The following is a 144179-nucleotide window of genomic DNA, read 5'->3' as shown; positions in this document are numbered from 1 at the left end:
AGAGATCTAATTACATGGGTATGGGATCTCCCCTTGGCAACTGCCAAGCTTGGTGGAGTGCCCCGGTATCGTATCACCATCACATCTTTATCTTTAGCGCTTTTCTTTGTTCGATCCTTTTGGTTATATCTTGATCTAGTAGAATAAAGCTTTTTTTAGTATGATCTAGCTTTGAGTTTTGCCTTATGTTCCCTCCATGTAATCGAGTCCGTGAGATATATAATAAAGAGTAGTTTTGAGACAAGGGCTTTGCTTTCTTACTATGATCTTGAGGGAATAAAATAAAATAAATAATAACAAGAAATAAAAAGTTCATATATTGATCTTATGGAAAGTAATGACTTCACATATAAAGAGTATGATGAATAAAAGTTGTTAATGGTTGACAAACATAGTTTTGGTCATTGTTGCAATTAATAGGAAGTAATAAAGAAAGAGAGGCTTCACATATAAATATACTATCTTGGACATCTTTTGTAATTGTGAGCACTCATTAAAATATGACATGCTAAAAAGTTGATGTTGGACAAGGAAGACAACATAATGAGTTATGTTTTCTTACATCCAAATAGAAGTTATATTGTTTTGAATCATCCAACATGTTGAGCTTGCCTTTCCCTCTCATGCTAGCTAAATTCTTTGCACCAAGTAGAGATACTACTTGTGCTTCCAAACATCCCTAAACCTAGTTTTGCCATGAGAGTCCACCATACCTACCTATGGATTGAGTAAGATCCTTCAAGTAAGTTGTCATCGGTGCAAGCAATAAAAATTGCTCTCTCTAAATATGTATGCTATATTAGTCTAAAGAAAATAAGCTTTATATGAACATGTGATATGGAAGGAATAAAAGCGATGGACTGCATAATAAAGGTCCTTATCACAAGTGGCAATATAAAGTGACGTTCTTTTGCATTAAGATTTTGTGCATCCAACCATAAAAGTGCATGATAACCTCTGCTTCCCTCTGTGAAGGGCCTATCTTTTACTTTTATCTTCTACCCTTATACAAGAGTCATGGTGATAATCACCTTTCCTTTTTACACTTTTTCTTTTGGAAAGCTCTGTGTGTTGGAGAGATCCGGATATATATATATCCACTCAGACATACGTTTTCATAAAGTATTATTGTTGACATTACCCTTGAGGTAAAAGGTTGGGAGGCAAAACTATAAGCCCCTATCTTTCTCTCTGTCCAATTGAAGCTTTGTACCCATAAGTATGACATGAGTGTTAGCAATTGTGGAAGATTATATGATAGTTGAGTATGTGGACTTGCTAAAAAGCTCTTATATTGACTCTTTCCGATGTTATGGTAAATTGTAATTGTTCCAATGACCGAGATCATAGTTTGTTAGTTTTCAATGAAGTTTCTGATTCATACTTTAACCTGTGAACGAATTTTTACTTTAGAGTATGAAATTATATTACAATATATGTTGTTGTTCTAAAGATGATCATGATGCCCTCATGTCTGTATTTTATTTTTATCGACACCTCTATCTCTAAACATGTGGACATATTTATCGATATCAGCTTTCGCTTGAGGACAAGCGATGTCTAAGCTTGGGGGAGCTGTTACGTCCATTTTGCATCATGATTTTATATTGATATTTATTGCATTATGGGCTATTATCACACATTATATCACAATACTTATGCCTATTCTCCCTTATTTTACAAGGTTTAGATGAAGAGGGAGAATGCCGACAGCTGGAATTCTGGATTATAAAAGGAGCAAATATTAGAGACCTATTCTGCACAACTCCAAAAGTCCTGTAACTTCACGGAGCTTATTTTTGGAATATGTAAAAAATATTGGGCGAAGAAAGAACCAGAGGGGGCTACCAGCCAGCCACAAGGGTGGAGGGCGCGCCCTACCCCCTGGGCATGCCACCAACCTTGTGGGGCCCCTGGCAGGCCTCCGATGCCCATCTTTGGCTATATCGTGTCTTTTACCCTGGAAAAAATCAAGAAGAAGCTTTCGGGACGAAGCGCGGCCGTCTTGAGGCGGAACCTGGGCAGAACCAATCTAGGGCTCCTGCGGAGCTGTTCTGTCGGGGAAACATCCCTACGGGAGGGGGAAGTCGTCATCACCATCATCAACGATCGATCCTCTCATCGAGGGAGGGTCAATCTCCATCAACATCTTCACCAGCACCATCTCCTCTCAAACCCTAGTTCATCTCTTGTATTCGATCTTGGTCCCAAAACCTCAGATTGGTACCTGTGGGTTGCTAGTAGTGTTGATTACTCCTTGTAGTTGATGCTAGTTGGTTTATCCGGTGGAAGGTTATATTTTCAGATCCTTAATGATAATTAATACTACTCTGATTATGATTATGAATATGTTCTTTGAGTAGTTACGTTTGTTCCTGAGGACATGGGAGAAGTCTTGTTATAAGTAATCATGTGAATTTGGTATTCGTTTGATATTTTGATGAGATGTATGTTGTTTCTCCTCTAGTGGTGTTATGTGAACGTCGACTACATGACACTTCACCATTATATGGGCCTAGGGGAAGGCATTGGGAAGTAATAAGTAGATGATGGGTTGCTAGAGTGACAGAAGCTTAAACCCTAGTTTATGCGTTGCTTCGTAAGGGGTTGATTTGGATCCATATGTTTCAGGCTATGGTTAGGTTTACCTTAATACTTCTTTCATAGTTGCAGATGCTTGCGAGAGGGGTTAATCATAAGTGGGAGGCTTGTCCAAGGAAGGGTAGCACCCAAGCACCGGTCCACCCACATATCAAATTATCAAAGTAACGAACGTGAATCATATGAGCATGATGAAAATAGCTTGACAGTAATTCCCATGTGTCCTCGGGAGCGCTTTGCTTTATATAAGAGTTTGTCCAAGCCTGTTCTTTGCTACAAAAAGGATTGGCCACCTTGCTGCACCTTGTTTATTTTATTTACTTGGTACCCGTTACAATTTACCCTATCACAGAACTATCTGTTATCGATAATTTCAGTGCTTGCAGAGAATACCTTGCTGAAAACCGCTTTTCATTTCCTTCTGCTCCTCGTTTGGTTCGACACTCTTACATATCGAAAGGACTACGATAGATCCCCTATACTTGTGGGTTATCATTACTTTGAGTATTTTCTCCATGCATTTGGTCTTCTTCGGCCCCTCAACATCGCAGATGTACAACACCCCCTCATGCATCTCAATGGCTCGAGGGTGTCGCAGCACCTCCGCAAGGTACGGGTTGATGACCTTCTCGAAAAACTTTTCCTTGGGGGTGCTTGGAGATGTTATGGTGATCTGGATCTGTCAGAAAAACAGCTCGAAACAAGGACAGAGGATTTTGTCGTGGTATGGTGGTCAAAAGCTTCGGGAGATTATATAATGAATTTTTACCGACCAAAAGAAGTATTGTGCAAGAAAACGGAGTCCCAAGGGCACACGAGGTGGCCACAAGGAAGGGGTTGCACCGTCCACCCTTGTGGTCTCCTCGTGCATCTTTCAGACTACTTTTAATTTTCCTAATTTTTTAAATATTCCCAAATGGAGAAAAATTGCCATTAGAACAGTTTTGGAGTCGGTTTACTTACCGTACCACATACCTATTCCTTTTCGGAGTCTGAAACATTCTGCAAAGTGTCCCTTATGTACTCCTCCGGTGTTACGGTATTAACTATATTGGTCTCAACATTTATGGGAGTACCTGAGATATAATGTTTAATTCTTTGACCGTTTACCACCTTCGGATTTGTGCCTTCAACGTTGTTGATTTTGATGGCACTGGAACGATAGACCAACTCGATAATGTAAGGACCTTCCCATTTAGAGAGAAGCTTTCCTGCAAAAAATCTTAAATGAGAGTTGTATAGCAAAACATGATCACCTACATTAAACTCACGCTTTTGTATCCTCTTATCATGCCATCTTTTAACCTTTTCTTTAAACAACTTGGCATTCTCATAGGCTTGGGTTCTCCATTCATTAAGTGAGCTAATGTAAAATAGCCTCTTTTCACCGCAATTTTGAAATCATAGCTGAGCTCTTTAATAGCCGAATAAGCATTATGTTCTAGTTCGAGAGGTAAGTGACATGCTTTTCCACAAACCATTTTATACAGAGACATACCCATAGGGTTCTTATAAGCAGTTCTATAAGCCCATAATGGATCATCAAGTTTCTTAGACCAATTGTTTCTAGATCTATTAACAGTCTTTTGCAGAATCAATTTAATCTCTCTATTGCTCAATTCTACTTGACCACTAGACTGAGGCTGATTTGGAGATGCAATTCTATGGTTAACATCATATTTAGCAAGCATTTTATGGAAACCATCATGAATAAAATGCGAACCACCATCAATCATCAAATATCTAGGGACTCCAAACCTCGGAACAATAACTTCTTTAAGCATCTTAATAGATGTGTTATGATGAACACTACTAGATGGAATAGCTTCTACCCACTTAGTAATGTAATCAACAGCAACTAAAATATGTGCACTCCCATTAGTGGAAGGAAAAGGTCCCATATAGTCAAAGCCCCAAACATCAAATGGTTCAATAACAAGTGAATAATTCATAGGCATTTCCTGACGTCTACTAATATTGCCAATTCTCTAGCATTCATCACAAGATAAGAGAAACTTACGAGCATCCTTGCAGAGAGGAGGCTAATAAAAACCAGATTACAATACCTTATGTGCAGTTCTATCTCCGGCATGGTGTCTTCCGTAAGACTTGGAGTGGCACTTGCGTAGGATCTATTCCTGTTCATGCTCGGGTACACATCATCTAATAACACCATCTACTCCTTTATAAAGGTGTGGGTCATCCCAAAAGTAATGCCTTAAATCATAGAAAACCTTTTTCTTTTGCTGGTATGTGAAACTAGGTGGTATAAATTTAGCAACAATGTAATTAGCATAATCAGCATACCATGGAGTATTACGAGAAGCATTTATGATAGCTAATTGTTCATCAGGAAAACTATCATCAATAGGCAGTGGGTCATCAAGAATATTTTCTAACCTAGACAAGTTGTCTGCAACGGGGTTCTCATCTCCCTTTATATCAATAATATGCAAATCAAATTCTTTTAGCAAGAGAACCCATCTAATAAGTCTAGGCTTAGCATCTTTCTTTTCCATAAGGTATTTAATAGAAGCATGATCAGTGTGAACAGTTACTTTGGAATGAACAATATAAGATCGAAACTTATCACAAGAAAATACAGCCGCTAAAAATTCATTTTCAGTAGTAGCATAATTTCTCTAGGCACTGTCTAGGGTTTTACTAGCATAATGAATAACATTCAACTTCTTATCAACTCTTTGCCCTAGAACAACACCAACAACATAATCGCTAGCATCACACATAATTTGAAAGGGTAAATTCCAATTAGGTGGTTGAACAATAGGTGCAAAAATCAAGGCTTTCTTAAGTATTTCAAATGCTTCTACTCAATCATCATCAAAAACAAAAGGAACATCTTTTTGCAAATGATTTGTGAGAGGCCTAGAAAATTTAGAGAAGACTTCAATAAACCTCCTATAGAAACCAACATGACCAAGGGAACTTCTTATACCTTTGATATCTTTAGGACACAGTATTATTTCAATAGCATCTACTTTAGCTTTATCAACTTCAATACTTGTTTCAGAAATTTTATGCCCCAAGACAATACCTTCATTAACCATAAAGTGGCACTTCTCCCAATTGAAAAAAATGTTAGTTTCTTCGCATCTCTGCAAAACTCGATCAAGGTTGCTTAAGGAATCATCAAAAGAAGTTCCATAAACGGAGAAATCATCCATGAAAACCTCAACAGTCTTTTCAAAAAAGTCAAAGAATATAGCAGTCATACATCTTTGAAAGGTAGCAGGTGCATTATATAAACCAAAAGGCATACGTCTATAAGCAAAAGTACCGAAAGGGCAAGTAAAAGTGGTCTTTTCTTGGTCCTCTTTTGACACAGGTATTTGAGAAAAACTAGAATAACCATCTAGAAAGCAAAAATGTGTGTGTTTGGACAGTCTTTCTAGCGTTTGATCAATAAAAGGAAGAGGGTAATGATCCTTTCTAGTGGCTTTATTTAATTTGTGAAAATCAATTACCATTCTATAGCCTGTAACAATTCTTTGTGGGATCAATTCATTCTTATCATTAGGAACAACAACAATAATACCTTGCTTCTTAGGGACACAATGAATGGCACTTACCCATCTACTATCAGCAATAGGATAAATTATATCTGCCTGCAGAAGCTTTACTATTTCATTTCTTACCACTTCCTTCATCTTGGGATTTAACCGTTGTCGGTGATCAACAACTGGTTTAGCATTAGGCTCTAAATTAATTTTGTGCTGACATAGAGTGGGACTAGTGCCCTTAAGATCATCAAGAGTATATCCAATAGCTGCATAGTGATTCTTCAGAGTTTTCAATAATTTCTTTTCTTCATGCTCTGAAAGGTTAGCACTAATAATAACAGGATATATCTTCTTCTCATTAAGATAAGCATATTTCAAAGTATTAGGTAATTGTTTAAGGTCAAACAAGGGATCACCCTTGAGTGGAGAAGGATCCCCAAGGATTTCAACAGGCAAATTGTGTTTCAAAACATGCCTTGATTAAAGAATATTTCATCTAATTCCTTTCTTGCATTCATAAACATGTCATTTTCATGGTCTAGCAAATTGTGTTCTAAAGGATCAGTAGGAGGCACAACAATAGAAGCAAGACCAATAATTTCATCCTTGCTAGGCAATTCTTTATCATGGGGTTTTCTACGAAATTTGGAGAAATTGAAATCACGAGACATATCCCCTAAACTAACAGTAACAATATCTTTATCGCAGTCTATCTTAGCATTAACAATATTCAAGAAAGGTCTACTAAATATAATGGGACAAAAATCATCTTGTGGGGGTGCAAGAACAAGAAAATCAGTAGGGTATTTTATTTTCCCACACAAGACTTAAACATCTCTAACAATCCCAATTGGTGATATAGTATCTCTATTGGCAAGCTTTATAGTAACATCAATATCTTCTATCTCAGCAGGTGCAATATCATTCATAGTTTCTTGATATAAGGAAAAAGGAATTGCACTCACACTAGCACCCACATCAAATAAGAACCAATGATCTCCTATTTTAACAGAAACAACATGCATGCCAGCAACGGGTCTATGTTTATCTTTAATATCAGGTTTTAGCAATTGTAGCAGCTTCATCACAGAAATAAATAACATGCCCATCAATATTATCAACCAAGATATCTTTAATCAAAGCAATACTAGGTTCAACTTTAATTTGTTCAGGGGGTGTAGGTGTTCTAGTATAACTCTTACGAACCATAGTTGATGCTTTAGCATGATCCTTTATTCTATCAGGAAAAGGTGGTTTCTCAATACAAGCAGTAGGAACAGTAGGATCAACATTTTAAGTAATAGTTTCTTCTTCAACTTTAATAGGTTCAACTACTTTAACTTCAATGGGAAGATGATATTTAAACCACTTCTCCTTAGGGAGATCAACATGAGTAGCGAATGATTCACCAAAAGAATCTACTATCTCGGAGTCAAGTCCATATTTAGTGCTAAAATCACAAAAAGCAATGGTATCCATAAAAGATTTAGCACAATCAAACTTAAGGTTTATACATGACTCCTTACATTCGTCGAGTTCCCAATCTTCAGAGTTGCGTTTAATTCTTTCCAATAAATCCCATTTTAATTCAATAGTCTTCTTCATAAAAGAACCAATCCAAGAAGTATCGAGCATGGATTGATCATACGAGAAAGCCGAGCATAAAAATTCTGGATAATAATTTCTCTTGAGAGCTCATGATTGGGGCATTAATATAACTTTGACTTAAGCATATGCCAAGCTTGAGCGATAATTTCTCCTTCATGAGGCCAAAAATTATAAGTATAATTCCAATCACGATGAACCAGATGCATAGGATAAAACTTCTGATGAAATTCTGATTTCAATCGGTTGTAGTTCCATGATCCAATATCATCACATAGCCTATACCATGTCAATGCCTTTCCCTTCAAAGATAAAGGGAAGACCTCCTTCTTGAAAACATCCTCGGGAAAACCTGCAAGCTCAAATATTCCAGAAACTCCATCCACATAGATTAGGTGCATATTAGGATGTAATGTTTTGTCTCCTGCATAAGGATTAGCTAGTAGTTTCTTTATCATACCCGAAGGAATTTCATAATAAATATTTTCAGTAGGTGTAGTAGGTTGAGGAGCAACTCTTTGCTCTTCCGGTTGAGGTGAAGATACCCCGAACAAGCCCCTCAAAGGAATATTTTCCATATTAACAAGTGACAGTAGATTTCAGCACACTATCTAAATGTTTCCTTACCAAATTCCACTAACCAAAGGTGCTTCACTCCCCAGCAACGGTGCTAGAAAAGAGTCTTGATGAACCACAAGTATAGGGGATCTATCGTAGTCCTTTCGATAAGTAAGAGTGTCGATCCCAACGAGGAGCAGAAGGAAATGACAAGCGGTTTTCAGCAAGGTATTCTCTGCAAGCAGTGAAATTATCAATAACAGATAGTTTTGTGATAAGATAATTCGTAATGGGTAACAAGTAACAAAATTAACTAAGGTAAAAAAATTGGCCCAATCTTTTTATAGCAAAGGACAAGCCTGGATGAACTCTTATATAAAGCAAAGCGCTCCTGAGGATAGATGGGAATTACTATCAAGCTAGTTTTCATCATGCTCATATGATTCGTGTTCGTTACTTTGATAATTTGATATGTTAGTGGACCGGTGCTTGGGTGCTACCCTTCCTTGGACAAGCCTCCCACTTATGATTAACCCTCTCGCAAGCATCCGTAACTACGAAAGAAGAATTAAGATAAATCTAACCATAGCATGAAACATATGGATCCAAATCAGCCCCTTACGAAGCGACACATAAACTAGGGTTTAAGCTTCTGTCACTCTAGCAACCCATCATCTACTTATTACTTCCCAATGCCTTCCCCTAGGCCCAAATCATGGTGAAGTGTCATGTATTCGACGTTCAGATAACACCACTAGAGGAGCGACAACATACATCTCATCAAAATATCGAACGAATACCAAATTCACATGATTACTTATAACAAGACTTCTCCCATGTCCTCAGGAACAAACATAACTACTCACAAAGCATATTCATGTTCATAATTAGAGGAGTGTTAATTATCATTAAGGATCTGAAGATATGATCTTTGTAGCGACCCAAACCGAAATTGGTCAAGTCTCTGTGTAGCTGTACCATCCCCAAATCATGCTGGCACACACAACACATTCATGAAAAGATTCAAAGTTCAATCACACCTGAATTTATTACACGATTCTCATATCGAGTCTTTATTACATCATAATAAATTCGACCGAAGGCCAACTTATTAGAAATAAACTAAATAAAGTTGAGGAAGCGTAGACGATAAAGTGAGTCCATCCGACTCCATAGGGCAATCACCGAGCATAAATCGTAGCCTCACTCCTGGTCGGAAAACTCCTCTGCAACATGAGACATTGCAGCCGTGTAGGTCAGCGTTTTGAATATGCCGGCAAGTCATAGAGAGAACAACAATAATAATGCTAAGACTATATGCAATTTGGCTGCGGGGCTCTAAGTTTTATGTTTTTGTGAAGAAGCCAATTTTCCCCTACAACAAAGGACTTGCTTGCAAATACTACAAAATGTTGGTTGTTAATGAGATGGTTCCGCCAACCAGTGTCTCATACCCGAAATCATTAATAACCCATCAATTACTTAATTATGTTCGGTGTCGGTGCACAAAAGTGGGGGCTCTCTTTTGTACCCCTTTACTTGTGCGCGGGTAGTTAGAGTCGCGCCTGCGGCCACACTTAGCAGGGAAAAGGAGGGAAGCCGAAGTGCAAAGACAACCAGAACAATGCCAAGCCAGAAACACGAAGAGCAGGAGGGTGAGGTGGACTCCCCCGGCAAGGCCCTTGCCGGGGCAGCCTCCGCAGCCCCGGCAAGAGCCTTGCCGGAGCAACTTGTCCGACACCAGCAGAGCCGCCACCCTTGAGCCCAAGGGTTCCAACACCATCGACCACTTTGGAACCAAGTCTCGGGACGCACCTCCATGGTGGCATGCAAATCTTTGTGAACACATAGAGCCTACAAGACTAGATGATGACCAGAAGAGAAGACAATCAGAAGACTCCTTGCCGAGGATGCCCACGAGGCCCCGGCAAGGCTCCCTGCCGAAGACGCTCGCAAGGCCCTGGCAAGACTCTTGCCGGGGGTGCTCACAAGACCCTGACAAGACCCTTGCCGGGAATATACGCGGGACCGTGGCAAGACCTTGCCGCCCCCATCGCCGCCCCAGCTCAGCGGCCAACCCACCAACTGAAGCAAGTACCCACGTTGCAGTACGTGGATACTAATCCAACTAGCCAAACACCAGCGTGGCGGCATGCAGATCTTCGTGAAGGCCCTACCACCACGCCAACTCAGCAGCCTGCCAGCCTACGTGGCGATGCATGCATCGTTGGCCTGGATGCGTGTCGAAGTAAGGCGGAGCGGCGACGGACGGGACGGGCCTCGTTACCTCCCCCGATAAAGCAAGTGGACACCTAGGAAGTGCATTTAATGCACTTTTGTCCTGTGATGACAGGCGATAAACTTGTACACTATATACCTTTCCACCTCCTGTGTGCCACTGTGGCAGCCCCTTTTGACTATAAAAGGAGACCCGCGGCATACAGAGGGGGGATTGGGGACCTTTTGGACGAGGCATGCATCATAGCTAGTTCAAGAGCTCAAGAACACTCAAATATACACAAAAGAAGGCCTAGGGTATTACGCATCCTTGCGGCCCGAACCTGGGTAAACGATCCTCGTGCTGGCTTCTAGACCCGCTCTTTGCACAACCTCGCACCCGCCAACCGTAGCAAAAAGTGATCCCAGCGGTCCCATAGGTGTCGTTTCCCCCAACATCTCTGGCGCGCTAGGTGGGGGGCGGAGTTATGAAAATCCGGTCTAGCAGTTAGTAGAGCAGTTCTTCGTCACCATGGCCCCCAAGAAGAAGACGATCACGGCGGTTGGTTCATCTGGGGCCGAACGGCCCGCGCCACTGTGGGCGAGCGATGGGGTGGTCGCAGACGGAGGCCGAGGCGCGGCGCGCGAGCACCCACATCGCTCTGGCAGCGAAAGCCTAGAGAGCGGCGTTGTTCGTACACGAGGCAACGAGCTGCATGCCACAAAATCCAAAGACAGAGCCGTGCCCCCCCGCGGGCGGCGGGGGGCCCTCCAAGGGCGACGTCATACCACCTACGGGCGACGCGGCGACTTCCAAGACGCCTACGCCGGCGCCCGCAATGCACTCTTCCCAGGCCATGCACGATGAGCAATGCCACCGGAGCGGAAGCAGCGCAACTAAATGGAGTAGTGCAGAAGAAGATGATGATGCAGCACCCGGTCTACTTTGTCAGCTCCCTTTTTGCAGGGGGCTAGATCAAGGTACTCCGATGTGTAGAAATAGCTCTTTGGCCTCCTTATGACCTTGAGGAAGTTGCGTCTTTACTTCCAAGCACACGAGATCACCGTTGTCACCCACCTCCCGTTGCGATGGATATTGCATAACCCAGACACAACCGGGAGGATTGTGGAATGGGCCTTGGAACTGTGGAGCTTTAGTTTGAAGTTTAAAGGCACTTCGACAATCCAGAGTAGAGTCTGGGCAGAGTTCATTGCAGAATGAACCTCAACGCCCGACGAAGAGATCCAAGAGACCACTCTCTCCAGGAAGGAAACAAGTCGCGACTGGATTATGTACTTTGACGGGGCTTTCTCGCTGCAAGGCGCCGGTGCTTGTGTGCTTCTCGTCGCACCCACCGCAGAGCACCTCAAGTATGTAATCCAGATGCACTTTCCTAGGGAGATGACAACAAACACCACTGCCGAATACAAGGGGTTGCTTGCCGGTCTCAGGATCGCGGCTAACCTCGGAATCAAGAAGCTCATCGTCAGGGGTGGTTCACAACTTGTCATCAAGCAAGTTAACAAGGATTACCAGAGCCCGTTGATGGAGGCCTACGTAGATGAATTAAGGAAGCTAGATTAGCATTTTGACGGTATACAAGCGGAGCATGTTCCGCGAGCGGAGAACGGCGTCGCTGACTACTTGTCGAAACACGCTTCCCTCAAACTACCTGTGGAACCGCCGAGCTCCCAGGAGCTGCCGCAGAAATGTTGCCGGTGACGCTAAGCCTGTCATGGTGCAACAAACTCCGGCAGGGTGTCAAGCCCTGGCTGTGGAGACAGCCCCCCCCCCCCATGGCAGAGGAGATGCCTTTAGTGTTTGCCGTCGAGCCTCAGGATCTGGCATGGGCACATCATACAGTTTGTTTTATCAAAATAGGGGAACTCCCTAAGGAGCAGGAAGAATTGGAGAAAGTAGACCGTCGTTCTGCCATGTATCAGTTCGTCTACGATGTTCTGTACAGGAAAAGACCAAACAGTGTGGAATTGAAGTGCATTCCTCGGGAGGAAGGACTGGAGCTGTTGGTAGAGATACACGGAGGCATATGTGGCTCCCACATAGGGTCGAGAGCCCTTGCCGGCAAGGCATTCTGGCAAGGTTTCTTCTAGCCCACTGCCCTCCAGGATGCAACGGCACTAGTAACCAAGTGTGAAGCGTGTCAGTTTATATTCAAAGAAGCTTCATCAACCAGCTCAAGCTCTACCATGAAGCAACGACCATACTGAGAGGGCAAATGCTGGAGTATTGCGAGGCCTCTGGACAAGGACTTTTGACAGGCTACAGAAGTGCGGAAGGCGCTGGATTGTTGAATTGTCGGCGGTTCTTTGGTCAATCAGAACGACACCAAATGAAGCCATCGGCCAAACACCCTTTTCCCTCATTTACGGGGCAGAAGCAGTTTGCCCCATGGAACTCACATATGGGTCACCCCGAGTGCTCGCTTATGATGAGCTTGAGCAAGAGCAATTGCGGCAAGATGACGCAACGCTCCTTGAGGAAGATCGTCTTCGGGTGGCTATGCAAGCAGCAAGCTACCCGCAAGCCTTGTGCCGCTACCATAGCCGCAAGGTTCATGCCCGAAGCTTTGAGGAAGGCAACCTTGTTGTTCGGCACGTTCAATTGGCCAAGAATTCCAACAAGTTGACGCCGAAGTGGGAAGGCCCTTATCGGGTAATACGAGTCACCAGGCCCGGCGCAGTCCGCCTGGAGACCGAATATGGTATTCGAGTAAGAAATTCTTGGAACATCGAACATCTTCGCAAGTTTTACTCGTAAGGCGCGGTTGCCGAGCCTCCCGGCAGGCCACCTTTTTGTACAAGCCTTGCCGGCAAGGCGTGTAACCCTTTGTACAAAGCTAGGCGCTGACCCCGAGCATAAATAAATGAAGCACTGGCACCCTAAGTCTTAAATAAATGCATGCTAGGTTGAGTCTCTCCCTTAGTTAGGTTCGATAGTGCTTAGCGGCGACTAACCCCTAGCATAGAGGTCGAGTGCGCGTCTCTCTGTCCCTTGCCTTCCTTTTTGGTTCGCGGGATACATGAACATTTCTGCCGAGCTGTTTGGAGGAAAGACAACAGGCCGGCGCACCGACACCGACAAGCCAAGGTTGCCGGGGGATGCAGATCCGAAGATCCGACCACGGCAAGCCAAGATTGCCGAGGCCTACAAATTCAGATAAGTCTTTCATCCCCCACTCCCTACTTCCATATGGAACTTGAACGTATGAGACTTCGCTCTCCCTTCTACCTGCATGTTCCCTCTTTCCCATGTCCAAAAACCTTACTTTGGACCGGGACTTGGTCATAGCACGGTGGGAAGGGAACGAGCGAAGGGCCCAATCCTACTTTGGCCCTACCTCCGCCGAGAGCGTGAGTGTAGTCGAGCTATGGGACAGGAGGACGGCAAGGTCTGTTGCCGGGTCACAATGTTTATCTTAAGATAACGAGGACTCGTTCCTTGGTGCAGGCCTTGCCCACGCGCAAAAGAAACCCGGCAAACACCCTTGTCTTCACTAATGCATTGTTGACAAGTACAATCCATACGGAATGCATATATGAGCAGCGGGGTTACAAGGTTTAAATCTTACTAAGGCCCGTAGGCTTAAAAACTAAAAAGAGATTAGGTGCCCGTAATACCTTTTTTGTCCCTCTCCCCAGGAAATAGAAAAAGAAGACAGATGGGTAAAAGGAGCGCCTAGGCGAGGTACGAGCAGCAGAAGATACCAAAAGAACATCCCGGTGGCCGTCCAGAAGAAGGCTGGTGATGATGGTGCCGGGAGAAGAGCCGAAAGATGAGGCAGCGGGCCGCCAATACGTGAAGAAGGCATCGGTGCCCGCGTACTCCGACTTGACGGCCCACCACCCGCCTTCTTCGTCTTCCCCGGCCTTTCCATGCCAACCGCCCAAGGAGGCGACACCGAGAAGTTCAAGGAGTTGATGATGCAGATGATGGTGCTGTTGGCGTCCCCCAGGGACGGTGTGTCTGATGCCTAGTCGGACCTGTCATCCTCCCGCCCAGTACCCTCATCGTCGCTGTCGCTGTCCTCCTCGCCACTCTCGCTGGAAGAGGAGCTTTCGCCATCGGTCAAGCTCCCGGCACAACACCCTAGCCTGTGTCACGAGCGCCCGAAGACCTTGACAGAGAGAAGGTCGCTCTCCGCTAGCTTGAAGTAGAGGACGTGCCCATCCATCAAGCCATGGGCACGTGCGAAAGTCTTCCAGCCCCGATGAAGGAGCATCACATGAGGGGCGGGGAACCTTGTGTTCACCCTCATGTCGCCATGGCAACAACCCTCCATGTGAAGACTTATCCTCGGTGCCTGGTCGATCTCCAGCACCCTCGCGAACGCTTCAGGAAGACGAAGACGACTGCGCGGCAACCCGCGCAGTTGCAGAATTAACTCCAGCGCCGCATCCCAGACGTGGCCGCTCGATGGAGTAGGAGGAGATGGCAGAGGAGATGGAGACAGGGATGATGACGACCCAGGTGTCCCCCATCCACGCCCACCTCTGCCTCGACCACCTCGCCGACCGCGGCCCCGACCGGCGCCTCTGCCTCTAGCATGGCCTTCATCTTAGACATCTGTCTCTTCTTTGATTATCGCCGCCCTCTGGCGGGAGGAAGACCTGGTCGCGTCCGCAGGGGCACGGCCCCAACCACGCCCTCTCACCATGACATCGGGAAGAAAAGAGATCAGATTGAGAGAAGATGGGTGCGAGAAGGCGCTGTCCCTCTCCCCTTATATAGAGGGACGAGGCTGAACGAGCCTGAACGCGACCACCCTAGTTGACCAATCCAGCCGCCGGAGGCAGAATGGCACGAGGCCGAACCGCTGCCCCAATCAGCGGCGCCCGGCCCCCCGCCCCAGCATTAAAGCACACGCCTTCTATATCCGCCGCCCGCCCTTCCCGACGCATGGAGGACATGTGGCGGGCGAGCCAGGATTCAGATGGCGAATGGAGCGGCTGTTTAGTGCCCCGTGATCGTAAAGAGCGGGTGCCATGATGGCGTCGACCCAAGTCTACTTAGTAAATGAGCCGCGCCTCTGCAGTTTCCTCTATTTTTGTGAGGAGAACGCGAACCACCTCTTTACTATTGAAACTGCGGAGTGACGCAAGCATGCTGAGGTCACGCCGCGCACGCCCCCCACATCATGCATTCAACGTGGGACGTGGGGAAGCGCAACCAATGGAGAAGTTACAGCAGTAAAAGTCGGCCCCGCATGCCCACGAACCATTTTGGGCCTAGCCCAATAATGCGTCGCGCTTATGTTTGGCCCAGGCCCGGGGGCTCCTGTCGGTGCACAAAAGTGGGGTCTCTATTTTGTACCCCTTTACTTGTGCGCGGGCAGTTAGAGCCGCGCCTGCGGCCACACTTAGCAGGGCAGAGGAGGGAAGAAGAAGTGCAAAGACAACCAAAACAACGCCAAGCCAGAAACACAAAGAGCAGGAGGGCGAGGTGGACTCCCTCGACAAGGCCCTTCCCGGGCCAGCCTCCGCAGCCCTGGCAAGAGCCTTGTCGGGGCAACTTGCCCGACACCAGCAGAGCCGCCACCCTTGAGCCCAAGGGTTCCAACACGATCGACCACTTTGGAGCCGAGGCTCGGGAGGCACGTCCATGGTGGCATGCAAATCTTTGTGAACACAGAGAGCCTACAAGACTAGATGATGACCAGAAGAGAAGACAATTGCAAGACTCCTTGCCGAGGATGCCCACGAGGCCCCGGTAAGGCTACCTGCCGAAGACGCTCGCAAGGCCCCAGCAAGACTCTTGCCGGGGGCGCTCACAAGACCCCAGCAAGACCCTTGCCAGGAATATACGCGGGACCGCGACAAGACCTTGCCGCCCCCATCGCCGCCCCAGCTCAGCGGCCAGCTCAGCAACTGAAGCAAGTACCCACGTGGAAGTACGTGGATACTAATCCAACTAGCCAAACACCAGTGTGGTGGCATACAGATCTTCGTGAAGGCCCTACCACCACACCAACTCAGCAGCCTGCCAGCCTACGTGGCGCTGCATGCATCGTTGGCCTGGATGCGTGTCGAAGTAAGGTGGAGCGGCGACGGATGGGACGGGCCTCGTTACCGCCCCCGATAAAGCAAGTGGACACCTAAGTAGTGCATTTAATGCACTTTGTCCTATGATGACAGACGATAATCTTTTACACTGTATACCTTTCCACCTTCTGTGTACCACTTTGGCAGCCCCTTTTGACTATAAAAGGAGGCCTGCGGCATACGGAGGGGGGATTGGGGACCTTTTGGACGAGGCACACATCATAGCTAGTTCAAGAGCTCAAGAACACTCGAATATACAACAAAGCAGGACTAGGGTATTACGCATCCTTGCACCCCGAACCTGGGTAAACGATCCTCGTGCTGGCTTCAAGACCCACTCTTTACACAACCCCGCACCCGCCAACCGTAGCAAAAAGGGATCCCAGTGGTCCCATAGGTGTCGTTTCCCCCGACATTCAGTGTTGAGATTTCCGAAATACTCCAATTCTAGAGGCTCAGATGTCCGTAACCGGGGACACGGCTATTCGATTAGGTTTCTACTCTGCAGATTCTTGTGCACTTTACCTGCAAGGATTGTTCCCTCTTTTATGTTCTCGCGCCGCCTGGTGTTTGAAGACGGGACGAACGAAACATGGTCTTCCATAGAGTTCCTCTGGGCTACTACCAGTGCCCATCCAATCCTACCGTTCTTCTACATCTCGTAGCACCGTCCGGCCAGAGTCACGCCTAGGGATGACCAAGCCAGAGCCCATAATGGCTTGCGGCTGCACAGGTAAGCTTCCGGTCAAGGTGTATTCATCCGTCTCTTCATGGCTGGGTGAAGCTTTCCGCAAGATGTCTTGGAGCTTCTCCATGCATCCAAGCCATCCACTGGTTGCTCCAGGGTGTCCATCAACCGTCCTCCACCCAGTAGTGAATTTGAAGTCCATCTTGAGCTTGAAGTCATGGGGTTGTCATCATATTGACTCTCACATCTCCCTTATGAATCTCTCAACCAACCCCGTCTACGAGCATAGCAAAATAAACTACATCGTCTCGGGCAATGGTAACAAGGGAAATTGGGTTCAACCTACCACATGATACTACTCAAGAACATAACTTACAATTCTCCTACTACATGCATGATAGGGAGAATAATTCTAATGCAACAAATCATAGGTATTGTAAAACATGATCAAATGACTTGCCTGGCTGACGGTCTTCGAATGCTAGTGACTCGTGATAGCAAGCTTCGCACTCCGAAAATTCTATCGAGTCAAACGTAGCACAAATAAGTATACTACCATAAAATTTCTACTACAACAGCAAGTAAATTATAATAACACACAATCATACATACAAAGAAATCCGACAATAAAACCAACAAAGTCATAGAATCAAAGTAAGGTTTTACTACAAGTAAGACAACCGCCAAAAAAATTCTTCTTCAATTTTTTTCTTAAACAGAGCCAAAACAAAAGCTTTGTTAACTAACAGAAGGGAAAACACTATAAACTAGGTGCAAAAAGAATCACATCAAAAGCTATTATAGAACTCCTATTATGCCTAACACAAAACTAGTAAGAAAATAAAATAAAACCTTTTATTTTTCTCTAAATAAAAGTTCACCCTCTGTAGCTACAGAAACTAATCTAAAATAAATTTTAACAGTGGTGGAAATAAATTTTAAAATAAATAGAACAACAGAAAACAACAGCAAGCTAAAAAAACTAGAAAAGCTTGTTTTCGTGCAAAACTACTTTTAATAAAGACTTCAATTACCCAAATAAATTCTTACTGCTAGTTAAGGTAAAAACAAAGCACTGAAAAAAAGAATCACAAAAAAGAATAATCCTAGCTTAATTTATAGCAGAAATACTAATCTGACTAAAACTAATATAAAATAACTTTCAAAAACTAAAATATGGCCGAAACTATTTTATACAAAAACTTTAGGAAATTTGCAAACAAAAAAAAGAATCAACTAAAAATATTAAATAACCTAAGAGAAAGAAATTTTACAATATTGAAACTTTTCTGTTTTTAAAACATAACGAAATTAAAACAAAAAACATAAACAGGCGCTACTGGGCCGAAAGGTGTGCGAACTGAAACTAAACAGTGGTCGGGAGTCTTATAGGCTAAAAGTCTATGGGCTAAATAGAATAAAACCACTCAGCCAGTCTAACTATACCGCAATTAAATAAACCGATCTACTAAAAAAACCAAAATCTTCGCGTCATCTAATCAAGGCCCTAGATTTGAGACCTAATGGTGGAGGAAAGGCTAGCGGCTTACAGCGGTGGTCGACGGCGAGGTTGGCTCGGGCGTTGGTGGCGGAGGTGCTCCGATGGTCCTAGGTGTCGGTGGAGGGGTCGGGGCGATGCGGCAGATCGAGGCAATGTCGAGGGTGGTATCGGTAGCGCTCGGGGATAGCGGAGACGAGTGGAATGAGCTCGGCAGAAGCTCTGTGCCCGTCGTGCTCCGACGAGGGTGCGGAAGCTCCGGTGACTCTCTATAGGAGACGATGACAGGCAAAACCATGTCAATACAATGCGCAACATCGAGGGAAGCTCATAGGTGGAAGAGGTAGTCGTGGTGTTGCTCATCGGCGGTGGGGGTGGCGATGAACTGAGGTGGCAGTGGGGAGATGCGATCGGCGAGGGCGCGAGCTGCGGTGGGACTTTAGCTAGGGTTTTTGGGGGGTTCGGGAGAGGAGAGGTAGGGGCTTTTATAGGGCACATTACTTGGGTGAGGGGAAGGCTCGGGGTAGGGTTTTGGGAGAGCGCGGACATCGAGGGCGTCGGGCGCGAGCGAAATCCTGGCGCGGGAGGATCGGGAGGTTGGGGATGGCATGGGCCCCGCGAGTCAGTGAGAGAGGAAGAGGTGAGACGGGTCGAGCGAGTGAGGGGGGGGGGGGGGTTCAGGCGCGGCGCGGGTGGAGTAGTCCGGGTCAGTCACTGGTGGGCTGCGACTCGGGTGCTGGCTGGGCCGGTTGGCCTGGCTGGCACCTAGGTGTTTTTTTTACAGAGAGGAAAATAAACTATAACTAGAAAAGAAAAAAAACTTTTATATAGGACATATACATATATCAAAATTCTCAGAAAAACATAGCCTATAGGATGAATATTTTTACAGAGGCAAAAGCCAAACTTTATAAAAAAACATTTTTTGAAAATTGCAAATAAAACTCAAATTTGAATTTAAAACTTTTGGAATTAATTTTTTCTGACATTTTGGAGTGTCATGTTATCTCCTCTCATACGTATGCTCAAGTATTTGTCAGGGATATAGGAAATGAATTTCAAATGCCAATTTAAATCCAAATTCAAACAAAACTCAAATGCCTCTGAAAATTTCCAAATGTCACCCAATTCAAACAAAATGCATAGATGGTTAACTAATAATTTTAAAACATTCCAAATTGGAAATTTGGGATGTTACAAACCTACCCACCTTAAGATGAAGCTCACCCTCGAGATTCGGGTTGGCCTGCAAATAGGTACGGGTGGTCTCGGCGGAGATCTTCTTCTCGCTCCCAAGTGGCTTCCTCCTCGGAATGATGACTACACAGAACCTTGCAAAACTTGATGATCTTGCTGCGGGTCACTCTGTTCGCAGTTTCGAGAATTCTGACGGGTTTCTCCTCATAAGTCAGATCACTGTCAAGCTGTATGGCCTCTAGGGGCACTGTGTGTCTCAAGGGAATATCGGCCATCTCAGCATGGCATTTCTTCAGCTGGGAAACGTTAAAGACATCATGAACTCCTGACAATCCTTCCGAAAATTCTAGCTTGTATGCAACTTCTCCTCTACGTTCAAGGATTTTATGGGCCTATGAACCTGGGTGCTAATTTTCCTTTAACACCAAACCTCTTGATTCCTCGAAGTGTGGACACACGGAGATATGATCGGTCTCCCACTTTGTACGTTACTTCCTTGCATTTACTGTCGGCATAACTCTTCTGCCTCGATTGAGCTATCTTGAGTCTATGTTGAATCAGCTTGACCTTCTCTTCGGAGTCTCTAATAAGATCGGGACCAAAGAGTTTTTGGTCTCCAACACCATCCCACAACAATGGTGTTCGGCACCTCCTTTCGTATAGAGCTTCGAAAGGGGCCATCTTTAGACTGGTCTGATAGCTGTTGTTGTACGAGAACTCTGCGTATGGCAGATTGTCCTCCCAACTAGACCCATAGTCTAGCGCACAAGCTCTCAACATGTCCTCCAGAATCTGGTTGACTCTCTCGGTCTATCCACGTGTCCGTGGATGAAAAGCTGTACTGAACTCCAGCCTCGTACCCAAAGTTTCATGCAACTGATTCGAAAACATTAAGGTAAATTGTGTTCCTCTATCTGACACGATACTCCTTAGAACTCCATGCAGACATACGATCCTAGTCATGTATATCTTGGCTAACTTAGCGCTGGTATATGTGGTCTTCACGGGAATGAAATGAGCTACCTTGGTCAAGCGATCCACTATTACCCAGATAGAATCATAACCTAAGCGAGTCCTGGGTAATCTTGTGATAAAATCCATTCCAAGTTTTTCCCATTTCCACTCGGGTATCGGCAAAGGTTGAAGTAACCCTACCGGCTTCTGATGTTCCACCTTTACTTGCTGACAAACATCGCATACTGTGATGTACTCGGCAATATCCTTCTTCATACCTGTCCACCAGAAACTTCCCTTCAAATCCAGATACATCTTGGTGTTTCCTGGGTGAATCGAGTACGGTGAATCATGGGCCTCATGAAGAATTAACTTCCTGACCTCTAGGTCATTGGGCGCATAGATGCGATCCTCAAACCATAAAGTTCCATGCTCATCTTCACGAAAACCTTTAGCCTTTCTGTTACTCATCTTTTCCTTTATCTCTACAATTTCCTTGTCCATCTTCTGGGCTTCTCAAATTCTTTCGGTCAAAGTGAATTGTATATCCAAGGTGGCAACAAATCCTCTTGCTACTATCTCCAGTCAGAGTTCTCTGATATCGTTGGCTAATTCCTGGGGTAATCCTCCAGCTATGAGGGTGTTCACATAGCTTTTACGGCTCAAGGCATCTGCTACAACATTTTCCTTCCCTGAATGGTAATGCAATCTCATGTCATAGTCCTTTATAAACTCTAGCCATCTCCTCTGTCTGAGGTTGAACTCCTTCTGCGTGAAAATATACTTCAAGCTCTTATGATCCATGTAAACATCACAACTGTTTCCGACAAGGAAATGTCACCATGTCTTGAGTGTGTGCACTACAGCTGCTAACTACAAATCATTTGTGGCATAATTCATCTCGTAAGGTCGTAGCTATCTGGAGGTATAAGCTACAACTTTTCCTTCTTGCATGAGAAATCCATCGAGTCCTTGACGAGAAGCATCACAATATACCTGGTAATCCTTGTATATGTCCGACAAAATGAGCACTAGGGCTGTAACCAGACATTTCTTCCCCTCCTGAAAACTGGCTTCACAATCCTCGGTCCAAATGTACTTTGTTTATTTCTTCAACAGCTCGGTCATGGGTTTAGCAATCTTGGAGCAATTCTCAATAAATCTCCGATAATATCCTGCGAGTCTGAGAAAACTACGGATCTGCTTGTCTGAGGTGGGGGACTTCCAGTTGGTGACCTATTAAACCTTGGTGGGGTCGACTGCTATTCCTTCTCCTGGAATAACATGTCCGAGGAATCCGACTTCCTTCAACCAAAATTCACATTTGCTGAATTTGGCATATAACTGATGTTCTCGGAGTTTCTCCAGAACTAGAGGCAGATGTTCCTTATGCTCTTCCTTGCTCTTGGAGAAAACCAATATGCCATTGATGAACACCACGACAAACTTGTCCAGATATTCCATAAATACCTTGTTCATCATGCTCATAAAATAGGCAGGGGCATTAGTCAATCCGAATGACATGATGGTATACACATATAAACCATACCTGGTGGTGGAAGATATTTTGGGTATATCCTATTCACGAATCTTCAACTGATGATACCCTGATCGAAGAGCAATCTTGGAGAATACCTTGGCTCCAACTAGCTAATCAAATAAGTCATTAATCATTGGCAGAGGGTAATTATTCTTGATGGTCACGTCGTTCAATGAACGATAATCCACAACCATTCTCGGGGTTCCATCCTTCTTCTCTACCAAAAGAACTGGGGCTCCCCAAGGTGACGAACTTTGATGAATATATCCTTTATCCAATAATTCCTTAATCTTCTTCTTGATATCTTCCAAATCATTCGGGGTCATCCGATAAGGTCTCTTGGATATTGGGGCTGTGCCGGGCAATAACTCAATTAGAAACTCAATGTCTCTGTCCAGTGGCATTCCAGGTAATTCCTTCGGAAATACATCGGGAAAATCTTGCACTACGGGCACTTCCTCCTGAACAACTCCCATGAGGGAATTCACCTGATTCTTCATCGGTGTGCGTCTGGATACATACTTGATCCTCTTCTGCTCCGGGGTGGTGAGCAAAATCGTCTTGCGGGCACAGTCGATGTTTCCTTCAAACTTCGTCAATCAGTCCATGCCTAGGATCACGTCCAATCCCTGGGATTCCAATACTACGAGGTCTGCGGGAAAATCATGATTTCTGATGTTGAGGGTCGAATGATAGCCTAAGCCTGCCGTCATCTCTCCTCTTGGGGTGGTGACCTGAAGAGGGGTGCTAAGGGTTCTAGTGGGAAACCTGTACTTTTCCACAACTACCCTTGATATGAATGAATGTGTTGCACTAGAATCAAACAGTACCAATACTGGACGTGAATTTAATAAAAAAACTTACCAACCACTGTGTCTGGCTGATCATGGACGTCCTCCACGTCGATGTGGTTCACCTGGGCACGAGGAAAAGGATTGGGCTTCTTGGTAGCTGAGTTTCCATTGCCATTGCCGTTTCCATTCCTCCGCTTGGCCTCCGGACAATCGGTGGGATAGTGTCCTATCTTCTGGCACTTGAAACAGGTGATATGACTCAGATCCTTCTGAGCCAGAGCGGGACGGTGCTGGTTGCCATTGCCTCCATTTCCTGATTTGAAGTTGTTGTTGTTGTTGTTGTTGTTGTTGTTGCGATTATTCCCATTCCCTCCATGGTTGTGTTCTCCATGGTTATGTACTCCATGGGTGTGATGGGTGTGACCTCCCGGGTATGGGGTGTAGCGAGGCTTCTGCTGAGCTCCCGAGTTGTACTCCCCCTAACTATACTTCCGCTTGCGGCTATCAATTTGCTGTTTCTTTCCTTCAAGGATGATGTCCTTATCTACCAGCTCCTGGTAGTTATTGAAGGTGGCCACCATCAACTGCATTCCCAGATCATCATTAAGTCCTTCGAGGAACTTCTCCTGTTTTGCGGCATCTTTGGCCACATCACCCGGGGCATAGCGAGCTAACTGGCTGAACTCATCCAGGTAGTACCCCAGAGTATGATTTCCCTGGCGTAAGTTGCGGAACTCACGCTTCTTCAAACTCATGGCTCCAGCTGAAACATGAGCGGTGTTGAAGGCCTGCTAAAACTGATCCCACGTGATGGTGGTGATAGGATAGGTGCTGGTGTAGTTATCCCACAAAGCGGTTGCGGGTCCATCCAGTTGATGTGTGGCAAAACGCATTTTCTCAACATCTATGCATCCAACAGTTGCTAGCTCCCTTCTAATCTTGCTGAGCCTATCATCAGGTACAATCGGCTCGGTGCTGCTAGAGAACACCAGCGGATTCAGCCTTAGGAACCGGGTCAGGTTGTCGACAGGGGGTGGTGGCGGTGGATTGTTGTTGTTGTTGTTGCCTTGGTTCTGGATGAGCATTTGCATCAAGGCATTCTGCTGTTGGCTCATCTGGGTGAGCTCCGGTGGGAAAGTGAATCTGGGGTCACGTCTCGGAGGCATTTGGTGTTTTGGAGTGGATGAGAAATTAGAATAGAACAAGGGTCTAATGAGAAAATAGCACTACTCAAATGAATGCACAATCATTATCACACCAATCATTTATTCATTCATCTCAAAAAAGGTTCAATCTCGGATAACAAAATCTCACGACTAATAAAAAAATATCAGCCTAACTGATCAACGAAAAATAAAATAAAATAAAATGGCGGTCGACTAAATGACTTCATCAGTTATCCCTATGTCCTCCGGTGCGGCGTCCTTTGGTACGGCACCTCCTCTTGCGGCTTCCTTCCGTGGAGCTCTCTTCATAATCCTAGTTGTTGCTCACGAGGGGTCCGTCATCTCCACTCGTGAAGAGGTCTTCTCCCTCATCCATCTTTTCCACCAGTGTGGCAATATATTTATTCAGGTCCTCAATTCTATCCATAAAATCCTTGACTTCTTCTTCCTATTCAAGGAAGTCCGCGCGTGCCTTCTCCTCCAGTTCCAGTTCATGGAACAAGAGCCTCCTGTGTACCTTCGAGCTTCGGCATGTCTGGATTTCTTGGTTCCTGATGTGACTCTCCAAGTCTTGGACATATGAAAGAATGGAGTCGTCCTCCACGGTACGGATGATATCTCCATTCCTAGCTCGGCGAGAAATCATGGCGAGATTTGATGGGTCGAGCTCGGCCCTGTACTCTTCTCGGAGATGTCCAAGTGCACGATAAATCTCCATGTCTCTTCTGAGGATCCAAGTGAAAGCGGTAAATTCAAAGACGATGGGCTCTGAATGTCCTCCAAAGGTCTGCCCTCGAATGTTCACCTTAATCCCGTAGCGGGTATCCGTCGGAAGTGCATTGGTAGGCTTCTCGATGATTGAGGGCAGAGCAATCTTCAGCTTCTTCACGACCAGAACCAGCTTCTTGCCGAAAAGCATCGTCTCTTCCGGCTGGCAAAACTCCGGTAGCAGAACTGGGGTGAACTCGGCGGCCATCTAGAATGTTGAAAATCGGAGAGAAGTCAGAAATGAACAGGGGAGAATTACAATGATAAGGACATAAAATAAAATAGTTTCTTCCTATGGCTTTCCGATCCTAGGGGTTACGTTCTACGGTCAGCGTGTGCTCTGAATACCATCTCTGTAGCGACCGAACAAAAATCGATCAAATCTCTATGTAGCTATAATAAATATTCCATTAGTTTGTAATTAACCGGAACAAACTTGCAAATATTCCCCATGCCTTTTCTACTTCGAGTTTGACCTTCAAATCTTGTCTACAATTCTTATTACTTTTACCAAGGTTCCTCAAAAAATCCGAACATTTTTGGGCACTTCTAAATCCAAGTCCTAGTTCAAACCCATTTGAATTAAATTCAAATGAGTTTGAATTACATTTTTCAATCATGCCTCTCCTATTTTTCGTTGACCGTGCACAGTTTTACGAGTCCGTGAAAATTATCCCCATGCCCAGATTCCACCCCTACCTTCTCTTTCTTTCCTTTATCTTTTTCTGTTTTGTTTTAATATGGCAAAAGAGAGAGAGGGCTAAAGGAGCCCAATAGCCCCAGCAGGCCTCTGGCCACTTCCCTCTCCCTGGGCCGGCTTCCAAGGCCTAGTCTCTCCCCAGCTCTAACCCTAGGCGTAGCCGTTCCTCTCCTCAATCCCCCTCGTCCTCATCCCGAGCGTCGCCTTCGCCCGATCCCTATTCTCGCTCACAGGGCCTTTCCTCTCCTTGCGCTCGATTCTGACCCCCTCGGACTTTGGCCATGGCACCGCGTCGCCGGCCACCAGCAAGACACCGCCGCAGCGCCGACCAGTGCCGGCCTCGACCTCCTCCCTCACGTGCGGCTCGCCTCGCCTCCTTCATCTTCTACACCTCCATGCCGTCTTCCACATCCCGGCCTCCTCGTGGTTGCTGCGCCTGTCCCCGGCCACCGGTGCCCTTGCCGAAGACACCTTGCCTTGCCTCCTCCTGCGGGTCCCGACGACACAAGCCCCGACGCGACCACTCTTTGCTCACCTGCCTTGCCTCGCGCGCCCCGCATGGCCGTTGGCCATGGAGGCCACCGTGCTGGCCTGCAGCTTTGCGCGCGCCGCCTCTACCCTCCTCTGCCCCACCTCCCTTGCGCCAAGGCACCCTAGCCATCTCCTGATCCTCGCCGGCCTTCGCTGTGTGCACCGCCGCTTCCCTGCTTCACGCCAAGGCCGACGCCGGCCACTTCTTCTAGCCGCGGCACGGCCACACACCAACAACCAACAAATCGAGCTGCCTCCATTCATCTTCGGTGAGCTCCTGAGGCAGAGCCGTGCAAGTCCCTCGATGCCCCTTTAGTTCATCAAGATCACCAAGTCCAGGGATGCGTCAAGTTCCTCTCCGATGCGTGTACGGCTACCGTTTTCCTGGATTCGCCAAGTACCACAACCATCGCGTTCCGTTCCATCACCGTCAAGGCCGAGAGGACGCCAAGTACCAGGACGACGAGGACCGCCGCCGTCGTCAAGTGAACAAATTCCATCATTCCAAGACCCAAAAGACTACGGTCACATGAACATCTACGAACCGTGTTCAGCTACCGTTTCCTACCTAGAACGACTACCGTCGACGTGCATTTTGCCCCAAGGACTTGGAGTCATCAAGTACCTCTCGGAACGAACGAGAACGACTACTGCCGCCGAAGACCCGTATAACAGAACCGTCAAGTTCAACTACCTTCGTGTGTACGACTACTTCCACGATGATCCGTGAACACATCAAAATGCACGCTACGAAGGTATAACCCCGAGACGATGACCCGTGGACGAATGCATGTGTGTTGTATGAGATGCATGTTTAGATGTTGTATTCACCTGTGAACGTTAGTTGTTCCTCCTCGTTGCCATGTCGTCCACTCATGGGAACCCGGTAACCGGGATGACCCCACCATCTTTTGCACGCTCCCGCCACACTTCCTTTGCACCGGTATCTCCATGAGCTACCAGAACCGATATGTTGCCATGGCATCATTTTCGGATTTGTTGCTGTGGCACCCCTTTCGTTTCCGCCCTGATGACAAATGCTTCATAATATGATTGTTAACATTTTCATAAAACTTTCAAAAAACTGCACATGTCATCCGCATCATGATAATTACTTTTAAAATGTTAAAATTGTTGTTGCTTTAAATTTCTAATGCACATGAGGATTTACCGGAATTTTTGTTTGTTGTCCCGGCCTCATTTAAACTTGTTTAGATAGGTAGTTTCCATATGCTTCACCTCTTGCCATGTTAATCAACATTTAATATTGTTGGGTACAAAAACGAGATCGAACTAAATAACTTGAATGTGGTGTTTTCTTCAATATGCAACTCCGTTGCATATTGAGCTCCACTTAATTTGTAGTGTTGTTTGTTGCACTTTGCCATGCCATGCCTCTTTAAAGTAGAAATGCATCATACTTGATTGTGCATCATGCCATGTTCATGTGAGGGTTGTTTACCATGTTGTTTTCTCCTTTCCAGTGTTGCTTCTTCTTGTTAGTTTCGGTAACGTCGTGTTTGTGAGGATCCGTTCGACTTCGTCCGTTCATCTACTTCTTGGACTTGTTCTTCTTCCTTGCGGGATCTCAGGTAGGATGACCATACCCTCGAAATCACTTCTATCTTTGCTTGCTAGTTGTTTTCTCTATTGCTATGTCGCACTACCTACCACTTGTTATATCATGCCTCCCATATTGCCATGTCAAGCCTCTAACCCACCTTCCTAGCAAAACCGTTGTTTGGCTAAGTTACCGGTTTTGCTCAGCCCCTCTTATAGCGTTGTTAGTTGCACGTGAAGCTAAAGTTTGTTCCATGTTAGAACATGGATATGTTGGGATATCACAATCTCTTATTTTAATTAATGCATCTATATACTTGGTAAACGGTGGAAGGCTCGGTATTATGCCTGGTGTTTTGTTCCAGCCTTGCCGCCTTAGCTTCCGTCATACCAGTGTTATGTTCCTTGATATTGTGTTCCTTACGCGGTTGGGTGTTATGGGAACCCCTTGACAGTTCGCTTTGAATAAAACTCCTCCAGCAAGGCCCAACCTTGGTTTTACATTTGCCACCTAAGCCTTTTCCCTTGGGTTCTGCAGACTCAAGGGTCATCTTTATTTTAAACGCCCGGGCCAGTGCTCCTCTGAGTGTTGGTCCAAACTAGAGCACCATGCGGGACCGTCCCTTGGCAACTTGGGTTATGTTGGTACATGTACGCTTAGCTTATTCGGTGTGCCCTGAGAACGAGATACGTGTGACTCCTATCGGCATTTGTCGGCACATCGGGCGGGTTTGCTTGTCTTGTTTTACCATTGTCGAAATGTCTTGTAACCAGGATTCAGATACTGATCGGGTCTTCCGGGGAGAAGGAATATCCTTTGTTGACTGTGAGAGCTTGTGATGGGCTAAGTTGGGGCACCCCTGCAGGGTATAAACTTTCGAGAGTCGTGCCCGCGGTTATGTGGCAGATGGGAATTTGTTAATATCCGGTTGTAGAGAACATAACACTTAACTTAATTAAAATTAATCAACCGCGTGTGTAGCCATGATGGTCTCTTCTCGGCGGAGTCCGAGAAGTAAACACGTTTCTTGTGTTATGCTTGAACGTAAGTAGTTTCAGGATCACTTCTTGATCACTTCTAGTTCACGACCGTTGTGTTGCTTCTCTTATTTCTCTACTTTGCGTATGGTAGCCACCATATATGCTTAGTGCTTGCTGTAGCTCCACCTCACTACCCTTTTCATACCCATAAGCTTAAATAGTATTGATCTCGCGGGTGTGAGATTGTTGAGTCCTTGTGACCCACAGATACTTCCAAACAGTTGCAGGTGCCGACGATACCAGTGCAGGTGATGCTACCGAGCTCAAGTGGGAGCTCGATGAAGATCTTGGTCGTTCTTATGTGTCTTTTCCATTTGATCAGTAGTGGAGCCCAGTTGGGACGATCGGGGATCTAGCATTTGGGGTTGTCTTCTTTTATTTTTGTTCCATAGCCGGACCTTGATTGTACTCTTGATGATGTATGCTTAACTTGTTATTTGTGTGAAGTGGCGATTGTAAGCCAATTCTTTATCCCATTCTTATTCAGTACATGGGATTGTGTGAAGATTACCCCACTTGCGACTAAACCACCATGCGGTTATGCCTCTAAGTCGTGCCTCGGCACGTGGGAGATTTAGCCGCATCGTGGGTGTTACAAGTTGGTAATTAGAGCCATCCTCGACTTAGGAGACCCCTGCTTGATCGAATCGTTGACGTTATTGAGTCTAGAAGAAAATGTTTTGAGCCTTATGATTATATATATTGGAGAGTAGGATTCTTTTTACTCTTCATTCCCTTCGTTGCTCTGGTGAGGCCTCCTGACGTAGAAGTTTTATCTTTTCTCTCCTCAAATTTCACAAAAAAATTTAGGATCACGCGGGTATCTTGGAATCGTTCCGATAGTCTTGTGACGAGAACATTGTTCTTGGTGCCTCCTAACATTTAGGAGTTGTGGCAGTGTCCCGGGGAGTTGAGCTCCAAGGTGTTGTCATCACAATTTTATCGTTGCAGTTCTGGAATACCTGAGTTCGCCGACATCGAAAATCTCTTTTATGCAGTTGTTGGTGAGATAACCTCGACGCCACCCAGTACTGGGGTGGGAGTTTGGGAGTATTGCCATAACTCGTATAACGGATGCTTTTCGAAGGTTGAGGTACATGATTTCCGAAGGTTTCTTGGTTATGTGTTGAAGGATGGATACAGCTGGATGTAGGGATTGTTAGTTCGGGTGAGATATTATGCTTCCCCTGTATCCCCAACACCTGATTGCATAACCAAAAAGTTTCGGGAATTTATAAGTGGGAATTCAAGTATCACATAGGATATCCTTCCAACAGACACATGATATGATACGGGATCTATCATATGTTTGTTTCCGGCTTATTTTGCAAGCCAATCCTTTGTTTTGTTTTGAGTTGTGGTATTCAAGTTTCTTCAAAGTCAAATGTAAATTCCATGCCTCTTTCTGAGCGGTGTTCTCATATTTCTATGTGGATGCTAACCCTTTCGATCATCGAGATGGTCACGCCAATTCTTTTTCAACCGACGTGCTTCTCTTCAAGTGGATCCGATCATTTTCAACATCCGCAAGATCAACTCTAAGTTTTCTCAATGGTGTTTGTTTCATCCGTCCCCAAGTTTCCTTTGTTTTCTCGCCCTCCCACCCTTTTTCTTCAAGTACTTAGAGATATTCAAATCAACTATCCATTTTATTCATACGAAGTCGCTTTATTCTTTTCCTTCAATGTTCTTACCCGGTGATTCTCATGAAGATACTAACGGAGCTTCAAGTTTATAATTCTTGATTTTTTTCTTCTCCGGTGGATTCAATTCAAGCTTTGTCGATCATATCATTTCCTCGGTTCAAATGCTTTCTCATGCTGGTGCACCTCTTAATCATTCACTTCTCCCTATTCATTTGTTCCAGAGTGCTGAAGATATCTCAGAAGGCTCGTCTTTTCATTCAAGATCCGTTTAACCTATTTCGAGGTTGTTATCTCTTTCATGCCATTTAAATCAATAGGTGCAATTCCCCTTTCAAGTAATCGTAATCGTTTCGAAAGTGTTTCTCGTGAGTGGGCCCTAATCCACAGGTCTTTTCACAGGATATTACCCGACTCTTCTAATTTTCCGGAGTTATTTTCGAATTCCTTTCAAAGTATGACGTAAGTATGAATTGTCATCAGTCATATGTCTTTCTCTAAGATATCTCAAATCCTTTTCGTCATTGGTTCAACCTTTCCATTCTTCATTCCGGAGTGCCTCAACAATTCATGAAGGTGTTTCTCGTCGTCATTCTCGGATTTTGAAGACCGAAGAAGAGTTTCTCTTAAATCTTGCTCCGTTCTTTTGAAGATGTGTAGTTCAAGCTTGACGCCATTCTCTCATAATTGTTTTCGATTGTGACAATTCTTTTCACCCATCCAGAGCAATTCAGGAGTCTTTTCAGTTCGATTCTCTAGAGCCAATCATCTCAGAATTATTCATTCCAACCTTCAACTCTTGTTCTCCAAATTTTACCAGTGCATCGCTCAAGTATTCCCTAGCCAGCTCGTGATCTCTTCATTCTCTTGTATCTAAATTCCCTCAAGTATTTTCATTCATTTTCCAATTCTTCCCGGTGAATTGTGTCTCTGCTACTTTCATTTTCAATTCTTACAGTGGTTCGTTTGTGGTTCCTCTTCATACGTTATCATATCAATTCATTCGTTCTTTCCCATCTTACCGGCGGATCGTTGAAGTCTTTTCTCAAGATTGCGCTATATCTTTCTTAATCCTTCTCAACGAGAATAAGTAGTATGCCAATCCGTTGCTTGTCATCAATTTAAATTGGTGAAGGATGCGCATAACATAATTCTTATTCTTGCTTCATCCAAGTGATTGATTCATTATTCTGGAGTTTGTTCACGATGAGTAAATTCTCGATTCAAGTTCTTCATACTTTTCCCGGAGTTCCAAGATCTCTCAATTATATCACCACAAACATAAATCTAAATCATTACAAGGATTCACCTTGTGTTTTTAACTTCTCTTTCTTTCTTCATCCTTTTATTACCGAAGTTCTTCATGGCGGCTCTACATGATGGTTCATCAAGGATTTAGTTCATTCTTGAAGTGTTCTTTAAGATTCTTTTTGGAGCAGTTCAAGTATTCTTCATCTTGTATTCCGAAGTGCAATTCTTTCTATCTTATCTTTTGAGGTGGTGTTATGTCACTCTTGACAATTTCCTTCATGTTTCATGATTCACAAGTTGTTAGGAATGAGATAATTAAATCAATTAATTACTTCGTTGGAGTATCTTGGTATATATTTCACCTAAAGCCTTCCATTGGGAATCTTGCTATTGTGGTGCTTATCAATGATCCAATCTTCTCCTTCCTATCTCGGTGAAGAAGTTTTCCATCTCTTCTTAGTTCCCGATCAATCATTGCTTTCGGTGGCAGAATTTCACCTCAGTTTTGAGATGTTTTCCATAAGCCCAGTACAAGCTTTTTCGTTTCATTGTTGGTTTTCCAGCAACTCCATTTTAACCTTCTTCGAAGGGTGCTTTCCAAGCTCATTTGTGGCAGAAGTTGTCATTTTGTTCTCCATTTTGTTATTCCCATGTTATATCTTCTATTCTTCTTTACGGAGGCATTGGGATGTTGCTCTCTTCACTCATCATATCGGATTGTGAGGACCATGTTCTTTTCGTTCTTATCCATTCAACCGGAGTGCTGTCTGAAATCTTTCTTACCCCTTGTGCCATTCTTTCAATATTCTGGAGGCAGTGTGTTGTTGATTTCATCAAGAATCCTCTCATCTTGTCAAGTTCATGTTCAATTCCTTCCATTTACAGTCAGAGTGCTATCCAAATTATATCATTCTTATTCCTTCTCTATCTTGTTTTAAACAGAGTGGTTTCAATATCTATCTTGTCACTTAACCTCTTGGTTATCGTAATGTTCCTTGTTCCTCTTTCCTAACGGAGTGTTTTCAAATTTATTCATCTTCGTTGTATTCTGTCATTAAATTTGTTCAACCTCTCAAGGTTCTTTGGTTTCACTCGTTTGACAAAGAAGCAACTTAGTTTACCTCTTCTCTTCCTCTTCCACTTCTCTCTGGTTCCATCCTAGATCTTGGGACGAGATCCTCTCGTAGTGGTGGAGTGTTGTGACGCCCCAAGACTGGAGCTTCAGATGCCTTCCATGGTATCTGATATTCGTGGTGTGATTTTTTTGCTTGTTGCATTCATCATTGCATCATGTGCATTGCATCATGTCATCATGCCAGCATTTTCTCAAAGCCAACTAAAACTCACTTAAATAAATTGCATGGATTTCTGATCCATTTAAACAGAAGGAAGTACACATGGTGTTTTCTCTTTATAACATATCCTCCTAGTATTAGGGAGCTATAATAAATATTCCATTAGTTTGGAATTAACCGGAACACACTTGCAAATATTCCCCATGCCTTTTCTACTTCGAGTTTGACCTTCAAATCTTGTCTGCAACTCTTATTACTTTTACCGAGGTTCCTCCAAAAATCCAAACATTTTTGGGCACTGCTAAATACAAGTCCTAGTTCAAACCCATTTGAATTAGATTCAAATGAGTTTGAATTACATCTTTCAATCATGCCTCTCCTATTTTTCGTGGACCGTGCACATTTTTATGAGTCCGTGAAAATTATCCCCATGCCCAGATTCCACCCCTACCTTCTCTTTCTTTCCTTTTATCTTTTTCTGTTTTGTTTTAATATGGGTAAAGAGAGAGAGGGCGAAAGGAGCCCAACAGCCCCAGCAGGCCTCTGGCCACTTCCCTCTCCCTGGGCCGGCCTCCAAGGCCCAGTCTCTCCCCTGCTCTAACCCTAGGCGTAGTTGTTCCTCTCCTCGATCCCCCTCATCCTCATCCTGAGCGCCGCCTTCGCCCAATCCCTCCTCTGCTCACAGGGCCTCTCCTCTCCTTGCGCTCGATCCCGACCCCCTCGGCCTTCGGCCATGGCGTCGCGTCGCCGGCCACCAGCAGGACGCCACCGCAGCGCCGACCAGCGCCGACCTCGACCTCCTCCCTCGCGTGCAGCTCGCCTCACCTCGTTCATCTTCTACGCCTCCATGCTGTCTACCGCACCCCGGCCTCCTTGTCACTGCTGCGCCCGTCCCCGGCCACCGGTGCCCTTGCCGGAGCCACCTTGCCTCGCCTCCTCTTGCTGGTCCCGACGACACAAGCCCCGACGCGACCGCCCTTTGCTCGCCTGCCTTGCCTCGCGCGACCCGCATGGCCGCTGGCCATGGAGGCCACTGTGCTGGCCTGTAGCTTCGCGCGCGCCGCCGCCTCCCTCATCTGCTCCGCCTCCGTTGCACCAAGGCACCCCGGCCATCTCCTGCTCCTTGCCAGCCTTCGCTGTGTGCGCCGCCGCTTCCCTGCTTCAGGCCAAGGCCGACGCCGGCCACTTCTTCTAGTCGCGGCTCGGCCATGCACCAACAACCAGCAGCTCGAGCTGGCTCTATTCATCTCCGGTGACCTCCTGAGGCTGAGCCATGCAAGTCCCTCGATGCCCCTTCAGTTCATCAAGATCGCCAAGTCCAGTGATGCGTCATGTTCCTCTCCGATGCGTGTACGACTACCGTTTCCCTGGATTCGCCAAGTACCACAACCATCCTGTTCTGTTTCGTCACCGTCAAGTCTGAGAGGACGCCAAGTACCAGGACGACGAGGACCGCCAAGTTCGTCCACCGCCGTCAAGTGAACGACTACCATCATTCCAAGACCCAAATGACTACGGCGACATTAACATCTACGAACCGTGTTCAGCTACTGTTTCCTAACTAGAACGACTACCGTCGACGTGCATTTCGCCCGAAGGTCTTGGAGTCATCAAGTACCTCTCGGAACGAACGAGAATGACTACTGCCGCCGAAGACCCGTATAACGGAACCATCAAGTTCAACTACCTTTGTGTGTACGACTACTTCCATGATGATCCGTGAACACCTCCATTGCTTTGAACTCGGTCTGCCTCAAAACACACGCTACGAAGGTATAACCCTGAGACGATGACCCGTGGTCGAATGCATGTGAGTTGTATGAGATGCATGTTTAGATGTTGTATTCGCCTGTGAACATTAGTTGTTCCTCCTTGTTGCCATGCCGTCCACCCATGGGAACCCGGTAATCGGGGTCACCCCACCACCTTTTGCACGCTCCCGCCACACATCCTTTGCACCGGTATCTCCATGAGCTACCGGAACCGATATGCTGCCGTGGCATCATTTTCGGATTCGTTGCCGTGGCACCCCTTTCGTTTTCGTCACGATGACAAATGCTTCATTATATGCTTGTCAACATTTTCATAAAACTTGCACATGTCATCTGCATAATGATAACAACTTTTAAAATGTTAAAATTGTTGTTGCTTTAAATTGCTAATGCACATGAGGATTTACCGAAATTGTTGTTTGTTGTTCCGGCCTCATTCGAACTTGTTTAGATAGGTAGTTTCCATATGCTTCACCTCTTGCCATGTTAATCAACATTTAATATTGTTGGGTACAAAAACGAGATCGAACTAAATAACTTGAATATGGTGTTTTCTTCAATATGCAACTCCGTTGCATATTGAGCTCCACTTAATTTGTAGTGTTGTTTGTTGCACTTTTCCATGTCATGCCTCTTTAAACTGGACATGCATCATACTTGGTTGTGCATCATGCCATGTTTATGTGAGGTCTATTCACCATGTTGTTTGCTCCTTTCCGGTGCTGCTTCTTCTTGTTAGTTCCGGTAACGTCGCGTTTGTGAGGATCCGTTCGACTATGTTCGTTCATCTACTTCTTGGACTCGTTGTTCTTCCTTGCGGGATCTCAGGCAAGATGACCATACCCTCGAAATCACTTCTATCTTTGCTTGCTAGTTGTTCGCTCTATCGCTATGTCGCACTACCTACCACTTGTTATATCATGCCTCCCATATTGCCATGTCAAGCCTTTAACCCACCTTCCTAGCAAACTGTTGTTTGGCTAAGTTACCGCTTTTGCTCAGCCCCTCTTACAGCGTTGTTAGTTGCAGGTGAAGCTGAAGTTTGTTCCATGTTGGAACATGGATATGTTGGGATATCACAATATCTCTTATTTTAATTAATGCATCTATATACTTGGTAAAGGGTGGAAGGCTCGGCCTTATGCCTGGTGTTTTGTTCCACTCTTGCCGCCTTAATTTCCGTCATACCGGTGTTATGTTCATTGATTTTGCATTCCTTACGCGGTTGGGTGTTATGGGAACCCCTTAACAGTTCGCTTTGAATAAAACTCCTCCAACAAGGCCCGACCTTGGTTTTACATTTGCCACCTAAGCCTTTTCCCTTGGGTTTTGCAGACTCAAGGGTCATCTTTATTTTAAACCCCCGGGCCAGTGCTCCTCTGAGTGTTGGTCCAAACTAGAGCACCATGCGGGACTGTCCCTTGGCAACTTGGGTTATGTTGGTACATGTATGCTTAGCTTATTCGGTGTGCCCTGAGAACGAGATACGTGTGACTCCTATCGGGATTTGTCGGCACCTCGGGCGGCTTTGCTGGTGTTGTTTTACCATTGTCGAAATGTCTTGTAACTGGGATTCCGAGACTGATCGGGTCTTCCTGTTAGGAGGAATATCCTTCGTTGACTGTAAGAGCTTGTGATGGGCTAAGTTGGGACACCCCTGTAGGCTATAAACTTTCGAGAGCCGTGCCTGCGGTTAGGTGGCTGATGCGAATTTGTTAATATCTGGTTGTAGAGAACTTGACACTTAACTTAATTAAAATGAATCAACCGCGTGTGTAGCCGTGATGGTCTCTTCTCGGCGGAGTCCGGGAAGTGAACACGGTTCTTGTGTTATGCTTGAACGTAAGTAGTTTCAGGATCACTTCTTGATCACTTCTAGTTCACGACCGTTGTGTTGCTTCTCTTCTTGCTCTACTTTGCGTATCGTAGCCACCATATATGCTTAGTGCTTGCTGTAGCTCCACCTCACTACCATTTTCCTACCCATAAGCTTAAATAGACTTGATCTCGTGGGTGTGAGATTGCTGAGTCCTCGTGACTCATAGATACTTCCAAACAGTTGCAGGTGCCGATGATACCAGTGCAGGTGATGCTACCGAGCTCAAGTGGGAGCTCGATGAAGATCTTGGTCGTTCTTATGTGTCTTTTCCGTTTGATCCGTAGTGGAGTCCAATTGGGACGATCGGGGATCTAGCATTTGGGGTTGTCTTCTTTTATTTTGGTTCCGTAGCCGGACCTTGATTGTACTCTGGATGATGTATGCTTAACTTGTTATTTGTGTGAAGTGGCGATTGTAAGCCAATTCTTTATCCCTTTCTTATTCAGTACATGGGATTGTGTGAAGATTACCCCACTTGCGACTAAACCACCTTGCAGTTATGCCTCTAAGTCGTGCCTCGACACGTGGGAGATTTAGCCGCATCGTGGGTGTTACAGGCAATCACCGAGCGTAGATCGTAGCCTCACTCCTGGTCGGAAAACTCCTGTGTAACATGAGACGTTGCAGCCGTGTAGGTCAGCATTTTGAATGTGACGACAAGTCATAGAGAGAACAACAATAATAATGCTAACACTATATGCAATTTGGCTGTGGGGCTCTAAGTTTTACGTTTTTGCAAAGAAGCCAATTTTTCGCTACAACAAAGGACTTGCATGCAATTACTATGAAATGTTGGTTGTTAATGAGATGGTTCCGCCAACCAGTGTCTCATACCCGAAATCATTAATAACCCATCAATCACTTAATTATGTTCGGTGTTGAGATTTCTGAAATACCAATTCCAGAGGCTCACATGTCTGTAACCGGGGACACGGCTAATCGATTAGGTTCTACTCTGCAGAGTCTTGTGCACTTTACCTGCAAGGATCGTTCCCTCCATTATGTCCTCGCACTGCCTAGTGTTGGAAGATGGGACGAATGAAACATGGTCTTCCGTAGAGTTCCTCTGGGCCACTGCTGGTGCCCATCCAATCCTACCATTCTTCTACATCTCATATGTCACATCCCTAGCTTCTGGTAATGCACTAGGATAGCCTCATGTGTGCATCATGTTTAATCTTTAAAGAAACTTGAAATGGGGATTGCCTAAACCCCTAGCATAAAAGGAATTCACTAGGTTCACCTAAAATATTTTCAGTAAATCTAAATGGCTTTCAAAAATATTCATCATTTATGGAAAATGCTGTAAACAGTAACCAGAGGTGATGCACATTTTTCCATGACACATTTGGGCTCTGAATTAAATCATACTCTATTTGCATTTGGGCATTTAAATGCTATAAAATATTTTAAATGCTCAAATAATCATAAACTAAAATGTTTACTGTTGGATATATTCTAAACAGTAGCCATGATTAGTTTCATGATTTTCAGAAACGCCCTGGCATTTTTATTAAAGTCCTAAAGTACAGGAAAATAGAAAAACAGAAGAAAAATAAAAAGGAAGGAAACCTACCTAACTTACCAATGCAGCCCTCCTGGCCCAACTCCTGATGACCCAGCCCACCAGGCCCTCCACCGTCTTCAACCTCCTGCTAGTGGGCAGGAGGGCGTGTGCCTGCCGTGCGCGCACACGCCACGCGCCACCCCGAGCCCCTTTCACTCCTCCCTCCATGCTCATTCCCTCCCGTGTCCCTCTCGCGCGCACCACCAAACGTCGCCGTCGCCGCCGTTCGCTGGCCATGAGCTCCCCGCCGTCCCCTCGACCGCCCTTCATGTTTGAGAGCTCCGCCATGTCGTCTTCTTCGTCCTCGACGAGCCACGCGAGCCGGGAGGGCCTGGAACGTCGCCACCGCCGTCGTCTTCATCGTTGGCCGCCTGAGATCGCCGTCGTCATTCCGACCGCACCAGACCTTCCCCGAGCCTGCTGACGATGCCCTCGAGATTGCTGTGAGCTCCTCTACGTTTACCCCCTGCCTTCAAGCTCTAGATTGTCCCGTAGCTGCCTAGAGTCCCTCAGGAGCGTCTAGGAACCCCGCACGCCCCTCCGTTCGCTCGCTAGCCAGCTGCAACGCTGCACCCGCTGGAGGCCGAACTCCTGCCGCCGCCTCCATCGTCCCTGCCATCTCTATAGGCCACCCCGGCTCCTGGCCATTGCCCCAGAAGATGCGCCACACCCCCAGCTTGCCGTAGCTGCAAACCACGCGTGAAACGGTGCTCTGTAGCGCCGTTCCGAGCAACTCCGGTGCGCCAGCGCCGTGCGTTTGGTCGCCGGCATTATTGCTGACGTGGCACTAGTTTAGTTTGCACTAATGACCCGGCTAAACACCCTAGAGCCACTGCCATGTGGGGCCATGTGCCTGTTTAGGTTAATTTAATTTCTGTTTAGATTAGTTCATAACCAGTGGGACCCACACGTCAACTTTGACTTTGCCGACGAGGACGTTGACCAGGCCCACCTGTCTGTGACCATAGCTTGCACTGTGTCACCAACGTGTGGACCCCACACGTCAGGTTTGACCTGGACCCGTCCTGTTGACTGGCTGACGTCACAGTGACGCAGTGATGAGGTCATAAATGCTTTTCTGGATTTTAAATAAATCAGAAATGATTTATTTAATTCAGAAAATGTCCTGAACTTCAAAAAATCATAGAAAATAAACTGTAACTCCAAATGAAACAATTTATATATGAAAAATAATGAGAAAAATCCAATCTATCCATTTATGCTACTTTTATGCATGTTAAACCAACTTATACCCACTGTATAAGTGAAAACATCATAATGGCATTTTAAATGCTAAATATGGAGTTTGCATATGAACCCTTGGTTCATATGGACTTCATCTAAATTGTTGCTAGATGCATTAACATAAATCATAATATTATTGTCATGTCACATTCATGCATCATATTGTGCATTGCATTGATTGTGTTCTTACTTGTTTGCCGGTAATTGTTCCCTCTCGATAGACGTGTTCCGGCGATGAGATCTATGACACCGATGAAGAACTATACTATCTTCAGAAGTGCCAGGCAAGCAAAACCCCCTTGTTCATTCCAATACAATCCCACTCTCTCGCTCCTGCTCTTTTTACTACATTAGAACAATGACGATTCAACTGTTACATGCTGCGGTAGTTGAACCCCCTTTCCTCTGCATGACCTGTCATTGCCATAGTAAATAGATGAAACCCACTAGCATGAGTAGGAGTTGTTTGAGCCCTGATGTGCCTACTCATTCATGCTTTTTTGTCATGCCTGCTATTGCTTAGAGTTGAGTCGGGTCTGATTCGTCGGGAATGAATTGGAATGGTGATGAACATGTCCTACTGTGTGTGAGCTATGTGTGTGAACACGATTTGGTAAAGGTAGCGGTGAGAGGCCATGTAGGAGTACATGGTGGGTTGTCTCATTGAAACAGTCCTTAGGAACTGAGTTCTGTGTTTGTGATCCATGAACAGCTACTACCACGCATTGGGCCCGAAACCAATGGACCCTCTCGACTTATTAACTGCCCTTGCCCTCTGTCTAGGAGTTGCAACTAGTTCTAGTGTTTGTAGGGTATGTGTTGGAGGCCGTGCGTAGCGCTGACCCTAGGCGTGGGCTATGATGCGGTAGATACACCGTGGCCCGATGTACCAAGCGCCCGTTTGGTGTCTCGTGAACCCTGCACACATCGTTTGGGGCTGTGAGCAAAACTACGGCCGGATCTCCTCGCAGATGGAACCTGAATAGGCGATAAACCTGGACTAGAGACTTGTGTAGTTAGTCAGGTCGTGGCCGACTACCTCGCCAGGCTTCCGCTTGAAGGTTGCCGAGATACACGACGTGTACATGGTGGTAAGTGGCGAGAGCGTGTGTGAAGAAGTACACCCCTGCAGGGTTATAAATGATCTACTTGAATAGCCGCGTCCACGGTAAAGGACTTCTGGGTTGCCTATAACAGTTCATAGACAAGTGAAAGTGGATACTCTAAAACTCGCAAGATAAGCGTGAGTGCTATGGATGGCCTTCTCGTAGGGAGACGGGAGCGGATCCATAGTGGTGTATTGATACGGTGAATTTGTGGACTTGTGTGCGCCACCTCAAAAGAGTTACTTGCAGTCGTAGTTTAAGATAGCCACCGAGTCAAAGCTGGTTTGCTGCAGTTAAACTCCACCACCCCCTTTGTTGATACAGATGCATATGTAGTTAGTTCTGATGTAAGTCTTGCTGGGTACATTTGTACTCACGTTTTCCTATTTTATGTTTTGCAGAGAGACGCCAGTCTCGCTAGTTGTTCCGTGTGGACTTCGACGTTTAGCTTGATACCTCAGCTACGATCTTGTGCCCTCCGCAGGATCTGGTAGATAGTCGGGCTTCTCAGTCTTTTTCATTTGTAGATGTCTGTACCCAGACATGTTAAGCTTCCGCATGTGCTTTGACGTGTATGCTCTGAATGATGGGTCATGAGACCCATGTTTGTAATATATCGCTCCTCGGAGCCTAATGAATAAATACTTTGAGTCGTAGAGTCTTGTTGTGATGCCAAGTTGTATTTACACATATCAAGCATATTGTGTGTATGATTGAATTGCTTGGTATGTGTGGGATCCGACAACCTAGTTGTTTATCCTTGGTAACCTCTCTTATGGGGAAATGTATTCTTATGCTTCCATGAGCCATAGTAGTCTGCTATAGCTCGGTTCACCGGAGTCCTGCTAGCCCAGCACTACTACTCTGGAACGCTTGACCGGCCGGCATGTGATTCACTTCGTTCCTGTGTCTATCCCTTCGGGGAAATGTCACACGGTGACATCCGGAGTCCTGCCTAGCCTGCTACAGCCCGGGTTCCCGGAGTCCTGTTAGCCCAGTGCTACAGCCCGGATTCACACGCTGCTGACCGAGATGCTCGATGTTGATTCAGGTATGCATGTCCTCGTAAGTTAGTGCCACTTTGGGTTCACGACTAGTCATGTCGGCCCGGGTTCTCTGTCATATGGATGCTAGCGACACTATCATATACGTGAGACAAAAGGCGCAAACGGTCTCGGGCCATGGTAAGGCGACACCCGTGGGAATACCTTGCGTGAGGCCGCAAAGTGATATGAGGTGTTACCGGCTAGATCGATGTGATTTGGAATCAGGGTCCTAACAGCTTTGGTATCAGAGCCTGACTTCCTGTAGGATTACCAAGCCAAACTGGTCGAAGTTGAGTCTAGAAATGCTTTAGTTATATAAGGGAATTGATTGTGGAAAGGAACGTAAGGCTCTTTTTACTCATTTACCTTATGCCCTTCCGATCTGAGTCAACCTCTTCTTTTCTACGGGGTTAAGAAACTAGGCCTTCTCCTCTATCTATCAGGATGACGTGTTACTAATCCATAGACTTATATGATTGTTGGTTTCAAGCCCGAGTTCAGTTCCTACTACTTCCGTGTGTTCATAGCTGGTCTCGGAACCTTGATATTGTGCTTCTGAGTGGTTATGCCACCATTTTGCATGATGTGTCAAATCTTTTTTGAGCATTTACAGTCGTTATGTTGTTAGAGTCATCCCAGGTTTCCAAACAATCCGATGCATTTGCAAAATCCTTTCCCTCTGTTTCCGCGTCCCTTTTGGCCAGATTGAGCACACTAACGGTCTGTTGAGGTACTCCATTGCCTCGACATATGTGTTGGAGCTATTATTATGACCCTAGGTGTTTTAGGGAGTCACCTAGTAATTTAGCCATGTTTGTGTTCCCGGTGTGATAATTCTGGCCACCATTCTCGAAAGCATTCCGTGATGCCATTTAGTAGTAGGTATTCTACTCCTGGGTTCTTGACCCAAGATCCACTCTACTTACCTTGTGTTGATAGTGTTGCTCGTACCTTTAGGATATTAGTAATCTTTGTGATAGTCTTCGAGGTCCGCGGTATATCATTCTTCCAAATACCATGAACCATCATGGCAGATGTTCTTTTGAACCAAAAGATCACAACCAGGGTGCTCTTGAGGAGTACTCCATTCATATTGTGAATCTGCCAGTCCCTTTTCTTCTACATGGGTTATCCGGAAGAAATATGTTGAACTTGTTTGACATACTAATCTATGCATCCATAACTCTGAAAATCATATGTTCTTTGAGTTGTCCCTCATTAGTTGTTTTCTGATCTCCGACTATCAATTTGTAGTCAGGAGTAGTCGTGCATTCGTGTTATCGATGCCTATTATTCTTGTGGTCCGTCAAGCCATTCTATTCCGGAATGACTAGGAAAAACAAACTCCAGCACCTCATCCATTTCTTGGACTGGTCAAAGTAGTTGTATTTCGCAGATCAAAATGCCAATCCAGCTTTTGCTTTGTTCTACCTTGGAGTGTTGCCATCTTTATGTCAAGAATGTCATGATAATTGCACCACCTCATATGAATTCTTGACACAGTGATACTTCTCGCCATCATTATTCATTCCTCGGTCCCGTGTTGTTGTAACCGAAATGCCAACAAGTGAATTGTGATGTGTGAAATCAATAGTCCAAGCAACTCGTTGCTTTGCAGCAAATGGACAATATTCTCATTCTTAGAGTGTTGATTATTAAATAATCATCCTAAGATTGATCGTGCTACCTAATCCTTATTTCTGGTGCACTCTTCGATCCATCAGTTGGGATTGTGTCAATCCCTCACTCTTTCGATCATATCGTCTTGCCCTGAAAAGCAAGATTGTTCTCGAGCTTAGAGTCATAGCGGTGGTTCGTGATTTTCCGGATATCTTCACGGAAGTATCAGCAGGTCATCCCCTGACCGATATGGTGAGTTCACGATCAAGTTGGTTTACCAATAATCCACTCTTTCTCCAAGAATCTGTGTTGGATACCCCTGAGCTAGTTGGTTAAGCTAAACAACAACTTGGAGAGTTGGAAGATAAAAGCTAGCCCAACTTAGTTCATTCCAAAGGGATATCCTTGTGCTTGTGTGTTAGTTGAAGAAATATGATATCTTCATCGATTGTTCCTCGTGATCGGTTATTGGATCTGTTGTCTTGTCAAAACTTTGATTTGAGTGTGGGCTATCCTCAAATCAAATCAGAACCAACGATATTCGTAATGTTTTCTTACTCATGGTTGAGTCCTCGAGCATACACCATTACATCTGTTGGTCTGACCAATACTATCACATTGTTCACATAATGGTGGAAGTCCAGTGATATGGAAATTCTGATGAGTTGCTATTGAAACCATCAGCAGCATTTTGTCTCCCGCATGATTCATGTTGAACATCAACCTAGTGTTGAAAACTTTGTAAGCAATGACTTCGTGTTCCGTTCATAAAGCTTACATTTGGATGAAAGACGTGACTTCCTCTAATTCATGTGCATTTGATGCAAGTTGCCCCCGTGAATTCGAGAAAGCTTGTTTTTGCTTCCTCTTGAATCATCCCAAGTCAGTCATGCATGTGCAAAGTATTCTTTGGTTGGTAGATTAATTACCTCCATTCCATATGTGTTCCTAGCACACCAAGCCACTGATTGATTTGTTCAAGGAGAAGAAGTTGCCTTTTAAGAGCAAGACTTATGTAAGGGCTTCGATATACTTGATGATGGTTCCCAACTAGGACTCGGTAGTGTTTCATTGTAAGACTACTATGTGGTCATGCTTGTCTAGGACAGCGTGTTCACATGTGTTTAGCAGAACCAGCTCATCTTTTGGAGCATGCTATCGTAGTTCATCTCCCGAGAATCTCGCAACGTCATCTCGTCGGTTTGTGCTGCAAATTTTCTTTTCCAGGCACATTGTCTGAATTATCCTGTTACCAACTAGATTTGAATCTCAGGTAGATATGATGGTTGGAACTTCTTCCGAGAACTATGATATAGGTTCCAGTGAAGTGGATGCACCTAGCTAGAAGCACTATTGTTGTAGTATCTTTATTAATCCATTTGGTCACCTCCCATGAGGACTTCGCATGACTTATTCTTGAAGTTGTTCCTTAGGGATCCTTGTGCTCTCAGTTTCTTCGATGATTCTATAACCATTGGAACGTTGGAAACACTCTCGACTGTTGAGTTTTTCCCCAGTTACCAGAATCATTCCCAGCATTTGCATTTTGTTCTCAGCTTGCACCTCACTAGTTGTTGTTCAGGATCATCTTCAAAAGTGGACTTACCATGGGTCCCATCCATCTCCGATGATAAGCAAATCATCCATTATGTTGTCTTCAACAAGGTAGTCCACATCATCCATCCTAGTCGGAGTATGTCATTCCTTCGAACTCCTTCAAACGAACGTTTGTAACTTGCCTTAGGCTGGTAAGAAGAGTTCCAATGATCTCCGTATCAAAAGTAATTATTTTTGCCACTTAAGGGAATAATTCTACGAGTCACCTCCTCTAAGATGTCTCGTTACGGTATCATGGCAACTCAACTCCTCGCTACGTTGAGAACCGTTCACCACCTTCTTAAGTGTGGAATTGTTGCCTACCTAGTGAATCTTCATCATCTGTTTCACTCCATCCCTCTGGATGTATGCTTCGTGTCTCAGCTCGAGAGATGTTTTCAATGTCTCATTCCATCAGTTGATCCTGAGTTGTTCGATATTCAAGAAGATCGATTCTTCTAGAGTTTTCTTTTTTTTCTCTTGTTGTCATATTGGCTGAAGCTTCTGAAGCAAGACGTTGAGACAAAGATGGTGACGAATCAACATTCTTACAAAGTGCAACCTGGATCATGAAGATTGTGTCAGTTGTGTTCCCCCTTCATCTTAACCTACGCTTGAATCTCGGGACGAGATTCTTGTTTATTGGAGGTGAGTTGTCACATCCCTAGCTTCTGGTAATGCACTAGGCCAGCCTCATGTGTGCATCATGTTTAATCTTGAAAGAAACTTGAAATGGGGATTGCCTAAACCCCTAGCATCAAAGGAATTCACTAGGTTCACCTAAAATATTTTCAGTAAATCCAAATGGCTTCCAAAAATGTTCATCATTTATGGAAAATGATGTAAACAGTAACCAGAGGTGATGCACATTTTTCCATGACACATTTGGGCTCTGTATTAAATCATACTCTATTTGCATTTGGGCATTTAAATGCTATAAAATATTTTAAATTCTCAAATAATCATAAACTAAAATGTTTACTGTTGGATATATTCTAAACAGTAGCCATGATTAGTTTCATGATTTTGGAAACACCCTGGCATTTTTATAAAGTCCTAAAGTAACAGCAAAATAGAAAACAGAAGAAAAATAAAAAAGGAAGGAAACCTAACTAACTTACCTGTGCAGCCCACCTGGCCCAACTCCTGATGACCCAGCCCACCAGGCCCTCCACCGTCTTCAACCTCCTGCCAGTGGGCAGGAGGGCGTGTGCCCGCCGTGCACATACACGCGCACGCCACCTCCTCCTTGGTTGGCCTCCCGACCCCTCTAGACGACGCCACGCGCCACCCCGGGCCCCTTTCACTCCTCCCTCCGTTCTCATTCCCTTCCCTGTCCCTCTCGCGCGCACCACCAAACATCACCATCGCCGCCGTTCGCTGGCCACGCGCTCCTCGCTGTCCCCTCGACCGCCCGTCGTGTTTGAGAGCTCCGCCATGTCGTCTTCTTCGTCCTCGACGAGCCACGCGAGCCGGGAGGGCATGGAACGTCGCCACCGCCATCGTCTTCATCGTCGACCGCCCGAGATCGCCGTCATCGTTCCGACCGCACCAGCCTTCCCCGAGCCCACTAACGACGCCCTCGAGATTGCTGTGAGCTCCTCTATGTTTACCCCTGCCTCCAAGCTCTAGCTCGTCCCGTAGCTGGTGCACACAGAGCTCCCGCGCCGCCGTCGGCCATGGCCGATGGCCACGTTGTCCCCAAGCTCCCCTAGTCGCTCTGTGCTACCTATAGTCCCTCTGGAGCGTCTAGGAACCCCGCATGCCCCTCCGTTTGCTCGCTAGCCAGCTGCAACGCTGCGCCCGCTGGAGGCCGAACTCCAGCCGCCGCCTCCATCGTCGCTGCTGTCTCTATAGGCCACCCCGGCTCCTGGCGATTGCCCCAGAAGATCCGCCACACCCCCAGCTCGCCGTAGCCGCAAACCACGCACGAAACAGTGCTCTATAGCGCCATTCCGAGCAACTCCGGCGTGCCACCGCCATGCGTTTGGTCGCCTGCGTTATTGCTGATGTGGCGCTAGTTTAGTTAGCACTAATGACCCGGCTAAACACCCTAGAGCTATTGCCATGTGGGGCCACGTGCCTGTTTAGGTTAATTTAATTTCTGTTTAGATTAGTTCATAACCAGAGAGACCCACACGTCATCTTTGACTTTGCCGACGAGGACGTTGACCAGGCCCACCTGTCTGTGACCATAGCTTCCAGTGTGTCACCGACGTGTGGACCCCACACGTCAGGTTTGACCTGGGCCCGTCCTATTGACTGGCTGACGTCACAGTGACGCAATGATGAGGTCATAAATGCTTTTCAGGATTTTAAATAAATCAGAAATGATTTATTTAATTCAAAAAATGTCCTAAACTTCAAAAAATCATAGAAAATAAACCGTAACTCCAAATGAAATAATTTATATATGAAAAATTATCAGAAAAATCCAATCTATCCATTTATGCTACTTTCATGCATGTTAAACCAACTTATACCCACTGTATAAGTGAAAACATCATAATGGCATTTTAAATGCTAAATATGGAGTTTGCATATGAACCCTTGGTTCATATGGACTTCATCTAAATTGTTGCTAGATGCATTAGCACAAATAATTACATCATTTTCATGTAACATTCATGCATTATATTGTGCATTGCATTGATTGTGTTCTTCCTTGTTTGCCGGTAATTGTTCCCTCTCGATAGACGTGTTCCGGCAATGAGATCGATGACCCCGATGAAGAACTATACTATCTTCAGAAGTGCCAGGCAAGCAAAACCCCCTTGTTCATTCCGATACAATCCCACTCTCTCGCTCCTGCTCTTTTTACTGCATTAGCACAATGACGATTCAACTGTTACATGCTGCGGTAGTTGAACCCCCTTTCCTCTACATGACATGTCATTGCCACAGTAAATAGATGAAACCCACTAGCATGAGTAGGAGTTGTTTGAGCCCTGATGTGCCTACTCATTCATGCTTGTTTGTCATGCCTGCTACTGCTTAGAGTTGAGTCGGGTCTGATTCGTCGGGAATGAATTGGAATGGTGATGAACATGTCCTACTGTGTGTGAGCTAAGTGTGTGAACATGATTTGGTAAAGGTAGCGGTGAGAGGCCATGTAGGAGTACATGGTGGGTTGTCTCATTGAAACCGTCCTCGGGAACTGAGTTCTGTATTTGTGATCCATGAATAGCTACTACCATGCATTGGGCCCGAAATCAATGGACCCTCTCGACTTATTAACTACCCTTGCCCTCTGTCCAGGAGTTGCAACTAGTTCTTGTGTTTGTAGGATATGTGTTGGAGGCCGTGCGTAGCGCTGACCCTAGGCGTGGGCTATGATGCGGTAGATACACCGTGGCCCGGTGTACCGAGCGCCCGTTTGGTGTCTCGGGAACCCCGCACACATCGTTTGGGGCTGTAAGGGAAATTCCGGCCGGATCTCCTCGCGGATGGAACCCGAATAGGCGATAAACCTGGACTAGAGACTTGTGTGGTTAGTCAGGTCGTGGCCGACTCCCTCGCCAGGCTTCCACTTGAAGGTTGCCGAGATACACGACGTGTACATGGTGGTAAGTGGCGAGAGCGTGTGTGAAGAAGTACACCCCTGCAGGGTTATAAATGATCTACTTGAATAGCCGCGTCCACGGTAAAGGACTTCTGGGTTGCCTATAACAGTTCATAGACAAGTGAAAGTGGATACTCTAAAACTTGCAAGATAAGCGTGAGTGCTATGGATGGCCTTCTCGTAGGGAGACGGGAGCGGATCCATAGTGGTGTATTGATATGGTGAATTTGTGGACTCGTGTGCGCCACCTCAAAAGAGTTACATGCAGTCGTAGTTTAAGATAGCCACCGAGTCAAAGCTGGCTTGCTGCAGTTAAACTCCACCACCCCCTTTGTTGATACAGATGCATATGTAGTTAGTTCTTATGTAAGTATTGACGGGTACATTTGTACTCATGTTTGCCTATTTTATGTTTTGCAGAGAGACGTCAGTCTCGCTAGTTGTTCCGTGTGGACTTCGACGTTTAGCTTGATACCTCAGCTACGATCTTGTGCCCTCGGCAGGATCTGGTAGATAGTCGGGCTTCTCAGTCTTTTTCATTTGTAGATGTCTTTACCCAGACATGTTAAGCTTCCGCATGTGCTTTGACGTGTATGCTCTGAATGATGGGTCATGAGACCCATGTTTGTAATATCTTGCTCCTCGGAGCCTAATGAATAAATACTTTGAGTCATAGAGTCTTGTTGTGATGCCATGTTGTATTTACACATATCGAGCATATTGTGTGTATGATTGAACTGCTTGGTATGTGTGGGATCCGACAACCTAGTTGTTTATCCTTGGTAACCTCTCTTATGGGGAAATGTATTCTTGTGCTTCCATGAGCCATAGTAGTCTGCTACAGCCCGGTTCACCGGAGTCCTGCTAGCCCAGCACTACTACTCCGGAACACTTGACTGGTCGGCATGTGATTCACTTCGTTCCTGTGTCTGTCCCTTCAGGGAAATGTCACGCAGTGACATCCGGAGTCCTGCCTAGCATGCTATAGCCCGAGTTCCCGGAGTCCTGTTAGCCCAGTGCTACAGCCCGGATTCATACGCTGCTGACCGACATGCTCGATGTTGATTCATGTATGCCTATCCTCGTAAGTTAGTGCCACTTTGGGTTCATGAATAGTCATGTCGGCCAGGGTTCTCTGTCATACGGATGCTAGGGACACTATCATATACGTGAGCCAAAAGGCGCAAACGGTCTCGGTCCATGGTAAGGCAACACCTGTGGGAATTCTGTGCGTGAGGACGCAAAGTGATATGAGGTGTTACCGGCTAGATCGATGTGATTTAGAATTGGGGTCCTGACATCATAACACCATCCGGCCAGAGTCACACCTAGGGTCGACCAAGCCATAGCCCATAATGGCTTGCGGCTACACAGGTAAGCTTCCGGTCAAGGTGTATCCATCTGTCTCTTCGTGACTGGGTGAAGCTTTCCGCAAGATGTCATGGAGATTCTCCTTGCATCCCGGCCATCCACTGGTTGCTCCAGGGTGCCCGTTGTCGGTGTCAAAACCGGTGGATCTCGGGTAGGGCGTCCCGAACTGTGCGTCTAAAGTTGATGGTAGCAAGAGACTGGGGACATGATGTTTACCCAGGTTCGGGCCCTCTCTATGGAGGTAATACCCTACTTCCTGCTTGATTGATATTGATGAATATGGGTATTACAAGAGTTGATCTACCATGAGATCGTAATGGCTAAACCCTAGAAGTCTAGCTTGTATGACTATGGTTTTGAGTATCTCCTTTCCGGACTACACCCTCTGGTTTATATTGACACCGGGGGGATCTAGGGTTACATAGAGTCGGTTACATAAGATGGAATCTTCATAGCTTATTCGCCAAGCTTGCCTTCCACGCCAAGGAGAGTCTCATCCAGACACGGGTACAGTCTTCGGTCTTCATATCCTCACAGCACATTAGTCCGGCACATAGATAACAGGCCGGACGCCCGAGGACCCCTTAGTCTAGGACTCCCTCAGTAGACCTTGAACCTGGCTTCAATGACAAGGTATCCGGCGCGTAGTGCTGTCTTTGGCATTGCAAGGCGGGTTCCTCCTTCCGAACTGCCGAATAGTCTCCAAACGAATTGAACATGTCCGGACCGCACACAACCGCAAAGAGAACATAATAACACACGAGTCCAATCTACTGACAACTTTAGTAATGCGACGTCACGCCTGCCCAGTCATAATTTCGAACCACTTTTCACCCCATGTTCTGAGACACGGTTGTCAAAGCAGAGGTCATGTCCCCTTATTACGGGATTTTCATCAATACAAGCATGGGTAACCCAACCGTCCCATGAGAAAGATTCCTCGGGGATAGGTAGGTTCTTAGGCTTAGGAGGAGACGTTCAATACCGGAGGTGTATATAAAGGAACCAAGGGCCGTCTTTTTATGCCAAACCTCTCCTAAGCCTCCCCCACCCCGAGTTCCAGCACCCAAGGTTCGACTCCATTGCTTTCAGCCTTACCATCATGTATGGATCCAGCTCCCAAGGCCGATGGGTGGCTTCCTCCATCACAGAGGAGGATATAAAAAAGCTTCGGGCAGCCAGATATCTGACCGCAGAAATCCACCACCGGCTTCCAGCACAAGGACAAGTTATCCCGACCCCCAGATCCGGCGAGAGGGTGGTATTCGTCTCCCACTTCCTCCGGGGGTTAGGGTTTGCTCTTCACCCCTTTGTCTGAGGGCTAATGTTTTATTACGGGCTAGATTTTCATGATCTTGCCTTGGACACTATCTTCCATGTCTCGGCGTTTATCATTACATTCGAGGCCTTCCTTCGAATCCCCCCACACTACGATTATGGCTCAAAACCTTTAGTGTGAAGCCGAAGGTAGTCAACAGGAAATAGACGGAGTGCGGCGGTGCTACAATCAGCCAACTTGCCAACACTCCCTGGCCAAAAGGTTCTATTTCCGAGGCTTCCAATTACTCACAGCAGGAGTGGTTTTATATTATAGAGCCCTGCAGTGCTAAATGGGTAGCTGCCCCCACCTTCCGTCCCGGCCCACCGTGTAACACCCCGGATATGATTTACCCAATATGTACTCCAACTCTTACCGTTTCCGGCCTTAAGTTATTTTATTTTCTCGGGTTCGGGCTTTTGTCTCCGTGTGTTGTTGTCGTTGTCATGCATCTCATATCATGTCATCATGTGCATTGCATTTGCATACGTGTTCATCTCATGCATTTGAGCTTTTTCCCCGTTGTCCGGTTTGCATTCCGGCGATTCATTCTCCTCCAGTGGTCATTTCTACCTTTCTTTCGTGTGTGGGGATTAAACATTTCCGGATTGGACCGAGACTTGCCAAGCGGCCTTGGTTTACTACCGGTAGACCGCCTGTCAAGTTTCGTACCATTTGGACCTCGTTTGATGCTCCAACGGTTAACCGAGGGACCAAGAAGGCCTCGTGTGTGTTGCAGCCCAACACCCCTCCAATTTGGCCCAAAACCCACCAAAACCCTCTCCATCATCTAGAGCATTCGATCACGATCGCGTGGCCGGAAACCGCACCTCATTTGGACACTCCTCCGCCGCCGGACACGCCCCACGCCGCCGCACCCGGACACTCAGGAGCTGCCACGTGGCCCCTGCGCCGCCTCCCACCGCTCCGGCCCGGGAGGCCCAAGTCAGGCCCCCGTGAGCCCATCGTCCGCCGCCGCCATCGACTCCGGCACCGGCACGCTCCGCCACCGCGTCGGCGAGCGCCGCCTGTCGCCGGTCTTCGCCTCCCCGCCGCCATGATGCAGCTCGCCGTCCCTGCCTCTCCACCGACCTGAGCCGGCGCCTCTCCGCACCTCCGCCGGCCTCGTCGCATCCGGCCACCGCCGGCGCCGCCCCCGACCTCCACCGGAGCTCCGGCCACCTTGCCACCAGCTGCGGCCTTCTTCTCCGACGACGATGATCGGCTTCGGTGAACAGTGCTGCTACAGTGTCCGGATCCCGGTCTGGATCTAGATCCGGTTGACTTTTGCCCCGAAACCCTAATTATTTTGCCCATGTTCATCGTGCCGTAACTTTGCATCTGTAACTCCGTTTTGGGCATATAGCATATCAAAATGTTCGTATCAGAGAGTACATCATTTCATCTCACTGCATCATTTTCATTTGAGTTCATATTGATGCCCGAAATGCTGTTGGAAGAGTGCTATTTGAGATATTTGTCAGATCTGCTGCTTCAATTAGATATTTGTCATTTTTGCCATGATTATTGTGTGCATGATATGCCCCTGAGCTCTTCATGAGTTTGTTATATGCTTAGCCATCTTTCCAGAGGTGCAATCCATGTATTTTTGTGACGTGTGTGGTGACTAGCACAAGCTTGCAAAGTGGAGCATTCGTTAATGCTGATTTCAGGGACTTAGCATTTCCAATATGTCCTTGACTTGTTTATCTCATATGGCCATATGTTCATGTTGTTTCTTAGTGATACGTGCCTCTTTTGAGGATGATCAGTAATAATGTTTTGTTAATCTTGTAGTGCTCTATCCATCCATGCCTTTGTTTGAAATTATGGAGCACCCTAGCTTGAGTCAATCGAGCTCTACTTTTGCTATTTCATGAATCTGGGCAGATTGTCTACTTGTTAGCGATTTTGCCGAGGATGTTGTAGTTGATCCGTGCATGCTATGTAATTGTTCTTGCCATGTCTAGCTTGTATTTTCTGTATTCTTGATGGGTGTATGCTTAGATTGTCATGACATGATCTGTAGTGAGCGCATCGAGCTCGTAAACATGCCTACTTGATATCTGTTTCAGCATGCTCCAGTTTTCACTAAGTCTGTGATCTGATTATGTTTTTGCCATGTTCACATGCTTGCAAATGTATTTTCTTATCCTTTTTGGCTCAAGGTCACTAAGGGATTTTTGTTAAGCTCTTTGAGTAGCTCCATGCCATGCTTTACTTTGTCATGTTCAGATCCTGTAGCATATTGTTTTCATGCTCCAAAGAGTGCTATCTGATCTGAAATTCCAGACAAGTGTTAATTTCACTAAGTCTGAGATCTGTTTACCAAATGCATTTTTGCCATGCTTGTTTGAACCTGTTAATGGATGAATTGGCCGTAGCTTAGTGCTAGTATTTTGTTAAGCATCATGAATGGATCCCTGCCATGTATTTTGACGCCATGTTTGGGTGCTGTAGCATGTTCATCTTGTTGCATTTAGATGGCTACTTGCTATAAATCGCAGAACGTGGTCATATTTGAATTGCTTGCCATTTCCAAACCGTAACTCCAATTCCGGTGATCTTTATATCGTTTTCAAGCGATTTCATCTCACCTTCCAGTGGCACACTTGGATTTCCAAGTTGAGGCCAGGTTCATTCATTCCTTGTCAAATCTTGCATATGCATCACATATTGCATCCCGCATAGCATACCATCTTTGCATCATGTTGTTTGAGTTTGCACGTGGTTGATTGTGTCCTTGTTTCTTGTTTGTCTTGTTTGGGTAGAGCCGGGAGACGAGTTCGCTAACGAGGAGCCCGTTGAGTTTGCTTTCGAGGATCCAGTCAACTTTGACAACTTTGCAGGCAAGATGATCATACCCTCGAAATCACTACTATCTTTGCTCTGCTAGATGCTCGCTCTTTTGCTATGCCTATGCTACAATACCTACCACTTGCTTATCATGCCTTCCAAATTGCCATGACAAACCTCTAACCCACCATGTCCTAGCAAACCGTTGATTGGCTATGTTACCACTTTGCTGAGCCCCTCTTATAGCGTTGTTAGTTGCAGGTGAAGATTGGAGACCGTTCCTTGTTGGAACATTATTTACTTGTTGGGATATCATTATATTGCCATGTTATCTTAATGCATCTATATACTTGGTAAAGGGTGGAAGGCTCGGCCTCTCGCCTAGTGTTTTGTTCCACTCTTGCCGCCCTAGTTTCCGTCATATCGGTGTTATGTTCCCGGATTTTGCGTTCCTTACGCGGTTGGGTTATAATGGGAACCCCTTGATAGTTCACCTCGATTAAAGCTTTTCCAGCAATGCCCAACCTTGGTTTTACCATTTGCCACATACCCTCATTTTCCCTTGGGTTTCCGGAGCCCGAGGGTCATCTTATTTAGACCCCCCCGGGCCAGTGCTCCTCTGAGTGTTGGTCCAACTCGTCAGCCGTCGGTGGCCACCAGGGGCAACTCTGGGCTGGTCTATCGGAAGTTAAGACAATCTGAGTGTGCCCTGAGAACGAGATATGTGCAGCTCCTATCGGGATTTGTCGGCACATTCGGGCAGTGTTGCTAGATTTGTTTTAACTTGTCGAAGTGTCTTGAAGAACCGGGATACCGAGTCTGATCAGAATGTCTCGGGAGGAGGTCTATTCCTTCGTTGACCGTGAGAGCTTGTCATGGGCTAAGTTGGGACTCCCCTGCAGGGATTTGAACTTTTGAAAGCCATGCCCGCGGTTATGGGCAGATGGGAATTTTTTAATGTCCGGTTGTAGATAAAGTGAACCTTAACTTAATTAAAATGAATCAACTGTGAGAGTTACCGTGATGGTCTCTTCTCGGCGGAGTCCGGGAAGTGAACACGGTGTTGGAGTAATACTTGCGCAGGTTGTTCTCTAGTTACTCGCTTGTGCTTTGCCTCCTCTTCTCGCTCTCTTTTGCGAACAGGATAGCCACCATATATGCTAGTCGCTTGCTGCAGCTCCACATATTTTTCCTTGCCTTACCTATTAAGCTTAAATAGTCTTGATCGCGAGGGTGCGAGATTGCTGAGTCCCTATGGCTCACAGATTACTTCCAAACCAGATGCAGGGCCTGATGATTCCGTTCCAGATGACGCGCTTGAGCTCAAGTGGGAGTTCGACGAGGACTCACGCCGATACTACGTTTCTTTCCCTAATGATCAGTAGTGGTGCCCAGTTGGGGTGATCTGGACCGTGTCGCATGTTGGGTTTTATTTTATTTTGGCGCCGTAGTCGGGCCATGAGTGTTTGAATGTTGTAATGCTATTTATGTAATTTTATTGACGTGGCGAGTGTAAGCCAACTATGTATCTCCCCCCTTTATTATCTATATTACATGGGATGTTGTGATGATTGCCTAACTTGCGACATTGCTTTCAATGCGGTTATGTCTCTAAGTCGTGCCTCGACACGTGGGAGCCATAGCCGCATCGAGGGCGTTACAAGTTGGTAATCAGAGCCTTCCCCGACCTTAGGAGCCCCCATTGCTTGATCATTTTTAGCAGCCGTTGTTGAGTCTAAAAAATGTTTTGAGTCATTTAGGAATTATATATCGGAGATTTTAGGAATTCTTTTTACTTCCCAGTCTACTCATCGCTCTGGTAAGGCATCCTAACGTAGAGTTTTGACTCTTCTCTTCTCAAATTTCACTAAAAAAAATTTAGGATCACGCGGGTATCTTGGAATCGTTCGATGGTTTTGTGACGAGAACATTGTTCTTGGTGCCTCCTGTCTTTAGGGGTTGTGGCAGTGTCCCGGGGAGTTGAGCTCCGAGGTGTTGTCGTCACAATTTTATTGTTGCAATTATGGAATACCCGAGTTTAGTACGCCGACATCGAAAATCTCTTTTATGTAGTTCGTTGGTGAGATAACCTCAACGCCACCCAGTACTGGGCGGGAGTTCCTGAGTATCGCCATAACTTGTATAACAGATGCTTTTCGAAGGTTGAGGTAGATGGTTTCCGAAGTTTTTCTCGGTTATGTGTTGAAGGATGGATACAGCTGGATGTAGGATTTGCTAGATTTGGGTGACATATTATGCTTCCCCTGTATCCCCAACACCTGATTGCATAACCGGAAAGGTTCGGGAGTTTCATAGGTGGGAATTCTTGTAGCTCTAGTTCTTCTTCCACGGATATTTGGTTTGAGATTGGGATTTCTTACCGAGTATTCGTTCTTGATCCGTACCTTGTTGATTTATTTCTCTACCTAAATTCTAAGTGGCTTCTCAATTATGGATATGTGACCATTTGAAGAGGAATGCATTCGTTCTTATGTTCAGATGTGAAGACTATATGTTGCAATTGTCATTCTGTTGGATTTAGCTTCATTTTATCTGACAATGTGCTAACGGTTGTCACCCTCTTCAGGATGGCTCCCGCTAAGAGCACCAATTAGAATCAGAATCAGGATCCGCCACCACCTCCACCTCCTCCGGAGGCATGGCAAGCTGTGATGGCCGCAACCAATGCAAACACACAGTTGATCATGCAAATTCTTCAAGAGCGCAATCAAGCGAACCAAGGCAACCAAGGCAACAATCAGAATCACTTTGCTACACTCAACCAGTTCCTTGCTAACGGGCCAAAGACTTTCAGCAATTGTGTTGAGGCAACTGATGCTGACGATTGGCTCGTGGATCTGTGCAAGAATTTCGAGTGCAGTAACGTTAGGCCTGAGGACTTTGTCAAGTTCGCTTCCTTCCAACTCAAAGACCAAGGTGCAGAATGGTTCCGGCAGTACAAGGATTCCAGATGTGGACGTGTGATTACCTGGGATGAATTCCGTCAAGACTTCAAAGCTCATCATATCCCTCAGAGCGTGGTTGAAAGCAAGCGTGAGGAATTCCGCAACCCGAAGCAAGGCTCTTTGTCTGTCTATGACTACAACAAGTTGTTTCAGAAGCTCGCCCGCTTTGCTAAGCAGGACGTCCCTGATGAGAAGAGCATGATATACCAGTTCAGGGGTGGTCTCAGAGAAGAAATCCAGCTAGCTCTTGTTCTCTTTGAGCCTTTGAGGTACGATGAGTTCTACAACATGGCATTGAAGCAAGAGGCTGCTCAACTGAGGTGTCATGCTTCCAAGAAGCGAGTCAGAGACACTACTCCTTCTTCCTCGACTCAAGTGGCCAAGCAGCAGAAGTATTGGCTTCCTCCTCCTCCGTTTCGTCAGCCATATCAGAAGAGCAAAGGTGGCAGTGGATCTTCCCACCCACCCAACCCTGGCTTTCAGAACAAGACTTCGTCTCAAGCTCCAAGATCAAGTGCTCTGTATCACCATCCGGTTTCAGAGGTCACGTCCAACAAGTGCCAATAGAAGGGTCACTATGCCAACAAGTGTTTCAATCAGAGGCGTCTTCCTCCTCCTCCTCCTGTGAGATCGGCAAGTACAACTGTGGTCAAGCATAACCCCAAGCACGCCAAGGTCAACTTGATGAACGCAGCTCAGACAGAGGACTCGTCAGATGTCATCATGGGTAACCTTCCTGTTAACGATGTTCCTGCAAAAGTTCTTTTTGACACTGGTGCATCGCATTGTTTTATCTCGAGATCTTTTGCATCTAAGCATGGGTGGTATTCTCAAGTTATGCATAAGCCATTAGCAGTTGTCTCTCCGGGTAGATGTTTGCTCGCTAACTACGAGGTTCCGGATATTTCTATCTCGATGGATGATTTCAAGTTTCTGGCTTCTCCAATGATCCTTGGTAACTTGGATATTGATCTTATTCTCGGGATGGATTGGCTTTCTAAGCACAAGGCTCAACTTGATTGTGTAGCCAGGCAGATTCAATTGACTCATTCGTCTGAGGATGTAATTGTCTTTGCCGCTCGGGATAATACAATCCGTCTGTTTTCTCTAAATGAGAAGGGTGAACTGGATGCTATCTTGCAAATTCCAGTCGTTTGCGAATATCAAGATGTCTTTCCAGAAGAGCTTCCAGGAATGCCTCCGCACCGGCCAGTTGAATTCGTCATCGATCTTGAGCCTGGCACGGAACCAGTGTGCAAGAGTCCTTACAAGCTCGGACCTGAAGAGTTGAAGGAGCTGAAGAAGCAAGTCGATATTCAAGAGAGAATGGGTCTCATCCGGCCTAGTTCTTCTCCGTGGGGTTGTGGTGTTCTTTTTGTGCAGAAGAAGGATGGAACGGACCGACTTTGTGTTGATTACCGTCCATTGAACAAGAAGACCATCAAGAACAAATACCCACTTCCCAACATCAACGAGCTGTTCGAACAACTCAAAGGCGCCCAAGTATTCTCCAAGATTGATCTCCGTATGGGTTATCATCAGATTCGAATCCGTGAGAAAGATATTCCCAAGACGGCTTTTAGGACAAGCTATGGTTCATATGAATACACTGTCATGTCTTTTGGCCTCGTCAACACTCCTCCGATGTTCTCTCGCATGATGAACTTCATCTTCAATGCCTACACCAATGAATTCGTTTTGGTCTATCTCGACGACATTCTGGTTTTCTCGAAGAACAAGGAAGATCATGCCAAGCACTTGTGTTTGGTAGTCGATAAGCTCAGAGAATACCAGTTCTACGCCAAGTTCTCCAAGTGCGAATTTTGGCTCGATCAAGTTCTTTATCTTGGGCATATCATCTCTGCCAAGGGCATTGCGGTGAATCCTGAGAAGGTGTCTGCAATTGTGAATTGGGAACCTCCTCAGAACGTGAAGCAACTCTGTAGCTTCCTCGGTCTCGCAAGCTACTGCCGAAGATTCATTGAAAACTTTTCTAAGATCGCGAAGCCTCTCTCAAATCTTCTCCAGAAGCACGTCAAGTACGTTTGGTTTCCGGAGTGTGACATTGCTTTCAACACTTTGAAAGAGAAATTGGTCGATGCTCTAGTTCTGACTCCGCCTGATGAATCCAAACCATATGAGGTCTTTTGCGATGCCTCTCTCCAAGGTCTTGGTGCAGTGTTGATGCAAGAGAAGAAAGTTGTGGCTTATACTTCTCGCCAGTCGAAGCCCAATGAGAAGAACTACCCCACTCATGACCTCGAGTTGGCGGAAGTTATGCATGCTCTTTTGACTTGGAGACATCTCTTATTGGGAAGAAAAGTGGACATTTTCACTGATCACAAGAGTCTCAAGTACATCTTCACTCAGCCTATTCTCAACCTCAGGCAAACTCGATGGGTTGAAATTATTCAAGAGTATAATCCGAGTATCGAGTATACTCCAGGCAAGGCCAATGTGATTGCTGACGCATTGAGCAGGAAGGCTTATTGCAACAGTCTTATTCTCAAGCCTTATCAACCCGAGCTTTGTGAAGCTTTCCGCAAACTTAATCTGCAAGTTGTTCCTCAAGGTTTCCTCGCCAACCTTGAAGTCTCTCCTACCTTGGAAGACCAGATTCGCCAAGCTCAACTTCTTGATGCTATGGTGAAAAAGGTGAAGATTGGGATTGCCAAGAGTCAACCCAAGTACAAGTGCTACCGCCTTGATGACAAGGATACTCTCTTCTTCGAGGATCGTATTGTTGTGCCCAAAGGTGATCTTCGTAAGGTTATCATGAAAGAGGCTCACAATTCTCTCCTCTCCATCCACCCTGGGAGCACGAAGATGTATCAGGACCTCAAGCAGGCTTATTGGTGGACTCGAATGAAGCGCGAGATTGCTCAATTCGTGAACGAATGTGATGTCTGCAGAAGAGCGAAGGCAGAACACCAAAGACCAGCTGGTCTCCTCCAACCTCTTGCCATTCCAGAATGGAAGTTTGACCACATTGAGATGGACTTCGTGATTGGGTTTCCAAAGTCCAAACGTGGCAATGATGCTATATTCGTTGTCATCGACAAACTCACTAAAGTGGCTCATTTTCTGCCTATCAAAGAGTCAATCACTGCAGCTCAATTGGCAAAACTCTATACCTCTCGTATTGTCTCTCTACACGGTATTCCACAAGTGATCTCTTCAGACCGTGGCAGCACCTTTACCTCCAAGTTTTGGGATTCTTTTCAGAAGGCCATGGGCACCAACATCCGCTTCAGCACAGCTTTCCATCCTCAAACTAGCGGTCAAGTCGAGCGTGTCAATCAGATTCTTGAAGATATGCTCAGGGCTTGTGTGATCTCCTTCGGCACGAAGTGGGAGGATTGTCTTCCTTATGCTGAATTCTCCTACAACAACAATTTTCAAGCAAGTTCGGGTAAGGCCCCATTTGAAATTTTGTATGGCAGGAAGTGCCGTACCCCTCTCAACTGGTCCGAAACCGGTGAACGTCATCTTTTGGGAAATGACTTAATCACAGAGGCAGAGGAAATGTGCAAAGTCATTCGAGATAACCTCAAAGCAGCCCAATCCCGCCAGAAGAGCTACTATGATAGTAAGCACCGTGATTTGGTTTTCGAGATTGGAGATCATGTTTACCTTCGCGTCTCTCCTATGAAAGGTACTCGTCGCTTCGTATCAAAGGGAAGCTTGCCCCTAGATACGTGGGACCTTTCAAGATTGTCGGCAAGAGAGGCGATCTCACCTACCAACTCGAGCTTCCTTCAAACTTTGCAAATGTGCATGACGTGTTCCATGTCTCTCAGATCCGAAAGTGCTTCAAGACTCCTGACCGCACCGTCAACTTCGAGGACATTGAGCTCCAAGAAGATCTCTCATATCGTGAGCACCCTGTTGCTATTCTTGAAGAGACTGAACGCAAGACTCGCAACAAGTCAATAAAATTCCTCAAAGTCAAGTGGTCACACCATTCCGACCGTGAAGCTACCTGGGAACGCGAGGATCACCTCCGTTCTGAGTACCCGGCATTCTTTCAGTCCTAGATCTCGGGACGAGATCCTTTCGTAGTGGTGGAGTGTTGTAACACCCCGGATATGATTTACCCAATATGTACTCCAACTCTTACCGTTTTCGCCCTTAAGTTATTTTATTTTCTCGGGTTCGGGCTTTTGTCTCCGTGTGTTGTTGTCTTTGTCATGCATCTCATATCATTTCATCATGTGCATTGCATTTGCATACGTGTTCATCTCATGCATTCGAGCATTTTCCCCGTTGTCCGTTTTGCATTCCGGCGCTTCATTCTCCTCCGGTGGTTATTTCTACCTTTCTTTCGTGTGTGGGGATTAAACATTTCCAGATTGGACCGAGACTTGCCAAGCGGCCTTGGTTTACTACCGGTAGACCGCCTGTCAAGTTTCGTACCATTTGGACCTTGTTTGATGCTCCAACAGTTAACCGAGGGACCGAGAAGGCCTCGTGTGTGTTGCAACCCAACACCCCTCCAATTTGGCCCAAAACCAACCAAAACCCTCTCCATCATCTAGAGCATTTGATCATGATCGCGTGGCTGAAAACCGCACCTCATTTGGACACTCCTAGCTCCCTCTATGCCTATTTAAAGACCCCTCCTCAAAAATCCGGATCTCCCCTGTCCTAACCCTAAAATTTCGTCTCCTCCGCCGCCGGACGTGTCCGCTCCCACCGGACACGCCCCACGCCGCCGCACCCGGACACTCAGGAGCTGCCACGTGGCCCCTGCGCCGCCTCCCACCGCTCCGGCCTGGGAGGCCCAAGTCAGGCCCCCGTGAGCCCATCGTCCGCCGCCGCCATCGACTCCGGCACCGGCACGCTCCGCCACCGCGTCGGCGAGCGCCTCCTGTCGCCGGTCTTCGCCTCCCCGCCGCCATGATGCAGCTCGCCGTCCCTGCCTCTCCACCGACCTGAGCCGGCGCCTCTCCGCACCTCCGCCGGCCTCGTCGCATCCGGCCACCGCCGGCGCCGCCCCCGACCTCCACCGGAGCTCCGGCCACCTTGCCACCAGCTGCGGCCTTCTTCTCCGACGACGATGATCGGCTTCGGTGAACAGTGCTGCTACAGTGTCCGGATCCCGGTCTGGATCTAGATCCGGTTGACTTTTGCCCCGAAACCCTAATTATTTTGCCCATGTTCATCGTGCCGTAACTTTGCATCCGTAACTCCATTTTGGGCATATAGCATATCAAAATGTTCTTCTCGGAGAGTAGATCATTTCATCCCATTTCATCATTTTTATTTGAGTTCATATTGATGCCCGAAATGCTGTTGGAAGAGTGCTATTTGAGATATTTGTCAGATCTGCTGCTCCAATTATATATTTGTCATTTTTGCCATGATTATTGTGTGCATGATATGCCCCTGAGCTCTTCATGAGTTTTGTTATAGGCTTTGCCATCTTTTCAGAGGCGGAATCCATGTATTTTTGTGATGTGTGTGGTGACTAGCACAAGCTTGCAAAGTGGAGCATTCGTTAATGCTGATTTCAGGGACTTAACATTTCCACTAAGTCCTTGACCTGTTTATCTCATATGGCCATATGCTCATGTTGTTTTCCTAGTGATACGTGCCTCTTTTGAGGATGATCAGTAAGGATATTTTGTTAATCTTGTAGTGCTCTATCCATCCATGCCTTTGTTTGCAATTATGGAGCAACCTAGGTTGAGTCAATCGAGCTCTACTTTTGCTATTTCGTGAATCGGGGCAGATTGTCTACTTGTTAGCGATTTTGCCGAGGATGTTGTAGTTGATCCGTGCATGCTATGTGATTGTTTTTGCCATGTCTAGCTTGTATTTTGTGTATTCTTGATGGGTGTATGCTTAGATTGTCATGACATGCTCTGTAGTGAGTGCATCGAGCTCGTAAACATGCCTACTTGATATCTGTTTCAGCATGCTCCAGTTTTCACAAAGTCTGTGATCTGATTATGTTTTTGCCATCTTCACATGCTTGCAAATGTATTTTCTTATCCTTTTTGGCTCAAGGTCACTAAGGGATTTTTGTTAAGCTCTTTGAGTAGCTCCATACCATGCTTTACTTTGTCATGTTCAGATCATGTAGCATATTGTTTTCATGCTCCAAAGAGTGCCATCTGATCTGAAATTCCAGACAAGTGTTAATTTCACTAAGTCTGAGATCTGTTTACCAAATGCATTTTTGCCATGCTTGTTTGAACCTGTTAATGGATGAATTGGCCATAGCTCAGTGCTAGTCTTTTGTTAAGCATCATGAATGGATCCCTGCCATGTATTTTGACGCCATGTTTGGGTGCTGTAGCATGTTCATCTTGTTGCATTTAGATGGCTACTTGCTGTAAATCGCAGAACGTGGTCATATTTGAATTGCTTGCCATTTCCAAACCGTAACTCCGATTCCGGTGATCTTTATATCGTTTTCAAGCGATTTCATATCACCTTTCCAGTGGAACACTTGGATTTCCAAGTTGAGGCCAGGTTCATTCATTCCTTGTCAAATCTTGCATATGCATCACATATTGCATCCCGCATAGCATACCATCTTTGCATCATGTTGTTTGAGTTTGTACGTGGTTGATTGTGTCCTTGTTGCTTGTTTGTCTTGTTTGGGTAGAGACGGGAGACGAGTTCGCTAACGAGGAGCCTGTTGAGTTTTCTTTCGAGGATCCAGTCAACTCTGACAACTTTGCAGGCAAGATTATCATACCCTCGAAATCACTACTATCTTTGCTCTGCTAGATTCTCGCTCTTTTGTTATGCCTATGCTACAATACCTACCACTTGCTTATCATGCCTTCCAAATTGCCATGAAAAACCTCTAACCCACCATGTCCTAGCAAACCGTTGATTGGCTATGTTACCGCTTTGCTCAGCCCCTCTTATAGCGTTGTTAGTTGCAGGTGAAGATTGGAGACCGTTCCTTGTTGGAACATTATTTACTTGTTGGGATATCATTATATTGCCATGTTATCTTAATGCATCTATATACTTGGTAAAGGGTGGAAGGCTCGGCCTCTCGCCTAGTGTTTTGTTCCACTCTTGCCGCCCTAGTTTCCGTCATATCGGTGTTATGTTCCCGGATTTTGCGTTCCTTACGCGGTTGGGTTATAATGGGAACCCCTTGATAGTTCGCCTCGATTAAAGCTTTTCCAGCAATGCCCAACCTTGGTTTTACCATTTTCCACCTAGCCTCTTTTTCCCTTGGGTTTTCGGAGCCCGAGGGTCATCTTATTTAGACCCCCCCGGGCCAGTGCTCCTCTGAGTGTTGGTCCAACTGGTCATCCGCCGGTGGCCTGCAGGGGCAACTTTGGGCTGGCCTACCGAAAGTTAAGACAATCTGAGTGTGCCCTGAGAACGAGATATGTGCAGCTCCTATCGGGATTTGTCGGCACATTCGGGCGGTGTTGCTGCATTTGTTTTAACTTGTCGAAGTGTCTTGAAGAACCGGGATACCGAGTCTGATCGGAATGTCTCGAGAGGAGGTATATTCCTTCGTTGACCATGAGAGCTTGTCATGGGCTAAGTTGGGACTCCCCTGCAGGGATTTGAACTTTCGAAAGCCGTGCCCGCGGTTATGGGTAGATGGGAATTTGTTAATGTCCGGTTGTAGATAACGTGAACCTTAACTTAATTAAAATGAATCAACTGTGAGAGTTACCGTGATGGTCTCTTCTCGGCGGAGTCCGGGAAGTGAACATGGTGTTGGAGTAATGCTTGCGCAAGTTGTTCTCTAGTTACTCGCTCGCGCTTTGCCTCCTCTTCTCGCTCTCTTTTGCGAACAGGATAGCCACCATATATGCTAGTCGCTTGCTGCAGCTCCACATATTTTTCCTTGCCTTACCTATTAAGCTTAAATAGTCTTGATGGCGAGGGTGCGAGATTGCTGAGTCCCTGTGGCTGACGGATTACTTCCAAACTAGATGCATGGCCTGATGATTCCGTTCCAGATGACGCGCGTGAGCTCAAGTGGGAGTTCGACGAGGACTCACGCCGATACTACGTGTCTTTCCCTGATGATCAGTAGTGGTGCCCAGTTGGGGTGATCGGGACCGTGTCGCATGTTGGGTTGTTCTTTTATTTTGGCGCCGTGGTCGGGCCATGAGTGTTTGAATGTTGTAATGCTATTTATGTACTTTGATTGACGTGGCGAGTGTAAGCCAACTATGTATCTCCCCCTTTATTATCTATATTACATGGGATGTTGTGATGATTGCCTAACTTGCGACATTGTTTTCAATGCGGTTATATCTCTAAGTCGTGCCTCGACACGTGGGAGCTATAGCCGCATCGAGGGCGTTACACACCGTTATAGCTCGCGTCATGGGTCAACAAGGGGCTAGACTGGGGATTAGTGGATGAAGTGCGGACCTTACAAAGCCGCATCCGAACCCTCCTCGAGAGAGATATCGATCTCGTCAGTGTGATCCAAGTGATGTTAGTTCGCCGAATCTTGTCCTGCCAGTGCAGGCCTCACCGAATGTGGGAGTTCAATCCAGAAGGACCACAAACCCTCCAACACTTCTTCGGCGCCACATACGAAGGGATGTGGAAGTTATTTTTCGGGAAGTGGAAACATTGGCCGGATACTACTGAGGACGCCGACCTAAACTTTAATCGTCCGGATACCCCGGTAAGCACTTGGCTTTCGAATACTTTGTGCTCATGCATACAGTAATATGGTACTGAGCAAGCTATCTTTTTCCAGGGTTGTGTAAAGAAGGAGGAACTGATTATGTGTTCAGCCCCTCTGCCCGACGGTCCAGCGAATCCTGTCCTAACAAGGATGCTGGCCCCAGCAGCATACCAGATGTCGTAGAAGGAGGACGAGACAGATGGCAAGAGAACCAAGGGTGGCCTCTATTCCCAGGGAACCTCGGACTTTGCATTCGGAGGAATAAAAATCCCCTCATCCGATGACAAAAGTGATGGGGGCCACTATCTCCTTCCCTCCCAGGAAGAAGAGGGATGCCTCCGAAGATTGGGAGAAGCAGGCTCCTAAGCGAGACAAGATGCCTCTGGGGGGCAGCCCGGGCTTGGAGGACGTCGAGCGCAGTCTCATGACGAGGACAAGCCTCTGGCCAAATCATAAGTGAACAAGGCTGTGTTAAACCTATCCCATTCTTTTCTTATGATGCCTGGAATATATATATATATATATATATATATATATTGCAGCTCAGCACGCAACCCCCTTCAACAATCCTCTTCCTCGGGGGACCTTCCCCCAGAGATGATGGAAAGTGAGACGCCCCCACCGGCTTCTCTGTCCAATAGGGCAGACGACCTTGAGGTGTCGTCGCGAAGGGTCTCCCCCGACCAAGTGGTGCCAGGGATGACGAACACGCTACACGAAGGTGATACTTCAGCGGCCCAGGGTCCAGGGAACAATAATGAAGATTCTGAACAATCCGGAATGCAGCCGGATACAAACAGACAGATCCCTTCGAAGGGTTACCGTACTACTGCGGCTTCCTCCGGAGACCCAAAGGCACTGGATATCTTGACGAACATGCTTCGGCAGGCATCCGTTTCAGAGGAACATCATACCTGGATGGGTACAGTGGTAAAAAAGGTCCTATCTGCAAAGAGCGGATTGAATGAGGCCTTTGCAAGTCTGCTGAGAGGCTTCGAAGTTTGTACTGTAATATGTGCAATTGTGTTTTATTTAGAAAATACACCTATGTATAGACAGTAGCCCCTGAGACTCAGGTTGGCTTCCCATAGGAAGCGAATAGAGGATCAAAAGAAATATCGGAGGACTAATCCGATTAACTTTGAACACAAGCTGCTTCCCCCTGGCTACTTCCCGGACTGCTGATATTGCCGAGCTACAACAGAAGCTTGATGTAGCCGGGGATGACATTACGTTAACCAATATGCGTCTTGACGAGTCGCAAGGTATGTATTCGGAACAGTCCTTGTACATACATTTTTGTGATATAAGCATGACGTTGAAAGTTGTGCCTAGCTGCAGATGGGGCTGCCGCCATTGAAATTCTTCGAGCGGAGCTAGCCCGGGCCAAGGAGTAGGCCCGGTGTAGTAATGTGGCTGCCGAGAAGGCATCGACTGAGTTAAAAGCCGAACGAGCTTCTCGGCATCAAGACAAGGAAAAGATATCCACGATGGCGCTTGAGCTAAAAAGTGCTGCTAGCCGGTGTGAACTCCTTGAGAAGGAGAATGAAGCCAAAACGGCTGAAATTGAGAAGGTCCTACAAGAGGCGAGAGAAGCGCGGTCTGAATCCAAAGTAGCCCGTCAGGAGATCTGGCAAGCTGGGGAGATTGCAGCTGGTAAGCCATTTTTGCTACAGGCTAAGTTCGGCGATCCGAACTATGCTCAACTTAACCAATTGTGGAGTTCTCCAGACGAGTTTTAGACTTGCCGAAGAGTTCTTCTGATGCGGCGCAATATTATTAGGGGCGAGACGGGTACGCAATGGAGAAGCTTTTCTGGTCACAATTCGGCGCCTCGAAGCACCCCCTGTTGCTGAATGAGGAGATGTGCCAGTGAGCCGAGCTTCATAGGATATCCGGTGCTGCCATGAAGAACGTCATAATCCGGTTATGGCAAACTGAGCCTGTTCCGAACAGTTACTTCGGATTGGTGCAGCGGCCTGTTGACGCAGTGCCGCGTATTGACGCTGTGAAGCGGTCGGTGTGTATCGAAGGTGCACGGATGGCTTTTGCCCGAGTCAAGACTTTTTGGGGGAATAGGAAGGCCATCGACGTTGCAGTGAAGAGTCCACCCAAGGGCGAGGACCGCCACGACCCGGAGCATTATTTTGAAGACATCCTTGTAGCCGCCCGCTTGATAGAGGGTCAATGCTCGAAAGATATAATGTTTGAGTGAAGTGTATGAGAATTGTACGAGACAATTTTATTGTAAATCTATTTGTATATTTTGCTCGAAAGCTTGTGTCCCTCCTGTGCGGCCGTTTTAATATCATCTGGAAGTTTTCCAGTCATCGGCTTCAGCCCCCTTGTAGGAAGTACAGGGGTGTTCGGAAAAGCATCTGATCACTCTTGACCCAACATCTTGGTCCAAGAAGGAGGTGTCAATGCAGCGAACCAGGCAACCAAACCATAGGGCGTTAACACTTTCACTTACCCATAGGAGTTTTACGGTGGGTCTATGACATAGCCCCTAGTATGCATGCGGCTTACTCATACGATGCATTTACATAATTGACCGAAAAAGAGGTCCTTCGTGTGACACAGAGGAATCGCTAGAGATTCTGATAAGTCATCGAGTGGTTGACCAGCTCTCACGCATCATGACAGTCAGTTTTCGGCTTTCTCTACTGAGGTGCGTCACCGGGTGAACCGGTAGCACAATCGCAGTAGTTCTCCCTTTGCTACCCTAGACGATAGAGCAGAACATAGGATAGCAAGCACAGGAGCCGGGCAACCCAACTATTGACCCAAGACATGATTCGGAGCTGATGCATATAAGGACAAACTCGTGACGCCAAAGTATGCTATAAAAGTTGCTCGGACTTTGTTGGCAACTCATTTGTTCCCTTGCCGAGCCCTTGGCAAGTTATGTTGGGGCATATCTATGGAACAACCATAGGAGGCATATTCATTTTGCGAAAAGACATGAGTGATTGAACTGGGACCTGATTGATATGCCAATGGTTACTTGATATACATAAAGGCCACGACCCTGGCAATTTGATATGCCCTGGGTCGAAGGCAGAGGAAAAAGGCATGTTACAGGCTCGAAAAGAGAGTGCGGTCTACAAAAAGTTATTTTGGACCTCCTGTCGCACGTCTGCATCGCCTGTCCTCAACGAGGGGAATCCTTGAAGGGAGTAGCCCCATAGGTGAGTGAACGGATCCGAACTCCTATGGGGTCGGTCGTAGGTGTTTTTCCTTTGTGCCACCTGCTTTTAAGAGATAATGAAACAAAAGAAAATAGGGAAGCGGTTAAAGAATGTAACCGGAGTGCCTGCAGACTTGTCCGTATTGTGCTTCCATCAATGCCCATGGTATCTTGATTGCGTAATTATGTATGCGCAGTATAATTTTAACCGGTATACGTGATGGGCAGCGGAAGCCGAACTGCTATTTCTGTTCCAGAATTGATCGATCTTTAGGGGGAAATTGCTCCCACCCTCCAGCATTTAGCTGGTGAGCCGCTCCGTTGTCCATATTGCCTAGTGGCCCATTTCCATTGTGTCCAGCGTTGAGCCTGCCGCCCTGCTTGAGGACCCAACAGCTTCTGTTGGTGTGATTGGCTGGTTTATTGGGGTGGCCATGAATCTAGCAGGGCCGGTCCAATATCCTGTCTAGTTTGGATGGTACGTCTCTGTTTGCCTTGAATGGCTTTTTCCGTTGACCGGGCTTGGGATTGCTAAATCCGGCGTTGACCGTTGTGTCGCATGATCTTTCATTATCATTGCGACTGTTGTGTATGCTTCGCCGTGGCTTGCCATTGCCGTCTCCCGAGTCGCTGGCGCTGTTGCTTCTATGAGCGAGCCAGTTGTCTTCTCTCGCGCAAAATCGGGTCATTAGAGCGGTAAGGGCTGTCATGGATCTAGGTCCTTCTTGACCGAGGTGGTGTGCAAGCCATTCATCCCGGACGCTATGTTTAAAGGCCGCAAGGGCCTCTGCATCCAGACAGTCGACGATTTGGTTCTTTTTAACTAGGAACCTAGTCCAAAGCTTCCTGGCTGACTCACCGGGCTGTTGGACAATGTTACTTAAGTCATCGTCGTTCGGTGGCCGGACATATGTTCCTTGGAAGTTGTTGTGAAAGGCGTCCTCCAAATCCTCCCAGCTGCCGGTAGAATTTTCTGGCAGACTGTTTAACCAGTACCGAGTTGGTCCTTTGAGTTTAAGTGGTAGGTATTTGATGGCATGAAGGTCGTCTCCGCGGGCCATGTGAATATGGAGGAGGAAGTCCTCGATCCATACCGCGGGATCCATTTTTCCATCGTATGATTCGACATTCATGGGTTTGAACCTGTCTGGAATTCATGCTCCATTACTTCATTTGTGAAGCAAAGAGGGTGTGTGGCGCCTCTATGTTGGGCACACTGCGGCGTATCTCCGACAGAGTCCATTTCTGATTTTCAATCCGGGTGTGGCTAGGTTTGTCACGTCCGAATAGGTGGCTGTCGTCATGTGTCGAGGTATGTCCTTGCGATCTGTAGATCGCTCATGAGTGTCCTACTTTGCTACCCAAGTCTTGTTGACGGTCATATGTATAACCTCGAGCTATTTTGTTCTTGCTTTTATTGTGAGGTGGGGCGGTCTGGTGTTCGGCTTGAGTTGTCGCCTTACCTGGGCCCAGTTGTGGCCGACCTGCCGCATTGTACGATGATGGTACAGGCTCCAGTGCCTTATCGTCGCCCTGGGGTAGCCATCTATGCTTTGGGTAGCTTTTGGCTGGTCCAGTAAGGCCGTATTCTTTGGCGGCTAGGACTTCGGTCCATCTATCATTGAGAAGATCTTGGTCAGCTTGGAGCCGCTGCTGCTTCTTTTTCAGGTTGCTTAGAGTGGCTATTAGTTGGCACTAAAAGCGCTCCTGCTCACAGGGTTCCTCAGGCACGATGAAATCCTCAGTGCCGAGGCCCACCTCATCCTTAGAGAGCAGAAGGTAATTGTCGTCCTCCGAATCTTCGTGTGTGTCCTGTTTAGCAGGGCTAACCTACTCATCTTCCCGTTCATCTTGTTCATTAGTTGTATCAACGGGGTCTTCGTTGTCATCGGCATTATTGTCCATGCCGTCGATATTCTCAGAGTCATAATCAAGTGTATCGGTTGAATCCTCGACTGTGGCAATGAAGTGGGTGGTGGGTGGGGAGCACAATTCTCCACCGTCAACCCCTTGTTCGAGCCAGATATAGTTCGACTGTGAGTCCTCCGCCGAGGATAGGTTTTTTAATGAGTTTAGCACATCGCCCAAAGGCAAGTGCTGGAAGATGTCTGCGGCGCTGAATTTGAAGATCGATAAACGATTAAGCTCGGCGTCCGTGGGCTCGCGTGGTTCGGAACCTACGGCCGGAGACGAGTCCAGCATTCCAGTAGCATAGGCATCGTGTGAGAGCGGCTGCAACACCGTGGGATCTGCGGCCTCCGAGGTGGGGTTAATCCTCCCATCTTTGGATGGCGCCGCCTGCTCTGGCTCTAGGGCCAGAGCGGTTACAGGAGCGATCTCCTGGATGCGGCCCGATGCCAGATTTAGGTCATTATCATCTTGGTGACCGAGAAACGGCCACTGCGGTATCGAATCCGGCGAAGATCAAGTCTCCACGGATGTCCGCGACGTAGCTCAAGCTCCCGAATCTGACCTAATGGCCAGGGGCGGAGCTTTGGATCTGCTCTAGATGGCCAAACGAGTTGGCCCACAGTGCGAAGCCACCGAACACGAAGATCTGCCCGGGGAGGAAAGTTTCTCCACAGACAGCGTCATTATGGACGATTGAAGAGGCCATCAAACGTTTCAGCGACAACATAGAGGAACTCTCAATGAAAGCACCAATGTCGGTGTCAAAACCGGCGGATCTCGGGTAGAGGGTCCTGAACTGTGCGTCTAAGGTCGATGGTAATAGGAGACAGGGGACATAATGTTTACCCAGGTTCGGGCCCTCTCTATGGAGGTAATACCCTACTTCCGGCTTGATTGATATTGATGAATATGAGTACTACAAGAGTTTATCTACCACGAGATCGTAATGGCTAAATCCTAGAAGTGTAGCCAGCATGACTACGGTATTGAGTATCTCCTTTCCGGACCACCCTCCGGTTTATATAGACACCGGGGGGGGGGTCTAGGGTTACATAGAGTCGGTTACATAAGATGGAATCTTCATAGCTTATTCGCCAAGCTTGCCTTCCATGCCAAGGAGAGTCTCATCCGGACATGGGTACAGTCTTCGGTCTTCATATCCTCACAGCCCATCAGTCCGGCCCATAGATAACAGGACGGACGCCCGAGGACCCCTTAGTCCAGGACTCCCTCACCCGTCAACCGTCCTCCATCCAGTAGTGAATTTGAAGTCCATCCTGAGCTTGAAGTCATGGGATTGTCATTATCTTGACTCTCACATCTCCCTTATGAATCTCTCAAGCAACCCCGTCTACGAGCATAGCAAAATAAACTACATTATCCCAGGCAATGGTAACAAGGGAAATTGGGTTCAACCTACCACATGATATTACTCAAGGACATAACTTAAAATTATCCTACTACATGCATGGTGGGGAGGAATAATTCTAATGCAACAAATCATAGGTATTGTAAAACATGATCAAATGACTTGCCTGGCTGACGGTCTTTGAACGCTAGTGACTCGTGATAGCAAGCTTTGCACTCCGAAAATTCTATCGAGTCAAACATAGCACAAATAAGTATACTATCATAAAATTTCTTCTACAATAGCAAGTAAATTATAATAACACACAATCATACACATGAAGAAATCCAACAATAAAACCAACAAAGTTATAGAATCAAAGTAAGGTTTTTACTACAAGTAAGACAACTCAAAAAAAATCTTCTACAAATTTTTTCTTAAACAGAGCCAAAACAAAAGCTTTGTTAACTAACAGAAGGGAAAACACTATATAAACTAGGTGCAAAAAGAATCACATCAAAAGCTATTATAGAACTCCTATTATGCCTAACACAAAACTAGTAAGAAAATAAAATAAAACTTTTTATTTTGCTGTAAATAAAAGTTCACCCTCTGTAACTACAGAAACTAATATAAAATAAGTCATAGCAGAGGTGGAAATAAATTTTAAAATAACTAGAACAACAGAAAACAGCAACAAGCTAAAAAAAATAAAAGCTTGTTTTGGTGTAAAACTATTTTTAATAAAGACTAAAAATACCCAAATAAATTCCTACTACTAGGTAAGGTCAAAACAAAGCAGTGACAAAAAGAATCACAAACAAATAATAATTCTAGCACAATTGATAGCAGAAATACTAATCTGACTAAAATTAATACAAAACAATTTTCGAAAACTAAAACATGCCCGACACTATTTTATACAGAAACTTTAGGAAATTTGCAAACTAGGAGAAGAAGAATCAACTAAAAATATTAAATAAGCTAAGAGAAACAGATTTTACAAGATTGGAACTTTTCTGTTTTTAAAACAGAACGAAATTAAAACAAAAAAACATAAACATGCGCTACTGGGAAGAAAGGTGTGTGAACTGAAACTAAACAGCGCTTGGGCGTCTTATAGGCTAAAAGTCTACGGGCTAAACAGAATAAAACCACTCGGCCGGTCTAACTAAACCGCAATTAAATAAACCGATCTAACCGGGAAAAACCGATCGACTAAAAAACCATCTTGTGATCTAATCTATGCCCTAGATTCAAGATCTAACGGTGGAGGGGAGGCCGGCGGCTTACAGCGGCGGTCGATGGCCAGGTTGGCTCGGGCATCGGTGGCGGAGGTGCTCCAGTTGTCCGGGGCATCGGCGGAGGGGTCGGGGCGATGCGGCGGACCGAGGCGATGTCGAGGGTGGGGTCGGTGGTGCTCGGGGATGGCAGAGACGAGTGGAACGAGCTCGCTAGAATAAATATAAATTTATTCTAGATCAATATCAAGGAATTTCTTGAGGTTATATTCTGGAATAAGCTTAGTTTGACATTTCATTTCTTCATAACCCAAAAGCAAACTAACTTCATTATGATGTGCAAGGGAAATCAAGTCATCACAATTTTTGGACACAATACGATCATGAAACAATTTGCATTGGGTACTGAAATGATCACGTTCATTGCAAAGTTCACAAGTAGGGCCAAGAAAGTTTAAATTTTCAGCACAAACATCTAGCCTTTCTTGCAACCATTTAGTTTCCAAATACTTATTCCTCTTGCAAAATCTATCTTCCCTGTTTGGTATGTACTTGCAAACTCTATGCACTCCACAAAAATTGACATGCTTATAAGAGATATTTTCATCATGACTAGTGCAATCATCATTAGTACTATGGATATTCAAAGAGATCATACTAATAATATTGCAATCATGCTCATCATTCAAAGATTTAGTGCCAAACAGTTTATAGACTTCTTCTCCTAGCACTTGAGCACAATTTTCCTTTCCATCATTCTCACGAAAGATATTAAAAAGATGAAGCATATTAGACAAAATCAATTCCATTTTTTGTAGTTTTATTTTATAGACTAAACTAGTGATAAAACAAGAAACTAAAAGATTCGATTGCAAGATCTAAAGATATACCTTCAAGCACTCACCTCCCCGGCAACGGCGCCAGAAAAGAGCTTGATGTCTACTACACAACCTTCTTCTTGTAGACGTTGTTGGGCCTCCAAGTGCAGAGGTTTGTAGGGCAGTAGCAAATTTCCCTCAAGTGGATGACCTAAGGTTTATCAATCCGTGGGAGGCGTAGGATGAAGATGGTCTCTCTCAAGCAACACTGCAACCAAATAACAAAGAGTCTCTTGTGTCCCCAACACACCCAATACAATGGTAAATTGTATAGGTGCACTAGTTCGGCGAAGAGATGGTGATACAAGTGCAATATGGATGGTAGATAATGGTTTTTGTAGTCTAAAAATATAAAAAAAGCAAGGTAACAAGTGGTAAAAGTGAGCGTAAACAGTATTGGAAATGTGTTGAAACAAGGCCTAGGGTTCATACTTTTACTAGTGCAAGTCCTCTCAACAATAATAACATAATTGGATCATATAAGTATCCCTCAAAATGCAACGAAGAGTCACCCCAAAGTCACTAATAGAGGAGAACAAATGAAGAGATTATGGTAGGGTACGAAACCACCTCAAAGTTATCCTTTCTGATCGATCTATTCAAGAGTCCGTAGTAAAATAACACGAAGCTATTCTTTCCGTTCAATCTATCATAGAGTTCGTAATAGAATAACACCTTAAGACACAAATCAACCAAAACCCTAATGTCACCTAGATACTCCAATGTCACCTCAAGTATCCGTGGGTATGATTATACGATATGCATCACACAATCTCAGATTCATCTATTCAACCCACACAAAGAACTTCAAAGAGTGCCCCAAAATTTCTACGGGAGAGTCAAGACAAAAACGTGTGCCAACCCCTATGCATAAGTTCACGAGGTCACGGAACTCGCAAGTTGATCACCAAAACATACATCAAGTGGATCACATGATATCCCATTGTCACCACAGATAGGCACGTGCAAGACATACATCAAGTGTTCTCAAATCCTTAAAGACTCAATCCGATAAGATAACTTCAACGGGAAAACTCAATTCATCACAAGAGAGTAGAGGGGGAGAAACATCATAAGATCCAACTATAATAGCAAAGTTCGTGATACATCAAGATCGTACCACCTCAAGAACATGAGAGAGAGAGAGATCAAACACATAGCTACTAGTACATACCCTCAGCCCCGAGGGTGAACTACTCCATCCTGGTCATGGAGAGCGCCGGGATGATGAAGATGGCCACCGGAGAGGGATTCCCCCTCCGGCAGAGTGCCGGAACGGGTCTAGATTGGTTTTCGGTGGCTACAGAGGCTTCTCGCGGCGGGACTCCCGATCTATTCTGTTCCTCGATGTTTCTTGGGTATATGGATATATATAGGTGAAAGAAGTCGGTCAAGGGAGCCACGAGGAAGGGGGCACGCCCAGGGGGTAGGGCGTGGCCCCCACCCACGTGGTGGCCTCGTGTCTCTTCTGGCCCACCTCCGATACTCCGTGGGCATCTTCTGGTCCAAAAATGATCTCCGTGAAGTTTCAGGTCAATTGGACGCCGTTTGATTTTCCTTTTCTACGATAGTTAAAAACAAGGAAAAAACAGAAACTGTCACTAGGCTCTAGGTTAATTGCTTAGTCCCAAAAATCATATAAAATATCATATTGATGCATATAAAACATCCAAGGTTGATAATATAATAGCATGGAATAATCAAAAATTATAGATACGTTGGAGATGTATCAGTGAGACGGGTCAGGCGACCGAGGGGGAGGGGGTTCGGCCGCGGCGCAGGAGGAGCAGGCCGGCTCAGTCGCTGGTGGGCTGCGACTCGGGTGCTGGCAGGGCCGGTTGGCCTAGCTGGCACCTGGGTGTTTTATTATAGAGAGGAAAATAAACTATAACTAGAAAATAAAAAATACTTTTATATAGGACATATATATATATATATCAAAATTCTCAGAAAAACATAGCCTATAAGATGAAAAAAATTCCAGAAGCAAAAGCCAAATTTTATAAAAAAACATTTTTTTTGAAAATTCCAAATAAAACTCAAATTTGAATTCAAAACTTTTGGCATTAATTTCTTATGACATTTTGGAGTGTCATGTTAGCTCCTCTCATACTTTTGCTCAAGTATTTTTTAGGGATATCTGAAATGAATTTCAAATGCCAATTTGAATCCAAATTCAAACAAAACTCAAATGCCTTTGAAAATTCGCAAATGTCACCCAATTCAAACAAAATGCATAGATGCTTAACTAATAATTGTAAAATATTCCATATCAGAAATTTGGGATGTTACAATCTTCTACCGAATAGACCAACTAGCATCAACTACAAGGAGTAATCAACACTACTAGCAGCCCGTAGGTACTAATCTGACGTTTTGAGACAAAGATTGGATAGAAGAGATGAACTAGGGTTTGAGAGGAGATGGTCCTGGTGAAGATGTTGATGAAGATTGACCCTCTCTCGATGAGAGGATCGTTGGTGATGACGATGGCTTAAGATTTCCCCCTTTGTGAGGGAAGTTTCCCCAGCAGAACAGCTTCGCCTTAGCCCTAGATTGGCTCTTCCCACGTTCCGCCTTGAGACGGCGGCGCTTCATCCCGAAAGCTTCCTTATGATTTTTTTTCTAGGTTAAAACGCACCATATAGCAGAACATGGGCATCAGGGGCCTGCTAGGTGGCCCACCAGGAAAGGGCGCACCCCCACCCTTGTGGATGGAAGGTGGCCGCCCTTCGGTGCTTTCTTTGCCAAATATTTTTTATATATTCAAAAATAATTCTCCGTGAAGTTTCAGGACTTTTGGAGTTGTGCAGAATAAGTCTCTAATATTTGCTCCTTTTCTAGTCCAGAATTCCAGCTGCCGGCATTCGCCCTCTTCATGTAAACCCTATAAAATAAGGGAGAAAAGGCATAAGTATTGTACCATAATGTATAATAACAGACCATAATGTAATAAATATCAATGTAAATGATGCAAAATGGATGTATCATGCATGTACGAGTGTTGGGGGATCTAAAATTTGAACCCTTTGCTAAGTTGCCTTGGGCCTCCTTTTATAGCTTAAGGGGCGACCACAATGGCAAAACCATCATTTTGGTTTGATTATATAGCTAATAGTGCTATTAGACCTAACTCTGGCAGTTAGGACAAAGTGCATTAAATGCACTGCTAGGTGTCATGCTGAGGTTGAAGCCCGGCAAGCCTGATGTGTCGCTTATCCATCTTCTCCTTATTAGCATGACACGCCATCTGGACGGGTGTCAATCAAGCTAATCCCTTCTCGAGCATGTTGCCATGTGCCTGACAGGATCCACCTAGTTACTTGAGGGCTTGACACCGCATTGATTAATGACTTGGGTATGATGAGGTGGAGTGGTGGCGTTTTGGCAAAGGCTTGCCGGCAAGGACCCTGGCGGGTTCTGAGCTTGATGGCCCAGGAAGCCTTGCTGGGGTAATCTGGCGTTGTCCCTTTGGTGCAGCCTCGACCCGGCCGGGCTCTCCTGCCCGGCAAGGGAGGCTTGCCTGAGGTGATCTGCTTTCAACTTTATATTCTCAATGCTCTCCTTGATCTCATGAAGAGCGATTTCTCTAGCTTACTTTACGCATGTATGTGAGTCCCGAAGGCAAACGTAAATGTTTGCTGCACCGACACAATTGGTCCCACCGAGATTCCTAACATTCATATTTTTGAACTGATCGGTGCCACCGAGTTTCCTAATCTGTGCCACCGAGATGAGTCAAAAGTGTGTAACGGTTGGACTTTTGTGGAGGCTATATATACCCCTCCACCCCTTCCTCCTCATTGAGGAGAGCCATCAGAATGTGCCTACAATTCCACCATACATTTTCTAAGAGAGAACCACCTACTCATGTGTTGGGATAAAGAGATTCCAGTCCAACCTTTTGAACCTTGATTTCTAGCCTTCCCCAAGTTGCTTTCCATTCAAATCGTTCTTCCACCATAGCCAAATCTATGTGAGAGAGTTGAGTGTTGGGGAGACTATCATTTGAAGCACAAGAGCAAGGCATAATCTACACATGATATATTACCTTTTGGAGAGTGGTGTCTCCTAGATTGGTTAGGTGTCGCTTGGGAGCCTCCGTCATGATGTGGAGTTGAACCAAGAAGTTTGTAAGGGCAAGGAGATTGCCTACTTCATGAAGATCTACCCCAGTGAGGCAAGTCCTTCATGGACGATGGCCATGGTGAGATAGACAAGGTTGCTTCTTAGTGGACCCTTCATGGGTGGAGCTCTTCGTGGACTCGCGGAACTATTACTTTTCATGGGTTGAAGTCTCCATCAATGTGGAAGTACGATAGCACCACCTATCGGAACCATGCCAAAAATCTCCATGCCTCCATTGCGTTTTCCTTCTCCAAACCCTCCCCTTTACCTTCATATGCAATGTTTTACTTTCCACTGCTATACTCTTAGAATTGCATGTGTAAGTTGATTGCTTGACTTGTGCTAATTGGGAAAATCTGCCCACAACTAAAATTGGGAAAATGATAGTTTTTTATTTGGTCATGTAGTCTAATGACAAAGAGAGAAGCTCCAAGTCAAGGTCGTACAATGACAAAAGATCATCTAGTAGTGATCGTAATTGCTACCATTGTGGAAGACTCGGACACTATTCCAATAAATGTACGACTCGCTACAAGAAAATAGAAGACTCACCAAAAAGGATAGGTAAAAGGGATGAATCACCTCCAAGAGAGAGAAGGAGTAGAGATGATCGTTATGAACGAAGACCGTCTTGAAGAAGCAAAGATTCAGAAAGGAAAGACAAGTCATCCAAGAGCTACACAAGATGAAGACATCAAGCTCACGTTGGTGAATGGGTGTCCGGTTCCAACTCCGACAACTACTTCGAGAGAAGCTATCACTCCGACTCCGACTATACTCCAGATGAAGGTGTTGCCGGTCCTGCACTAGTGTCATCCAACTCCAATGACATATTTGACTCACCAAATGAAGGAATTGGAAGATGCTTCATGGCTAAAGGCCCCAAGGTATCACACCCCGAGTATATTGATTTTGATAGTGATGAAGATGATTTGCTAGGTGATCATGATTTACTTGTTGGCAAAACTAGTGATGAAAACTATAATGAACTTGTTAATAATCATGCTAATCAAGATGAAATGAAAGACAACTATAAGAAGGAGATTGAGTGTCTAACTAAAGAACTAAACTCTCTTAAGTTAGCTCATCAAACAACTCAATAGGACCATAGACAGCTCCTAAGGACTCATGAGAAGCTACACTTCGAGAAGCTAAATTTAGAGCAAGAGCATGGGTTCCTAAAATAAATCAGTGATGAACTTCGAAAGAAGAGTTCTTCTTACATTGCCAATAGTCTCCTCTTGTCCCAAGTAAAATCTAGCAACAAGAGCAAGAAATATTCTTCTTCTAGTAGTAACAATAACCATGCTAAATCCAATATTGTTTCTTCTAGTAGTTCTCTTGATTCTACTTATGATTCTCTTAGCCAAGTTACACTTGAGCAAGAAAAAAGCTTATTGAAGGGAATTATAGAGAAGGGTGTTTACAAGAGCCTTGTCGGGAGTAAGCAATTTGAGGAAATTGTATGCAAGCAAGGGAGGCAAGGCTCTTGTAAACACCTTTCTCTATAATTCCCTTCAATAAGCTCTTGCACCAAGGTTATCGAACCAGTAGGAGAACCACGCAACACTACATGAACGGCACCTGCACACAAAGAACAAATACTTGCGACCTAACGTAAAAGAGGGGTTGTCGATCCCTCCCGGGTAAAAAGATAGATAAATTTGTAGTAGATCGGATAAATAGATCTCACGGGAACGTGAAATAAACTCAATATTGATAAATTGCAGCAAGATATTTCTGGGTTTTTGGATTAATAGATCTGAAAATAAAAGGAAATAAAAATAGATCTTGAAGGCAAATATGATAAGGAAGAGACTCGGGGGCCGTAGATTTCACTAGTGGCTTCTCTCGAGAAAAATAGCATACGATGGGTAAACAAATTACTGTTCGGCAATTGATAGAACTTCAAATAATCATGATGATATCCAGGCACTAATCATTATATAAGCATCGCGTCCATGATTAGTAGACCGACTCCAGCCTGCATCTACTACTATTACTCCACACATCGACCGCTATCCAACCAGCATCTAGTGTATTAAGTTCATGGAGAAATGGATTAATGCAATAAGAACGACGACATGATGTAGACAAGATCTATTCATGTAGGAATAGACCGCATCTTGTTATCCTTAATAGAAATGATACATACGGGTCATTTCCCCTTCTGTCACTGGAATTGAGCACTATAAGATCGAACCCATCACAATGCACCTCTTCCCGTGGGAAGAAAAATCGATCTAGTCGGCCTAACTAAACCAGATACTCAAAGAAGAAATATGAGGCTATAATTAATCATGCATATCAGAGATCTGATCATAAACTCAAAGTTCATAGAATCCAACCAAACACACCACAAAAAGATTTACATCAAATAGATCTCCAAGAGACCATTGTATTGAGAATCAAGAGAGATGGAGAGAGAGAGAGAGATAGAGAGAGGAAGCCACCTAGCTGCTAACTACAGACCCATAGGTCTACAATGAACTACTCACGCATCATCGGAGAGGCACTAATGAGGATGATGAACCCCTCTGTGATGGTGTCTAGATTGGATCTATGGTTTCTAGAACTTGCAGCGGCTGGAATTGTGTTTCGTAGACTCCCCTAAGGTTTTTGGATTTTCATGGTATTTACAGAGCAAAGAGGCAGTGCGGAAGGCGGCCGAGGTGGGCACAACCCAAGCCTAGGCGCGCCCAGGTGGGTTATGCCCCCCTTGGGGCACCCCTCTGTTACTTCTTCGGCCCATCTTGTGTCTTCTGGTCCAAAAAAATGTACAAAAAGTTTCGCTGCAATTGGACTCCATTTGGTATTGATTTTCTATGAAGTAAAAGACAAGAAAAAAAACAACAACTTGCACTGGGCACTATGTCAATAGGTTAGTCCCAAAAAATGATATAAAGTTGCTATAAAATGTTTGTAAAACATCCAAGAATGATAATATAACAACATGGAACAATAAAAAATTATAGATACGTCGGAGACGTATCAGCATCTCCAAGCTTAATTCCTGCTCGTCCTCGAGTAGGTAAGTGATAAAAATAGAATTTTTGATGTGGAATGCTGCCTAACATGTTCATCACATATTGTTTTCTTTTGTAGCACAGACAATTAGACTTTATTATATGATTCAAAGCAATAGTCTAGTTTTGACATGAAGATTTCAATACTCAAGCATATCAACAAGCAACCATGTCTTTCAAAATATCAACACTAAAGCAAGTTATCCCTAGCCCATTATGCTCAATCATTGATCCATTCATGAAACACACTCGCATATTAGCTACACCCAATGCTCAAGTACGATCATAGTGCCCCTTAGTTGGTGCTTTATAAGACAAGATGGAGACTCAAATAAAAGTAAAAATTGCATAATGTAAATAGAAAGGTCCTTCGCAGAGGGAAGTAGGGATTTGTGGAGGTGCCAGAGATCAAAGCAAAAAATATAGAGGTAAAAACATTTTTGGTGGCATGCTTTTCCTGTCAACGAAAATGATCAAGTAGTTCCCAATACTTTACATGCTAGATATACCATAGGCGGTTCCCAAACAGAAAATAAAGTTCATTCCTTTTTCCACAATACTTTCACATTCCACGGCTAACCGAATCCACGGGTGCCGTCCATACCAACACTTTCCAAGGAATTTATTATTTGACAACGTAAAGTAAATTCATTTTTCATTTCGGGACTCGGCATCCCTAATACCTTTGGCGTACTCTCATGCAATGACAAGTGAATGAACACTCATCTTGAGAATAACACATCTAGCATGGAAAATATCAGCCACCCACTATCGTTTCATGAGCGGTAGGAGCACACAAAAAGGAAATTTATTTTAAAAATTAAAGATGGCACATACAAATTTGCTTAGAACGACAAAAGAATACTGCACATACAAATTGTTTTAAGGATTTTGGATGCACAAGTAGTAATCATACTTAGTGCAAATGAAGGCTAGCAAAAGATTGAGAAGCATCCAACCAAGAAACAAAAAATCTCATAAGTGAGAATTAAGCATAACTAACACCGAATGATGCACCACAACTAGGATATAATTTCATTGCATAACTATTGACTTTTGTGCTTGCATAGGGAATCACAAACCTTAACACCAATATTCTTACTAAAGCATAATTACTCATCAATATGACTCACATATTATATCATCATATCGCAAAACTATTACAAGGAATCAATTTTTTTTTGTCCAATGATCTTGATGAAAGTTTTATTATATCCCTCTTGAATATCTATCACTTTGGGACTAGTCTCAAACAAATCTAAGTGAAGAACAGGATCATAATTTTTTTTCTCAAAATAATTTAAGTGAAGCATGAGATAATTTCTTAAAATTTACTAACTCTCAAATAAATCTAAGTGAAGCATGAGAGAATTTCTTCAAAAATACTAAAGCACACCATGCTCAAAAAGATATAAGGGAAGCACTAGAGCAATTCCGTAGCTCATAAAGATTTAAGTGAAACATAGAGAGAAAATGTAACAAATCATAGCCTAATTTTGGATCTCTCAAATAGGTGTGTCTAGCAAGTATACTTGACTTAAAATAAAAAGCAAAACAAGCAAAGACTCATATAATACAAGATGCTCCAATAAAAACTCATGATATGTGACGAATACAAATATAACTCCATGTAAAATACTGATGGTCATTAGAAGAAAGAGGGGATGTCACTCGGGCATCCACAAGCTTAGTTTCTTACTTATCTTTTAGATAATAGCTTGGGATGCCATGGGCATCCCCAAGCTTAGGCTCTTCTTACTCCTTATTCCTTCATCATTCAACGAAAATATAGTGCAATCATTCATGACTTCTGTCAATAATTCCACCTACAAAACAAATGCTTCGAGAGAATATAGTGCAGTAGGTGAGGATATTAATTCCACCTACAGCCCATATTAGAAGTTTTACATCAGAGCACATAAAGTGGCATAAATAGTCTCAAAAGATAGAGCGGATAAACACAAAGACCAAATCCAACAAAGAAAATCTATCGAAACTCTCGATGTAATTCTCCCCTTTTTCTTCAACTAGTGTAAAAAAGGTGACGAAAAACTTGAGTGCAAAAATAGGTGAATATGATTCACTCTGAGGCATCGCCCGAAGAACTGTCCGAAGAAGTTTCTGATTCGGAGGTGGCTGGAACATCTTCATCATCAGCAGCAGATCCTTCAAGACTGGCTTGGGGCTAAGAAGAGGAAGGCACATTTTGATCAGCCTCTTGAGTCTTGCGAGACAAAATATGTCCTTCAGTAAGTTTCTGAGTGGGCGAAGTGTCTTCTGATTCATCAAGCATTTTGCGCAGCTGAATCCGAAGTAAATTCATTGTTGGTTCATGAGCTGGCAAAGGCAGAGTAATGCGGTCTTGAAATCTTCATATGAAAACCCTTGGTCAATATACTCATAGAGTTCTTTGAGATGAGAGTGGCTCAATTGCTTCTTTGAGAAGAATTTTTGAAGCAATTTCCAAAGACGCTTCTTGTTTTCTATTTTGATCATGTGCATAGCTTTTGTTTAGTTGTGTATAGCATTTACTTCAGTAGCCAAGTGCTCTTTCTCTTGGCGATCCTCAGCCATATGCTTCAGCAACAGCTATTGAGTGTGCAAACTCACTTCAAGATGTGAAGGAGGTTGTGTGTTGGGTTGACAATCTCGCTGATGTAGATGAGGTCCATAGAAAGTGTTCTGATAATTAGGAGGGCTGGACACTAGAACTTTTCCTGAGGAAAAATCTTCCATGATTTTTATCATGTCACAGACTGGAGGAATGAAGCTCTTGTGACTGACTTTTGCAAGATATTCGGTCTTCATAGCATAGTCAACCACTTTCTAAATCCAATGTGCAAATAACTTGATAGTGTTTGGGTGTTGAGCTAAATCCATCAATATGCGCAGAAACATATCTTCAATATCGAAGATGAACCCTTGAGAGATAACACGGATTGTGTTCCGAAGAACATCAGAGATAACATTGTCTATATTCATCCCAAACAGTGGACAGAGGGCATAAGTGAGATTGTGATATAATGTTTGATTACCGAATGTCAAGTGCTCAGGCAGGGGAAGACCATTGTAGTCACAAATTTTATCCTTATCCATTGTGCATCGGAAATCTTCATCAGAGATCACATCAATGTTATGAACTCGAATCTCAGTCTTTCAATGTTCAAACCAAGGGAAATGAAAGTGGGAGACAAAGTCTATTGTAGGGCATTTCATCCTTTTCCCTTCAGTAATCCACTCCATGATCCATTTTTTGCTATTAGATGCATCATCGGAGATATACAGAGTGGCACAAAATTGCAGGATGATCTCTCTGTTCCATGGATGATGATATGCAAAGACATGCATGACGCCAAAGTATTCTATGTCTTGCAATACTTGGTTGAAGCAGCCGATCTTTTTCATCGCAATAAAGTCCGGGAACTCATGAGGGAAAATCTTGCAGCTATCATATAATATCCGAGAATAATAAATAGCCTGTTCCCGAGTCCAAAATCAAGGAGATTCTGAAGTGTGTGGCTTGCTGTATGGACTCTCTTGAAAGAAGGTTGGATCAGTGTTCCAATGAAAAAGTGGTCCTTTAACGCCAACGCCGATGGAAAATAACGACAGTTGCTCGTGAGGATACGGGTACTTGAGTTCATATTCTATGGAAATCACCTCATCGCCATAAATGACATAGTCTGAGCGATGAACAGAAACTAATTTTGCTGCAGAAGGATCAATATCTGAAGATCTTCGTGCAGTATCGAGTGAGATTCTCAGAGGAGAAGGATTAGCCATTGTTTAGGTGCTGGATTAGACATCGAATCTTTATCAGCCACTGGGGGCTATTGGTGATTTGCTTCAGGAGTCGTTTGAGGAGCAGAGGGAGGAGCAAAGTTATTTTTTTCATCACATGCAAGAGAAGCTTGATGTTCAGAATGAGGAATTTCACCTTCTTCCGAAACAAATTGTTGAGGCGGGTTTTCTTCATGAGCTGGAGAAGCCACATGAATTGTTTTAGTTGGCCTTAGAGAAGTAGATGCATTTGCAGCTGGTTCCTGAGTTGGCGAAGGAATTGCTCGTTCAGGAGAATTTTCTGTCTGTGCTTCAGCATCTGGAGGAGGAGCATTCTTCTTCGCTATCTTCTTTATCTTCTTCTGCTTGGATGGATCAATGTGTCCTTTGACTAAATCGTTGTAACAAGTGACTTTGGCTTGGTGATCAAGGCAGACCTTACAAGCGATTTGATCTAGATCAGAATGATAACCCAATATCCTGTGCCGAAGGATAGTCAAAGCCTTATTGACATCCACATAAGATTCTTCAAGTTGCTTGATGAAAAATTTAGATTTTGTAGCTTTCATACGATTGTCAAGCTCGTTGAGTTGGGTAGTGTAGCGCCCAAGATGCGATTCTATCCCAATCACGTGATGACTTCATGATTGGGGCACAACCGCATTTCGAGCGCATAGCAAGGCGGGTATCATTACAACATACCATGTACTGAATATATGAGAATACAAGATAAATGCTTACACTCGCCACAAGCCACAACATGAATACATGAATACATCAATACATAGCAATCATCATACAGAAGAGCAGAATCCTACTACGGATGAAATCAAACAAAAAGGTAGAACGACATCCACCCTACTAATCCCAGACTCCCCGACCCGGAACCTATCCCTTGATCAAGGAAGGAGCGGAAGAAGAACTCCAAAAGCAATCAAGCATCGCTCTCACATCAAAGCATCACATTAACTATACCTGCAACTGTTGGTATAGTAATATGTGAGCCACTAGGACTCAGCAATCCCATTACCATGGGTATCAAGACTAGCCAAGCTTAATGGGTATGGAATGGATAAGTGGTGAGGTTGTAGCAAGCGACTAAGCAATGTGTGGTGGCTAACTTACGAGTACAAGGGTAAGATGAGAAACTACACAAACGGTCTCCAACTAGTAATGATCAATAAGGGATCTTGAACTACTTACGTTCAAACACAACCCCACCGTGTTCTCTTCTCGAACTCACTCGAAAAGAGACGGTCACGGTTACGCACGCGGTTGGTGTATTTTAATTGAGTTTAGTTCAAGTCCACTACAACCGGATATTAACAAATTCCCATCTGCCACATAACCGTGGGCACGGCTCTCGAAAGTTTAAACCTTGGAGGGGTGTCCCAACTTCGCCCATGACAAGCTCACGATCCGAGGAGACTATCCTCCATCTTGGGACCATCCGATCAGACTCTGAATCCCGGTGCACAAGACATTTCGACAATGGTAAAACAAAACCAGCAATACCTCCCGACGTGCCGACACCTTGATAGTAGCCGCGCTTATCTCGTCTCAGGCCACGATTGGATGGGTCAAGCTATGAGTAAAACCCACCCTCGAGTTTCCTCGTGGTGGCCCTGCAGGTTGCCCGGTTTGGAGCAACACTCATGAGGAGCACTGGCCCGGGGTTGTTAATTAAGTTCTCAGGTGCTAGCCGGTCCCTATGCAAGTTTTAGTTGTTATTAGGCAAATGGTAAAACCAATGTTGGGCCTTTCTGGAAGAGTTTTATTTAATGCGAACTGTGAAGAGGGGCCCATAAACCATCATCGTGTTAGGGACGCAAAATCAAGGAACATAACACCGGTATGACAAAAACTAGGGCGGCAAGAGTGGAACAAAACACTAGGCAAAAGGCCGAGCCTTCCACCCTTTACCAGGTGTATAGATGCATTAATTAAACAAGAGATATTGTGATATCCCATGATATCCATGTCCCAACATGGAACAACCTGCAACTACACCTGCAACTAGAAACGCTATAAGAGGGGCTGAGCAAAGCGGTAACATAGCCAAACAACAGTTTGCTGGGATGGTGAAAAAGGTTGGAGGTTGTTTCATGGCATATTGGGAGGATTGATAAACAGGTGGTAGGTAGCGTGACATAGCAACAACATCGAGACAACTAGCATAGCAAAGATAGTAGTGAGATCCAAGGTGACAGTCATCTTGCCTGAAATACCACTAGGAAGACGGCCGAATCCATGAAGACGACGGACAGGCGTAGACGAACCAAGCGTAGTAGAACGAATCCTCACAATCGTAACATAACCGAAACTATCGAGAAGAAGCAACACTAGAAAGAAGCAAATAACATGGTAAACCAACAAGCATAAACAAGGTATGATGCACAACCAAGTATGATGCATGTCCAGTTTAATGAGGTATGGCATGGCAAAGTGCAACAAACAATACTACAAATTAAATGGAGCTCAATATGCAATGAGTTGCATATTGACGAAACACCACATTCAATTATTTAGTTCGTTCTTGGTTATGCTACACAGCAATATTAAATGTTATTAAACATGGCAAGAGGTGAAGCATAATAAGATTACCTATCTAGGCAAGTTTAAATGAGGCAGGAACAACAGACAACAATTCCAGAAAATCCCCATATGCATATTTCGAATTTGGTACTGTTCCGCCCTATACACAATTTTAGAGTTGTTAATCATGCAAAGTAGTGCCACCATGTTAATCTTTGCATTTTTCTACCCCATTTACATATAAAGAACATTTAATTTGGAGCTACGGTTAATTACTTATTAAATAAATCATTTTAGCATGGCATTTGATCAAATTCAATCAAACAACATTTTAAACATTTTTAACATGGACGAAAGTTGCATATTATGTAACTAGATGAAATTCTAAGCATTTTACATGTTTAAGTCATTTTAATCTGATGCACGGTTGTTGACTTATTATATGCATGAACAAGAAGGGTTTTTCTATAAAACTGCAAAACTATGGATAAATAGCTAAACTCGCAGGCAGGAAAAAACATGAATTGGGCCGAAACTGGCTGGCCAATAGTGTACAGGAGAGGGGATGGAGTGGGCCGCTCACCTATGGGCTTTGGCCCGGTTGGTGGAGATGGGAGCTGGGCCACGGTGAACGGGCGAAGGGGAGGTGGCCTAGGGCCAAGCTGGTGCAGGACTTGGCGAAGGTGCGGTCAACGCCAGGAATGGGCGAGCGGACACCTCGTCCTCTACTCGTTAGGAAGCAGAGCAGCGGTGCCATCTTAGCGCAGCTACATGCGGCGCGGCTCCACGTCGGTGTTGGGAAGGGGAAACCGGCGGAGGTGGCCAGAGGTGCGGGAACGGCGAATCCATGTTGGATCCAGGCGATGGAGGTGGCCGACGGCGACACTAGAGGTGGAAACGAGCAGCGGCTTGATGCGGCAGCAGACGAAGCAAAGCAGGGGTCCAGTGGGTGAGACAGAGGCAGCGAGGAGAGTTGAGGCGGCCGATGATGTTCTTGGACTTGGTGGTGCAGTGCTTGCAAGAGAAACACGGTGACGATGCGGTAAGAGGTAGCAGCAGGAGAAAAATAACAAGAGATGGAGAGGAGACGCTGAAGATTACCTGCGGGTCGGAGTGGCTCGATGGCGGGTGCCAATAGGGAGGCGCACGAGACGGCCTGATGGTCGAGGTCGCTAGCGATGGGGTCACCGGAGGGCACGACCTACGGAGTCGGCATAGGAGGCAGACGAGGACGCGGTAGCAGCGAGCTTGAAGATGACAACGGGGAGGCAGCAGTAGGAGGTCCTGGAGTTGCCGCATGTCGGCGTCCTAGGAACGGGGGTCCACAAACATGCTTGCCTGCGCCCCATGGCGTGGCTCCATCAGTGGCCCTGCACAGCCCATCTTCACCAGCAAGCACTCAAGACCCTCGCGAGGGGCCAAGCCTGGCGACACGGACGACGCAAGACCTCCTCGAGGGTGGCCTCACCAAGCTGGCTCACGAGGGGCGGAGAGATCAAGGCAAGGGGCACCTCGAGAGGCCCCCATGACATAAGCCATGACGACCAAGGTCGGGCGGGCACCAGGCGGGCGCCAGCGCGCGCAGTGTCCTCATTTCCCCTTTGGTGCTAAAGAGGCAAGCGTAGGCGCGGAGTCCCGAGGCTGCAAGAAAAGGTTTCCATATCGGTGCAGCAAGACCAAGACCAGCAGGACGGCAGGACAGAGGTCGCCGTGGAGCCCAGGTCGTCGTCACCACCAGAGCCTTTGGCAGGCGAAGACCATCTTTTGTCAGGATAGCTTGTACTAGCTGTCCCCTTTAAAACTGGCCGTTGTGGGATCTCTTCCCGCCTAATATTTGGGGAAACGACCGGGGCATATATAAATAGGACTAGCCACCACCTTAGAAGAGGGACGATACTCTACCGCATCAACTCACCAAGCACAAGAGCACCTCTCCTCAGGAGGTTGTTCTTCCCTTGTAACTATTCATCCTTAGCCCCAGAGGCAATCCACCAAACCACACTGGAGTAGGGTAGTACACCACATCGGTGACCCAAACCAGTAGAGGGGTCTGCCCCGTTTCCTAAAGCCTCATGCGATCTTGGCCGCCGGACAGGGCCCACATCGCCCGGGAATGGCGCTGTAGAGGGGTGACGCGGCATTGGAGGAACTCCTTCATCACCATGGGCACAGTCACACCGAGATCTTTCAGTCTTTTCCACAAGAGCCATACAAAGGCAAGGCGGGGGTCCGTGACCTTCTCATGGCCCCAGCCGGAGCTAGGAACAGCGGGCACCGAAGGGGTGGAAAGCAAGGGGCTGAGCACACCGACGTCCACATACACCCACCATTCCCGAAACTCGATTGAGGATGATGGAAGCTCAAAATCGATCCCCGAGCCAGCCGTCGCAGCCACGGCCTGGAAACTCAAGCATCCCGAGCACTGCCGAGGGCTAGTCAGGTGCAGCGAGAAGAAATGGCGCAGTAGGGCCATGGAAGGGGGAATGCCCACCATGGCCTCGCAGACGAAAGCAAAGATGGCAAGAAGGGAGGCCGATTGGATATCCAGGTGCAACATATGGATCTGGTAGTGGGAGAGCACGGCGTTGAAGAAGGCAGAAAACGGAGGAACCAGGCCCGCCCATAGGACGTCGATGAGGAACGGAACCTCGGTGGCTGACCTGTCAATGCAGGCACGCGATGCGGGCCAGGCCGCCGTCCTCCCCATTCGTTGAAGTCAGCAGCGAGCGCAGGGCGAACCTTGTCCATGGCTTCCTGGTTGAGCACCGGTGACCGGCCAACGGCGGGTTCAACGGCCGGGGGCAGCCTAGCTGAAGACTGAGGCTTCTTCTTTCCCTTCTCCGTTCGCCGGGGTGCCATGACAGCGAGGAGGGCCGAGCTCGGGGCAGATTGGAAGAGGAGGTTATTGTTTTAGAAAGGCAGGAGAATTGGAGGGGCGCGTCACCAGCGATGAGGGGATAAACTGTGTAAGTCTGGGTGGCCGCCTAGCGAGGCGGATATCAAGGCTACATGGGGAAGCGGAGACGCCCATGTCCAATCAACTGCCACACGTCAACCGAGGCCGAAGGCTGTTGGGGCCCGCGGCGCTCTGGACTTTACCCTTGGCTTCGCCTCAAAGCCAAGACCGAGCGCGGCTTGGGCCCTGGGGCTACTGTCGACGTCTTGGAACGGGGGTCCCCAGACTTGCCTGCCTGCGACCCATGGTGTGGCTCCACCAGCGGCCCTATACGTCCCATCTTCACCAACAAGCACTCAAGACCCTCGCGAGGCGGACGACGCAAGACCTCCTCGGGGGCGGCCTCACCAGGCTGGCTCGCGAGGGGCAGAGAGATCAAGGGAAGGGGCACCTCGCGAGGTCCCCGTGATGTAAGCCATGATGACCAAGGCCAGGTGGGCACCAGGAGGGCGCCAGCGCATGCAGTGTCCTCGTTTCCCCTTTGGTGCTAAAGAGGCAAGCGCATGCGCAGAGTCCCGAGGCATCAAGCAAAGGTTTCCATATCGGTGCAACAAGACCAAGACCAGCAGGACGGCGGGACGGAGGTCACCGTGGAGCTCAGGATGGCATCACCACCTGAGCCTTTGGCAGGCGAACACCATCTTTTGTCAGTATAGATTGTACTAGTTGTCCCCTTTCAAACTGGCCGTTGTGGGATCCCTTCCTGCCTAGTATTTGGGGAGAGGACCCGGGCATCTATAAATAGGACTAGCCACAACTTAGAAGAGGGACGATCCTCTACCGCATAAACTCACCAAGCACAAGAGCACCTCTCCTCTGGAGGATGTTCTTCCCTTGTAACTGTTCATCCTCAGCCCTAGAGGCAATCCACCACACCACGGTGGAGTAGGGTATTACATCGCATCGGTGGCCCGAACTAGTACAAATCTCGTGTCCCTTGTTATGTGGGTCCGATGCGCTAAGACTTGAGATTGCGGTGAGAGCGAGAGCTAGAGGGGGAGAGATCTTGGTGCGCACCCCAATGTTCGAACCTCAAGGGTTTTGCCGCAACCTGAAATCCGACACTGCAGTTGAGGCAGCTGGCTGCTCGAGGTTTCAGAGTGGAGGCCGCGGGGATGAGCAGGGGATCGAGCCCCTGGCTCTCCAGCATGGGTTATGTTGCGGGAGATGGGGATTGGCTTGAGGGGAGCTGCTGGTTTGGTGGAGGAGGAAAGCGAGGAGAAGGGATGGTGCTCGTTGGCTGCTGCGATTTGGTCACCGCGGAAAACACAGGAGGTGGTCGGAGCTTGCGGTGGCGATGGGTACTTGGATGGATGGGGATTATATCTGGCCATGGGCCGGGCCGGGCCGGGCTTGGGCCGGGCCTAAAAAAGCCCATGGCAGAAAACTGAGGCCCAGGCCCTCCCGGGCCCTACCATCGGGCCTACCTTTCAAGCCCAAGCCCGGTCCATCTGGTAAAAAGACCTGAAAAGCTCTTAGGGCTTAGGGCCGTGGGCTGGGCCTCTTCCTTAAAATGTCAATATGCTAAGCCCAAGCCCGCCCAAGCCCGCCCAGGCCCTGCTGGTGGGCTCAAAACTCAGGCCCAAGCCCAGCCCACGATCAAGACCATCGGGCCTAGGCCCTGGATTTTAGGGCTGGGCCTGGGTGGGCCGACAGGGCGGGGCCTGAGATGGCCAGGACTAATGGGGATCGAGAGGTGGAGGCTCAGGTGCTAGCTAGAGGGAGATGGATCTGGGAGGATCCTGATGAAGATGCAGGAGAGTGGCGGCGGCGGGTGAGGGAATGGATGGATGGGACAACTAGTGGTTAGAGTTAGGCTGCTATTTATATCAAGTGGGTATAAATTCAGACTAATGGAAGCACTTTGATCTAAATTGGACGGACGAAAAAAAATATGGCTAGGGGAGTCCAAACAATGAACTGAAGATATTTTAGGGATGTTTGGGGATGATACAGACCCAACGGTGACGACTGAGCTGTTCGGGTTCAGGACAGCTTTCGGACACACGCGAGGAGGGTTGACAGAAGGCCATGGAGGCAAGGGGGTTTGATGGGCTCAGAGAAGAGAGAGAAGAGAGCGGTCCGGTTAATATGAGAGAAGGTCAACAGAGACAAGGAAGAAGCGGCAACTACGAGTGGATGCAAGTTTTATGAAAACATGTGGATGCAATGCTCATGATGACATGATGAATGCAACAAACAAATAATTAAAATAGCTGACACACAAAACATGGAAGGCATCTGGAGCTTTGGTCTCAGGTCGTTACAACACTCCTCCACTTACAAGAGATCTTGCCCTGAGATCTAGGGATGAAAACGAAGGGAGGAGGAAGAGGTAAAATAAGTTGCTTCTTTGACAAACGAGTGAAACCACAAACATCGAGGTTTAACAACTTGAAAGAAAGAATACAATGGAGATGAATGAGATTGCAAACACTCCGTTAGCAAAGAGGAACAAGGAACATTTACGAGAGCCTTGGATAAGAACTTCCAACATGACAAAGCGTTTAACAACAGAAACAGATATGATCAACACTGAAAGCTTGAATTGAATCCACTAGAAAAGAATTTGAAGACGAAAGAATTATGAACTTGAAACTCCTGAGCATCTTCATGATAATCACCGGATAAAGAACTTCGAACAAAATGGATACTTGGTTAAGAAATCTGAATCCTTGAAGGAAAAGGGTGGGATGGTGGGAAAAACAAAGACAACTTGGGACGGATGAAACAAACACCATTGAGAAAACTTAGAATTGATCCCGTGAATGGTGAAATGATTGGATCCACTTGAAGAGAAGCACACCGGCTGGAAAAGAATTAACATGACAACCTCGATGATCAAGAAGGATTTGTATTCACATAGAAATATGAGAACACCACTTAGGAAAGGCATGGATTCAACACTAGACATTGAAGCAACTCAAATACCACAACTCAAAACAAAACAAAGGATTTGACTTGCAGAAGTAGCCGGAAACAAATACATAACCCATCATTCATTTGTTGGAAGGATAAACCTAGGTAACTACTTGAATTCCCACCTATGAACTCTAGAAACATTCTGGTTATGCAATCTGGTGTTTGGGATACAGGGAGGCACAAATATCTCACACAACTAAGAAATCCTACACTCTTACTGTATCCATCCGTCAACACATAACCAAGAAAAACCTCAGAAATTGTGTACCTCAGACCTTCGAAAACATCCGATATACTAGTTGTGGAAATACATCTGATCGATCTCCACAGTACTTGGTGTCGTCAAACTACTCTCACCACAAAGAGTATAGAAGCATTTTCGATGTCGGCGACTGTAGGTGTCAAAACCGGTGGATCTCGGGTAGGCGGACCCAAACTGTGCGTCTAGGATCGATGGTAACAGGAGATGGGGGACACAATGTTTTACCCAGGTTCTGGCCCTCTCTATGGAGGTAATACCCAACGTCCTACTTGATTGATCTTGATGAATATGAGTATTACAAGAGGTGATCTACCACGAGATCGTAATGACTAAACCCTAAAAGTCTAGTCTGGCTATGATTATGAGGATTCGTGCTATCTATGGACCTAGCCCTCCGGTTTATATAGACATGGGAGGAATCTAGGGTTACACAAGGTCGGTTAAAGAGAAAGGAATCTTCATAGTTGGTCGCCAAGCTTGCCTTCCACGCCAAGGAGAGTCCTATCCGGACACGTGTGGAGTCTTCGGTCTTTGTATCCTTACGGCCCATCAGTCCGGCACATATCCAATAGATCAGACACCCGAGGACCCCCTAGTCCAGGACTCCCTCAGTAGCCCCTAAATCAGGCTACAATGATGATGTGTCCGGCGCACAGATTGTCTTCGGCATTGCAAGGCGGGTTCTACTTTCCGAATACTCCAGGATAGTCTTCAGACGAAACGAAGGTGTCCAGATCTGCAACACAAGTACCACACACAACCGCAAGGAATATAGTATTTCATGAGTCCAATCTGCTGACAACTTTTTGCAAGATGACATCACATCTGTTCGGTCACTATATCGAACCATTTTTGTCCACCGTTCTACGCTTCGAGATGCGGTTCCCATTGGCATGTCTTGTCAAAGCAGAGATTGTGTCCCCTTATTGCGGGATTTTCATCAATGCGGGCGTGGGTAACCCAACCGTGCGGTTTACACAGCCCTTGGGAATAGGCGAGTTTTAGGGCGAGTGGGAAGGCGTTTGATATTCAATGCCTTTATAAGGGGATAAGGATTCCCCCTTCTTCTCCCATGCCTTCTCTCTTCCTCGGCCCTTCCACTCTCGAGCTCCGGTGCCAAAGTTCTCATCTTCTTCCCACTCAAGCTAGCACTCAACCATATCCGGATCCGGAGGTCATGGCAAGTGGATGATCTCCTCCGTCAAGGAGAAGGACATTACTGAGCTTCGGGCGGACAGGTACATGGCGAAGGAAATCGCCCACCGTCTTCCAGCCCAGGGGCAAGTCGTCTCCACACGGAAGCCCAACTAGAGGGTGGTATTCATCCCTCATTTCCTCCATGGGCTAGGGTTTCCACTCCATCCTTTCGTCCGCGGGCTGATGTACTATTACGGGATAGACGTCTGTGATCTATCCCCGAACTCTTTCCTCAACATCTCAGCGTTCATCGTCGTGTGTGAGGCCTTCCTCCGCATCCAACCCCACTTCGGGATGTGGCTCAAGGTCTTCAACGTGAAGCCGAAGGTGGTGGATGGCTAGCACGCGGAGTGTGGAGGCGCCATGGTGAGCAAGCTGACCAATGTCTCCTTGCTGAAAGGCACTTTCGTGGAGACTGTCAAGGAATGGAAGAAACAATGGTTCTACATTACAGAACCCCACGGCACCAACTGGGGCACAGTTGCCGAATTCAACTCCGGCGCTCCAATGCGGCTCACCTCCTGGGTCGAGAAGAGCCCGGACTGGTGTTCGCCAGATGAGCTGATAGCACTGCAGACGCGCGTTCAAAGCATGGTGGACAAGGATGTCAAACTTGTCGATATAATCCAGGTGATGCTAGTTCGCCAGATTCTCCCGTGCCAAAGCCAAAGTCTACCACTATGGGAGTTCAATTCGAAGAAGCACCATACCCTAAAGAGGCTCTTCAAAACCACTCACAAAGACGCCTGGAAGTTGCTCTTCAAGGGCAACGAGACACCACCGGCAACAGATTCGGACCGTGGGCACGACATTAACCACGTCGCCAACGAGGTATGTTATTTTTAACGCATCCCCTACTTGCTTGTTTCAAGGATGATATCTAAGCTTTTATTATCATTGCTTTTTCAAGACTGGATGAAGAGGGCGGAGCAGATCCAGTGTCTGGCTCCGCTGCCTAAAGAACCAGTCATCCCGCGTTTAGCAAAGATGCTGGTGCTGGCGCCCTAGATGGCACTGGCGAAGAAGGCCACGGGGAAGGCGAAGGAGGTCCGGAGTGGCCCCGCCGCAAGGGCGCTTTGGACGCGACGTCCAAAGACAAGACCTGCTCCTCCTCCCTGAAGACGAGACGATGAGGAGGAGTAAATCGATTCTCCCCCTAATGGGGGGAGGAAGAAGAGGGCGGCCTCCAGAATTCTGGAGGCGGAGGCGCCTAAGAAGGGGAAATGCACTCTCAAGGGCAGCTCCGCATGGGATGTCGATAGCAGTCCGGAGCGGTGCCCCCGTAACAAGCCCTTGGCATCATCGTGAGTGCTAAGAACCGTACATGTCCATTTGTCCGGCTTTTCCGCCTTATGGTATTTTATATGGTTTAATCATGTTATTGTAGTCCGGCCCATGACAGCTCCTAGTGATCCTCATCAAGAGGCTCGTTGGACTCAAAGGAGATGGCCAGTGAGACACCGCCAGCCGCTTACTCTCCCAAGGCCAAGGGAGACGACGAGATGCTCTCCCAAAGGACCTTCCCATGCCAGGGGGAGGTTCAGGAGCTTGTCATGGCGGCGCCAGAGGGCGACACCTCGCCTGCCGGGCACATGGGGGAACAAACCCCCATGGAGACTAACGATGGGGGCCGTGCTCAATTCGTCCCCCATATGAGCACGGACCGGGAGACCCATACGGCCCCGGAGTCTGACAAGCAGCTTCCTTCAAGAGAAGGAGGCATGTCCGTCCTGCCGACGACCTCTGTCGAACCAGTGGTGCTGGACAATCTATTGGAAGCGCTACGGGGCGCTTCCATTGTGGAAGAACAGTGTATCCTTATGGGTACGGTGATTGAGAAGGTTCAGTCCATTAAAAGCGGACTGACCGAAGCCTGTAGTAGCCTGCTGATAGGTTTTGTGGTAAGTGGCGTTTAACCGAGAAAATCCCCACATAGACAGTAGCCCATGAGACACTGTCCGGTGTTCGGAAAGAAAAGCCGGACAGAGGATCAATTAAATTTCATAGGGAACTAACCAAACTATGTCTGATGTGAATAAGCAGGCATCGCTGCTGGCCGTGACTTCTCACACTACCGAAGTGTTCGGACTATAGCAGAAACTGGAGTGGGCCGAAGAAGAGCTCGGCCAGGCGAGGAAGCAGCTGGAAGACCAGCAAGGTAAGCAATGGCTCGCTATATATTCGAAAAGAGTAAATGATGTATGTAGTGTCATTATATGTGTAGGGGCGATGACCGAGGTCGAGGCCCTGAAAAAGGCCGTGACCGAGGCCGAGGGGAAAGCTGTCAAGGAGCAGGCCGCTCGCAAGAAGCTGAAGGCCCGGCTGAACGAGGTCTAGCAAGAGCTCCAGGACGCGGAGAGGAAGTACTAGACCCTGGAGGGCGATGTTTCGGCTCGAGAGACCGAACTCTCCAAGGCTCGTCAAACCGCCGAAGCGGCCCAGGTAGAAGCCCAGGGTGCTCTCCAGGAAATCCAAGAGGCCAGGAAGATCACGGCGGGTAAGGCGTTTAGTATGCAAAGCAAATATTTGAAGAAGAAGTGTTTCTTACTAACCCGGATTCGGAGTTCTCCAGGAGCCTTCGCAGATCTGCCGCGTAGTGTGTCCGACATCGTGGAGTTCTTCCGAGCTGAAGAAGGGAGCTCCATGGAGAAATTGTTCTGGTCGAAGTATCTTGCGCCCGAGCATCCCGTTCCCTTCACCGATCAGCTGAAACAGCTGGTGGAGCTGCATAGGGTGGCCGAACTAACCATGAAGGATTTGATAATCCGGCTATGGCCAGCCAAAGCTATGCCCGGCAGCTACTTCGGGCTCGTGAAGCGGCTGGTGAACGCCTGTCCTCGGCTGGACGCCGCAAGTGATCAGCCTGTGTTGAAGGTGCGTGCATGGCCTTCGCCCGTTACAAGATGTGGTGGGCGAAGATAGACGCCGTCGAGCTGACCAGGGGGCCGCCAGAGGGCAAGGAGCACCGCACACCCGAGCATTATTTTGCAGATCTCCTAGAGAGTTCTCGCATTGTAACAACGCAGTGTGGGCAAGACATTATTTTCAAATGAATACATTCATGTGGTCTTTGCCTTGTATGATGAAACAAAGTGGGTTTGTAATGTAATACTTGTTATGTTTTAATTTTTTCCTCATGTGCGGTCGTGTTGTATGAAATCTGAGGGCTGGCCAGTCATCGGCTTCTGCCCCCACGTAGATAGTACGGAGGTGTTCGAGATGGAATCTAAACAATCTTGATCCAATTATCTGGTCCTTGAAGGAGTTGTTTAGCGTGAAGAACCTAGCAATCAGACTATGCGGCTTTAACGCCCTTACTTAGCCATAGGAGTTTGACAATAAAACATGGGCGCAGCCCCTAGTATCCGAACTAGAGTGCTCTAAATGTCTGATCGGGAAGTACCGATCCTTCGCGAAATGCGGTAGAAATCTCCAACGATTTGCAACCTCCGAACAGCGGACTGGCTCTCTCCGCAACATGACAGTCAGTTTCCGTCTTTCTCTACTAATGTGTGCTACCTCTTGAGCTTGCGTTGAATTTCCCCAAAGAGGAAAGGATGATGCAGCTGAGTAGTGTATGTATTTCCCTCAGTTTTTGAGAACCAAGGTTCAATCCAGTAGGAGGCCACGCTCAAGTCCCTCGTACCTGCACAAAACGATAGCTACTCGCAACCAACGCGATTAGGGGTTGTCAATCCGTTCACGGTCACTTACGAGAGTGAGATCTGATAGATATAATATTTTTGGTATTTTTGGTATAAAGATGCAAAGTAAAAAGTAAAGGCAAAGTAAAAAAGCAAAGCAAGATTAAAGTGATGGAGGTTGATATGATGAGAATAGACCTGGGGGCCATAGGTTTCACTAGTGGCTTCTCTCAAGAGCATAAGTATTCTATGGTGGGTGAACAAATTACTATTGAGCAATTGACAGAATTGAGCATAGTTATGAGAATATCTAGGCATCATCATGTATATAGCCATCACGTCCGTGACAAGTAGACCGAAACGATTCTGCATCTACTACTATTACTCCACTCATCGACCGCTATCCAGCATGCATCTAGAGTATTAAGTTAAAAACAGAGTAACGCCTTAAGCAAGATGACATGATGTAGAGAGATAAATTCATGCAATATGAAATAAACCCCATCTTGTTATCCTCGATGGCAACGATGTAATACGTGCCTTGCTGCCCCTTTTGTCACTGGGAAAGGACACCGCAAGATCGAACCCAAAGCTAAGAACTTCTCCCATGGCAAGAACTACCAATCTAGTCGGCCAAACCAAATGGATAATTTGAAGAGACTTGCAAAGATCACCAATCATACATAAAAGAATTCAGAGAAGATTCAAATATTATTCATAGATAGACTTGAACATAAACCCATAATTCACCGGTCTCAACAAACACACCGCAAAAAGAAGATTACATCGAATAGATCTCCATGAGAGAGGGGGAAAACTTTGTATTGAAATTCAAAGAGAGAGAAGAAGCCATCTAGCTACTAACTATGGACCCGAAGGTCTGAGGTAAACTACTCACACTTCATCGGAGAGGCTATGATGATGTAGAAGCCCTCCGTGATGAGACCCTCTTCCGGCGGAGTTCCGGAACAGGCCCCAAGATGGGATCTCGTGGATACAGAAAGTTGCGACGGTGGAATTAGGTTTTTGGCTCCTGTTCTGATCGTTTGGGGGTATGTAGGTATATATAGGAGGAAGGAGTATGTCGGTGGAGCTCCAAGGGGCCCACGAGGCAGGGGGCGTGCCCCCACCCTCATGACCGCCTCTTTTGTTCCTTGGAGCAGGGTCCAAGTCTCCTGGATCACGTTCGGTGAGAAAATCACGTTCCCGAAGGTTTTATTCCGTTTGGACTCCGTTTGATATTTTGTTTCTTCGAAACACTGAAATAGGCAAAAAAAACTACAATTCTGGGTTGGGCCTCCGGTTAATAGGTTAGTCCCAAAAATAATATAAAAGTGGAAAATAAAGCCCAATATAGTCCAAAACAGTAGATAATATAGCATGGAGCAATCAAAAATTATAGATACGTTGGAGACATATCAGGCATCCCCAAGCTTAATTCATGCTCGTCCTCGAGTAGGTAAATGATAAAAAGAGAATTTTTGATGCGGAGTGCTACTTGGCATAATTTCAATGCAAATCTTCTTAATTGTGGTATGAATATTCAGATTAGGAAGATTCAAGACAAAAGTTCATATTGACATAACAAATAATAATACTTCAAGCAAACCAACAAAGCAATAATGTTTTCTTAAAGTAACATGGCCAAAGAAAGTTCATCCCTACAAAATCATATAGTTTAGTCATGCTCCATTTTCGTCACACAAGAATGCTCCCATCATGCACAACCCCGATGACAAGCCAAGCAATTGTTTCATACCTTAATAATTTCAAACTCATAAACTTCACAATATATGAGCGTGAGCCATGGATATAGCACTATGGGTGGCATATAATAATGATGGGGGTTATGTGGAGAAGACAAAAAGGATAAAGTCTCACATCAACGAGGCTAATCAATGGGCTAGGGAGATGCCCACCGATTGATGTTAATGCAAGGAGTAGGGATTGCCATGCAACGGATGCAATAGAGCTATAAATGTATGAAAGCTCAACAAAAGAAACTAGTGGGTGTGCATCCAACTTTCTTGCTCATGAATACCTAGGGCACTTGAGGAGGCCCATTGTTGGAATATACAATCCAAGTTCTATAATGAAAATTCCCACTAGTATATGAAAGTGATAACATATGAGACTCTCTATATGAAAAACAGGGTGCTACTTTGAAGCACAATATATGATACTCGCTATATGAAGAACATGGTGCTACTTTGAAGCACAAGTATGGAAAAAGGATAGTAGCATTGCCCCTTTTTATTTATTTTCTTTTTTTGGGGCCTTATTTTTTTTATTTGGCCTTCCCCTTTTTTGGCCTTTCTTTTTTTTATTTGGCCTTTCCCTTTTTTTGGGACAATGCTCTATTAATGATGATCATCACACTTTTATTTATTTACAACTCAGTGATTACAACTTGATACTGGAACAAAGATGACTCTATATGAATGCCTCCGGCGGTGTACCGGGATTGTGATGAATCAAGAGCGACATGTATGAAAAATTATGAACGGTGGCTTTGCCACAAATACGATGTCAACTACATGATCATGCAAAGCAATATGACAATGATGATGCGTCATGATAAACGGAATGGTGGAAAGTTGCATGGCAATATATCTCGAAATGGCTATGGAAATGCCATAATAGGTAGGTATGGTGGCTGTTTTGAGGAAGATATAAGGAGGTTTATGTGTGACAGAGCGTATCATATCACGGGGTTTGGATGCACCGGTGAAGTTTGCACCAACTCTCGATGTGAGAAAGGGCAATGCACGGTACCGAAGAGGCTCGCAAGGATGTAATGGTGAGAGTGCGTATAATCCATGGACTCAACATTAGTCATAAAGAACTCATATACTTATTGCAAAAATCTACAAGTCATCAAAAACCTCGGAACTACGCGCATGCTCCTTGGGGGATAGATTGGTAGGAAAAGACCATCGCTCGTCCCCGACCGCCACTCATAAGGAGGACAATCAAATAACACCTCATGTTTCAAATTTGTTGCATAACGTTTACCATACGTGCATGCTACGGGACTTGCAAACTTTAACTCAAGCACTTCTCAAATTCACAATTACTCTACTAGCATGACTTTGATATTACTACCTCCATATCTCAAAACAATTATCAAGCATCCAACTTTTCTTAGTATTCAACACACTCAAAAGAAAGTTTCAGAAATCTTGAATACCAAGCATGTTATTATTAAGCAAATTACCATGCTATTAAGACTCTCAAAATAATTTAAGTGAAGCATGAGAGATCAATAGTTTCTTTAAAAAAATCCACCACCGTTCTCTAAAAGATCTAAGTGAAGCACATGGAGCAAAATTATAACGCTCAAAAGATATAAGTGAAGCACATAGAGCAAAACTACTTAGCTCAAACGGTACAAGTGAAGCACATAGAGTATTCTATCAAATTATAATTCATGTATGGCTCTCTAAAATGGTGTGTACAGAAAGGATAATTGTGGTATACTAACAACCAAAGACACAAATAATACAAGACGCTCCAAGCAAAACACATATCATGTTGGTGAATAAAAATATAGCTCCAAGTAAATTACCGATGGAAGTGGACGAAAGAGGGGATGCCTTCTGGGGCATCCCCAAGCTTTGACTTTTTGGTGTACTTGGATTATCTTGGGGGTTCCATGGGCATCCCCAAGCTTAGGCTCTTGCCACTCCTTGTTCCATAATCCATCACAAGAATTCACCCAAAACTTGAAAACTTTATAACACAAAACTTAAAGTAGAAAACTCGTGAGCTCCGTTAGCGAAAGAAAAAAAAAACCACTTCAAGGTACTGTAATGAACTCATTCTTTATTTATATTGGTGTTAAACCTACTGTATTCCAACTTCTCTATGGATTATAAACTATTTTACTAACCATAGATTCATCAAAATAAGCAAACAACACACGAAAAACAGAATCTGTCAAAAACAGAACAGTCTGTAGTAATCTGTAGCTAGCGCAAGATCTGGAACCCCAAAAATTTTAAAATAAATTTCTGGACGTGAGGAATTTATCTATTAATCATCTTCAAAAATAATTAACTAAATATCACTCTCCAAATAAAAATGACAGCAGTTCTCGTGATCACTAAAGTTTCTGTTTTTTACAGCAAGTTCAACAAGACTTTCCCCAAGTCTTCCCAACGGTTCTACTTGGCACAAACACTAATTAAACACAAAAAACACAACCAAAACAGAGGCTAGATAATTTACTTATTACTAAACAGGAGCAAAAATCAAGGAATAAAAATAAAATTGGGTTGCCTCCCAACAAGTGCTATTGTTTAATGCCCCTAGCTAGGCATAAAAGCGAGGATAGATCTAGGTATTGCCATCTTTGGTAGGCAATCCATAAGTGGCTCTCATGATAATTTAATATGGAAATTTTATTTTCTTTCTTGGAAATTTTTCCATGCCCTTTTTTAATGGAAATGTAAATCTAATATTCCCTTCCTTCATATCAATAATCGCACCAACCGTTCTAAGGAAAGGTCTACCAAGAATAATAGGGCAAGAACGATTGCAATCTATATCAAGAACAATGAAATCTACGGGAACATAATTTCTATTTGCAACAATAAGAACATAATTAATTCTTCCCATAGGTTTCTTAATAGTAGAATCCGCAAGATGCAAGTTTAGAGAGCAATCATCAAAATTACGGAAATCTAGCAAATCACACAATGTTTTGGGGATAGTGGAGACACTAGCACCCAAATCACACAAAGCATAAAACTCATGATCTTTAATTTTAATTTTAATAGTTGGTTCCCACTCATCATAGAGTTTTCTAGGGATAGAAACTTTCAACTCAAGTTTTTCTTCATAAGATTGCATTAAGGCATCAAAAATATGTTCGGTGAAGGCTTTATTTTGATTATAAGCATGTGGAGAATTTAGCATGGATTGCAACAAGGAAATACAATCAATTAAAGAACAACTTTCATAATTATATTCCTTGAAATCCAATATAGTGGGTTTAGAAATGTCTAGATTTTTATTTCTTTCAATCCCACTTTCATCAATTTCATCATAAAGATCTAAATACTCCGAATTTTTAGAACGCCTTATAGGTAAAGGAAGATCATATTCAGTTTCATCAAGATTCATATTGCAAAACAAAGATTTAATAGGAGACACATCAATAACTTTTAGATCTTCATCTTGATTTTCATAGGATTGGAAGAACACGCTTTAATAAAGGCATCTTTGGAGGCACGCATCCTAGCGGCTCTTTCCTTGCACTCATCAATGGAAATTCTCATGGCTTTGAGAGACTCATTGATACCATGCTTAGGAGGAATATATCTAAGCTTTAAAGAACCAACCTCAAGAGAGATTCTATCAACGTTCCTAGCCAAATCATCAACTTTAAGAAATTTCTCTTCAAGCAAAGCATTAAAATTCTTTTGTGAATTCATAAACTCTTTAACACTATTCTCAAATTCAGAGGGCATCTTATTGTAATTTCCATAAGAGTTGTTGTAGGAATTCCCATAATTATTAGAAGGATTACTAGGATATGGCCTAGGATTAAAATTCCCTCTATAAGCATTGTTACCAAAATTATTCCTACCAACAAAATTCACATCCATAGATTCATTGTTATTCTCAATCAAGTAGACAAAGGCATATCATTAGGATCAGAAGAAACACTCTTAGCAGCAAATAATTTCATAAGTTCATCCATCTTTCCACTCAACACATTGATTTCTTCTATCGCATGCACTTTTTTATTAGAAGTTCTTTCAGTATGCCATTGAGAATAATTTACCATAATATGATCTAGGATTTTAGTAGCATCTCCTAAAGTGATTTCCATAAAAGTACCTCCCGCGGCCGAATCTAAAAGATTTCTAGAAGCAAAATTCAATCCGGCATAAAAAATTTGTATAATCATCCACAAATTCAAACCATGAGTAGGGCAATTACGTATCATTAATTTCATTCTCTCCCAAGCTTGTGCAACATGTTCATGATCAAGTTGTTTAAAGTTCATAATATCGTTTCTAAGAGAGATGATCTTAGCGGGAGGGAAATACTTAAAGATAAAAGTATCTTTGCACTTGTTCCAAGAATCAATACTATTTTTAGGCAAAGACGAAAACCAAGCTTTAGCACGATATCTAAGCAAAAAAGGAAATAGCTTCATTTTAACAACATCATTATCGACATCTCTTTTCTTTTGCATATCACATAAATCAACGAAGCTATTCAGATGAGTAGCGGCGTCTTCACTAGGAAGGCCGGCGAATTGATCTTTCATAACAAGATTCAACAAAGCAGCATTGATTTCACAAGATTCAGTATTGGCAAGAGGAGCAATCTGAGTGCTAAGGAAATCATTATTATTGGTATTGGTGAAGTCACACAATTTGGTAGTATCTTGAGCCATCGCGACAAACAAGCAAACAAACTAGCACACGAGCAAACAAAGGCAAACGGGCAAAAGAGGCAAATAGAGAGGGAGGATAGAGAGAGAGAGGGCGAATAAAATAGCAAGGGTGAAGTGGGCGAGAGGCAAATAATGTAATGCGAGAGATAGGGATTGTGATGGGTACTTGGTATGTTGAATTTTTGTGTAGACTCCCCGGCAACGGCGCTAGAAATTCTTCTTGCTACCTCTTGAGCTTGCGTTGGATTTCCTCGAAGAGGAAAGGATGATGCACCAGAGTAGCGTAACTATTTCCCTCAGTTTTTGAGAACCAAGGTATCAATCCAGTAGGAGGCCACGCTCAAGTCCCTCGTACCTGCACAAAACGATAGCTACTCGCAACCAACGCGATTAGGGGTTGTCAATCCCTTCACAGTCACTTACGAGAGTGAGATCTGATAGATATAATATTTTTGGTATTTTTGGTATAAAGATGCAAAGTAAAAAGTAAAGGCAAAGTAAAAAAGCAAAGCAAGATTAAAGTGATGGAGGTTGATATGATGAGAATAGACCCGGGGGCCATAGGTTTCACTAGTGGCTTCCCTCAAGAGCATAGGTATTCTACGGTGGGTGAACAAATTACTCTTGAGCAATTGACAGAATTGAGCATAGTTACGAGAATATCTAGGCATGATCATGTATATAGGCATCACGTCCGTGACAAGTATACCGAAACGATTCTGCATCTACTACTATTACTCCACTCATCGACCGCTATCCAGCATGCTTCTAGAGTTTAAGTTAAAAACAGAGGAACGCCTTAAGAAAGATGAGATGATGTAGAGAGATAAATTCATGCAATATGAAATAAACCCCATCTTGTTATCCTCGATGGCAACGGTGCAATACGTGCCTTGCTGCCCCTTCTGTCACTGGGAAAGGACACCGCGAGATCGAACCCAAAGCTAAGCACTTCTCCCATGGCAAGAACTACCAATCTAGTCGGCCAAACCAAATGGATAATTTGAAGAGACTTGCAAAGATAACCAATCATACATAAAAGAATTCAGAGAAGATTCAAATATTATTCATAGATAGACTTGAACATAAACCCACAATTCATTAGTGTCAACAAACACATCGCAAAAACAAGATTACATTGAATAGATCTCCACGAGAGAGGGGGAGAACTTTGTATTGAGATTCAAAGAGAGAGAAGAAGCCATCTAGCTACTAAGTATGGACCCGGAGGTCTGAGGTAAACTACTCATACTTCATCGGAGAGGCTATGATGATGTAGACGCCCTCCGTGATGACGGCCCTCTTTCGGCGGAGTTCCGGAACAGGCCCCAAGATGGGATCTCGTGGATACAGAAAGTTGCGGAGGTGGAATTAGGTTTTTGGCTCCTGTTCTGATCGTTTGGGGGTATGTAGGTATATATAGGAGGAAGGAGTACGTCGGTGGAGCTCCGAGGGGCCCACGAGGCAGGGGGCGCGCCCTAGGAGGGGGCGCCCCCCACCCTCGTGACCGCCTCTTTTGTTGCTTGGAGCAGGGTCCAAGTCTCCTGGATCATGTCCGATGAGAAAATCACGTTCCCGAAGGTTTTATTCCGTTTGGACTCCGTTTGATATTCCGTTTCTTCGAAACACTGAAATAGGCAAAAACAACAATTCTGGGCTGGGCCTCCGGTTAATAGGTTAGTCCCAAAAATAATATAAAAGTGCAAAATAAAGCCCAATATAGTCCAAAATAGTAGATAATATAGCATGGAGCAGTCAAAAATTATAGATACGTTGGAGACGTATCAAGGTGCTCCTTTGGATAAACCAATGCACAATCGCAGTAGTTCTCCCTTTACTACCTTAGCCGATACAGGAGAACGTAAGGTAGCAAGCACAGGAGCCGGGCAACCCAACTTTTGACCAAAGATATGATTCGAAGCCAATGCATATAGTGCTAAATTCTGGGTGCCGAACTATACTGTAAAAGTGTTTGGACTTTTGTTGCCATGTTGTGGGGCGCTATGAAGCCCCTGGAAAATTGGAAAGCACCGAGTGTACGGGTGTTATCTGATAGAATTACCAGAAAGGAAAAGGCAAAAATAAATAAAAAGGAAGAACCAGTGGTAAGCTAGAGCCATGAAAATTTGGGCCGCAAACTGTTTCTATTGTAATTTCATTGGTGCGTTAAAGCGCATTTGTACAAGTAATGCAAGAAGCGGAAAGGCTGTTTACTATGCCTTCACCAAGAGAGAGCTGTGTGTGGGTCCTGAAGATAGGTAAAGGGATCATTAAAGAGACCACCTAAGAGTTTCCCAGTACGTCCATGCTTCTTGTTGTCTTGGTGTTCTTATCCTTTGAAAAGAAACGATGGTCAAGCCGCTAGGAAAGGCCTGTAAAAAAGGAAAAACAAAAGAAAAAAGAGGGAAATAGTGAAAGTATGAGTGTCCGGGGTGGTCGAGCCGTATTGCGGATCACAAGCTGATTATGCCTCCATCCGGGTCCATGGTATTTTTAGTGCGTAATTATGTACGTGTGGTACGACGGCCGCGACTTGGTCAGGATGTGGACGGGGGCCAAATTGCTAGTCGAGCTCCTGACGAGCTGAGTGACGGTGTCCTGGACTAGGGGGTACTCACCACGTCGTCTCCCAATCAGTTGGATTGGGCCGAGGATCCCCATGGCCGTATGCTCATGGTCCAGTTCAGACAGCCGATGTATACACGAGGAAGATTCGACAAGACTTGGTGATCAAGACAAGGACTCCTCTCCACCGGCGTATTCGACTAGGACTCTTGTTATCCTAGGCCTCTGGTACATTATATAAGCCGAGGCCAGGCTAGTCGGTAGATTATTATGATATTAATCATCATACCTGTAGGGTTTTAACCACAACATACAATCTCGAGGTAGATCAACTCTTGTAACCCCTATACTCATCAAAGTCAATCAAGCAAGAAGTAGGGTATTACCTCCATCAAGAGGGCCCGAACCTAGGTAAACATCGTGTCCCCTATCTTCTGTTACCATCGATACTTAGACGCACAGTTCGGGAACCCCTACCTAAGATCTGCCGGTTTTTGACACCGACAATGGTGCTTTCATTGAGAGTTCCGTTGTGTGTTCGGCAAACAATCAATGGCTCGCCCGCAGATCAACTGCGATGTCGGCATCTTCGTCGTCGGCTCGACTGGTCACCTTGGCTCGACCGAAGACCTCGCTCCATCTCCAATCGTCATGTTCGGACGGGGGCATTCATCAACATCAACTCCGATCTGTATCAAGATCCTGGAGGAATCATCCATGGGGCTCAGGGCTCAACGTCAACATAGCCCTCGGGCAACCGTGCTGTTTTTTCAAACAACGAACTTGTATCCGCTGCCACCACCTTCTCGAGCATCGCTTTGATGATTCGTTTGGTGGAATTGTGCAGAATTGAGTCTACATCAACCATGCAAAATTTCGTCGAGTTCCGATGGAGGAATCTCGGGCAATCTACGATATACCGGAACCCTGTCAAATCTGGATGGGTTTAGGGCGTGGTCTCCAGCACCTTGCTCGGATGTCCTTTGGAAGATCCAACCGTTGATCGGCTGCGGAATTCCCATATCTACCATCCCTCAAAATTTCAGCTCGATCCGACCATCCAAACTCTGGGAACCTTTCGATTAGTGCATCACTTTTCAGACTTGTTTTCTGCGCGAATACAGATCCGACCAGAATTCATGTTTCTTTATGAACGTGATACCGGACAACATTTTTAATGGAATTTTCTTCTATGGTATTGTGTGTTGTTTTTAACACGTGCCCATAAAAGTTTAAGCCTTCTTTGAGGCACTCTTCACCATCGCCCTGGTGTCTCACCAGTCCGGTAATATTGCTCCACGTCTGTCGACCTGCGCTAGACATATCGTCGCTTCATCGAGCCGAGCCTAACCTTATCGGATCATTAGCTCGGCAAGCCAAACAAGAGTTTGGCATCACGAAGGATAAATCATCACCAACACCATTGCCCCACGGATTGCACGGGTCAGGTGCACCGACATCGCCGCTCGGTCACTTCATCAATCCGGCATTGACCGTGTCACAAGTTATGACCAGCGTCGGCATGGCCACGATGTTGCTTTTTGAAGCCGATGTCCATCATGCCGAACTGCTTAAACACCTCGGCTGACATGGCAGCTGCTATGTCTCCTTACTGACCCGCTCCGTCATGTCGGCTAGACCGGGGACTTTGCTATTTCTTCATCAACATACTCCGGTAACTTCGGCGTCACCAGCCGACCAGCTTCGTCATGTTAGCTGGATCGGGGACTTTTCCTCAGCGAGCCCACCTTTGCCAGCATCGCCATGCCTTTGCTTTATCGCCCATCAGGCAATGGCTGTGCGGACTGAGTCCCAATTTTGGGAGTAACCTTTTTTCATTTTGCTACAACAGATAAACCAGGTGCTATTAATCCTAGTATTTTTCTTGCTTGGGTTTATTTTTCCCAAGGAATTATTACTCTGCTTTGTTTCATGATCTGTACACAGGTCTATCAAATGGTGGACGCATTAACAATGGTCGCGTGGTGGTTCGGTCAGTTTCCATATACAGTTCGGCGAATGCCGTATCCGGAACTCAGACCGGCCTGTGAAGTCAGGCTTTGTCACGCCTTTACCATGTCACGCCGATGCCATGCATCGACATTGACTTCGGTGCCAGGCCACATCTCTTTCAATAAATTACTTTTGCAAAAAGCAATTATCCTTTTTGGTCCGCACTATTTTATGTGTGTAGGTGATCGACTTCGACTACGTCATGCGGTCACTTTGGCAAGCCGACGTCGTTGTCCCAATCAGCATAAATCGGCTCGCGTGATCACCTTGTTGGTCGAATCGCCATACCGACATGTTTTGTTGCCTCGGGGACTTCGGCATCATTGAGAGAGCTCTACCTCATCGAGTGTTCGGCACATGGGCCATCTCTCTTTTGTTATTCACTTTGCTTAAATTATTACTTATGTAGATATTTATTATTATTATTATCTCCAAATTGCACTATTTTTTGTGTAGAGGTAAATCATTTCGGCCGGGCAGCGCTATTACTTTGGCGCACCAATGTGCTGATGCGGGGGTCTGTCGTCACCTTGACGACCTATCGCATCACCTCGGCTGGACCGGGGGCTTCATCATCACTTCATTAACACACGCTGGGGGCTTCGGCGTCACACTGTCGGCTGCTCCGTCGCCGCGGTCAGACTGGGTTTTTTACCTCGCCCATCGACTATGCTGTGTCACCACTTCATCAAGCCGAGCTCTTTACTCAGACATCTCGGGACCGGCTTGGGGGCTGGGATCTCGTCATGCCACAATCTAGGCCCGCGTCATCAACATCGAGCACATTAACCAGCTAAGTCGCTTTCATGCTCAAAAACTTTCAGTTTTAAATTTTGTTCGGTTCGACCAAGCATTATAAGTTTTTGGCAGAAAGTTGTTTGTGACAAAATTCCTTGTCAAACCTTTGTTTGTGGCACACAAATTCAAATACCACGTTTACTTGGGGGCTTCCTTCATGAAGCCTTTCCTCTTGCATATGATTATACTTGTATGGCTTCGTTCCTTGTTCGTGTATTATGCCACAATATGCACCATGTTGACTTAAGTGTTTCGCAAGCTGGGTTGCCTGGCTCCTATGCTTACCCCTATGTTCCCTATTGTTCAGCTAGGCAGTAAAGGGAGCACCTCTGCGATTGTTACTACCGGGTCATCCGAGTTAGTACCTCAGACTGGGTGAAGCCGAAAGCTAGCGCTCTTATTGTTTTCAATAATGGTCAGCACACAACGGAACTCATGAGTACAAAATATCTGTTGCACAAGTCTCATAGTAACAATGAGCAACCGAAGAAAGGTATCGGTGGAGGTACTATTTTCTTCGAAGATGCTTCTTACACTTTGTCAATAATATAGCATAAGTTCCCTGAGCGTGCTTTGTCTGTTACAGCCTTATGGCCTGATTGCCTGGTTATCGGAAACACCGTCGATGCTTTCGAGAAGTGGACTACATGACACTTTTTGGTCCTTGACCGAAGAGGGATAAGCCAACGGTCAGTTAAGAAGCGTTTAAAGTTCGTGTGAACACAGATATGATATAAGTTCTTGGGTACATACAATCATTATACATAAAATTCTTTTACACAAGTCACTTGGGGGCTCTTAAAATTTATGAGTTGTTTTATAGTAAATGTGTTTTCTTCTTGGTCACTGCAAAGTCTTTTCCTAGCACTCCTTTTTCGACTCAAGTGTATGGTCAATAGCCGGATAGCTTGTCTTCTCTCTAAAAGTCGCTGGAGTTTAATTTGCTAAACTGACCTCGGAGAAGTACTCCACCTTTGGGATAATGAGCTTGAAGCCGTAGGCTGACTGAGTGAAGTCTTGAGATCGGGTGTGTCATGTTAAAGCACGACATAAGCACAATTTTTTTTTCAATTTTCGGATTAGCACCGAACACTTGATCTAGTTCGGACGTCAAGTTTTTACTGAAGTTTTTTGGTCTTCCAAGCCTACGGCACTTTTAAAACTATTTGTGTGTTTTCAGCATAAGTCTCGCAGTGCAACGCCGGACATCGTTAGAGATTCGGCAAAAACATTCTTGGATATTTCTATATATGCATTGGTTTCAAATTGTGTCTTCGGTCAAATAGTTGGGTTGCCCGGCTCCTGTGCTTGCCTCCTACGTTCCGCTTTATTCGGCTAGGTGTGCAAAGGGAGAACCACTGCGATTGTGCTTCCAGCTCGCATGGTTAAGCACCTCAGTGGAGAAAGCCAAAACTGACTGTCACAATAAGCGTAAACTGGTCAGCGATCCGATGACTATGTTAAATGACAGGCCGTTCATAACATTGGGCGAAGTGTTTACGGCTTGACCTCGGCCGTCGCGGAACACTAATCGGGGGCTCGTAGCCATCTTCCTCAGTTTAAAGCTCCTATGACTAAGTGAAAGTTATAAAGCCCACATATCCGATTGCCTCGTTTCCGCTAACACAACCGCCTTCGGGCACCGAGACGTCGGCTAAGGGTTGTCTTGTTATTGCGGAGACACCCTGCGTAATATCTACAAAGGGGTAGAAGCCGACGATGTGCCACTTTCAACCGATAAACGGTTGCAACGGAGTCAAAATAACCATATCATCGTCATTTGTATTTAATATACAAGGGCTGCCTTCGGTAATCATCGTTATAAAGCCATAAATATGCATCAATTTGACTTAAGATTTTTGCCAAGCTGGGTTGTTGGCTCCTACGCTTACCCCTACGTTCCCGATTGTTCGGCTAGGCAGTAAAGGGAGCACCTTTGTGATTGTTACTACCAGGTCATCCGAGTTAGTACCTCAGACTGGGTGAAGCCGAAAGCTAGCGATCTTAACGTATCACATTGGTCGGCAACGACGGAAGTGAAAATTTTGGTTCATTAATACCATAGAGTTCGGGAACTTTCCCCGAACTAAATCATCAATATTTTCCTCCCACATTGATCGGAGGTGAGGTTTCATGATCATGATAAGCATGACGACCCAAAGAAAGGAACCGATAGCGGGACTATTTTCCTTGGAAGATGTTTCTTAATATAACATATCTCTCCGCGTACCTTTGTTTATCAAACCTTATGACCGGATTGCCTTGTTTGTCGTAAATCTTTGCTCTCATGAAGGCTTTATAAAGAAGGACAAACACTCATCGGCTGCTGGCCGAGGAGGCGGAAGCCGATGGTCGGTCAACAAAGTTTTGTACAATGCGGAGCCGAGCATTAATGATGTAAAGTACTTGGATACATAGAATCATTACACATAATTTGTGGTTTTACTATGGATATCGATCCTTAATTTGGCCACCCGTGCCCACATTAAGGCTCTGGGGCTACTGGGCTTCGGGCTTATCATGCACTAATGTTAAAAGGGGCATATCGATCCCCTGATCTGGTGTCGCCACCCGACCAGTGTCTCGGGGGCTACTACATTGACAATCCAATGCAGAAAATTTAAAGTGCAATATAGCTTTCGAGGTGATTATGATCCGCAGGTTGGTCAGCCGCACCCAACCTGAGTCTCGAGGAATTTGCACACCCCTTTTTGTGTCCAGAAGTATTATGCCGAGCTAGGAGTATATCCTCAGGCTGATTTTGTGAATCAACCTGAGTCTCAGGGGCTACTGGGATCAGCGGTCTTATGTCATCCTTCAGGTGCATCTCGGGTTTTAGACCGATACACACCTTGAGGGCTACTGGCTATATATCTCGGCACAGAATAAATTGCACCAATCAGAAATATTGACAAAAAATCAGCCCGCATTCGGGGTGGTGCACCACCTCGGAAGCAGTCCAGCATAAAGCTCGGGCGCTAGTGGCTGGCTCCATAGAGGGCATTTCCGGCATTAAGCTCGGCTAAACTTCTTCAACTTTTTTGAACCAAGGTGATTTATGACACCTCGGATATAGTCCGGCGTTGGAGCTCGGATACAGTCCGGCGTTGGAGCTTGGACATAGTCCGATGTTGGAGCTCGGATACGTTCCCGCGTTGGAGCTCGGATGTAAGAGGACACTGCCGCCCGGGAACAACTTCAAACCCGAGGTGTGGCATAAAAATAACAAGGGATTGCTAAAGGCCAAGAACTTAAAGGGGCTCTTGGGATACCCGACGTGTAAACTCTTCGGATTTACTTCAGCGATCCTCAAGATCGAAGATGGGAAGATTTGTTGAACCAGTTTTCAAGACCAACGACCGAAGATGAAGAACAGTTCGGAAGAAATGAGGAGCGTCCCCTACTTGAAGAGCGGTTCAGGGGGCTACTGACGGTGTCCTGGACTAGGCAGTACTCACCACGTCGTCTCCCAATCAGTTGTATTGGGCCGAGGACCCCCATGGTCGTATGCTCATGGGCCAGTTCGGACAGCCGATGTATACACAAGGAAGATTGCACAAGACTTGGTGATCAAGACAAGGACTCCTCTCCACCGGCGTATTAGACTAGGACTCTTGTTATCCTAGGACTCTGGTACATTATATAAGCCGAGGCCAGGCTAGTCGGTAGATTATTATGATATTACTCATCATACCAGTAGGGTTTAGACCACAACATACGATCTCGAGGTAGATCAACTCTTGTAACCCCTATACTCATCAAAGTCAATCAAGCAGGAAGTAGGGTATTACCTCCATCAAGAGTGCCCGAACCTAGGTAAACATCGTGTCCCCTGTCTCTTGTTACCATCGATCCATAGACGCACAGTTCGGGACCCCCTACCCGAGATCTGCCGGTTTTGACACCGACCGAGTTGTCCTTCTGCGGAATGGTTCCGGCTCTCTTGACAGTGTTCGTGGGGTCGGCCACCGAATTGAGGTTCTGCTTGACAAGGCCGCCATGTACCTCTGCCACTAAGGCAGTGGTGCGCTCCTCGGTGCGAAGGGAGCATTTCGTATTTACATCGACTGTTATGATGCCACGCGGTCTGGGCATCTTAAGCTTGAGATAAGCGTAGTGTGGCAACACATTGAATCGAGCAAATGCGGTTCATCCGAGCAGTGCGTTTTAGCCACTGCGAAAGGGGACGACATCGAAGATTAACTCCTCACTTCGGAATTTGTCCGGAGACCCGAAGACAAACTCTAGTGTGATTGAGCCCGTGCAGCGGGCCTCTACACCCGGTATGACTCCTTTAAAGGTAGTCTTTTTGGGCTTGATTCGCGATGGGTTAATGCCCATTTTGCGCATTGTATCCTGATACAGCTAGTTGAGGCTACTGCCACCGTCCATCAGGACTCGCGTCAGCTGGAACCCATCAATTATTGGGTCCAGGACCAGTGCAGCTGAACCGCCATGATGTATACTGATCGGATGATCCCGACGATCAAAAGTGATCGGGCATGACGACCATGGATTAAATTTTGGGGTGAATGGCTCTATCGCGTAGACATCCCTGAGCGCGCGCTTGTGCTCCCTCTTGGGGATGTGGGTAGTGTATATCATGTTTACCATTTTGACCTGAGGAGGGAACTTCTTCTGTCCCCCTGTGTTCGGCGGCCGGGGCTCCTCATCATCGTCTTCGCTTTGCGATCCCTTGTCCTTGTTTCCGGCATTTAGCTTGCCGGCCTGTTTAAAAACCCAACAATCTCTATTGGTATGATTGGGTGGTTTGTCTGGGGTGCCATGAATCTAGCACGGAGGATCGAGTATGCGGTCCAGCCTAGATGGGCCCAAATTGTTCTTTTTGAACGGCTTCTTCCGCTGACCAGACTTAGAGCCACTGAATCCGGCATTGACCGCCTTATCCTCGGTGTTGTCATTGTTATTTCGATGTTTGTACCTGTTGCGTCCAGACTTGTCGTTGCTATTTTTAGCTTCAGGGGTGCCGGCGTCGCTTGCATTGTTTTTGCTACGGGCCAGCCAACTATCCTCGCCCGCGCAAAAGTGGGTCATGAGTTCCTTGAGCACCGCCATGGATTTTGGCTTCTCTTGGCCTAGGTGGCAGGCGAGCTATTTGTCATGGATGCTGTGTTTAAAGGCCGCTAGGGCTTCGGCATCTGGACAGTCGACTATCTGGTTCTTTCTAGTTAGGCGGACTCTCCGGGCTGTTGAACTATATGGCTTAAGTCATCGACGTCCGGAGGTCGAACGTATGTACCTTGGAAGTTATCAAGGAAGGCTTCTTCCAAGTCCTCCTAGCTGCCGATGGAGTTTTCAGGCAGGCTGCTCAACCAGGGTCGTGCTGGTCCTTTGAGTTTTAGGGGGAGGCATTTAATGGCATGAAGGTCATCGTCGCGGGCCATATGAATGTGGAGAATGAAGTCTTCAATCCGTAACGCAAGGTCTGTGGTGCCATCATATGATTCTATATTCACAGGTTTGAACCCTTCTGGGAATTCATATTCCACGACTTCATCGATGAAGGAGTGAGGGTGTGCGGCGCCTCTATATCGGGCCGTATCGCGACATAGCTCTGATGGGGTTCATCTGCGGCTTCCAGCCCACGCATGACTAGGTTTGTAACATCCGAACAGATGGCCGTTGTCGCGTGTCGGGGCACGTCCTCGCGATCCATAGATCGATCTGGTATGTCCTGCTTTATTGTTCAGGTCCTGGCGAAGGTCATATGTACGACCATGAGCTAATTTACCTCTGCCTTTGTGATGAGGCGGGATGGGCTAGTGTTCGGCTTCAGTTGCTGCTTTGTCCCGGCCACGAGGTGGTCGGTCAGCCGCATTGCGCGATGGTAGTATGTGTTCCTGCACCTCGTCGGCAAACTGAGGTAGTAATTTGTGCTTCGGGTAGCTTTTGGCCGGGCGCTTGAGGCCGTATTCTTCGGCTGGTAGGACGTCAGTCTATTTATCGTTTAGCAGATCTTGGTCAGCTTGAAGTTGCTGCTGCTTCTTTTTTAGGCTCCTTGCAGTGGCTATTACCTCGCGCTTGAAGCACTCCTGCTCAAGAGGTTCCCCCGGCACGATGAAATCCTCGGTGCCGAGGCAGGGCTAACCTGTCCATCTTCCCGTCCATCCTGTTCGGTAGCTGCGTCAATGGTGTCTTCGTTGTCTTCGGCACCTTCCGGAGTGTTATCTTCTCCTATGCCGGTGTTGCTATCTTTACTGCAGCGTGACTTAGAGTGGCACCGCTGATGCCAGCCTTTCAATTGTATCTCAGGAGGTTTATCCTCAACTGGATCTTCTTTGTCATCGCTGCTGTTCTCCTTTGGTGCATCAACAATGTACACATCGTACGAGGAAGTGGCCGTCCAACGTTCGGTGAACGGCGGGTCCTGGGCCTCTTCTTCTCCGGCATCGTCGTCCATACCGTCGATGTCATTGGAGCCATAATCGAGCATGTCAGTTAAGTCTTCGACAGTGGTTATAAAGTGGGTGGCGGGTGGGGAGCGAAATTCCCTATCATCAGCTTCTAGTTCGAACCAGATATAGTTCGGTTGTGAATCCCCCGCTAAGGATAGATTTTTTAATGAATTTAGCACATGGCCCAAGGGTGTGTGCCGGAAGATGTCCGCGACGCTGAATTCGGTGATTGATAACCGATCGTGCTCGACATGCGCGGACACGCATAGTTCGGAACTTACAATCGGAAATGAGTCCGTAGCTCTGAAGATAGTGATGTTACTTGAGGTTAAGTCTGTGTGTGGCTCCAACGCCGTGGAGTCTGTGGCCTCCGTGGCGAGGTTGAGCATCCTGTCCTCGGATGGTGTGACCTGCTCCGAATCTGAGGCCAGAGCAGCTACAGGTGCAATTTCCTGGGTATGGCCCGATGACATATCTAAGTCATGTTCATCGAGGTGACAGGGAGCGATTGTCGTGGTATCAAATCAGTCGAAGATCAAGTCTCCGCGGATATCCGTGTCGTAGTTCAAGCTCCTGAATATGACCTGACGACCAGTGGCATAGCTGTCAATCTTCTCTAGATGGCCAAGCGAGTTGGCCCGCAGTGCGAAGCCGCCGAACACGAAGATCTGTCCGGGGAGGAAGACCTCCCCTTGGACAGCATCATTGTCGATGATTGAAGGAGCCATCAAACCTTTTGAGGATGGCATAGTGGAACTCTCAATGAAAGCACCAATGTCGGTGTCAAAACCGGCGGATCTCGGGTAGGGGGTCCCGAACAGTGTGTCTAGGATCGATGGTAACAAGAGACGGGGGACACAATGTTTTACCCAGATTCGGGCCCTCTCTATGGAGGTTATACCCTACGTCCTACTTGATTGATCTTGACGAATATGAGTATTACAAGAGTTGATCTACCACGAGATCATAATGACTAAACCCTAAAAGTCCGGCCTGGCTATGATTATGAGGATTCGGGCTATCTACGGACCTAGCCCTCCGGTTTATATAGACACGGGAGGGGTCTAGGGTTACACAAGGTCGGTTACACAGAAAGGAATCTTCATAGTTGGTCGCCAAGCTTGCCTTCCACGCCAAGGAGAGTCCTATCCAGACACGGGTGGAGTCTTCGGTCTTTGTATCCTTACGGCCCATCAGTCCGACCCATATCCAATAGATCAGACACCCTAGGACCCCCTAGTCCAGGACTCCCTCAGCGACCTCTAGTATTCCGGAACTAAAACGATAAACACTATGACAAAAATACCTTGGAGCTCAACTCCCCTGGACACTGCCACAACGCCAAAATGCCAGGAGGCACCAAGACAGAATTCCCGTCACAATGATATCGGACCGATTGCACAATACCCGCGTGATCCTTAAAAAAAATTGAGTGAAAATAGGGGAGTGAAGTCAAAACATCTACATTAGGAGTCCTCACCAGAGCGACGAAGGGGCTGAGGAGTAAAAAGATTCCTATTCTTCGATATAGCTAGACTCAAAATATTTTTTTCTAGCCTCGACAACGACAGCAGTTCGATCAATCAAGGGGGCTCCTGTGGTCGGTAAGGCTCTTATACCAACTTGTAGCACCCAAGATGCGATTCCATCCAATCACATGATGAATTCATGATTGCGGCACGATCGCATTTCGAGCGCATAGCAAGGTGGTTATCATTACAACATACCATGTACTGAATAGATGAGAATACAAAATAAATGCTTACACTCGCCACAAGCCACAACATGAATAGATGAATACATCAATACATAGCAATCATCATACAGAAGAGCAGAATCCGACTACAGATGAAATCAAACAAAAAAGAAGAATGACATCCACCCTGCTAATCCCAGGCTCCCTGACCTAGAACTTATCCCTTGATCGATGAAGAAGCAGAAGAACTCCAAAAGCAATCAAGCATCGCTCTCACCTCAAAGGATCGCATTACTTATACCTGCACCTATTGTTGTAGTAATCTGTGAGCCACAAGGACTCAGCAATCCCATTACCATGGGTATCAAGACTAGCCAATCTTAATGGGTATGGAATGGATAAGTGGTGAGGTTGCAGCAAGTGATTAAGCATTGTGTGGTGGCTAACTTACGAGTACAAGAGTAAGATGAGAAACTACGCAAAAGGTCGCCAACTAGTAATGATCAATAAGTGATCCTGAACTACTTACGTTCAAACACAACCCCACCGTGTTCTATTCTCGAACTTACTCGAAAAGAGACAGTCATGGTTACGCACGTGGTTGGGTACTTTAATTGAGTTTAGTTCAAGTCCACTACAACCGGATATTAACAAATCCCCATTTGCCACATAACCGTGGGAACGACTCTCGAATGTTTAAACCCTGCAGTGGTGTCCCAACTTAGCCCATGACAAGCTCACGATCCACGGAGACAATCCTCCATCTCGGGACCATCCGATCAGGCTCGGAATCCCGGTGCACAAGACATTTCGACAATGGTAAAACAAAACCAGCAAGACCTCTCGACGTACCGACACCCTAATAGTAGCCGTGTGTACCTCGCCTCAGGACACGATCTGATGGGTCAAGCTACGAGTATAACATGTCCTCGAGTTTCCTCGTGGTGGCCCCATAGGTTGCCCGGTTTGCACCAACACTCATGAGGAGCACTGGCCCGTGGTTGTTAATTAAGTCCTCAGGTGCTAGCCGGTCCCTATGCAAGTTTTAGTTCTTATTAGGCAAGTTGTAAAACCAATGTTGGACCTTGCTAGAAGAGTTTTATTCAAAGAGAACTATCAAGAGGGTCCCAAAAACCCTCATCGTGTTAGGGCGCAAAATCAAGGAACATAGCACCCGTATGACAGGTACTAGGGAGGCAAGAGTGTAACAAAACACTAGGAAAAAGGCCAAGCCTTCCACCCTTTACCAAGTGTATAGATACATTAATTAAATAAGAGATATTGTGGTATCTCATGATATCCATGTCCCAACATGGAACAACTTGCAACTGCACCTACAATTAGAAATGCTATAAGAGGGGCTGAGCAAAGTGGTAACATAGCCAAACAACAGTTTGCTAGGATGGTGAAAAAGGCTAGAGGCTGTTGCATGGCATATTGGGAGGCTTGATAAATAGGTGGTAGGTAGCGCGACATAGCGACAACATCGGGATAACTAGTATAGCAAAGATAGTAGTGAGATCCTAGATGACGGTCATCTTGCCTGAAATCCCTCTAGGAAGAAGACCGAATCCATGAAGACGACGGACGGGCGTAGACGAACCAAGCGTAGTCGAATGAATCCTCACAGTCGCAACATAACTGAAACTATCGAGAAGAAGAAACACTAGAAAGAAGCAAATAACATGGTAAACCAACAAGCATAAACATGGCATGATGAAAAACCAAGTATGATGCATGTCCGGTTTAATGAGGCATGGCATGGCAAAGTGCAACAAACAATACTACAAATTAAGTGGAGCTCAATATGCAACAAGTTGCATATTGACGAAACACCACATTCAATTATTTAGTTCACTCTTGGTTATGCTACACAACAATATTAAATGTTATTAAACATGGCTAGAGGTGAAGCATAATAAAACTACCTATCTAGGCAAGTTTAAATGTGGCCCGAGGAGCGGGAAACGGTGAAGCCACATCAGATCCAGGCGATGGAGGTGGCCGACAGTGGCACTAGAGGTGGAAATGAGCACCGGCTCGATGCGGCAGCAGACGAAGTGAAGCAGGGGTCCAGTGGGTGAGACAGAGGCAGCGAGGAGAGTTGAGGCGGCCCACGATGTTCTTGGGCTTGGTGGTCCAGTGCTTGCAAGAGAAACACAATGACGATGCAATAAGAGGCAACAGCAGGAGAAAAATAATGAGAGATGGAGAGGAGATGCTGAGGAGGACCTGCGAGTCGGAGTGGCTCGATGGCGGGGTGCCAACAGGGAGGCGCACGGGACGTCCTGATGGTCGAGGTCGCTAGCGACGTGGTCGCCAAAGGGCACGGCCTACGGAGTCGGGACATGAGGTGGATGAGGACGCGACAGCAGCGAGCTTGAAGATGACAACGGGGAGGCAGCAGTAGGAGGTCCTGGAGTTGCCACAGTGAAGGCCACGGGCATGATGAGGGGATTGAGCCCCTGGCTCTCCAGGAGGGGCTACGCTGCGGGAGATGGGGATTGGCTTGAGGGGAGCTGTTGGTTGGGTGGAGGAGGAAAGCGAGGAGAAGGGCTGGTGCTGGTGTCAGCGTTCTGGGACCGGGGGTGCCCCGACTTGCCTGCCTGCGGCCCAACGCGTGGCTCCACCAATGGCCTAGTACGACCCAGCTTCAGCAACAACCACCCAAGACCCTCATGAGGGGCCAAGCCTCGAGAGGTGGACGACACCAAGACCTCCCTGGCGGAGGCCTCACTAGGCCGGCTCCCGAGGAGCGGAGATATCTATGCAAGGGGCATCTCGCGAGGTTCACGTGACGTGACCCATGACGACCAATCCAGGTGGGCGCCAGCGGGCACAGTGTACTAGTTTCCTCTTTGGTGCTAAGGAGGCAAGTGCAGGCGCGGGGTCCCAAGGCATCAGGCAAAGGTTTATATGTCTGTGCAACAAGACCAAGACCAGCAGGATGGCAGGACGGAGGTCATCGCGGAGCCCACGGGAGCGTCACCACCAGAGCCTTTGGCAGGAGAAGACTACTTTTATCAAGATAGCTTGTACTAGTTGCCCCCCTTCAAACTTGGCTGTTGAGGGATCCCTTCCTGCCTAAACATTTGGGAAGAGGACCAAGGCTACTATAAATAGGACTTACCCACCACCATAGAGGGGGATCCGATCCATTTCCACACTGACCAGCTCACTAGCTTATCAAGCTCTAGAACACCTCCCTCCCGAGGTTGTTCATCCATTGTACTAGTTCGTCCTTGGCCGCTCGAGGCAATCCACCACACAATAGAGTAGGGTATTACACCACAAGGTGGCCCAAACCAGTATAAAATCTCGTGTCTCTTTTCTTTGGGTCTGTCGAGTTAGGTCGTGGGATCATTGAGCGAGTGAGCTAGGAAGAGTGTGTTCTTCGTGCGCACCCTAGAGTTCGAACCTCACAAGGGTTTACCGGAACCCGTAATCTGACATTTGGCGCGCCAGGTAGGGGTGCGCCGGAGATCCGCCTCTCCGCTCGTTCCGCCCCTCCGCCTGCTTCATCTCTCCATTCGGCCCTCATGGCAGGCGCCACCGCACTGGTTGGATCGACGGGCACGCACGGAGGCGCCATGGGCCTCCGTGCCTTCACCCCCGCCTTGCGACAGGTGCACTGGCGCACAAGTTCAAGCCGGATATGCCGCCTCGCTATGATAGCACGGCAGATCTAGCTACCTTTCTGCTAGTTTACGAAGAGGCCGTTCAGGAAGCCGGATGAGATGATAGGGTCATGGCCAACTGGTTCCCCATGGCCCTAGCCGGCGTGTCGGGCGCCTGGCTGCTCAGCCTTCCAGGATCCTCGGTGGCCTCCTGGGGAGAGCTGCGCGGTCTCTTCGTCGTGCACTTCGCAGCACCAGCGCCCCTCGCCGTTGCGGCCATCCTCGGCGGCTCGCAGGCACCACCCTCGGATCGCCACGTCAAGAAGTTCTTCCGCCAAATGGGCGCCACCTCTGTGCAGCAGGGACCTCCCCCGGGATGGGCGGCGCCCAAGGCCGACCTCACCTTCGACTTAGGGGACCATCCAGCGACCACCGCTGGCTCGGGTGCGCTCCCGATGCTTTGGACACCCACCATTTGCAACGTGGCGGTAACCAAGACCCTCATTGATGGCGGGGCTGGCCACAATGTGCTCTCCATGGAAGTTTTCGGCTTGCTCCATGTACCACATGGCCAGCTCCATCACAACAAGCCCTTCTCTGGGGTTGGCGTCGGTTCCACCAGCCCCCTAGGGCAGATCCGCCTCCCAGTCACCTTTGGTACTCGCGACAACTACCGCACCGAGCTTATCGACTTCGACATCGCTCGCATCGGCCTCCCGTACAACGCCATCCTCGGGTACCCAGCCCTGGCTCAGTTCATGGCAGCAACTCACCCTGCATACAACCTCATGAAGATGCCGGGGAGCAATGACATCCTCACCATGGATCGAGACACCAAGGAGGCCCTGATGGCCCTCATGCTCGCCTTTAGGGCCGTGGCGGTGGCGCACCACGTAGGTGAAGTAGCACCTAGGACCCAAGGGGCTGCGCTGGCGAAGAAGAAGCAATTGTTCTCCCAAGATCGGGCCAAGACGAAGCAGGTGCCGGTCGACGAGGACGGTGCCTCAGGAGCCAGCTTCACCATAGGTGCCGACCTCGCCCCGAACCAAGAAGAGGCGTTGGTGAACTTCCTGTGCGCGAATAAGGAGGTATTCACCTAGGAGCCCAAGTAGCTGGTTGGGGTCCCGAGGGGGATAATCGAACATCACCTAAGGGTGTGCCCGAATGTGCTCTAGGTGAAGCAGAAGGTGCGGGGAGAGTCCATAGAGAAGTAGTCCTTTATCGTCTAGGAGACCCGCAAGCTGCAAGATGGAGGTCTCATCCGCGAGGTTTGGTACCCAGAGTGGCTGGCAAACCCGGTGGTCGTACCCAAGAGAGGCGGGAAGGAATGCATGTGCATTGACTTCACTAATTTCAACAAGGCCTGCCCTGAAGACCCGTTCCCTCTGACGTGCATTGATCAGATCGTTGACTGCACCACCGAGTGCGACTTGCTATGTTTCCTAGATGCTTTCTCAGGTTACCACCAGATCAAGATGGCGGTGGAGGACATAGACAATACGACTTTCGTAACCCTGTGCGGAGTGTACTGCTACACCTGCACGCCGTTCGGGTTGCATAACGCTGGAGTGACCTTCCAGCGGTTGATGCACATCGCTCTAGGCCAACAGCTTGGGAGGAACGCTGAAGCCTACGTCGACAACATTGTGGTAAAATCTCGGGAGGCTAGGACCCTCATTCAGGATCTGGAGGAGACTTTCGCCAGCCTGCGCAAGGTAGACCTGTGGCTCAAGCTAGAGAAATGCGTGGTCGGCGTCCCCTCTGGCAAGCTGCTAGGTTTCCTCATGTCGCACAGGGGGGTCGATGCTAACTCAGAGAAGGTCAAAGCAATAGAAGACATGAGCCCACCACAGACTCTCAAGGAAATGCGAAAACTCGCGGGCTGCGTAACCTCACTCGGGCACTTCATCTCCAAGCCGGGGGAGCGCGCCCTCCCATTCTTCAAGCTGATGAAGAAGAATGGCCCGTTCAGTGAACCCTGTTGGGGAACGTTGCAGAAAACAAAAATTTTCCTACGGTTTCACCAAGATCCATCTATGAGTTCATCTAGCAACGAGTGATTGGATGCATCTACGTACCTTGTAGATCGCGAGCGGAAGCGTTCAAAGAACGGGGATGAGGGAGTCGTACTTGACGTGATCCAAATCACCGGAGATCCTAGCGCCGAACGGATGGCACCTCCACGCTCAACACACGTACGGTTAGCGTAACGTCTCCTCCTTCTTGATCCAGCAAGGGGGAAGGAGAGGTTGAGGAAGATGGCTCCAGCAGCAGCACGACGGCGTGGTGGTGATGGAGCTGCAGTACTCCAGCAGGGCTTCGCCAAGCTCTATGGAGGAGGAGGATGTGTTGGAGAGGGAGAGGGAGGCACCAAAGGCAAAGGTAAGAGGTCCTCCATCCCCCCCACTATATATAGGGGGGCCTAGGGGGGGGCGCCGGCCCTAGGAGATGCAATCTCCTAGGGGGGCGGCGGCCAAGGGGTGGGGGGCTTGCCCCCCAAGCAAGGGGGCGCCCCCCCTTTAGGGTTTCCCCCACAATAGGCGCATGGTCCCTAGGGGAAGTGGCGCCCCAGCCCACTTTGGGCTGGATCCCTTCCCACTTCAGCCCATGGGGCCCTCCGGGATAGGTGGCCCCACCTGGTGGACCCCCGGGACCCTTCCGGTGGTCCCGGTACAATACCGGTGACCCCGAAACTTGTCTCGACGACCGAAATAGCACTTCCTATATATAATTCTTTACCTCCGGACCATTCCGGAACTCCTCGTGACATCCGGGATCTCATCCGGGACTCCGAACAACATTTGGGTTACTGCATATACATATCCCTACAACCCTGGCGTCACCGAACCTTAAGTGTGTAGACCCTACGGGTTCAGGAGACATGTAGACATGACCGAGATTGCTCTCCGGTCAATAACCAACAGCGGGATCTGGATACCCATGTTGGCTCCCACATGCTCCTCGATGATCTCATCGGATGAACCACGATGTCGAGGATTCAAGCAACCCCGTATACAATTCCCTTCGTCAATCGGTATGTTACTTGCCTGAGATTTGATCGTCGGTATCCCAATACCTCGTTCAATCTCGTTGCCGGCAAGTCACTTTACTCGTACCGTAATGCATGATCCCGTGACCAGACACTTGGTCACTTTGAGCTCATAATGATGATGCATTACCGAGTGGGCCCTGTGATACCTCTCCGTCATACGGAGTGACAAATCCCAGTCTTGATTCGTGTCAACCCAACAGACACTTTCGGAGATACCCGTAGTATACCTTTATAGTCACCCAGTTACGTTGTGACGTTTGGTATACCCAAAGCACTCCTACGGTATCCGGGAGTTACACGATCTCATGGTCTAAGGAAAGGATACTTGACATTGGAAAAACTCTAGCAAACGAACTATACGATCTTGTGCTATGTTTAGGATTGGGTCTTGTCCATCACATCATTCTCCTAATGATGTGATCTCGTTATCAATGACATCCAATGCCCATAGTCAGGAAACCATGACTATCTGTTAATCAACGAGCTAGTCAACTAGAGGCTTACTAGGGACATGTTGGTGTCTATTATTCACACATGTATTACGATTTCCGGATAACACAATTATAGCATGAATAAAAGACAATTATCATGAACAAGGAAATATAATAATAATGCTTTTATTATTGCCTCTAGGGCATATTTCCAACAGTCTCCCACTTGCACTAGAGTCAATAATCTAGTTACATTGTGATGAATCGAATATCCATGGAATTCTGGTGTTGATCATGTTTTGCTCTAGGGAGAGGTTTAGTCAACGGATCTGCTACATTCAGGTCCGTATGTACTTTACAAATATCTATGTCTCCATCTTGAACATTTTCACGAATGGAGTTGAAGCGACGCTTGATGTGCCTGGTCTTCTTGTGAAACCTGGGCTCCTTGGCAAGTGCAATAGCTCCAGTGTTGTCACAGAAGAGTTTGATTGGCCCCGACGCATTGGGTATGACTCCTAGGTCGGTGATGAACTCCTTCACCCAAATTGCTTCATGTGCTGCCTCCGAGGCTGCCATGTACTCGGCTTCACATGTAGATCCCGCCATGACACTCTGCTTGCAACTGCACCAGCTTACTGCCCCACCATCAAAATATACACGTATCCGGTTTGTGACTTTGAGTCATCCAGATCTGTGTCGAAGCTAGCGTCGACGTAACCCTTTACGACGAGCTCTTTGTCACCTCCATAAACGAGAAACATTTCCTTAGTCCTTTTCAGGTACTTCAGGATATTCTTGACTGCTGTCCAGTGTTCCTTGCCGAGATTACTTTGGTACCTTCCTACCAAACTTACGGCAAGGTTTACATCAGGTCTGGTACACAGCATGGCATACATAATAGAACCTATGGCTGAGGCATAGGGGATGACACTCATCTCTTCTATATCTTCTGCCGTGGTCGGACATTGAGCTGAGCTCAATTTCACACCTTGCAACACAGGCAAGAACCCCTTCTTAGACTGATCCATATTGAACTTCTTCAATATCTTATCAAGGTATGTGCTTTGTGAAAGACCTATGAGGCGTCTTGATCTATCTCTATAGATCTTGATGCCTAATATATAAGCAGCTTCTCCAAGGTCCTTCATTGAAAAACTCTTATTCAAGTAGGCATTAATGCTGTCCAAAAGTTCTATATCATTTCCCATCAAAAGTATGTCATCTACATATAATATGAGAAATGCTACAGAGCTCCCACTCACTTTCTTGTAAACACAGGCTTCTCCATAAGTCTACGTAAACCCAAACGCTTTGATCATCTCATCAAAGCGAATGTTCCAACTCCGAGATGCTTGCACCAGCCCATAAATCGAGCGTTGGAGCTTGCACACCTTGTTAGCATTCTTAGGATCGACAAAATCTTCCGGTTGCATCATATACAATTCTTCCATAAGGAAACCATTAAGGAATGCCGTTTTGACGTCCATTTGCCATATCTCATAATCATAGAATGCGGCAATTGCTAACATGATTCGGACGGACTTTAGCTTCGCTACCGGTGAGAAAGTCTCATCGTATTCAACCCCTTGAACTTGTCGATAACCCTTAGCGACAAGCCGAGCTTTATAGATGGTCACATTACCATACGCGTCTGTCTTCTTCTTAAAGATCCATTTATTTTCTATGGCTCGCCGCTCAACGGGCAAGTCAGTTAAAGTCCATACTTCTTTTTCATACATGGATCCTATCTCGGATTTCATGGCTTCTAGCCATTTGTCCGAATCCGGGCCCGCCATCGCTTCTTCATAGTTCGAAGGTTCACCGTTGTCTAACAACATGATTTCCAAGACAGGATTGCTGTACCACTCTGGTGTGGAACGTGTCCTTGTGGACCTACGAATTTCAGTAGGAGCTTGATCAGAAGTATCTTGATCATCATTATTAACTTCCTCTCTAGTCGGTGCAGGCACCTCAGGAACATTTTCTTGAGTTGCGCCATTTTCCGGTTCAAGAGGTAATACTTCATCAAGTTCTACTTTCCTCCCACTTACTTCTTTCGAGAGAAACTCTTTCTCTAGAAAGGATCCATTCTTGGCAACAAAGATCTTGCCTTCGGATCTGAGGTAGAAGGTATACCCAATAGTTTCTTTAGGGTATCCTATGAAGACGCATTTTTCCGACTTGGGTTCGAGCTTTTTAGGTTGAAGTTTCTTGACATAAGCATCGCATCCCCAAACTTTTAGAAACGACAGCTTAGGTTTCTTCCCAAACCATAATTCATACGGTGTTGTCTCAATGGATTTCGACGGAGCCCTATTTAAAGTGAATGCGGTAGTCTCTAAAGCATAGCCCCAAAAAGATAGCGGTAAATCGGTAAGAGACATCATAGATCGCACCATATCTAATAGAGTGCGATTATGACGTTCGGACACACCATTACGCTGAGGTGTTCCAGGCGGCGTGAATTGTGAAACTATTCCACATTTTCTTAAGTGTGTGCCAAATTCGTGACTTAAGTACTCTCCTCCATGATCTGATCGTAGGAACTTGATTTTTCTGTCACGTTGATTCTCAACCTCACTCTGAAATTCCTTGAATTTTTCAAAGGTTTCAGACTTGCGTTTCATTAAATAGATATACCCATATCTACTCAAGTCATCAGTGAGGGTGAGAACATAGCGATAGCCACCGCGAGCCTCAACACTCATTGGACCGCACACATCAGTATGTATGATTTCCAATAAGTTGGTCACTCGCTCCATTGTCCCTGAGAACGGAGTCTTGGTCATTTTACCCATGAGGCATGGTTCGCATGTGTCAAATGATTCGTAATCAAGAGACTCTAAAAGTCCATCTGCATGGAGCTTCTTCATGCGTTTGGCACCTATGTGAACAAGGCGGCAGTGCCACAAGTATGTGGGACTATCATCATCAATCTTACATCTCTTGGTACTCACACTATGAATATGTGTAGCATTACGCTCGAGATTCATTAAGAATAAACCATTCACCATCGGAGCATGACCATAAAACATATCTATCATATAAATAGAACAACCATTATTCTCGGATTTAAATGAGTAGCCATCTCGTATTAAACGAGATCCTGATACAATGTTCAAGCTCAAAGCTGGTACTAAATAACAATTATTGAGGTTTAAAACTAACCCCGTGTGTAAATGTAGAGGTAGCGTGCCGACAGCGATCACATCGACCTTGGAACCATTCCCGACGCGCATCGTCACCTCGTCCTTCGCCAGTCTCCGCTTATTCCGCAGCTCCTGCTTTGAGTTACAAATGTGAGCAACTGCACCGGTATCAAATACCCAAGAGCTACTACGAGTATTGGTAAGGTACACATCAATTACATGTATACCACACATACCTTTTGTGATGCCGGTCTTCTTGTCCGCTAAGTATTTGGGGCAGTTCCGCTTCCAGTGACCATTTCCCTTGCAATAAAAACACTCAGTCTCGGGCTTGGGTCCATTCTTTGGCTTCTTCCCAGCAGCTTGCTTGCCAGGCACGGCAACTCCCTTGCCATCCTTCTTGAAGGTTTTCTTACCCTTGCCTTTCTTGAACTTAGTGGTTCTATTCACCATCAACACTTGATGTTCCTTTTGACTTCTACCTCTGCTGATTTCAGCATTGCAAATACTTCAGGAATGGTCTTATCCATCCCCTGCATATTGAAGTTCATCACAAAGCTCTTGTAGCTCGGTGGAAGCGACTGAAGGATTCTATCAATGACCATGTCATCCGGGAGATTAACTCCCAGCTGAGTGAAGCGGTTATGCAACCCAGATATAGTGAGTATGTGCTCACTGACAGAACTATTTTCCTCCATCTTACAGCTGAAGAACTTGTCGGAGACTTGATATCTCTCGACCCGGGCATGAGCTTGGAAAACCATTTTCAGCTCTTCGAACATATCATATGCTCCGTGTCTCTCAAAACGTTTTTGGAGCCCCGGCTCTAAGCTGTAAAGCATGCCGCACTGAACGAGGGAGTAGTCATCGGTACGTGCCTGCCAAGCGTTCATAACGTCTTGTTCTGCAGGGAGAACAGGTGCGTCACCTAGCGGTGCTTGTAGGACATAATCTTTCTTGGCAGCTATGAGGATGATCCTCAGGTTCCGGACCCAGTCCGTGTAGTTGCTGCCATCGTCTTTCAACTTGGTTTTCTCTAGGAACGCGTTGAAGTTGAGGACTACGTTGGCCATTTGATCTACAAGACATATTGTTAATATTTTAGACTAAGTTCATGATAATTAAGTTCATCTAATCAAATTATTTAATGAACTCCCACTTAGATAGACATCCCTCCAGTCATCTAAGTATAACATGATCCGAATTAACTAGGCCGTGTCCGATCATCACGTGAGACGGATTAGTCAACGTCGGTGAACATCTTCATGTTGATCGTATCTTCTATACGACTCATGCTCGACCTTTCGGTCTTCTGTGTTCCAAGGCCATGTCTGTACATGCTAGGCTCGTCAAGTCAACCTAAGTGTTTGCATGTGTAAATCTGTCTTACACCCGTTGTATGTGAACGTTAGAATCTATCACACCCGATCATCACGTGGTGCTTCGAAACAACGAACTGTCGCAACGGTGCACAGTTAGGGGGAACACTTTCTTGAAATTATTATGAGGGATCATCTTATTTAATACCGTCGTTCTAAGTAAACAAGATGCAAAAACATGATAAACATCACATGCAATCAAATAATAAAAGTGACATGATATGGCCAATATCACATAGCTCCTTTGATCTCCATCTTGGGGCTCCATGATCATCTTGTCACTGGCATGACACCATGATCTCCATCATCATGATCTCCATCATCGTGTCTCCATGAAGTTGCTCGCCAACTATTACTTCTACTACTATGGCTAACGCGTTTAGCAATAAAGTAAAGAAATTTACATGGCGTTTCTCAATGACACGCAGGTCATACAAAAAATAAAGACAACTCCTATGGCTCCTCCCGGTTGTCATACTCATCGACATGCAAGTCGTGATTCCTATTACAATAGCATGAACATCTAATACATCACATATATATCATTCATCATTCATCACAACTTTGGCCATATCACATCACAAAACACTTGCTGCAAAAACAAGTTAGACGTCCTCTAATTGTTGTTGCAAGTTTTACGTGGCTGCAATAGGGTTCTAGCAAGAACGTTTTCTTACCTACGTGAAAGCCACAACGTGATTTTTCAACTTCTATTTACCCTTCATAAGGACCCTTTTCATCGAATCCGCTCCAACTAAAGTGGGAGAGACAGACACCCGCCAGCCACCTTATGCAACTAGTGCATGTTAGTCGGTGGAACCGGTCTCACGTAAGCGTACGTGTAAGGTTGGTCCGGGCCGCTTCATCCCACAATACCGTTGAAGCAAGACAAGACTAGTAGCGGCAAGAAAGTTGACAACATCAATGCCCACAACAAATTGTGTTCTACTCGTGCATAGAGAACTACGCATAGACCTAGCTCATGATGCCACTGTTGGGGAACGTTGCAGAAAACAAAAATTTTCCTACGGTTTCACCAAGATCCATCTATGAGTTCATCTAGAAACGAGTGATTGGATGCATCTACGTACCTTGTAGATCGCAAGCAGAAGCGTTCAAAGAACGGGGATGAGGGAGTCGTACTCGACGTGATCCAAATCACCAGAGATCCTAGCGCCGAACGGACGGCACCTCCGCGCTCAACACACGTATGGTTAGCGTAACGTCTCCTCCTTCTTGATCCAGCAAGGGGGAAGGAGAGGTTGAGGAAGATGGCTCCAGCAGCACGACGGCATGGTGGTGATGGAGCTGCAGTACTCCGGCAGGGCTTCGCCAAGCTCTATGGAGGAGGAGGATGTGTTGGAGAGGGAGAGGGAGGCACCAAAGGCAAAGGTAAGAGGTCCTCCATCCCTCCACTATATATAGGGGGGCCTAGGGGGGGCGCCGGCCCTAGGAGATGCAATCTCCTAGGGGGGCGGCGGCCAAGGGGTGGGGGGCTTGCCTCCCAAGCAAGGGGGCGCCCCCTTTAGGGTTTCCCCCACCCTAGGCACATGGGCCCTAGGGGAAGTGGCGCCCCAGCCCACTTTGGGCTGGATCCCTTCCCACTTCAGCCCATGGGGCCCTCCGGGATAGGTGGCCCCACCCGGTGGACCCCCGGGACCCTTCCGGTGGTCCCGGTACAATACCGGTGACCCCGAAACTTGTCCCGATGGCCGAAATAGGACTTCCTATATATAATTCTTTACCTCCGGACCATTCCGGAACTCCTCGTGACGTCTGGGATCTCATCCGGGACTCCGAACAACATTTGGGTTACTGCATATACATATCCCTACAACCCTGGCGTCACCGAACCTTAAGTGTGTAGACCCTACGGGTTCAGGAGACATGTAGACATGACCGAGATTGCTCTCCGGTCAATAACCAACAGCAGGATCTGGATACCCATGTTGGCTCCCACATGCTCCTCGATGATCTCATCAGATGAACCACGATGTCGAGGATTCAAGCAACCCCGTATACAATTCCCTTCGTCAATCGGTATGTTACTTGCCCGAGATTTGATCGTCGGTATCCCAATACCTCATTCAATCTTGTTGCCGGCAAGTCACTTTACTCGTACCGTAATGCATGATCCCATGACCAGACACTTGGTCACTTTGAGCTCATAATGATGATCCATTACCGAGTGGGCCCAGTGATACCTCTCCGTCATACGGAGTGACAAATCCCAGTCTTGATCCGTGTCAACCCAACAGACACTTTCGGAGATACCCGTAGTATACCTTTATAGTCACCCAGTTACGTTGTGACGTTTGGTATACCCAAAGCACTCCTACGGTATCCGGGAGTTACACGATCTCATGGTCTAAGCAAAGGATACTTGACATTGGAAAAACTCTAGCAAACGAACTATACGATCTTGTGCTATGTTTAGGATTGGGTCTTGTCCATCACATCATTCTCCTAATGATGTGATCTCGTTATCAATGACATCCAATGCCCATAGTCAGGAAACCATGACTATCTATTGATCAACGAGCTAGTCAACTAGAGGCTTACTAGGGACATGTTGGTGTCTATTATTCACACATGTATTACGATTTCCGGATAACACAATTATAGCATGAATAAAAGACAATTATCATGAACAAGGAAATATAATAATAATGCTTTTATTATTACCTCTAGGGCATATTTCCAACAAACCCCGGAGGCCGACACGGCGTTTCAAGACCTCAAGAGATATCTAACCAGCCCCCCGGTGATGGTGGCGCCTCGTCCTCTCGAGCCCCTAGTGCTTTATCTGGCCGCCACACCTCATTCCGCTAGTGCAGCGCTGGTGGCCGTCCGGGAAAAGCACCAGACCAAGAGCTTGTCACGCGGCGCTGCAGATTTGGTCGGGATGGTGCGGCCCCAAGACGGCGTCCCTGAGGCCATAGCGGCACCAGCAGACGACCAAGCTTCACAAAACGGCGCTCCTGAGGCTGCGGTGGCCCCGGTGGGCGACGATGCTCCGGAGGTCCCCCAGCCTCAGGAGGCGTCCAGGCCTCAGGAGATCCCGGACTCCATCAACGCTTCCGCCCTCATCGAACACCCGGTGTACTTCGTCAGCACGGTATTGCAAGACGCATGGGCCCGCTAACCCATGTCGCAGAAGCTTGTGCTCGCGCTCCTCATGGGCTCGCGCAAGTTACTCCACTACTTTCAAGGCCACCCCATCAAGGTCGTCTCAGCTTACCCGCTGGAGAGGGTACTCTGAAGCCTCAATCCAGTGGGGAGGGTCGCTGAGTGGAAGCTCGAGCTGCAGGCCTTCCAGCTGGAGTTCAACACCACCAGGGTCATCAAGGGAGCCGCGCTCGCGACTTCGTGGCAGAATGGACTGACGCTCCAATGCCTGAAGCAGGCAAGGATCGGTCTCTCTCGCTAGGGAGCGAAGCACCAGACCGGTGGGTCATGTACTTTGATGGAGCCTTCAAGCGCTAGGGCGCGGGGGCTGGAGCTGTACTCATCTCACCCAACCAGGACAAGCTCTACTACGCCATGCAGCTCCGCTTCTAGTGGGGTGAGAAGGTCTCCAACAACATCACGGAGTACGAAGGTTTGATCACCAGCCGCAAGGCTGCGGCGGCCTTGGGTGTGAAGCGCCTCACCATCAAGGGCGACTCTCAGCTCCTCGTCAACTTCTCCAACATGGTCTACGAGCCAAAGGATGAGCATATGGAGCCATACCTCATGGAGGTATGCAAAATGGAGAAGCAATTCTTGGGCCTAGAACTGCAGCATGTGCCCTGCGGCACAAACAAGGAAGCTGATGATATCACCAAGAGGGCATCAAGGCGTCAGCCCCAGGAGCCCGTCATCTTCAAGGAGCAGCTCTTCAAGCCTTCAGTGGCCCCTCCAGCTGCGGAGCCTATGCCGCCTCAGGAAGAGCTCCCCCCGCCACCAACCTCATAATCTCCCGCCTGCGGCTCGACCTCAGGAGCGCACCTAGTCCTTGCGCTTGAACCCCAGGAGGAGTGTTGGACTGAAGAACTCAAGGCGTACCTGCTACCTCTTGAGCACTGCGTTGGTTTTCCCTTGAAGAGGAAAGGGCGAAGCAGCAAAGTAGCGTAAGTATTTCCCTCAGTTTTTGAGAACCAAGGTATCAATCCAGTAGGAGAGTATGCACAAGTCCCTCATACATACACAAACAAATAAGAACCTCGCAACCAACGCGATAAAGGGGTTGTCAATCCCTTCACGGTCACTTACGAGAGTGAGATCTGATAGAGATAATAATAATAAGACAAATATTTTTGGTATTTTTATGATATAGATTGAAAGTAAAGATTGCAAACCAAAATAGATTGGAAACTTATGTGATAAAAGATAGACCCGGTGGCCATAGGTTTCACTAGTGGCTTCTCTCAAGATAGCATAAGTATTACGGTGGGTGAACAAATTGATGTCGAGCAATTGATAGAAAAGTGCATAATTATGAGAATATCTAGGCATGATCAGGTATATAGGCATCACGTTCGCGACAAGTAGACCGAAACGATTCTGCATCTACAACTATTACTCCACACATCGACCGCTATCCAACATGCATCTAGAGTATTAAGTTCATAAGAACATAGCAATATGATATAAACCCCATCCTTTTATCCTCGATGGAAACAATACAATACCTGCCTTGCTGCCCCTGATGTCACTGGGAAAGGACACCGCAAGATTGAACCCAAAGCTAAGCACTTCTCCCATTGCAAGAAAGATCAATCTAGTAGGCCAAACCAAACAGATAATTCGAAGAGACTTGCAAAGATAACCAATCATACATAAAAGATTTCAGAGAAGAATCAAATATTGTTCATAGATAAACTTGATCATAAACCCACAATTCATCGGATCTCGACAAACACACCACAAAAACAGTTACATCAAATAGATCTCCAAGAAGATCGAGGAGAACATTGTATTGAGATCCAAAGAGAGAGAAGAAGCCATGTAGCTAATAACTATGGACCCGAAGGTCTGAGGTAAACTACTCACACATCATCGGAGAGGCTATGGTGCTGATGTAGAAGCCCTCCGTGATTGATGCCCCCTCCGGCGGAGCTCCGGAAAAGGCCCCAAGATGGGATCTCTAGGGTACAGAAGGTTGCGGCAGTGGAAATAGGGTTTCGTGGTGCTCCTGGATGTTTTTGGGGTATGTGAACACATATAGGAGGAAGAAGTAGGTCGGTGGAGCCACGAGGGGCCCATGAGTGTGGAGGGGCGCCCAGGGGGGTAGGCGCGCCCCTGCCTCGTGGCCTCCTCGTAGGTTGCTTGACGTCCACTCCAAGTCCTCTGGATCACGTTTGTTGGAAAAATAACTCTCCCAAAGGTTTCATTCCATTTGGATTCCGTTTGATATTACTTTTCTGCGAAACACTAAAATAGGCAAAAAAACAACAATTTGCACTGGGCCTTGTGTTAGTAGGTTAGTCCCAAAAATAATATAAAGTGCATAAATAAGCCCATTAACATCCAAAACAGATGATATAATAGCATGGAACAATAAAAAATTATAGATACGTTGGAGGCGTATCAAGCATCCCCAAGCTTAATTCCTGCTCGTCCTCGAGTAGGTAAATGAAAAAAACAGAATTTTTGATGTGGAAGGCTACCTAACATAATTCTCAATGTAATTTTGTTTATTGTGGCATGAATGTTCAGATTCGAAAGATTCAAAGAAAAAGTTTAATATTGACATAAAAATAATAATACTTCAAGCATACTAACTAAGCAATCATGTCTTCTCAAAATAACATGGCAAAAGAAAGTTATCCCTACAAAATCATATAGTGTGGCTATGCTCTATCTTCACCACACAAAGTATTTAAATCATGCACAACCCGATGACAAGCCAAGCAATTGTTTCATACTTTTGATGTTCTCAAACTTTTTCAATCTTCATGCAATATATGAGCGTGAGCCATGGACATAGCACTATATGTGGAATAGAATGGTGGTTGTGGAGAAGACAAAAAGGAGAAGATAGTCTCACATCAACTAGGCATATCAACGGGCTATGGAGATGCCCATCAATAGATATCAATGTGAGGGAGTAGGGATTGCCATGCAACAGATGCACTAGAGCTATAAGTGTATGAAAGCTTAAAAAGAAGCTAAGTGGGTGTGCATCCAACTCGCTTGCTCATGAAGACCTAGGACATTTTGAGGAAGCCCATCATTGGAATATACAAGCCAAGATCTAGAATGTAAAATTCCCACTAGTATATGAAAGTGACAACATAGGAGACTCTCTATCATGAAAATCATGGTGCTACTTTGAAGCACAAGTGTGGTAAAAGGATAGTAACATTCCCCTTCTCTCTTTTTCACTCATTTTTTTATTTGGGCCTTTTCTCTCTTTTTTATGGCCTCTTCTTTTTTGATTTTCGTCTAGAGTCTCATCCCGACTTGTGGGGGAATCATAGTCTCCATCATCCTTTCCTCACTTGGGACAATGCTCTAATAATGATGATCATCGCACTTCTATTTACTTACAACTCAAAAATTACAACTCAATTCTTAGAACAAAATATGACTCTATGTGAATGCCTCCGGCGGTGTACCAGTATGTTCAATGACTCATGAGTGACATGTATGAAAGAATTATGAATGGTGGCTTTGCCACAAGTACGATGTCAACTACATGATCATGCAAAGCAATATGACAATGCTGAAGCATGTCATAATAACGGAACGGTGGAAAGTTGCATGGCAATATATCTTGGAATGGATATGGAAATGCCATAATAGGTAGGTATGATGGCTGTTCCGAGGAACGCGTATGGTGGGTTTATGGCACCGCCGAAAGTTGCGCGGTACTAGAAAGGCTAGAAATGGTGGAAGGGTGAGAGTGTGTATAATCCATGGACTCAACATTAGTCATAAATAACTCACATATTTATTGCAAACATTTATTAGTTATCGAAACAAAGTACTACGTGCATGCTCCTAGGGGGATAGATTGGTAGGAAAAGACCACCGGTCGTCCCCGACCGCCACTCATAAGGAAGACAATCAATAAATAAATCATGCTCCGACTTCATCACATAACGGTTCACCACACGTGCATGCTATGGGAATCACAAACTTTAGAACAAGTATTTCTCAAATTCACAACTACTCAACTAGCATGAATCTAATATCACCATCTTCATATCTCAAAACAATCATCAAGTATCAAACTTCTCATAGTATTCAATGCACTTTTTATGATAGCTTTTATTATACCCATCTTGGATGCCTATCATATTAGGACTAATTTTATAACCAAGGAAAATTAATATTATGTTCTATAAGACTCTCAAAATAATATAAGTTAAGCATGAGATTTCAATAATTTCTATAAAATAAAACCACCACCGTGCCCTAAAAGATAGAAGTGAAGTACTAGAGCAAAATTATCTAGCTTAAAAGATATAAGTGAAGCACATAGAGTATTCTAACAAATTCCAATTCATGTGTGTCTCTCCCAAAAGGTGTGTACATCAAGGATGATTTTGGTAAACTAAAAAGCAAAGACTCAAATCGTACAAGACGCTCCAAGAAAAACACATATCATGTGGTGAAAAAATATAGCCTCAAGTAAAGTTACCGATAGAAGAAGACAAAAGAGAGGATGCCTTCCGGGGCATCCCCAAGCTTAGGCTTTTGGTTGTCCTTGAATTTTACCTTTGGGTGCCTTGGGAATCCCCAAGATTAGGCTCTTGCCACTCTTTGTTCCATAATACATCAAATCTTTACCCAAAACTTGAAAACTTCACAACACAAAACTTAAACAGAAAATCTCATGAGCTTCGTTAGTATAAGAAAACAAACCACCACTTAAGTTACTGTAATGAACTCATTATTTATTTCTTTTGGTGTTAAACCTACTGTATGCCAACTTCTCTATGGTTCATAACCTCCGTTACTAGTCATAGATGCATCAAAATAAGCAAACAACACACGAAAAACAGAATCTGTCAAAAACAGAACAGTCTGTAGTAATCTGTGGGTTTCGAATACTTATGTAATCCCAAAAATTCTAAAATAAATTTCTGGACGTGAGGAATTTATCTATTAATCATCTTCAAAAAGAATGAACTTAATCGCACTCTCCAGTAAACGATGGCAGCAAATATCGTGAGCGCCAAAGTTTCTGTTTTTTACAGCAAGATAACTAAAACTTCCCCCAAGTCTTCCCAATGGTTCTACTTGGCACAAACACTAATTAAAAGCATAAAACCACATCTAAACAGAGGCTAGATGAATTATTTATTACTAAAAAGAACCAAAAAGCAAGGAACAAAAATAAAATTGTGTTGCCTCCCAACAAGCGCTATCGTTTAACTCCCCTAGCTAGGCATAAAAGCAAGAATAGATCTATGTATTATCATCTTTGGTATGCAATCCATAAGTGGCTCTCATAATAGATTCCTAAGGTAATTTAATTTTCTTTCTAGGAAAGTGTTCCATGTCTTTCCTTAACCGAAATTGGAATCTAATATTTCCTTCTTTCATATCAATAATTGCACGAACCGTTATAAGGAAATGTCTACCAAGAATAATGGGACATGTAGGATTGCAATCAATATCAAGAACAATAAAATCTACGGGCACATAATTCCTATTTGCAACGACAAGAAAATCATTAATTCTTCCCATAGGTTTCTTAATAGTGGAATCCGCGAGGTGCAAATTTAAAGAACAATCATCAAATTCACGGAAACCTAACACATCACACAAAGTTTTTGGAATCGTGGAAGCGCTAGCACCCAAATCACATAAAGCATAGCATTCATGATCTTTAATATTAATTTTAATAGTAGGTTCCCACTCATCTTTAATATTAAGTTTTCTTTGGATAGAAAATTCCAATTCAAGCTTTTCTTCATAAGATTGCATTAAAGCATCAATGATATGTTTAGTAAAAGCTTTATTTTGACTATAAGCATGCGGAGAATTTAGCACGGATTGCACAAGGAAATACAATATATCAAAGAGAAATTATCATAATTAAATTCATTGAAATCCAAAATAGTGGGTTCATTGTTATGTAAATTTTTGACCTCATCAATCCCACTTTTATCAATTTTTTCATCAAGATCTAAAAACTCCGAATCATTGGGACACCTTTTAACTAAAGTTGACTCATCTCCAGTCCCATCATTATCAAGATTCATATTGCAAAACAAAGATTTAATAGGAGACACATCAATCATTTTTAGATCTTCATCCTTATTATCATCAAAACTAGAAGAACACGCTTTCACAAAGCAATCTTTTTTATCACCAACCTCGTGAGGGCACCTGGAGGGACCAGCCTCGTGAGGACCGTCCTCAGGGCAACCCTAGCCTCCCTCTACTGCCGCCGCCAAGAAGGAATGACGACCAGCAGCAGGACGACGGGGCTGGGGGCTTCCAAGAGCCGCGAGCTATCGCCTGCATCTTGGGCGGAGCTCAAGCCCCAGCCTCTCAGAGAGTCTTCAAGTAGTTTGCTCACGAGGTGAACGCAGTCCTCCCCAGGCTCGAGGCCACACGCCTGCTTATATGGTCCAAGTACGCCATCACCTTTAGCTCGGTAGACCAGGTCAAGTGCGTGGAAACAGCAGGCGTTCTCCCAATGCTCTGTTCACCCGTCATCAGCAATGTCCAAGTCACCAAGACCCTCATCGATAGTGGCGAAGGGCTTAATGTCCTGTCCGTCGAGACTTTCGACAGCCTTCCAATGCCATACGATGAGCTCCAGCCTACCAAGCCCTTCTCAGGAGTGACTGACGGCTCTACCACCCCGATAGGGCAAGTTCGTCTCCCTGTCACCTTCGGTCAGTGCGACAACTACCACACCGAGCTCATCGACTTCGGCGTCGCCCACATGCGTTTGACGTACAATGCTATCCTCGGGTACCCAGCACTAGCCAAATTCATGGCAGTCGCCCACCACGGCTACAATGTCCTCAAGATGCCCGGAAGCGGCGGAATCATCACCATCCCCTGCGAAGAAAGAGACGAGGTGTGCTTCCTCGAGCGCGCCTTCCAAGAAGCATCACTTGAAGACCCGACAGCAACGCAGCGCAGTACCCTCCTGAGACCAATCCCAAGAAAAAGAAGCAGTTGCGCCACACAAGACCTCAAGGAAGCGGCACCTCCAGCGGCACCACTTCAGGATCCGCCCCAGCGCCTGGGGCGCCTCCCTCCCACGCATAGGGAGGTGCGCCCAGCACTATCCTCGGGCAGGGCTCGGGGCTCTCTTCTGGAGGGCCTCAGGCCTGCCCAACATCATGAGGGAGGCGCTCGGGCACCACGTGGAGGCATGCTTCGCGGCACGTTTCCCTTAGGAGGGCGTCAGGCGAAGAGCACCTGGCGCTCAGGAGTTCGTCGACGAAGCCACTCAGGAGCTTCAGGAAGCAAGAGCAATTCGTGCCGACCGCCGCCCACCTAGCGCTGCTCCCCACCCCGGCGAGGGTGATGAGCTGCGCGTTTGCATCAACATCCCAGGGCTCAACTGGGCCGCATCTCAGGAGCACTTCTGGCCTTCGCGTGTTGGACGCTGTGAGGGTCCACCTCATAGCTACGTTCGCATGCCGTTGGGCCTGCCGAGCATGGCTGCTGCCTTCTAGCGCCACCTGCGGAGCGTCATGGCAGGTCAGGAGGCCAAGCACCACTCAGTACTGGCGGAGATGGAGACGGTCCTCAGGAGGCCGCCCGAGCCTCCAGAGCCTCCCAAGGCTCAGGGACCCAGCGGCACATGAGGGGGGACTTCTTCGCTACGCGTTTTCAGCTACCCCAACACTCCTTCAGCAACGAAACTTGGTGACATCTCTCCAAGTTCATTTTGCTGGGAGCTCCCCTCGGGCTGCATCATCCTCAGGCCACGTGGGTCCATCCCTGCGGCGTGTATCTGCTTGCATCTTTAGTTCACTCTGCTGGGAGCGCCCCTCGGGCTGCATCATCCCCAAGTCGCTCGGGTCTGACCCAATGGCATATACTATTCCTGCGATTACCTGAGCCAATTTGCTTCTCATGCATAATCTATCTATGGTTATCACCTGCTTGATTGTCACCTACCATGGGAGCCGCGCGCCGATTGTCTTTCTTCAGGATCCTTCGCATAAGAAGGCTAGGCACAGCGTCTGTGCTCGGGCCCATCCCTTCAGCGTAGATAAACCCAACGGCTGATCTCTGTCTGGTGGGCCAGCCCCATTCACGTCACCTCCCGGGGTCGTTGGTGCTTGGCCTTCTCGTGCGATAGCCTTAGGAAATCCTTTCGGTGCAGGTTGTCTAACCATCTCGCAGGAACTCCATAGCCATCAAGAACCAAGGCTAGGTGCAACCCGCCTTGAGGTAGGGCCTCGTGAGTCCCATGCTGGCTCACGAGCACCCAGATACACCTTCTCCAGCCCCGCCGTGCAAGTCACGTGCCAGGGCGGGGCTGTACACGCCCCGAGGGCTCTCCGCAGCAGGGGTCCCCTTCCACAAGCCAGCAACGGATAGGCGATCACCGCGGCGATTTGTTCCCCTCCTCGTGTTGACCTGCAGGAACTACCTAAGGGCTACAACGGGCATCACCACAGACTCTCTCTCTTCTCCCATGTGATTCGCTTGCGCATTAAAGGGGGGCTCCCGAGCATCGAGACTCTGGAGCTCTTACTGGCTCTCTAGCCCTCACCTCCTGGCCTTGACCATGACATCGCGACCTGGCATACCAGTGGCGACTGAGCTCGCTCGAGGGCCAGGACCCGAGGACGCAGAGCACCAGGAAGAACATGGAGAAGAGGGGGAGGCCCGCACGGGCCTAACCTAGCTACCCAACAGTGGCCAACACCCAAGTCTGGTGTGACGCCGGCAGCCGGCTCCGGAACGCCAAGCACTACAAGAAACCTGCTTATCTGCGACAGATATAAACCGTCACAACAGTGCACAAAACCGTCAGGCCTTGTCCTCCGTGACGGATTCAGAATCTGTCATGTATCGTGCGTCATGATTTGCCACCAGCACACTCCATGATAGAATGCTTAGCCGTCACAGATTCATGACGGTACCTGACCGTCACTGATCAGGCCCCCGGCCCCGCTCGGCCCGCCCCGCCCCACGTGGATCTGATGTGGCTTCATCTGGGCCTCTACCCTTTGGGCCTATTATTTCGGCCTAGTTAATTTGTCGAGCCAGGTCGAATATCCGGAAAAAAATAAGGCATACAGGACTGTTTGGCCCATTAATTTTTCTCGGGCCCATATTTTTAAAAAAACATCTATCTGTTAGCCCGTTTCTGATGCTCCAGTATGTTGTTTCTCAGCCTGTTTACACTATACCAAATCTAGCCCATTAATGCTCAAAAACCAATTTTGGTCGACAACAATGAAGAACTTTCTTTTGGTACAACAACAATGTAAAATAGACAGAACAGATGCACATCATCACAAATACAAATTAAACTCCAGCATCACAATATCATAAGTAGTGATCCAACATAAATAAACTTCCATGTCCTAATCCACTAACCATCAAACATAACACATCCAACACAACTTCCATCTACCAGCAAAATACTTAGTTTGCATCCAGCAACATCATAAGCAGTTTGCACTACAAAATAACATATAGCAGAAGGTAGGTTCCAACACATTCACAGCTTCCAGCAGAATTTTGCTTGGACAAACAACTTACTCATGAGCTTATCTTGGATGAATCTTATTTAGTAAAAAGTCTAATTTAGCTTCCAGCTCAGCTTGCTTTTTCCTGTTCTCCTCTTCTTGCTTGGTCCTTTCTTCTTCTTGCCTGATCCTTGCTTCTTCTGATTCTTGTAACTCATTGTTCAAGGTTTCAACAAGGGCCCGAAGCTCGGCATTTCCCCTCTTCTGTGCTTCCTGTTCTGCCTCATGGTCGCTACGACTGGATCTCTCATGCACGTGCTGGACCCCCACATGCTTAAGAAACATTGGCTTCTTAGTGTGCTTAGTAAGAACTTCAGCCACAGCCTTGGTTGCAGAGTTGGATTGTTGGCCATCTTCTGTAGGTTGAGTACCTTTCTCTTCCATTTCATGCTAGCCATGCAAGCAAATGAACACGGTGAGCAAAACAGGAGACAAATAGGTTTTGCCTATATGTATGCCACATTTCCATGTACAGATGTAGACATGTAATTATACTCTAGTCACTACATGTATGCTGCAAGTACTGTAGGCCAAGGACAACAAGTATTTTAGCACAAGGACAGAAAATAGCAAGTACTTTACACAAGGGCAAAAGGTGGCAAGTATTATAACACAACGACAGAACACAACTAGTATTTTAGCACAAGGACATAAAATAACAAGTATATTTTGCAATTACTTATTATCCTACTACTGGATCTATGGCAAAAGGTTAACATTTTGATGGGTGGTGATCTTTGAAAGCTGACTTACAATTGCAGCTTGCACAACATCGGTGTGTCTTTTTGCTGCTGCGGTGGCACTCTTTGAATAAATCCAGTGCAGTGGGTTCTTTCTCCTTGTATTTGTCTCCCTGAAAACAACATATAAGCATCAAGCTAACATTTGTGAAGAAACAACATGTATAGTACCAATATTGAACTGTACTTTATTCATTTATTCACGATGAGATACCATTAAGTGCAAAAGGCATGTATTGGCTATAGGCAAGGGAGCAGTTATATTCATTCCTGCTAGCAAACTAAGGAACTATCGTACTTAATGTACCTAACAATAGCAGGAGCAGCAGAGGTCAGATATAGTTCGAGCCCAAAACACCGAACCTTAACATGCTAGCATCAAAAATTTAATATAGAGAAGAACAATAGCTGCAATGGTAAGGTTTACATGAACTTATGGTCAATAACATTTATGAAGACCAGGCAGAAAAATCTCATGAAAACAATTACCGGTTACTGTCACATAAACTATTTGCACATCCCCAGACACATGTTTGACTTACCAGGTTATAA

At 46.1% G+C, this 144179-nt stretch overlaps 1 long non-coding RNA gene across 1 annotated transcript in view; it reads right to left on the bottom strand.

The window, feature by feature from the left end:
* Positions 1 to 142674: 142674 nt before the first annotated feature.
* Positions 142675 to 144179, bottom strand: part of LOC147990531 (uncharacterized) — a 2754-nt gene continuing 1249 nt past the window's right edge. The window contains exons 3-4 of the long non-coding RNA XR_015609166.1: positions 143641 to 143740; positions 142675 to 143277 (exon numbers count right to left, since the gene is read on the bottom strand). This is a non-coding gene — a long non-coding RNA (uncharacterized LOC147990531). The remainder of the gene's footprint in view (positions 143278 to 143640; positions 143741 to 144179) is intronic.

The sequence above is a fragment of the Triticum urartu genome, chromosome 1A (assembly GCF_056163025.1).
Source record: "Triticum urartu cultivar PI428250 chromosome 1A, HENAU_Tu73, whole genome shotgun sequence".
Classification (NCBI taxonomy): domain Eukaryota; kingdom Viridiplantae; phylum Streptophyta; class Magnoliopsida; order Poales; family Poaceae; genus Triticum; species Triticum urartu.
Note: the sequence above shows the minus strand (reverse complement) of the source record. Positions and strands in the feature narration are given on the sequence as shown.